Consider the following 128721-nt stretch of genomic DNA (forward strand, 5'->3'; position numbering starts at 1 on the left):
TTTCTGGCGTTACCCTCTGCACCGATAAAAGTGCGCCCGGTGCTTAGTACATATGGAAATGCGGTAAAAACCCAGTTTTCAGGGTTTTTACCGCATTTTTCCTTTAGTACATCCCGGCTTCACTCTGCTCTGCTTGGGAAGGGGGAGCTTTGTGCTTCTAGCAGTATTGCAGGTAGCAATGCCCAAGTATTTGAATAGATTTGAAGGCGGACTAGTACGGTGTAAAGCAATAGCTACATTCCTTGCGTGCTGTTCATACCCACAATGGTGGAGCAGTGATACATACATTCCCATTTTTTGGTCCCACTGTATTTTGCATACTTAGATATGTAATTACTACAGTAATTCACAGTGGTACAGTGGTACATTGCTAACTTATTGGTATTTAGCTGTCCATTTTTAAAGCAAAATATTAATAAGGGGTCTATTTACTAAGCAGTGTTAGGAGACAGAGTGAAAAGTGATAATGTGCCAGCCAATCAGCTCCTAACTGTCATCTCACAGGCTGTGTTTGAAAATTGGCAGCTGGGAGCTGATTGGCTGGCACCTTATCACTTTTCACTCTGTCTCCTAACACTGCTTAGTAAATAGACCCCTAAGAAAGTGTAGTTAGAGAGGAAGACAAATATTAAGTGGAGGATAATTCAAAGATGGGGTAGGGTTGGAAACGGAAGAAAGGGGCATTGCCTTCTTCATCTGTACTGGGCCCTGCAAATTCTTCATGGACATGACTTAAACACACTACATCGCTAACATTTGCTTTGGTACAGTATTGACAGATAGTTACGTGAATTTGTCAGAGAATAAGAAGAAAAAATGCCAAACTAAACAACAAAGAAAGAATATTCTGTGTATTTAGTGGTCCTGCGTGTAAGAGTGGTGCTTGGGCCAATATATGTTACAACAAGAGGAGAATGCTAAGGGAATATGTGACAAAGGGAAAGTGGGAAAAGCACATGTCACATAAGCCCTCCCTACTAACACCAAGGTATTCAGAGTGGCTAGTGATGTAGCAGATGCACATTTTTTGGGAAAAAATAAATCTAATTGGGTACTTGACATCTTTCCCCAAGAGTCTGTAGGTAAGCACTGACTTTTGTAGATCAAATACTTGTCAAATGCATTTCAAATTGTAGTTTTACTAGTCCTGATTGTAACATGGAGGCATCACTGGTACAAAATAATGGATATTGTATATGGGAAAAAGAAAGAGACTGCTGGCTCCTGGTAAATTGCTAATTTGAGAAAGTCTCAAACCAAATACCCCAATGGTACCAAAGATCATAATGTTGTGATTAACATGTAAAGGAGACTCTTGTAAATTGACAAGTAATGTTGCAGTAATGAGTGATAGAGCTGCAAGGACCACATCATATGTATCTAATTTGGTAACCTGCACTATTAATTGAAACCAGAACAGTCAAAGTTAGCCAAGGCTACATTACCATGTGCCACATTAGCCAGTGGTCTGGGATGCCATTGTCATATTTTTAGATGGCTCCGCAAGACAATTAAGGTGACCACTCTATTTTATCCTCCTCATTTTAACCAATGTACTTATAATGCAGTCATAGTAGCCTATTAATCATCCAAACTTATAATGGCTTACAGCTTTAATTTTCTGTCAGGCTGTCAATGAAGGAACATTTTATTCTATAACTTTATTCTAGTTAAGTCAGCATTAGTGGTGATACTAAACTATTTAGCACGCTGTTTCTCCACAAGTTGTCTTCACTCAAATATCAAGTGTCCCAAAGCTTTGCATTAAAAATTAGCTTGCAAATTGGAACTCATTATACCCTTAATTACTATAGTGGTTACCATCACTAAAAAAACTATCTTAATTAATTGGATTTCAAATTGAGCCCCTCTTCTAGGGATGGTAAATTCAATGCTTACCAAGACAATGTATTTTGAGCGACAATTTATATTGCGTGATGTGGAAAACGGTTCTCCTCATTTTTATAAGTGGGGGCCATATATTGAGCCCTTAGACCAACCTACACAAACACAAGTGTTGCAACTTTTTGAACATACTGAATGGTTTCTACTACATAACCTCTATATTTCTAACTAATTTGGAATTTTATCTCACTGCAAGGACTCTGACAGCGCTTTTACCTCCACTAACACCATTCTCCCCCCTCTACCATCTTCCTCCTTTCCTTATTTTATTGTCAATGTATATTGTATATTATATTTGTCATTGCTCCATGTTAATATATATTTTGGGCATACTTTTTAGATTTATTCTTTTGCTAACTGTATTTATTTGTTTGATAATGTTTATAAAATTATTGCTTATTTTGGCAATATTCTGTATCAATGATCTGCCTTGATGGTTTTGCTCAGTATCTAGCTATTTAGTTTAATGTGTGAGCAACGTATTCTATTGTTTATTTGCTATTGATCATTTCAATAAACAGATGTTTGAAAAAAAATGTAGCTTGCACAACAGCTGCAGTCTTCTGGGGTGGTGAGAGGGGGGATTTATTTAGCAAAATGAAGATTAACCAAGGAAAGTAAATATATTGGAAAAGGGCAGTAGAATGCCATGGGGAATAACATATTGACAGGAAGGAAGAGCAATGCCTACAGTATATCATGGTGTTTTAATCTGGGTCTTCTCCTGAGATGTTGGGAGCAGGGAAAAAGCCACCACAGAGAGTTAAGGAATTGGGGCAATGTCCCAGTCATTGGCATGCCTCCTGGTTGCTGTCCCTTTCCATTGGAACAAGCCAGCTTACTGTATGCACTCACAGATCAATTTGATCCATCCCCCAATCTCTCTCTCTGCGTGTGCCAGCCTTCACCATCTCATCCCCCAAACAACAGGAAGCAATGAAGGTGACCAGAAGAGTCTGCTTCATACAGCATGCAGCTCAGGTGTCCGGACAGAAAAAGGTAAGTCTAGTGAGGATACTTAGGGGACTGATGCAGAGTTAAACGCAAGTCGGCCATAATTGTTCCTGCATTGTGCGTATGTAAGTAAATGCCTATTTTCGCCCATTTGCAGAGCTGTATATATAGCTGCGGCTGGAATGTCCTCATTAGTATGCTTGTTTTCATAATCATTGTCAATCACCTGCACTGCCCAATCCTTGGTGCGAAAGATCAGTCTAAAACTGGCATATTTCCACTTACTATTAATTTAATTTGAATGCTATCAGTTTAATGTTGGGCATACTGTAGCTACAGGTAGGGAAACCTAAAGGTGGGTACGCACCTATGCGATCATTTGGCTGATCGGTAAATGCTCCCGATCAGCAGAGTGCTGTGTCCTCAGCTTGAACCCCATTCAGCTGCTGCAGAGACCAGTTCACACTGTGCAGACATAGCACAGTGTGTACCAGCTTCTATGGGATCGGGAAATCGGGCCAACAAATATTAAACATGAGATGAGACCTCTCTATCCTGTCCGTTGCAGGAGTGTTAGTAGCCGTTTATCGGTTAACGCTACTGCATTGGTCTGCATACACAACTATACAATCTTCGACCCGATCATCCAATATCGGGAGATTGGCTGGCGATTGTATAGGTGTGTACCCATTCATTTCTTGGCTTTCCATATTTAATGTACCTTCCATTTTTTCCAGCAGTGCCCTTACATTACATTGACTTTTGGCAACTGCCATGCACAATCAGTACATTGAGGCTAATTCCGAGATGTACGATAACCCGATGGTTAGCGCACATCTCCGTTTGTAGTCGTTTTGCGTCGACGCAAGACCCGTACTGCGCATGTGCGGTATGGGTCTGCGATCCTGCACACAGATCAGCAGCAGACTGTCAGGAATTCACGATCTGCCACTGTTTCTGGGCAAAGTGGGGATGGCGACGGCCTCCGTTTCCCAAAAGGAAGAGGTCAGGATCTCCAATGGCTGATGGAAATTTCCTGGCCTCTTTTGAGCAACTGCGATTGCTGACTTGAGTAACCCCATGGTTACTCAGCCGGCAGAGGATCACAAAGATGTTCTGATCCTGCGTCCATGGAGTTCTCTTGCCGCTACTACTACCAGCTGCAATAGCAATAGTGTCAGAGCTTGAATCACCCCCATTGTCTTTCCTACAGGTGCACTCATGAGGTGTTTCTTGCTTCTAACTGCTTTGCTTATAAAACGTGAGAGCTACCTGTATCTTACAGTAGTATGTGCAGCATTGAATGTGTATTTATTAAGTTATTGGTACTTGCACTGCTTGACTCTTGTTTAGTTAGATGTTTTATAACTGCATTTTACAATGGTGAATTGAGAAGGCAGAGAGCCTAATATTGGGTAGAGGAGAGTTTAGAAATGAAGGATGGGATGAGAAAAAGAAACAGAGGGCACTATTTGTTTTATTGTACTGGGTCCCGGAATTTCTATGGGCAACACTGCATGAACTTGCAATTTTAAGTGTTCACAAATTATGAATCTATTCTTTATTTCCACACTAATGTAATCCTGTATCTGCACATACTGAGATATATGAGAAATATCTGATTTCTGGGTTTTTCTTTTCATAAAGCACTCTGCCAGTCTATATAGAAAAAGTCAGGAACATATTGGGGATCATTTACGACGACATGGTACATCTGAAACTCACTTAATTCCATCGGCTGTCTTTGTAATCTGCATTGTAATTGTTCATCGACTCACACTCTTGTGTTCTCCTTGCACCCTGTCTGATGCACATCATTAAACAGTACATGGGGTGCCAAAGTGAAAGAGCAGCGCAAGCATTTCCTACATTCCTGTATACACTTCCCTCTTCCTTAATTAGCAGAGATGGTGGTGACAGCAGGTGATAGTGTAAACTGTCACAAAGATGCGCATTAGGCCTGATTCAGAGTTGTATAGTATTACACAGCTGCAGGGAAGTGGCTGTCCAATACTGTACAACTAATATGCTAATGCAGCAGGAGGTGTCTGGTGTAAATAGACGTATCCTGACAGCATCGCAGATCTGAGTGCTGCACCCTAAAATGCATCATCGGATCTTCTGTGAGACCATCGAAAATCTGAGTAATTCTGAGGTTACTGAGATTGCCCTTCACAGCTCCGTAGTCGAGACAGGAAGTCTGTGTCAGAAGATGCTGACCCTGGCCTTGGAACTCTCAGATAATGGGGGCAACATGCCCTTTTTTCCAAGTTTTGGGGAACTGCAAGAGATCTCGCAGTAGAAGACAGGTGCATGCTCAGTACAAATCCAGCACATGCGCCAATCCTCTAACATTGGAGTAGTATGCAAACCATTTGCGTACTACTCTGAATTAGGACCATTGTGTGCTGGGTTCTGACACTGGTGGATAGTAGCACTGGTGGTCTAGTGTATAACAGTGGTGGTAGAGTATACTTGCGGGCTTACAGCAGAACACTGTAGGGCTCTTTGGGGGTAAGAGTCCCCTGATCCAATGTGTCCTCATGTAGCGTTCCCGCTAGGCTGTTTCTGCGCCCTGTCTTATTTCTAAAGGGAAGAAAGCACCCTGCCCTCCGGCGCGGTGCTCCACTGAAACAGCCTGCGGGTTCTGTCCCCTCCCACGGGCCGCATTGTCCCACGGATGGGGAAAACGGCGGTGCAGTGGTCAGCACCACTGAATGTATGCCGGGCGCATCCAGCCTGACGCCGAACCTAGAGTGAACACTACCTCATGGAAGCTGGGGAGTAAAGACGTGCGGATATATCAAGCAGGTGCAGCACTCCTTCCAACACCAGCCTCCCCTCACTGAAGATTGCCATCCATCACAGTACACAACACAAGCATCATAACACATTTGATGTCTCTTTCCTGCAATGGAAGAGATGGAGAGTTAGGAAAGACATTTTGCAAAGCAAAGCATCAACATTTTGAAACAGTTTCACTCCACATTCCTGCAAAAGAAAAATTTGAGCATGAGCAATCATGACATTTGCTCAACATTTCCCTGGAAACATAAACTGCACTGACTAAAACATTCTTCATCAAATCCCAGATAAAGTGGTATTCAGCAGCAATGTTGATGGCCCTTCCTGAACTAAACAGATCTCTAAATTACATTTACTTCCAGAAACAAGAAAAGCAAATGCAGAGGTTCTTCCACTTTCTTCATTCATAGTGTGATACGCAACATTTGATACATTCATGCTTTTTAGTAATTTGTATAGGAAATTGGGATCAATGGTAGACTTCCATTCCTGAGAATGATAGGTTGGTTTTGGATGATAAGGTCTCTGGGGTATACAGCGAACAAGTCAAGCAAACTCCTCACTAAACTACCTAGGAGGTTTCCCTTGTTGCCCCTCATTGTTATGTCACTCTTGTCAGACACGCTGTCAGCTGCAGGCATATCTAGCAACATTGGTCTTTGGGACATTGTGACATTCCTGTTAACATTAACAGAAGTAGTCTCACGAAACACAACACCCCATGATAATATACATTTTCTGTTGTTACAGTCCCAAAGACGGTAGTCATTGCTCTGATCACAATATCTAGGCATGATATACTGTAGTCGATGGATTTGGATTGTCTTGTTTCCTTGGGTACATGAATGTAATCTCTACTTCCAAACATACATAGATGGCTGATATGTGGTTTTTCACCTGTCCTCGACCCTACTGTCAATAGTGTCATCTCCTTGACTGCCATTGTAGGCGATCAATTTTTAAGGTAAATAGCTGTTCTTACTGCATCAGCCTAAAATTTCTTAATGAGATTTGTATCACTCAGCATAGCTGTGGTTCTCTCAACTATTGTTCAGTTAGCTCTTTCGCTGATGGCATTTTGTTCTGGTGTATAGGCAATAGTTAGCTGATCCTGGATGTAATTTTCTCCTAGTACTTGGCTAGTTCACTATTCTCATAAAATCCACTGTTATCAGATCTTAGAACCTTCAGCTTCTGACCTGTTTGGTTTTCATCAAGATTCTTATATACTTTGAACCTACTAGTTATTTTGCTTGTTTTTCAGTAACTAAACATGTGTCATAATTGTAGCATCGATGAGTGTCATAAAGTAATGCCTGACACTCATGGATTGGTCCACACACTTCAGTATGTACTAATTCCAATGGCACTCATGCTCTGCATGCAAATTTAGGAAAGGTACAACGTGTTTGCTTGCCTTTCCTGGTTTTTCAGGATTGTCCTTTGACATCCAGCCAATCCACTCTAAAGCTTCTGTACTTCGTCATAGCTTAGATGTCCTATCTGCCTTTGCGACAGTTCAATTGATTGAGTAGATTCCTGAGTGTCTATTGCTTGGCACTCCACTGTGTCAAGGCTATATAGTTGTTGGTACTGGGTAGCTGTGGCAATGACAGTCCCTTGTTGGTTGTACACAATGTGGATTCTCTATCCTCTCCACTCAAGAACATTCACAGCAATCAGGTTGGCTCCTAGGTTAGGTACAAAAAGTACGCCTTCCACGTCAGTGACAACGTCCTTGCCTCTCACTCTTGGGCAGTGTAATAGTTCCAACATGTGTAGTGTATAAGATCTTGCCTCCCATTCCCGGACCACTTATCTTCATAAGCCATTTGTAGTGTTATCCAAATATAAACTGTAATTTTCCAGTGGATAACAGAATAAACATGTGATTCCACTGCTAGACCAATTGTCCTTATACTGTAGTTCTGTCTACATCTTCAAGACTTGGATTGTCATCTGGGCTAGTAGTGACCTTCCACAATTTTTCCTGCTTTAACTGCATTTTCATGGCAAACTTTCATGTACAGTGTCAGGATGCGGCCTGTGATCGGCCACTACTCACCTTCGCACCAGCGTTGTTGGGCTTAGGTGTTCAGTCGCTGGGAGTGGAGGTGAGTGGTGTCTGAGTAGTCTCCCTGGGGTCTGCTAGGGCTTTTGAGCTTGCGTCCTGGTTTCTGGGGTGCCGGGCATGGGCACAGCCATGTTGGTCCATATCACCTGACTAGTCTCTACCAATGGTAGCCCTGTGGTCACTCAGCTGATCCTCTGACCAGCTACCCAGGGGTATTTAAGTCTGACTCCAGGAAGAGGAAACTGCTGTTCAACTTCGCTGTTCCAGTGACTGTGAGACTCTCCAGTGTTGTTCTGTGTTTTTCCCTGCACAGTGTTGCTTCAGCCTATTCACAGTTTTCCAGGGTTACCTGTATTAGCTTCCATGCTAAACTCTCAGTCTGAGACTTTAGTGCTCTCTCAGAAGTCCAGTGTTTTATGTTATTTTTCCTGTGTGTCTTGTAGTGTGCTGCTAGCCTCTACTGCAGCTTCCCTGTGTTACTGAGGTGTCAGGTTTCCTGCTAATTTCTAGTTAGTTCTCAGCTGGATCTATAGCAATACCCAGTACATGCCTGTGTCCACTTCTTTCTGTGTCTCTCTGTGCAAATCAGCGCCAGAATCTGTAGCAGTTCCCAGTACATTTCCCTGTGTTCTCAAGCAAGCCTGCGACTAGGATCTCTTCATTCTCAAGTTAATTTCCAGTGTTCAAGTATTCCGTTCATCACCAGTGTTCATGTATTTAGTTCATCACCAGTGTTCAAGTTTTCCGTTCATCTTCAGTGTTCAAGTATTCAGTGCATCTCCAGTGTTCCAGTATTTAGTTCATCTACAGTGTTCAAGTATTTACTTAATCTCCAATATTGCAGTATTCAGCTCATCTTCAGTATTCCAATATTTCAGTTCATCTCCAGTGTTCAAGTATTCAGTGCATCTCCAGTGTTCAAGTATTTAGTTCTTCTCTAATGTTCAAGCATTTAACTCATTTAATATCCGGTCTTCTGCCGCTCCCAGGTACCTGTTCAGAGGGCCGCGACCTGCTCACTTGGTGTAGCAAAACTCAGATCCCGACTGGAGGGGTCACTGGTGAAGACCACCAAGTGGGTTAGACTCCGCGCCTCTGGGCAGGTCTAGCCAAACCTGGGTTTGGCCACAATAGGGAGACCTAGCCATCACTCACCTGCTTATTCCCTAGCCACCCTAACCCCCTCACTTTTGTCCTCACCTGAGGATTTCCCATACGGATCTTTACGTATAGTAGTTTTCAGCATCTGTCAGCTTTTCAAAAGGCATGCTGCTCCCTGCACTGTACATTTATATCATATTGATGAATAGCGCGTTTCATGATTGGATTGATGCACTCACATGGTTGATTGATACGCTCACTCTCCCATTGGTGGCTGGGAACACAGAGATTGTCCACACAGCCTTTGGATCAACACTGACCCGTAACAATCAGTTCCTTCTAATCAGCTGCATAATAAGAGTACCAGCAGCTTGGAGGAAAGAGGACTTTGGGTCTGATTCGGCTTGGATTGCAGTTGCTAATACGCATGCAACTGGCCAATAGTTGTGTACTGCGCATGAGCAAACCAGGCAATGCGATCGGGACTGCGATCGCAGTGACTACGCAGACTGATCGCAGAGTGATTGACTGGAAGTACAGTTTGTGGGTGGTGATGAGGTGTGGTCGGCGAAACGCAGGCATGCCAGTGCGTTTGAACGCTGTTGCATGATGGGCGTGCATAAATTATCCACTGTGGTTCTCTAAGCAGCCTGAGGCCTTATAGCGTGAGCTGAAGTTAGCAATTTCTGAGTAAGGTCTGACCTTGTGCAAGTGTGCGTGAGGCTGTGATGATACTCGAATGTACCGATGTTTTCGCAGTCTTGCTAAACATTACGGATGTGTCTAAGATAAAGTGGGCATCCTTATATAGTGCTGCGGCGGTGTAGTGATCGCAATGGTTTAGCATACTATCACAGTTGAACTGCGTGCGTAATCGCAGCTGCGATCGCAATGGCGATCCTTGCTGAATCAGGCCCTTTGTCAGCTGTAAAGTGTGGACATCACAGGGACAGGATATGGATTGATATACTGTTTGGACATTCAATTACTAACTTATAAGACATTCTAACACCTATTATCAACTTGGAGCCATTAGTAACAAACTAATAATACTTAGACTAACCAAATTACAACAAATGTGGATTTATTTTACTATATAACTAATGTGCATCTAACCAAATATTGACAACAAATATAACATTGTTTCTAAGGTTAAAATTGTGAATGTTTTTAACCATTGCCGGATGTGTGTTATTAATGACTATATGTATTTTTTTTTATAGTTGTTATATGGCCAAATTTGTTTTTTATAATTGATTTTTATTTTTGTGTTTAATAAAATGTTGAACAGTACTTCTGCGGTAAACTTAGGGATGATTCAGAGATGGACGCTCGCAGCTGCGATTTCACACAGAACGCAGCTGTGAAAATATGCTAAAAGTTCCAAAGCTTACCAGAGCATAAGGACGCCCACCACTGCCTTGTCATAGGCGGACAAGGTCACTGTACAGGTCCGATGCCTGCGCAGTTGCTGAGTAAGGCCACCTGCTTGGGGAATACTTCACCATATTAGCTTTCTGATATCTTTACCTTTACATGTAAATCAGATGCAGAGAGAGTGTACATCTGGATCTGGAATAAAGGAAATAAATTAATTGGAGCAGAATTGATATGTACAATGAACTATTGATACCTTGCCACCCTTCCTGCAGAATCAAAAATCTGCTCACATAACATCTTATTTTTGAAAACTGAGATTGCGTAATTCTCGTGACTTTCAAAATGTTGAAGTCCAAAAAGCAGCATTCTCCGGGGATGATGCAGAGTTGTAAGTAAATGTGTATATTACTCAATAGAAATGAGTATGCTTATAGCCCCTGTCGGCACAACAGTTCCTGTGTGAGTCGGCTGTGTCTAGTGTCTTTCTCGCTCAAAATGTGCAGCTTATTCGCAAAACAACATTGCTAGATTACACTGATTAATATGATGTGTGACATTTGTACATCAGTGTTTGACTAAGGGGGGTATTCAATTAAGGTGCGAAAGGTTGCCGATGACATCATTTTTGCCTATTTCAATTATCCCCGTATTCAATTTCAAAGACTTTTTGCAAGTTCAAAAAGTCTTTGAAAAAAAACGGGGATAATTTTTCAACATGTTTTACATGGCGAAAAAAAGTGCAGAATTGGGGTTTAGGGGTGCAGGCTTAAAAAAATAGCATGCACCCCGGGGAATAGCCCCTAAAAACGAACTGTGTCAAAAAAAGTTTTTTTAAAAAAAAAATAGGGACACCCCAAAATAATTATTTTAATTTTGGGGTAAAACAAAAATAAAATGGGGAACAGTGTTTAAAAATAGCACAATAGGTTCAGGGGTATTCTGTAAGTATGTGGCAGGTGTTTTCTAGGATAGGCTATTAGCGGCAGGTGCATTTTTGCAGAATTTTTTAAAAATTAGTTTAGAGACTTAAAAATATGGTAGTACCCATTTTCATGTACCCCAAATTTGATGGGACCACTTTTTAAAACGAGAAAAAAAAAAACCTGTGCTCTTCTGCATCACTTCTTTAAAAACACCTGCTGCGGCTATTTAAAAGTGCAGAACACATTTTGCAGGGATAAACGGGAGTACCCACAGTGATCCCCCATGTCTGGACATCATTAGAGGGGTCCCTGGATGAATTCCCAAAAATTCCCCTATTTTTCCCGATACTTACCTTTCCACCGGCTCCTGTTTTCGCCGGCTCCAAATTGAATACGGGGACAAAGCGGTCACGCGCCCGATACTTTATCCCAAGAAAAGCTCCGATGTGGAGCGGAATGTCCAGCACGGACGTTTCACTCCAATATTGAATACGGGCCATAGTCTGAATCTGTGTAAAAAGGGCTCCGGTGTGAGAGGCCGCGGCTTTTCCTCACACCGAGTTCTGTTTTGCTTCATCTGCCCCTTTGTATGTATAAAACCAATTCATGTGCGGGTTGTATCGGGTGTCTAGCATCATATGATGTACAGACAAACAGTAAGTGAGGACACATCTGTTGATTAATACATCAGACTCGAGCTATTACAAAAAAAGGAAGACTCTCAATGATGTTGAGCAAACTTCAATGGAAAATAAAAATATTCTGCAGTTTCTAAAGAAGGAAACAAATTTTCTTCACTTACTACAGCAATACTGCATAAAGGATTTATTAAGAAATTATACATGGGATACATCTCTGCACATGCTATGGCTGACGTGGAATGTGGCATGACCAGTATAGATGGAATCCTCCCTCTCGCTACGTAATGCATTTGAATAGCATCTTTAATCCACCTGTCTATAGTTATTCTAGAAGCAGCTTTGCCCCTGTTGTCTCCTGCAACAAACAGGTTGTCCACATTCTTGGATGCCTGAGTGCAACTGACATACAGTTTCAGGAACCTATAGACAGTAGTTAAAAGTGGTGTAGGTATCCAGTCAGGAAGCCGACTGTCGAAATGCCGACAGCCGGCTTCCAGACTGTGCAATTCCAACAGGGGACTAATGATAGGCGTCAAAATCCCGACGCCTATCATTATCCCTACACCGGGAGTCCGACGCCCGGCATACCGAACGAAGGAACAGTTTACAAACAAGAGAAAATTACTTTGATTGAAAGTGCTTCTGGTCCATTACTTTTGGCACATCGTCCTTAGGGATTTATGGAATATAAACAGAGGGGGGAAGTGGAGCAGGTTACCTACTCCACTTCCACTAAACTTTCTCTCACTTGCCCTGCATACAAGTAGAAACAGGATAAAGATGCAGAGATTCCCAAATTATTCTAATATCTATATACATTTTTTGGTGGCGTGACCTAATATCAGTAGGTGTGGACTCCTTACAAAATGTTTTTGCTGGGCAAATATACAGGGGGGGATTGCTATCACCCCCTCCCCCCCTCTCCTTCACACAGCCAGGGAATACTGCATTGCTGATCAGCAGCCTTCCTGGTCCCATCGCAGCCCAGGAAACAGCAGCGTACACTGGGTTGAATTGGCATTGACAGGTAAGGGAGGGGAGGATGACGGACCCGGGCCACCGCTGGGCCCCTCCATCAAGCCTGGGCTCTGGTAATTAGTACCTGCCCCCCCCTCCTCGACGTCCTTCAAAACTTGTGAAATTAATGTTAAAAAAACCCCCCCATAAATTATATTCAGTGAATACTGGCCCTGATTCAGAGCCGGTAGCTCTGACTGAGCGCTCGCTCTGAATCAGGGCCGGTGTTTTTTTTTTTCAGAACGGCCTCCTGGCCGCTCGCATAGCTGTGGGTGACCACCCACAGCTATAGTGAGCGGCCAGGAAGATGGTTGCGATGGTCAAGACCATCACGACCATCGGGCTTGCGATGAGACCCTTGTGGTAGGGTCTCATTGCCACAAGCCACAGAGAGATTTCGGCTCTAACAGAGCCGAAATCTCTCCCACTGACATCACTCGTGATGTCAGTGGGGCCGACCCCAAACGGAGGCTTTCACATTGGAACGCCTCCGTTTGGGCAGCCACTCCTCCGGTCCGCCCACCAAAGGGGGCGTGCTGTCACTCAACATCGACAGCACGCCCCCTTTGTTGCGAGACCCAGAGCGACGGAGTGGCTGTCGCTATCCGGTTTCGCGCATGCGCACTGGCCCACCATCGACCCGGTTGCGAGCGCACAGATGTACGTCGACCCCCGTGTTTTGGTTTTGGATCTCCCTTGGTTTGGGATCTGGATTGGTTTTGCAAAACCTCACCTCCGTGTTTTGTTTTTTGGTTTTGGATCTGATTTTTTTCTTAAAAAAATCATAAAAACAGCTAAATTCACATAAAATGGGCCTGTTTTTGTTCCTACAGTATTATTAACCTCAAAAACATTTATTTACAGTAATTTCCAATCAATTTTGACCACCTCACAATATTATTCTTTTCATCTAGTTAAGGTCAAAAGTTTGCATCCAGCTAGCTGACGGGCTAAGCTAAGCTACACAGTGGGCGGCACTAACATGTGGCAGTTCAGCTTCCAATTTCCAACATGGATACAGTGTCTAGCATTGTCCTCAGTGCAGGAAACCAGCAGTGTCAGCAGAGTGGAGGTGCCAGCGGTGTCTTCAGTGCAGGTTTGCTTGCTGTTTCGGCAATTCGGGGGTTGCAGACGGTGTCCTCAGTACATGGAATGGCAGTGCTGTGGTGCTGGCAGTATTCTCAGTGCAGGGTACTGGCGTTGTCAGCAGAGAGCGGGGGTGCCAGCGGTGTCTTCAGTGCAGGCTTGCTGGCTGTGTCTGCAATGCAGGGGTTGCTGACGGTGTCCTCAGTACATGGAATGGCAGTGCTGCGGTGCTGGCAGTGTCCTCAGTGAAGGGTACCTGCGGTGTCGGCAGTGCGGGGGTGCCAGCGGTGTCTTTAGTGCATGTTTGCTGGCTGTGTCGGCAGAGCAGGGGGTTGCTGATAGTGTCCTCAGTACATGGAATGGCAGTGTGGGAGTCCTGGTTCTCAATGCAGAGTGCCGGCGGTGTCGCCAACATGGGGAAGCCAGTGGTGTCAGCAGCGGGGCTGCCGGCGGTGTCAGCAGTGGGGGTGCCAACTGCTGGTGTGCTGGGAGCGGGGGGTGCCGGCAGCAGGTGTATGTCGGCAGCGGGAGGTGCCGGCCGCGGGTGTGTCAGCAACGGGAACCAGCACCATCTTCTTTTTTTCCCTGCATTCAATGGGCTTAACGCTGACTAGCTGAGAGCCGTAACAGACGGCTCTGTCAGCCAATCAGCGTTTTGCCCATTGAAGGCAAAGGGATTATTAAAAATAGCCGCTCGAGGCAAAACCTTGAGATCTGACAGAGGATCGCAAGGTTTTACCTTGATTAGGGATCCGGGGCAGGAGGAGAGATCCAAGGGGGGCCTCAGATCGCCCCGGAACCCCCGAAGTTCGGGCCGGTCCTGTTCTCAGGGAAGTATAGTCTGAAGTATAAAAAATGGGTCAATTCAAATTGGAGTGAGGAGGGCGAGTCGCCCCATGGGGCTGTGAACGTAAATACAGGAGTCCGGCGATACAGAAAGTGCAGCATAGTTGTGTCAAATTGATTTGAGTCCATAGTTCTAGGCAAAAGGTGCAAGACACAAAACACACAAATAAGATAACGTGCTCTGCGCCTTACAGACACTCCTGGTTTCCCATCCCATATATAAGTGATTTTCCATCAACCCTGAGTCATCGTTGACCCTGGCTAAAGGACACAGGGGCCCATTTATCAAAGTCCTGTCCAGGATCAGAGGGGTGACCACTTCCTCCTGGGACAGAACTACACTTGTTCTTAAAAGGCAGAGACGCAGTACAGTAACTCGTCTTTTCTAATGCAGCTAATTGTGTTTACATGACTGGGCAGGGCAGGCAGCACGGAATTTGGAAAAGCAATAGATAAAATCAACTGCTTAAGTCAGAGGGAACAATTCAGCAAGTTATGGCAAAGCATTAATTCTTCATGTGACTCATTAGCATCGTTTTTCTGACCAAGAAAATAGCAAAACAACAAGTACAAATCTAAAGGAAGGAGGCATAAAGCACAGACCTGAGGCTTCCTTTAGCCATACTCTGCCCTATTGCCTATACCCCCTCCCCGGGCAGTGCCTGGGCGGCTCCCGAGTCCCTTCCCTTTATCACACCTCCTGGAAGCAATAACTGCAGTACACACACATGAAACAATTACTCCCTAAAGCAAATAACGGGAGGAGAGTAGAAAGAACGACTATTAGAAGCAGAATGCAGAGGTAGAAAGTCAGGTGGAGTGCACCGGCACTCAGGCAGTGCAGATCAAACAGGAGGCGGCATAACAATACTGGGAAGTAGTGACTGTGAGGGAGAGAACGTAATACAAAGGTACTCACAGTCTCACACCTTTATTAGTCACCACTAGTGCTGAGCTTCTGCTGACCTCTGTGCCTGCTGCTCCCCACGTTCAGTGTCGGGGTTGTTGCTCTCCCCCGGCGCCCCAGCCGTAAGAGGGGAACATGTGGTGGGATGAGAGCCTTCTTGTCCTCTTTAAGAGGAATCTGCAGCCGACTATCACCTACTGGAGCGTGTTCTTCAGTTTTGGATTATGCATAGCGTTCCTGGGTCCCACACTGCTGGACCTGCGGTGCCAGACACAGAGCAGCCTGCAGGACATCACCTGGGTCTTCTTCTCTCAGCAGTTCTGCCTCCTGGTTGGGAGTTCCTTGGTGGGGGTCGTGAAAAAGTCGTGAGTACACTATAGCATGCTTTGTTCTGTGATTTCCCTGAACAATGTTTTATTCACAGTCATAACCATTTTGTGGAGTTTATTATGTGATGACTACCTTATGATTAGAGATTAGTCAGGTGCCCTGTGCCCGCTTGGTACAACTGAATGCAACAAAGCATCTCTGGGCCTGATTCAGACGCGATCGCTCTGAGCGAGCGATGTTTTTCAATGTGCGCATGCGTACGCTCCCTATTGCGCGTGCGCGAACTAGTACGAGCGATCTGGAAACACTTGCTCGCTAAGCATACACAGCCCAGCTGAATGAGTGACAGGTCAAGCTGTTTGTGGGTGGTAACAGGGGCAGGCCACTGGAAACGGGGGAGTGGGGGTGTGAACACAGGCATGCCTGAGAATTTTAACGCCATTTCAGAGGCGTGCATAATTAATAGCCAGCGTCATAGGACACGTCACTTGGTTGAAATATACACTGAAGTGCTCGCAGTGCTTGCAGTAGGGCATGGTCATCCTCAAGCGCTGCAATCACATCCGTTAGTGCTCGATGAACCAATGGTTTCATGCATTTCCGGGAGATGATGTGCGCAAGTGGGCGTCTTAAGACAGGCTGGTGGGCGTCTACATACACAAAGTGATCGCTCACCAAGACATAGTGGGCGTGTTTATGACTTGCCGTGCAATCGCTTGCCTTGACGTCATTTCCATATGCTGTGAGCGAGCGATCCCATCTAGCGAGTGGGTATGAATCAGGCCCTCTGTTCTCTTTTCTCTATGCACATTTATGTACTTCTTTGCACTAATTAATAATCTCGTGGGATTCACGTGCACCGAATAAAATGGTTATCAAGAAATAAGTTACTCATTTTTTTAAGACAAGGGGGCCTATGTACCAAGCTGTTAGTTACATAAAATTGTGCAGTAACTGCAGTTTCATAATAATCAGCAGTACTGCGATTATTAGTACATAGACTCCAAGATCTTGATAAGATTAGTTACTATGGGGTCTGTGTGCTAATAATTTCGGTACTGCTGCAATTATTATGTATTCAGCTCGCAGGGGATATCTCCATCTTTAATGAAAATATCTTTGTACAAAGGAGAACTCGCAAGGACAGCGATTGCAGTAACCGCTGTCCCTGCAAGTTATATTCCCGGCAAATTAGAGGAGTCTTCACAGAAGTGAAAGACTGCTCCGGGGGAAGCTGACACTGCGCATGCGCATAGTGTCAGCTTCCGGAGCCAGCCGGGGGCTGCGAGAGAGAGGTCGAAAGCCTCCTTAGGCTTACAGTAGTTTACACCATCTGAAGAAACTAAACTACCGGGGCTAAACGGCAAAAAAATTTGTTTTTGGAGTTTAGTACATAGGAGTCAGATTGTAGTCCCCGTTGATAATAATAATGTATCTATCTCAAATAGAGGGCACTCGCCAAAGTAATTTAATTCTCAGAATATTTTGAATGGGTTACTTGATGCCATATAGTGCTGCAACGTTTCGATCGATCCGGACCTATATCAAGCTGTCCAAGAGTACAATAGTGAAAAGCAGATCCAAATAAATCCAGATAAATGCACTACTTTTTGCTGAAACTCTGCATGACGGATATTAGCTGTTGTATATATGAAAACAAAAACAAGAAGATGCTCCCTAATAATGCAGTATTGTTTGATTCTTTCCCTGTGTGCTCAAACTTAATAACGTGATATGGGGCCCCGTGCCAGAGATAAAATTAAATGGGCTTATCTGAAAATGATTGAAGTCTTTTCACCAAGTATGGAAATAATTTCTCAGCAGGTGACCTCAAAGAAACGTATACGTACAGTATGTATATAACATAACATAATACTGTTTTAAAGCTTTGTAGATTTTTTAAAAGTAAGTTCAAAACTGACAATTAGAAAAACGACAAAATCACATATCTCACACAAAAGATACTGGAAGCCAGCTAAATTGTTGTAGCGATCGGTTTCTCCTCCTGCCAGGATGAAGTGTACCAAAAGCAGTTGCAGCTGGAGCTCCCAGCTCCACCATTGATGCAGCTAACTGATGCGTTTTGTACTAGACAGGACTTTTGAAAGGGAAATAGGATGTGGGGGACTATCAACCCAGTATCCCTTAAATTGGACTTTTAATTAACCCAAGGAGATCACATGATATACAAAGAACAAAAGGTTTCTCACAATGCAAAGTTCTTTCTTACATGTTACAACACATTACAATCAAATACAAACAGCTATAAATAACAGAACAATAATGTTTTAAAATATCCACAATGTTTTAATATCCTTTAATATGTAGCTTTCTCCACAAGTACCAGTATATAGGAACATGAAAAATACATGAGGGAAATAGGATGTGTGGGTCTATCCACCCAGTGCCCCGTATGTTGGGTACACACTTGGCAATATATTGCTCATTCTATCGGCGAACAATTTATCGTGAGTACATCGGAGGATGTGTACATCTATGTCTGTGAATGACGTCGTTCACAGACATATCAGGTCGGCCCTGCAGCATGGCCGATGCTGATATATCTGAAAGATATATTGGTGCATCTGCAAGTGTGTACAGGTAACCTGCCTGTTGACTTCTCAACTGGGAGGGCAAATTTATCGGGTGGCGATTGGTAATTGTGTATAGCTTACCCATAATGCCAACCGGGAGGCTCCCGATTTTTTGGGTAAGCCCCCGCACCCCCGGAAGGGTAAACATTTCTTCCGCATTCTGCCCACTTCCTAGTGAAGAGGGCAGAATGGTGAGAATTTCCGCGGCGATCACAGGTCCCCGTGTAGGGGGCGGGGCTTAATGACGTGATTCTCCATGAATCGCATCATTTAGTCCCACCCCTATTTGACGTGAAGGGGGCGGGGCTTAATGATGTGACCCGTCAGGCCCCCATCACAGCCCATCTGCTTATCCTACCCAGGCTTCTCCCGGGGAGGACAATCAAAAGATTGACACCTATGAGCTTACCAATAAGCTGTTCTGATGGTGGATCAGTCTACAGAACGATCCGTCGTTTAAATGTGTACTGGGCATTATTAAACAGGGCTTTCACATGATACACAAATTACATAAGGTTTCTCAAGTTCTTTTTTTACACATTACAACTTACCACAATAAAATAGAACAGCAATAAATAACATAATAAAATTTTTTTATAAAAATATCCATAATGTTGTTATATCTTTTAATATGCAGCTCTCTCCATAAGTACCAGTATATAGGGACAGGAATATTACATGATCTTTACCCCTAGTAATATGGAATTACTATATAAAATATAGAATAGCACACTCATTTCTACTGTTTATTACATTTGTGTTTTTTCTATGGTCTTCTCTGCGAGCTTTCTAAATAAAGAATTAAAAAAAAAAAAAAAAAAAGAATAGCACACCCAAAATGGCACATATATCATATTAAATAAACTCTGGATGCCTTAGATCGCATGTTAAGTCCAGTCCAAGATGGCCGATATCACCTGACCTATAAATATACTTAATTTATCATAAAAAAAATTGCTATATTCCACAGGAAAAATAACACGACGGCTCCCAATTTGATATTTGTATAAACCCTTTTTTTTTTTTTTCAAATTTAAAGAAATAAATATACTTGATTTGTCATCAAAAATTGCTATATTCAATAGAAAAATGATACGGCAACACTCAAAAAATTGCTACATTCAACAGGAAAAATGACATGGCAACTCCTAATCTGCTATGTGTATAAACCCTTCTTTTTTTTATCAAACTTCAAAGGGGACATATAAATATACTTAATTTATCATATAAAATGATTCATGTAGAGAAATCTGCTTTAACATGAAGCAGTTTACAGAAAAAATTATAAACAAAGACATGTCCTAAATAAAAAGTGCCACTTCAAATGCTTATTATGTAAGGCGCTGCATAACCCTTGTGGCACCATATAAATAAAGGATGATAATAATAATAATAATAATAATAATAATATATTTATGTTACTTTGAATTTTCATTGAAAAAAAATAAGGTGTATGAAAATATCAGACTAGGTATGCCATGTCCTATTTTCCTATTGAAAATTTTAATTTTTGATGATAAATTGAGTGCAGTATATTTATGTCTCCTTTGAAGTTTTACTTTCAGGTGATGTCGACAATCTTGGCCCAATTCAATATGCAATCTACAGTAGGTCATCCGGAGTGTAATTATTATGATATATATGCCATATTTTGTGCTATTTTCCTATATAGTATTTTCTGATGAATAATCAAGTATACATTTGTCTCCTTTAAAGCTTGATATAAAATAGGGTTTATACAAATATCAGACTGGGAGCTGCCATGTCATTTTTACTTTTGAATATAGCAAATTTTTGTGAGTTGCCATGTAATTTTTTTCTTTTGAATATAGCAATTTTTGATGATAAGTTAAGTATATTTATAGGCCTCCTTTGAAGTTGCACTTTTAGGTGACGTCGTCCATCTTTACCCGGACTGAACATACGATCTAGTGCATCCAGAGTTGATTTATTGCGATATATGTGCCATTTTTTTGTGTGCTATTCTCCTATATAGTACTTTTTGATGAAAAATCAAATATATTTTATGTCTCCTTTGAAGTTTGCTAATATATAGGGTTTATACAAATATCAGATTGTGAGGTGACATGTAATTTTTCCTGTTGAATATAGCAAATTTTGGGGAATTGCCAGATATTTTTTTTTCTGTTTAATATATTAAGTTTGACGGCAAATCAATTATATTTATGTCTCCTTTGAAGTCTGATTAAAAAAAAGTGTTTATACAAATATCAGATTGGAAGCTGCCATGTAATTTTTTCCTGTTGAATATAGTAATTTGTGATGATAAATTAAATATATTTATATGTCTCCTTTGAAGTTGTACTTTCAGGTGACGTCGCCATCTTGGACTGGATAGAACATGCAATCTAGGGCATCAGAAGTTTATTTAATATGATATATGTGCAATTTTGGGTATGCTATTTTCCTATATTTGATATAGTAATTCCCTATAGCTAGGGGTAAAGATCATGTAATATCCCAGTTTCTATATACAGGGCCGGCAACAGAAATCACAGGGCCTGGTATACATTTTTTTAGGCCCCCCCCACCGGGAGGAAGGGAGGGGGGAGAGAGAGAGAATAAAAGAAAGAAAGAAAACATACATCTAAATTAAGTCGGGAGGACACTGAACTGACCTCTCTGCAGCAGGTAACTTCCCGGACAGCAGGCAAAGTAACGGAGACCAGGACCGTATGGAGTCATTCTGACTCATTACAGCAATGCTGTCAATGCCGCTGTGGGCACCTGTTCCGTCAGTGATGCAGCGTGCCTGCATTGCACCATGCATCGCAGCAGCAGCAGAGCAGCCAGCAGTTAAATGTATTTGTCTGTGGGCCCTACAATCTCGGGGCCCGGTGCGGCTGTGCCCCTAGTCCTCCCCTGTTTCCAGGCCTGTCTATATACTGGTACTTGTGGAGAGAACTACATATTAAAAGATAATAAAACATTGTGGATAATTTTATAAAACATTATTGTTATGTTATTTATTTATTATATTATTTGTTTATATTTGATTGTAAATATGGCCCGTATTCAATTAGTTTCGCGTACCCACGATTCGCCCTATTCAATTCCAAAAGACGCGAAAACAGACATGCGAAGTCAGAACAGGCGAAAAATGTCAGATTCGGGGAAAACAGCCTCAACCCCCCAAAAAGATGCAGAAACATTGGGGATCAATGTAGTAATGCCCGATTAGCCCTAATGAAACTGTTTGGGGTACTTAGGTTAACAATTGTCTCTAATTAGCGTCTTTGCACAAGTGGTGAAGTATAGCATTAAGCAGTTTTTTTTGGAGAAAATAAGTAGTCCTGTCAAATTGGGGGTACTTGAAAATGGGTGCTAGCATATTTAAAAGTCACTAAAGTGAAGTTCTAATGTAAAAAACGCACCTTCAGCAAGCACCTGCAATCAAAAAACACCTCCCCATTCTTGCAAACCCCCCCAAAAGTCTATTTAGCTAGTTTTTAAGTTTGTACCCCCATTTTGCACATTTTCACTCCCTTTTTCAAAGTGCTTTTTTGGTGTGTTCCTCTCATTTTTTTAAGTTTTTTTTTACGCAGTTATCCTTTAGGGGGCTGTTCCAAGGGTGCTGAGTGTTTACCCCACCTTTGCACCCCAAAATAGCGATTGTGCACTTTTTTTCTCCACCTATTCAGAGGCAAATCTTTTTCGCCTATTACATTGCATTGTGTTTTCACGTACGCGAAAAGCGGATGGAATTGAATACGGAGATAAGTTTCCGCCTGGCGAAAAAGTCGCAATCGGTGATACTTTTTCGCGGATCACGGCTTTTCGCTTCAAATTGAATACGGGCCTATGTTGTAACATGTAAAAAAGAACTTTGTAGTGTGAGAAACCTTATGTTATTTGTATATCGTGTGATCTCCATGGGTTAATTGAAAGCCCTATTTAAGGGACACTGGGTTAATAGACCCACACATCCTATTTCCCTTTGAAAACTTCCTGTCTAGGACGAAACGTGTCAGAAACTCCATCCACGGTGGATCTGGGAGTTCCAGCTGCTACTGCATTTGGTACACCTCGTTAAACCAACTTATCTGGCTTCCAGTATCTTTTTGTCAAGTTCTTTTTATTGTGAGTTTTAAAACAGTATTAAGCTATGAGATATATACGTATATGTTTGCTATGAGGTCATCTGCTTAGAAAATACTTGGTCCATACTTGTTGAAGTGACTTCAATATTTGGGTGCGATGCACTAATGTACGCCCAATAAATGCGCTGAATAACAGCTCCTATCACAGAGTTCTAAAAAAAATGAACGCCGTTATTCATCAACCCACATATGGTAGAGAGCTCCAAGCGTCAGTCTTACCTTTTTGCGATCTCCCCCCGGCTGATGGCAAGTAACAACTGCACATGCGTGAGGCAGAGCTCTTCAGTAGTCCCAACGTATGTCCTTTTTACATATGGATCAGCAAAAATCTAATTTATAACACTGATTTTTTTTTTAAACCTATACCTTGCGTTAATATTGTGTGAATACCCAATACTATACGGGTATAATCACAATGGTGTGATAACTATACTAAATTTTCCGCACTATCGCCTCCTCCGAATGACGATGTTTTAACCAGTCACATGAGGGATCTTGTAACGCCGCCCACGATGATGCATATACCCGGAAGTCGGCCACCTCATTATACAGGGAATTTAGAAATGGGGTATGGAAATAAACACACACACCACCACCCTTGCTCTCCCCTATTATATCTTCCATGTGTCCCTTCTGCTTTCTCTTGCCTCTTTTCTTTGTCAGTCACTCTCCTCTTACCTCTGATCTCATATCTTCATGCCAGGTAACCCTCTTACACCCCACATGCTCTCCATTGTGTCTGAATACCTTCGTCTCTCTCTCTCCTTTACTTTCCTCCTGCACCTCTCACTGCCTGCTACCCTTTCAGCCCATGCATCCATCTCACCCCCTGCACTTCTCACTGCCTGCTTCCCTCTCTCACCCCATGCACCTCTCACTGCCTCCTTCCCTCTCTCATCCCCCCCACAATTCTCACTGCCTGCTTCCCTTTCTCGCCTCCTGCACCTCTCACTGCCTGCTTCCCTCTCTTACCCCCTGCACCTCCCACTGCCTGCTTCCCTCTCTCATCCCCTGCACCTCTCACTGCCTGCTTCCCTCTCTCATCTCCCCACACTTCTCACTGCCTGCTTCCCTCTCTCACCCCCTGCACCTTTCACTGCCTGCTTCCCTCTCTCATCCCCTGCACCTCTCACTGCCTGCTTCCCTCTCTCACCCCCTGCACCTCTCACTGCCTGCTTCCCTCTCTCATCCCCTGCACCTCTCACTTCATGCAACAACAGAGGTGGCATTGTGTGGAGATGGCTGGCGACACATCTCTGATCGGGTCTGGGACAGTATCTGGTCATTGTGACACCCGGAAAGTGGCACAACGAAGGTCAGTAAAGAACATTACTTATCCGAAGCTAAACCGTCAGAGGATACCTGCTACTATTCTATACTGATCTCCGTTGTGTCATTTGCCGAGTCATGTGCCACAGCCGGAGCTGAACGGGGACTTTGATTTCAACAATGATCCATCTGCTGTACGCTGTTGTTGAACGGAAGCGCTGCAGCCTTGCCTAATCAGCAGTGCTGTGAAATGAATGACCGCTCTGTGAAAGGAGCTAATACAGTCAATAAAGGATTTTTTGGTGAGACCAACACCAGATTTTTTCCTACTGATACCAGCATCACAGGAGGTGTACAAATGAAGCCGGAATCCCACTGGTAATTAACACAGAGGCTCCTATGTTTAGTAGGATTTATAACTATTCATCTCCCCCAATTTGAACAGAGATTCTGGAATATTTATAGAGGCAAAAACATTCCTTTTACTCCAATTGGAGGTTTTTAAATATTTATTGTATTTGATTATCAGAAAAAGGTCATATTAGAGGCTTATAAGCGTGTGTAACATTTGACATTTTCTAGATACAATTGATGTGAATTAAATTTTCTCTTTTACATATATATCTATATATTATATTTTATATAAAATCATTTTTATTATAATAGTGTTGTCTTGACTATTTCTTCTGCCATGCCCAAGTTTTAAAATTTTTATTTTACATATAGTTTTACGTATATAGATATATTAGCTGACGTACCCGGTGTTGCCCGGGTTTAAATCTTCAAGTTATTAAGTTCTATTGTGTGATGTTGTGCAAATCCATCCAATGGAAGGCCCAGAACAGGCTCCCTGGGTCAAAGTTCTGCCTGGCGCACTCCCCTGTGAGGTCCGACTGGGACCCCATTAGGCATCCCAGACCAATTGCCACCCCTCTGTGAAGTTTACATCCAAATCCATTCAGTGGAAGGCCCAGAACAGGCTCCCCGGGTCAGTGTTCTGCCCAACGGGAGGCGCAGCACCAATGTTGTAATTGTATTGTGGCTTGTTTATAAGTTTTCTTGTGAGCCCACACAGGCTCATTAGGTGGCTGCAGCTGATGGTTATTTATACAGACATCAGCGCCCGGTTACATTTTTTTATTCTTTGGTATTTTGTTTTTAAAAAATGCATTAAATGACTAATATGTGCAGATTTTTTTATTAAAATGTATAAAAAAAGCAAACTTTTCATTTTATTACAAACAAATATAGGTTAATTTGGGGTCATTTTAGGCCAATAAATAAAAATAATAAAGCATTTATTTATCATTTAAATACTTTATTTAAATTTGGGGTGCAAACATTAATTTGAGGCCATTATTGGTTAACAACCAATAATAACATGTAATTGTTGGACCAATTAGGCTAATGGAAGTGTTCAATTTGCCTAATTAGTCATTAGAAAGGGGGTGTCCAATGGGTTTTGATGGTATCCCCTACATTTGTAGCTTAAAATAGGGATTTTCGATTTCTTTAGACCTGCTCTGGGGCTGCGAGGATATAGCTGCAGAATTCCTACAGAAATTATTGCAACTGATATTCCACCCAGCAATTGAATAGGAAAAACCCTGCAGCTGTGGGAAAAACTGCAGCTGCTGGGTTTTTCACAATTTTGCCTGCAGAAGGCTAATTAGCACTGCAGACTGTAGGTTTCTTTATTATCAATGGGGACTATGGTCTGACCCCTATGTATCAAACTCCGAAAAGCTTTGCTTTACGGAGTTTGGCCCCGCTGGTCTCCAGCATTCTCATATGGCTTAAACTGCTTTATGCTTATGGAGCCATATTTGCAAGAAAGGGAACTTACGATCCCTCTACCCCACAGCCTCCACCTGGCTCCAGAAACTGACACTGTCTGCATGTTCAGTGTCAGTTTTTCCTGGAGGAATCTTTCACAAATGTAAAAGTCTCCTCCAAAATGCCAGGGAAGTAACTGCGAGTTACCTTAAGTATCTAGAAGGGACATTTATGTACAAAATGAAATAGACCGTTGTGAGACGGACTGTTAATAATCACGGCACTACTGATTATTAATAGACCTCCTAATTGTAAATGAGATTGAATAAGAAATGATCAGGAATGTTCTCAGGTAGTCAGGAGACAAGGGCATTTCTAGAGAGGAGGGGGCCCCTGTGCAGTCTCCGACACGGGCCCCCTCCTCTGTGCCCGGCGGCCGGCAGCGCACTGATCTGTGCTCGGCCAGCGCCGGAGTTATAGACTCTGGGCACTAGAGTGTGCCCAGAGTCTATAGTGTATGCACAGATCACCGGGAAAATGGCTGCGACGGCCATTTTCCCTGTACTGCGCATGCGCAAACGACGGGAAAATGGCCACCGCGGCCATTTTCCAGTCATTTTACAGCGCCGGACGCCAGCGCCGACGTGGGACTCCGGAGAGGTAAGTAATATTATGGGTGTGCGGTGTGGGGCCCCCCTGGATCCAGGTACCCATGTTCCCCGCACACCCTGCACCCACTATAGATACGCCCCTGTCAGGAGATGCTGGTACTATAAGTCAGCACTAGTCTGGTTTTGTATGTCTGTTTGCCAAATCAGTTTCAGGACATATCCAAACTGAGACACAAGTCCTGTATTAAAGATGACAGCCTGTAGGGTACTACTGTAAGTCAAAAGGATTTAATATTGGAAAAATGTGGACAGAAAACTGGCACACCTAAAAGTGAACTTTAGCCTCTATAGTAACAGGTTCAACCCAAAAGGCTCAAGATAAAGAAATGTTAAGAAAATTGCAATAAATGGTGCTGTCACTATAGAACAATGAGAAACAGATAAATAATGGAAGAAGAAGAAAACAAAAGGAGGAGGAGGAGGAGGAGGAACTTCGATGATGAGGATCCAAATTCAGATTCCAAGTATTTGAAAGAGAGTAACTGGACCGGTGGAGCTTTTCTTCTTTTACACCGATGGGGGCTAGGCCGGCAAGCCACACCTCCTCAAAAGTGGCTAGCAACACCCCTTTATATTTGTCCTGACGCCCTTCAGTGGGCCCTTACCATTGCATTTTCCCTTCATGTCCCAGCCCAACACTGTAGTGGCATCGTAATTCATGTCCACAGTCTGGTCTTGTTATTGATACTTAAACTTTGTAGTACTGGTATAGTGTACAGCAGTGGATTGGCTAATACCTGGAGCAGCTAGTCTCATATGGCACGATCGGGATACATTGGGGGTTGCTGCTATACTTAGGTAGGATCTGCACTAGCTATACTGTCTAACTTGGGTAAACTACACAATGAAAGTATAACCAACCACCACATTAGTCAAACTACACCTGCGCGGTTTGTCACACTCATTTTTTTATATTGCATTGCGCTGATAGAGACAATAGCTTGTGTTAAATGTTGCTAGCCAGCCCCTGGCGACAAGGCTGCTACTGTAAATCGCTTCATCATGGCATTACATCATGGGGAAGAACCACAATGACATAATGCGTGGCAAAATATCCACGCTCCTCCCACCTGGACCGCCCCAAATCTACCAGAACACAGTAAGAAAAGTTAGGTCTGACTTACATCAGATTATCTGATGTACTTACCAGAAGCCGTGCCATTGCAACCAGGAAGACATGACATGATCACATTCTTCTGTTACTAAGTAAATGTCATGATGTTCACAAACACTTCATTGTCTGACTTGGGGAATAACTGAAGAGGCAGGTGCTGTACTGAGGAAATAAGGGGATGAAATAATTTAAAAGAGGCAACCAAAAGAGGTTTATATGGACTTAACGCTTAAGTATTATATTTAAATAGAAAGCTATCAATGAAATATGAGGGTCTGTTTGATCAGACATAAAAACTGTAGGAGGAGACTTGAAAGAGTACTTTGGTCTATTGTAAAATTATATGAATACATTTAGTGGTCAATTTATTAAATGGCGAAAAGCACTATTGCAATTGAATATGGGTGTTTTCGCTGTCAAAAGGGCTTTTTCATGCTTATGCAACAAAGGGTTACTCCTGGAGGTAAAACTAAATTACATGGGTTAGTATTGGGCACCCTAATATTTGTCAGTGTCCCTCACATGACACTACTGTGCTAGCTACATGTGTGCCATGATTTCTGCTGGCAGTGACAGGAAATATTACATTTGGAACCAAGCAATCTCGCCCCAGATCTTGAAAGCTGGATTCTTTGCTCCAACAGGAATCTCACCTGAGGTTATCAGATTCTTTATTTGGGAAACCCCTGCATTATAATAAATCTGTTGGCTGTATTTTGTAACATTGTTACTTTAAATGTACCCTTACCTCACAACATTTATGCTGGCATCAATTCTATTGTCTAGCATATCATAAATTATAAATACATCACATGTTCTTCTCATACTGTATGTGTACCTGTATTTATGTGTCATGAGCACCTAACACTTGGTTGCTTTGTTCTGTTGCTTATCTGGGTGTTATGGTCGCTAGTGTAGCAATGTCTATTATCCTTGTCCTCATCCTGTATTGTATTGTACTGTAAGTCACTGGTCAACCTATTTGTTTACCTGAGTAAGGCGCTGCGGAACACTTGTGGCGCCATATAAATAAATGATAATAATAATAATGATATTGAACCATGATTGGATTTTCAAGGAAGATCCAGACTGCTGTCTTTGCAACTCCTTATTGGTTCACCACAATGGCCCCTGTTTGGTGCAAAGCGAATTCACTCATATTCGCTTTGCCTATCAGTGGAAACAAGGCCCAAACGACACCCATAAAAGTGGAAATTACCTAGGTGAGTGTCCCTCTTCATCTCCTTATCAGCTGCCTTCCATAGATGTATGACAGGTAGCCTGTGCTTTGGGATTCCCTATTATAATTCAGAGGCATGAGTGTGGTGATATCTGGGCAGTGCCTGGCCAACCAGTCCAAATGCCCCTGAATTCATCCATATTGATCCATCGCTGGGTGAGCAACATCCTGTCACAGTATTTGGTGTTTGCCGTGGTCTCTTTCTTCTTTGATCTCAGTGTCTTCTTTTTTCTCCACGCCACATTCCAGCACCATCTTGCTTCTCTTCCATCTTCTTGCATCTAAACGCCAATCAGCACATAGATGCCTCTATTGTCAGACTAACCAGCCCTCAAAGAGCAACTATTCATATAGCTGCTCAAAGAGGGTGGGCTGATGGTTTAGCAAGAGGGTCCTTCTTAGGCCGTTGTGGCAAGTCCTGATTGGTTTACTGCGATAACCACTGATTCCTGCTAACCAAATTTACTCAGATTCACTTTGCCACTACAAGCACAGCCTGTGAGCGCTACTGCATAATGTTTTTCAATTATTATTATTATTTTTTTTTAAATCTACATTTAAATGCCTTTCATTATTATCCTTTATTTATATGGTGCCACAAGGGTTCCGCAGCTCCTAACAAAGGGCCTTATTCATTATCGATCACAACTGTGATTATGCACGCAATCAGCTGATTGTTGCATTCTGGTCATGCGAACGCTTCGCAGTGCTCGTGCGCAAAACAGCCAATGCGATCGGGACTGCGATCGCAGTGAATACGCAGACCCATCGCAGAGTGATTGGCAAAAAGTGCCATTTGGGGGTGGTAACGGGGGTGTTGTCAGCGAAGCGCAGGTGTGCCAGTGCATTTGAACGCCATTGCATGGGAGTGCATAAATTATAAACTGCGATGTCATACGCAGCTTGTGTACTCACTGCGTGCGACGAGGTTAGCAACTCCTGAGTAAGATCAGACCTTGTGCTAGTGTGTGTGAGGCTGCGATGGTACTCAATGGTACCAATGTTTTTCGCAGTCTTGCTAAACTTTACGGATGTGTTAGGTAAAGTGGGCTTCCTTATGTTGTGCTGTGACTGCATAGGTTTCGCAGTGGATTAGCATACTATCGCAGTGAGACTGCGTGCGTAATCGCTATTGCAATCGCAGTTGCGATATGTAATGAATCAGGCCCAAAGTACATAAACAAATAAGCAAAATCAAGTAAACAGTGACTTACATTACGAGACAATGCATGACAAGTACATGGTTCATAAACATTTCCTAAAACTCAAATAAGCAGCAGGGAGGCAGAAACCAAGGGTAGGTGTTGTGTTAGTATAAATAAGGGAAGGGAAATCACATGGGGGAAGAGGACCCTGCTTGTGAGAACGTACATCATAAAGGGCAGGGATAGACAGACGGGTTGATCATTGCCACATTCATTATACTGTTAAATGCTTTAATCAGTAAGACACATTTGCCATACTATGCTGAGTTGCACACATGTAATTGTCTTTTGTTTAACACATTTGACATCTGTTTTAGATGTAAATCGTTCGAACTCAGCTTCAGCACCAATATGTTCCTAAAGAGAGCAGGCAATGCTCCCACAGGTGCGCATACAAGAAGAGTTGTGATCATGGAAATTGCGTCATTATATAGACGAGACCACTTTAGTTAACAATTAGCGGTCTGTGGCATAATTCTAATTTGCATCTCATATGGCTTGTTCCAACCATTGATGACTGGAATGCCATCATCAAACCATTCTCACCTCTTCTTTTCGTACCTCCGCTTAACTAGTACTAGAAGGGGATAGGAAAAGTAGATAACTATGCTTTTAATATGCCACTCAAAGTACTCATCATGGACTGACCATATAGGTTTTGTAACTTTAAACAATACCATGCGATAATGCAGCTCCTTGTCCTCACCTACTTCCCTCTAAAGGGTACTAGCAGTACAGCAATAGAGATACAGACTTATGGTTGTTGGCTAAAATATAAAGACTTATTTCATGTTTTATCTTGCTAGATGTTCACATTTGCACCGGGGACAGAAAGCATTTTTTTTGCTCAGATTTAACTGGCATTTAGACTACAGGAAAGGAAGCATACAGTATATTGTTATGGAAGGTGGGGGCTTGGCCAAGCTTCGCTGGCATGCCTTAACATGTGACACCCCCTTGTCAGAACCCCTTCCCATCATTATTGGGGAGCATTTGCACCAGTCTTATCCTTGGTGCAAAATATCTATAATTTACAGCTATGAGCAACCCACCATAGCCAGCAGTTCCATCGACAAACCATCTTTGAACTTATCCTACATGAGAACGTCAAGCTGCAGCCCACTTATGTACCTTCAGTCATAAATGGAGATGTGAAGAAAGAAGGGTGCGCTAGTGTTCCAACAATTTATACCCCAAATTCAAAACGGCAGCTATCACAGTGGGCTCTGCATCCCACAATATATAGCAGATCAAAAAGGAAAGGAGTGGAGCGCCGTATAGCATTCAGTAAAAAAGATTTATTACACAGTTATTATACTATGGGCCTGATTCAGACCCGCTCGCGAGCGCTCGCAAGCGGGTCGATGGAGCCCTAGTGCGCATGCGCACGACGGAGGGAGCTCCGTCGTGCGCATGCGCGAGACCTTAATAGCGACGGCCAAGCCGTCGCTATGGGTCTCGCACCAAAGGGGGCGTGCTGTCGATGGTGAGTGACAGCACGTCCCCTTTGGTGGGCGTGCCGGGGGCGTTGCTGCCCAGACGGAGGCGCTCCCATGGGAACGCCTACCGTCTGGGGCCGGCCCCACTGACATCACTAGTGATGTCAGTGGGAGTGCTTTTGGCTCTGATAGAGCCAAAAGCACTCCTGGGCTTGCGGCAGCGAGACCCTACCGCAGGGTCTCGTCGCAAGCCAGATGGTCGCGATGGTCTTGACCATCGCAACCATCTTTTTGGCCGCTCGCATAAGCTGTGGGTGGTCACCCACAGCTATGCGAGCGGCCAGGAGGCCACTCCAATAATAGGTAGGACGGCTCTGATTCAGAGCGAGCGCTCTTGTCAGAGCGTCCGGTTCTGAATCAGGCCCTATATTCCTAAAATGACATGGTAGTGTTACTCAGCTAAAAACTGTTAATAAACAACTAGTACAAGCCTGAGAATAATATTGGCAAGATTTGGTAATAAAAAGTTAAATCTCTAAATATCTGCATAGACATACAAAATAAAATACATTCTGATAAAGATAATGAAATCCTATGAGGTTTTAGGGTGGAGGTTGGTAATTAGCCACACTGTTTAATACATGACAGTCCGCAGTTCACTGTGGCAATACGACTGAAAAAAATAAGCAGTCACAAATGTGTTTCCAACTTCAATAGTCCCAAAAGATACTAAATAGTCAGAGGACTTGTTTGTATCAGAAAGCTATTGAATGGTGTAAAATACTGATTGTTGGTTAGTAACGGTATGCATACACGGCTTAGTAATACTTGCGGGGATAGCGTGTGGATGGAGAGATTTGTTCACCCGGCAGGAGGTTCTGATATACCTGGCCAGACGCTTTTGGATTTATTCACCAGTGGATTACATCAATCAGCACTCCAGTGGGGGACTGTCTCTCTGCAATTTGTCGGAGACCCGTCGGATGGCTCAGACACCTACGCTTCGGTGTATGCTCTACTGAGGAGGAGCGTTCTCTATCCGGCAGTGTCTCAATGCTCAATTGTATGCCGTTTGGTATCAGAGGACAGCTCGCAAATGCAAAAGTAGAGCTGGCTTTCAGTGGCCGACGTGTACTCCGTTATAAGCAGTCTTTATGCAGCATCCACTTTTATGCTGGATCCACTTTTATGCAGGACTTTAATAAAGCTTAAGATGTACCATTCATGCCACACTGCATGTTGAGTAGTATGTAGACACTGAAACATCACGCCCAAATGTGTTGGTTGAACATCATATTCCAAAACCAAGGATTTCCACTAGGTTTTGGCATAGATTCATATTCATTCAGCCACAAAAACCTGCTAGTGAGTATTGCAACCAAGGACCGAGAGTGGCAATTTACACACTTCAGCACTTGCCAGCCCTGTCCTGTGAGCTTGTATGGTCAATACTTTGCAGCTGAGCTGTTATTGCTTGTGGAAGTTTCACTTACATTTTCCTGGGGCAGCTTTAGTGAAGCATACATTTTGCAAACTGACTTGTTGTAAAGATGCCACTGGGCTCTTTAGTACAACCCACTTTACTGCTAATGTTTGTTTACATTTATTTATTACCAGCTATTTATATAGCACACATATTCCGCAGCACTTTGCAGAGAATATTTAGCCATTCACATCAGTTTCTACCCCAGTGGAACTTACAATGTATGTTTCCTACACACTAGGGTGTTTTATGAGAAGGGGGGGGGCCCGTGTGCAGACTCAGTGCGGGCCCCCTCCTCTCTCTAGCGGTGCCACGGTGGAGTTGATTCTGGCTTAGTGCCAGAATCCACTGCAAATGCGCGGGTCTCCGAGAAAATGGCACCAGCAGCGAGCGGCTCTGAATCAGGCCCTTCGTCCTGACTCAAGGCTGTAATTTATTTTTTTACCACTATGTTGAACTTAAAACAAAATGTAAATGAATTGTTTGGTTATTCATTTCAGTGAACACCTCATGTTAACCCCTCTTTATCTGTGTCAAATCAACTATTGGTTCAGTCCAATTAGCCGCGATGATCTAGCGGGTGCGAGTCATCGCAGCAATAGCCGCACTTTACGGCAGCCCGAAATCACACACAAGTGCTCGCAGCCTCATAGGAGGAGGCCACAAAGGGTGCTAGATGAGGTGCAGTTTAACGCTGTGGCAATGGCAATTCACACCCTTTGAGGCTAATTGGATTGAGCCCTAAATTGGGGGAATTCTTTTAAATAATAATATTATTGAAGTTTGGTTGTGTCGTTAGTCTATAGTCAGGACATATATTATTCCAGTCAACAGTCAGAAAATGACTTGTCGTTGCAAGGTAGTAAGGGGAAACACTGCACCGTGTTGATCTTAGTAACATGTATAATCTGATGTTTTGTGGCTGTCCAGATATTCAAAATAATTATAGCAAATATGCACCAAGTTTTTTTTATGTTGGTGCATAAAAATTTGTTCAGAGCTTTTCCTGTTGGCTGTTTGAGACTAAACACATTGATACACATGAAATTGCCTCTACATTGTCGTTTTTGTAACCAGTTTTACATTTAAGAAACTGACCTTTAATAAATGTATCCCCTAGTCTCATATATCAGAAGAAACAAATGAAGTCCAAAATAAATAGGATGCAATTAACAATAGATGTTCCATGGTATGTTGACCCCTCCCCTTGAATTCTTTAGCTACAAAATAATTATGCTTGCCATGCAAAAACAGCATCATCTATCACATAGTACCTCATTCGTAGTTGGCAGCAACTTCTTATTTGTTTAGTGTAGTGTGTTGATGTGAAGTGCGCCTAAATAGCCATCAAAAAAGCACAAATGCACCAGAGGAAGCCGCTCTCTACTAATTGCAGCCTGGACTGGCAGCTCCAGGGCAAAAAAACACCCCCCCATGGGGCTGCCTGTCCTGTGTGTGACTGACAGCTGGCGCTTCCAATGGGAAGTCACTGCCAGTCACATACTGTGCTGAATGCTCTTTTTTCAGGCACATTTTATGACTGTAGTTTCTTTACGTAAAATAAATATAGATCTTTAGCAATAATATATGCATTACAAATTGAGTTATTTATTATTTGTTAAACTTTACTTTTAGGTGATAGATCTTCTTCCAGAATTATAAGCAGCTTATAATTGCATTGCTACTGCGGTTTGTACACGTCTCTGGTATGTACACATCATGTGGAATAGACTTTGACCTATAGCTGGTGTGGTGTCTTGCGGTAATGGTATATCCAGCATTCTTTATAAATACATTGTGTATTTTTCCACAGTAATCAATAATTCTTATTATACCTGAAGTGTATAACTTGTTCAGTAAGTAGCTGAACACAGCTGAGCCTGATCAAACAAAGCAACGTCAGAAAAACAACTGGGCTTCCGCACTCCTTAAGCTCACAAAGAAAATAATGATTCCTACAGTGAGTGCAGGAGCCTCCATGTGTCACTTCTCGTTTTGTAGTGAGGTCTCCAGACAATCTATCCTTCCTTGTCCAGTCACTTCATTAAAGTACCACATTGTATACCAGCTGAGTACTGTAACTTTAGCATTTCCTACTAACGCTGTCATGCCACAACTACTGGCATAACCTAGGAGCATGTACTACTGTTTGTCCTAGCATCTACTGGTGTATTTGCTACTGTTGCAGAGCTGTAAGCATCTTGATATTACTGCTCAGCAGCAGCTGCTCCTACCCTCTTGCATGAAGGAGGGCTGATTGTCCAGCCGGCGATACCTGGTGCCTACGCAATTAATCTGGCAGGTGTCGGGACTGGAGCATGTCCACAAGCTGTGGTGGCACATGCACACATGAGGCAGTGGCGCCGCGCATGCCCATAACACAGGCTTCTAGGGACTGCATTGGCTGCAGCTGCTAGAAGCCATGTACCTACTGCTTTGTACAGTGAGTGCAGGAGCCTCCATGTGTCACGTCTTATTTTGTAGTGAGGTCTCAATACGGTACAATCTATCCGTCCTCATAAGCTTCTCCTGAACAAGCAAAAACATTGGAGGAACTCTGTCTGACTCCATACATTTCAACATGTTTAATTTCTTTTAAAGGATCGTGACTAAAAATGACATCATTAATTTTGAAATTTATATGTACCATACATTTTACTTTTACATTGTAAATATTCCTGCTAAAACATAAAGATGTTTAGCCTGTGGCTAACTGTTCTCCACAGAACAGGCAGCAACCTTTAACATAGGAGGAATGCTTATACAGTTTTTATTTATTATTACATACATTAGAGTTTTTCATTAACTAAAACAATAGAGTTTGGTACTAAAAGAGGTAATAGCATTTTAAATAATGATAATGTTCCTAGACACATGAGGATATTAAAAAGATTTTAATAACTTTAAGCCTTCAGCAATGACATCCTGGAACCTCCCTTAGAGCAAATTTGGCTTGGAGACAGGTGGAGCTTCATGTAGGTGTTGGCTGTACTGTACCAGTATTAACATCCTGTTCTGTAATATACTGTAAACTTTGACTTTGTCAGGATCTTAAATGTGCAATCTGAGTCCTACGAATTCATCAGTGAGCATCGGGCTGTATTCTACAGAGAATAGAACGTATCACACTGAGGAAAAATGGTCACTCTATCCCAGAATCCAATTCCCCAACACTGATAATAGTACCTCTTTACTGAGGAGTCATTTAAGAATAATTATATCTAAAGATATCTTTTGCTCAATTCAAACCATGCGCTAACATATACCCAGTTTAGCGCACTGCTGCCCTGTAGAGAAATAGCTAAACTCTTTTATGTAACTACAGTTACCCTGCATAAATAGACTTTGGTATATAGTTTTGTTTTTGAGCATTTAAAAAAAAACAGTAATTTTCCATCATCTTCACAGTTGTGGGCAGATTTTTCTGTACTATATTCATCTAGTTACCAAAATATCTTAATCTAATCCCACGTTGGGAATTTATTTTTGGAGGCACAGACATATGTTGATATGACTTAAATATGTTCTGTCATATGAACAGCTAGACCATTATTTAGGATTAATTGTTACAGGTTTAGATCATGACAGGTGTTGCAAAGTAGGTGTAGGTAACGTGTGGCACGCCAACTGCTGTGGAACTAGACATTCCAGCATGCCCTGCCACAGTTTTGCTGTTACGGAAAGCTAAAACTGGCAGGGAATCCTGGGATATGTAGTTCCACAGCAGCTGGTGTGCCAGTCATTACCTACTCCTGCTGTAAAGAAAGTGTTGTCATGTAAAACTTACATAAATACAACACGTGTACAAAGTATCATCCCTTCCAACATTGTCTTGATTGAAGGGGTGTTATCAGAGTCGGCCCTAGCCAATTTAGTGCCATAGGCAAGATTTTGGGTGGTGCCCCCTTGGTGGGATCCTGAAAAGGGGTGTGGCCTCACATAAGGGATGTGATCTCACTGTGCTGTGGTTGCTTCCCCATGGTGCTGCACTCCCAGCACCCATCTCCCGGCACAGCACCCATCACAGCACTTCTTACCAAGCACCCCTCTCCCAGCACAGCACCCATCACAGCACTCCTTACCAAGCACCCCTCTCCCAGCACAGCACTCCTTACCAAGCACCCCTCTCCCAGCACAGATCACCATCCATCACTGCACAGATCACAGACCCATCACCCCTCTCCCAGCACAACACCCATTACCCCAGTCTTCACTCAGCACAGCAGCCCCTCTCCCAGCACAGCACGGTGTCAGCTCCCCTCACCTGACTCAGCAGACCTATTCCAGCACAGCACCCCCTCACCCAGCATAACAAAACCCCATACCAAGCACTCCGGCCCTCACCCAGCACAGCACCCCCCTCTCTCAGCACAGCAGTTTGTCAGCAACTATCCTACCCTCACCCAACACCCCTCTCCCAGCCGTGAGGACAACAGCACCCCGGTCTTTTCCCAGTTTCAGACTTGCTTTACTTGAGTGCAGCGGCTGCAATCTGCACAGCTGTCTGACTCGAGGTACCCGCTGTTCTCTGCTCAGGCTGGCAGGCCGTGTCCCGATGCTTGCAACCCCAGCACTAAACACTAGCTGCCACCCAGGTGCCCTGCCCCTGCAAACCGCTGCTGCTGGGCCCTGTTGGAGCTGTCAGCTGAGCTCGGATCATGGACGCTACTCAGCGGCAATAACAGCTACCAGTGTCTCTGCCCACCCGCCAGCCGATGCCCCAGCTGTGCCTGTCCAAAACCTCCAACGGCCCAAGGCAGGCTTGGATGCCTCAAGACATTCCAAATGCCCTATGCATTTGCTTAGTTTGCCTATGCCTAGGGCCGGCTCTGGGTGTGGTCACACCATGTGGGGGCATACCAACTAGCCAGTTGTCTGCTTAGTGCCTCCAAGGATGCCCCAAACATCCTTCCCTTCCCAACCAGTGGAAGCACCTTAATGAGCTGGGAATACCTCCCATTATTGGCTAAAGAAAAAAGTCACTTTCAGGAATGTGGCACAGCCCATTTAAATCAGGACTCCCTCATCTAAATCTGGACAGTTGAGATGTATAGAATATTGACAAAGGAACTGAAGATCATGCATAGAAACTGCTTGCATATAATAATAAGAAATCTAAATATATACTGACACTGGCAATTAAAACGTTTTCAAAATACATGAGTAAATTAAAAAATAGGTTAAATTAAATGTAATTGCGAATTTCAGAGCATTTTCACCCCATCTCTTGATCTCGTGGGTGGTGACCTGTTGACTCTCCGTTTAGTGAGGACAGGCAGGCATGTAACAGGGACAGAGGGGTTGATTCTGAAGCTTTTTGATCTAGTCGAGTCTGCGACTATATTCTTTCTAATGTTACTAAAAACCCTTCCCCCGGTGTACAAATATGCGTGAAAATGTGCAAGGACTGAGACGCCCACTATGAGCATTTTTAAACACTGTAATACCCGCTTGACGATTTAGTAGAGACCACCATTGGTCACACCATCAAAACGTTCCAGAAAATATTTGGCTGCTAGGGCCAGATGTAATCCATTCCTTTCAATAACCAAAAAACTACTAACACTACTGGGTAAAATAAGTATTAGGAAAAGAGTTGTAGTTGAAGTCACCGAAGAATGGAAGACATATATTTTTTTTATAGGGTCTTTATTTTTTAGTTTAATTATTTTTTATTGTTTATTGGTCTATTATGTATTTATATTTTCCCTTTGTTTCACTTTGGTTACTAAGTAGCTGCAGTAACTATAATCATGTAGCTCCAACTTTGAATCCATAAGGAAAGAAGGTGAATGTGCTGCTCTGCTTACCTAGGTGGGATTCAACTACCCAGTTCTGTTCATATACAGTATATACAGAACATTTCATTTTTTCTTAAATATCTGAGGTGCGAAATCTGCAATCTTTTACTGAGAACCAAGTGTTGCCTAAGAATATCCATCGTTCCAGTATATTTGAGACCAACTGGAACTTACAATATGTATTCCTTTATGTGAAGGCACAGAGATTAACCCCTGAAGTCTCCAAGGAGACGAAACGCATAGGATAACTGTGTTTTTGATCCGAATTCAGTGACTACACCACTACAAATACATGCTTTAAACCTGGGGTGTCCAACCTTTCACCTTCCCTGGGCCACATTAGAAGATGAAAACTTGGTTTGGGCCGCACATAAAATAAAATAACAGTAACGTAGTAGTAGTCCCCCCCTTGTAGTGCCCCCAGTAGTAGTAGTCCCCCCCCTTGTAGTGCCCCCATAGTAATCCACCCCCCTGGTAGTGCCCCCAGTAGTAATCCCCCCCTGGTAGTGCCACCATAGAAATCCCCCCCCTGGTAGTGCCCCCATAGTAATCCCCCCCCTGGTAGTGCCCCCATAGTAATCCCCCCCTGGTAGTGCCCCCATAGTAATCCCCCCCTTGGTAGTGCCCCCATAGTAATCCCCCCCCTTGGTAGTGCCCCCATAGTAATCCCCCCCCTTGGTAGTGCCCCCATAGTAATCCCCCCCCTTGGTAGTGCCCCCATAGTAAACCCCCCCTTGGTAGTGCCCCCATAGTAATCCCCCCCCTTGGTAGTTCCCCCATAGTAATCCCCCCCCCTTGGTAGTGCCCCCATAGTAACCCCCCCCTTGGTAGTGCCCCCATAGTAATCCCCCCCTTGGTAGTGCCCCCATAGTAATCCCCCCTTGGTAGTGCCCCCACAGTAACCCCCCCTTGGTAGTGCCCCCACAGTAATCCCCCCCTTGGTAGTGCCCCCATAGTAATCCCCCCCCTTAGTAGTGCCCCCATAGTAATCCCCCCCCTTGGTAGTGCCCCCATAGTAATCCCCCCCCCCTAGTAGAGAGAGACTTAATAAAAAAAAAAAAAAACACTTACCTGAAACTCCCGCTCCTGGTCCCGACGCTTCCACCGGCTCCTCTGGCCGCTTTGCATTATGGGAGAGACGTCGTCATGACGACGGCTCTCCCATTACCCACTGCGGGAGCCGGAAGATGGCTCCCGCAGTGGGAGCAGCGGCAGCCGCTGAGAGTCTGACAGACTCTCAGCAGCTGCTGATTACAGCAAACACAAAGCTGCCGGCTCCGGCGGCTGTGTGTTTGTGCTGTGTAGCGCTGACCGGACTCCGTCCGGTCAGCGCTACACACGCGGTGCAGTCTGTGTCACAGTGACACAGACTACACCGGCCCTCGGCCCGCATGACGCTGCGGCCCGGGGGGCGCATGGCACCCTGCCCCCCGGCCCGGCCCACCACTGGTGATTACGCTGGCGGCACAGTGAATGAAGGAGAGCGTGGGGGCGTGGTCTGGGGGCGCCGGGACTACAGTGAGCAATCCCGGAACAGCGGGACATATCGTGAATGTCCCGCTGAATCCGGGACACTTGAGAGGTATGCGGCCCGCATTACGAGCCGACCTGGGCCGCATGCGGCCCGCGGGTTGGACAAGCCTGCTTTAAACCTAAGTGTGAATCGTCCATGTTCAAATGTGGAACCTAATCAGCACCGTCTAAAATTGTATTGGTACTGTACAAAATGTTTTTTATTGTAATAAATTGTATTATGTTTTTATAAGGGTGTCAACAGCTTTTTGTCCACAAAAACTACTAGGTTTTTATATGTGAATATTTTTATACTTCAATAGTAGCATTTTGAAGTGTTTACCCAGAACGGCCTTTTCTTAATTCTCCAGTAAAAACTGTAAAAGTTACTTAAGCGCTCTCTCACAGACCTTTTTCTATCTCTATTATCAGGGGCATTTCTAGAGAGGAGGGGGCCCGTGTGCAGTTTCCGACACGGGCCCCCTCCTCTCCACTCGGCGGCCGGTAGCGCACTGAGCTGTGCACGGCCAGCGCTGGAGTTATAGACTCTGGGCACTAGAGTGTGCCCAGAGTCTATAGTGTATGCACAGGTCACTGGGAAAATGGCCGCGGCAGCCATTTTCCCTGTACTGCGCATGCGCACACGACGGGAAAATGGCCACCGCGCCCATTTTCCAGTCATTTTACAGCGCCGGACCCTCGCGCCAACGTGGGACTCCGGAGAGGTAAGTAATGCTATGGGTGCAGGGTATGCGGTGCGGGGCTGCCCTGGACCCAGGGGCCCGTGTTCCCCGCAGCCATTATAGATACGCTCCTGGTCCTTAGCAATTATGCTGGGGCGAACAATGGCCATGAGAATAAAAGGCAGAAAATTACAGCTATTGGTCAATTAGGATCTTGTCAAACTGACGGTTAAACAAAGCAGTATTGATATAAAAGGTAGAGAAAAAAACATGAACAAATGGGAAGATTTTGTGCTTTTACGTGCCTACATTATATGCAACTAAACTTGTGCAAAACTACACAGCCCAAGGGCAATTGTCCTAGCCCAACTATTAGATTACCTATTGTTAGGAGTTGTAGCTCCAAACAGTGGTGGTTCGTATACGGGAAGCTTCCATTATTCCTCTTTTTGTCCTAGCTGCCTGTTACTGAGCAACTGGCATGCCAATTACGGGCACTAGTCATGACATGACTGCAATCTGAATTACTCTGCTTGGGGAGCTTGCTCCTTTAGAGCATTCTGATTGGTTAGCAGGAGTTTAAATGGCAGGGAGTGGATAACATATCCCACTGCCCTGCTTCTGCATTCTATACATTACTAATTGTGTATTCCTGTTGACTACTTCCTCTCCTGAACTTTTGGCTACATTATTGGATTTTCCTGTCTGCTATTAACACTGAGCTTGATTTATTGGATTACGCTGTCTGCTACCTGTGCTGAACCCTGGCCTTTTGCTGCTTGCCAAGACCTTTGGCTTGTATTATCAGATTTCCCTCGTCTGCTGCCTGTCTTGACCAATAACCTGTTCTTTGTTTAGTCTGATGCTACCATCAGCCCTGGTTCCAGTGCACTACTGCTTGCAGTCCATCTAATACCTTGTTAGTCTTCATATTCCTGGGCTGACACTCTGAGATGGAAAACCAAGTATCTGTGAACATACAGTATCACAATCTACAGGAATGTCTGCTTGATATTAAGACCTCATTATGTTTTGTTATAGGGATTCATCTACAGTTCAGCATTAGCCCTAACAATAATAAAGCATGGATTAAAAGGCTCTAAAAAGCTTCTACACTATGTAGACAAAAGTGAATGGACAACACCCCGCGCAAGCGAAATGGTGTGCTCCTGCAGCAGATACGTGTTCGTGAAGATATAAAACAAGAAGTATAGAAGTGTTCTTGATAACCAGGGGCGTTTTAAGAGAGGAGGGGGCCCATGTGCAGCCTCCGGTTGGACCCCTCCACTCCATCAGTGGCTCAGCGTGGCACTGAGCACTGTAGATTCTGGCTTCATGCCAGAATCTACAGCACATGCGCGGTCTCTGGGAAAATGGCACCCACATCCACTTTCCCGGGGACATATTTTCTGCGCATGCGCAGAACACTGGGAAAATGGGCGCCGCCATTTTCCCAATGTGTGTTAGCTGCTCTGCAGTGCCAGTCCGGCGCTGCGGAGCAGCACTTCGGGAATCGGTGGGGGGTAAGTATGATTACCTATGGGTGCAGGGTGTGCGTTGTGGGCCCCCCTGGACCCAGGGGCCCGTGTGCACCGCACACCTTGCACCCATTATAAAGATACCTATGTCTGTTATCCAGTCCCACTAACAGGGGACTCTGTATGAGTAGCTGCTAGGTTTAGTTCTCTGTATAGGCGCAGGATAAGGGTGGTTTGAATAACCAATATATATGCATATATATATATATATAAATATACATATATATATTTTATAGGGTCTTTATTTTTTAGTTTAATTATTTTTTATTGTTTATTGGTCTATTATTTATTTATATTTTCCCTTGGTTTCACTTTGGTTACTAAGTAGCTGCGGTAACTATAATCATGTATGTTGCATAACACGGTGATACATAATGATGTGCTGGGGCTATTTATCATACTTTGTGGGGGGAGAGTTCGAACTGATTGCAACCCTTCCTGGATCTGCATCTGCTCGAGGGGAATTCTGCAACCCCCTGTACAGCGTACAGCATCATCTTTTTTGGGTGGGGGAGGAGGGGCATGGCCACACCACCACTATTTGGCACACCACCTTCAGTACCCAGGCTCGTCCCAGTTCTCTATGGTCCTGGCTGCTGAATTTGCCTATCTCAGCTGCTAGCATACAGAGTTTAAGCCAGGAGCTTCCAACTTTTTTTGCAATGTGACCCAGCTGGCATTTGGCCTGGTATGTCATGGCCTAGTGGTGATCATAGCTGCAGCCACAGAAAATGCCAATAGCAACCACATGTATTCATACAGCAAAACCTTAATTAGAAGGAATAAATATATTTCCCAGATGTCCAAACATGTAGAAAGCAAGCAACTCTCACACAATACTCAAAGATACAAATAAAATTCTATACCCAGGTATTGTGGCTAGCGGCATGCATATGACCACTTCTTGTCTTCCTTATTGCTCTTGCAGAATATTTAACATTACATTATTTAAATGACAGTGCAATCATTTAACTCATACACAGCTATTTTGGCGTGACATAGAGCGAGTAGTTCAAATTAGCAATTCATTGTCCTACAGTGACTATTTATTGGTACAAAGCTGTTTGTCAGACACAGTGAGGTGGAACATAAGATAGCAATGCTCAGGTGGCTTGGAAAGACAAATGAAGGGTAAAGATATGAAATAAATTGTACTGAAGTGTACCATGTGATCTTTCAGGAAACAATGTTATGGAAAAACACAAACTAACAGATAACTTATACTTAAAGGAGATCTAGTAGAGGTCTGCATAGTCCTACTACCCCACCAGTAAGACCGGCTCATCCCTTCTCTCCATGTCACCTCACCTTACCTCCTTCCACGCCACACTAAACTCCTTCCCTACCTACCTCCTCCAGTCTCCCTTCCTAACTCAGGACCGCACACCATCACTACACTCAAAATTATCTCACCTCCACACCACAGCAACCTTGATAATCTCATTCGTATCTCTCCTACTAACTCTGTCACTCTCTCCTGTGCCCTCTGGATTGCCAGATCTGTCTGTAATAAACTGGTCCCCACTCATGACCTTTTTATCTCCAACTCCCTGAATCTTCTAGCCATTACTGAAACCTGGATTTACCCCTCTGACACCACTACTCCCGCTGCTCTCTCCTCTGGGTGCTTCACATTCTCTCTCACACACCCCGTCCCGGGGGTCACCATGGTGGTGGTGTCGGGGTCCTTCTATCTTCCAGTGACTCCTAGCAACTCATTCCCTCTGAACCATCCCTTACATTCCCTACATTTGAGGTTCATGCTATATGTCTTTTCCAGCCTGTTCACCTTTAAGTAGCTGCCATTTACCGTCCCTCCAAATTCCTTGACAACTTTGCTTCCTGGCTCCCTCACTTCCTCTCTTCAGATCTTCCCTCCATTACCTTAGGTGACTTCAATATCACTATCGGTATCCTCACAGAATTGTCTGCCTCTAAACTCCTTACCCTCACATCATCGTTTGGTCTCTTCCAATGGAGTGGGCAATAACTTGACCTGATTTTCACTCACCTTTGTGATATCTCTGATTTCACCAATTCCCCATTCCCCTTCTCTGACCATCACCTTCTCTCTTTTAACTTATCTCTCTCAACTTCTCCACCTCTGCCTCCTAAGGCCACTATCACTAAATGTAATCTTGAGGCTATCGATACCATTTGCTTATTCTCCCTGCTTGACTCACTTCTCTCTCCTATTCTCTCTTTTCTGTCCCGAACAAGCCGCTTCCCTAAACAATGCCTCCCTTACTTCTACTCTTGACTAGTTGCTCCGGCAATCGTTACTCACCCTCCCAGATTCACACCTCAACCATGGCATTCTAAAGGCACCAGATACCTACTAAAATGTTCACGTACCGCTGAGTGACAGTGTAGGAAATCTCACACTAAGGCAAACTTTTTCCATTTAAAATGTATCCTCTCATCCTACAGTGCTTCCCTTTCCCTCTCTAAACAGTCATATTTCGAGAACCTCATCTCCTCCCAGTCCCCAAATCTCTGGCATCTCTTCGCCACTTTCAACTCCCTCCTCTGCCCATCCTCTCCTTGCCTCCCCTTCTCACCCTCTGCCCTTGACGTTGCCACCTATTTCTCATCTGAAATTGACTCAGGATATCATATCCCATTAGACCCTCAGCACTTCACCCCCTCCTTTCCCTGACCACCCCTCACCATCCATCTTATCAACTCTGACATCTTTCTCCCCTGTATCTGGAGATTAAGTAATGGCCCTCATCCGGTCCTCCTGCCCTTCCACCCCCCCCTTGACCCTATCCTTTCTTGCCTCTTCTGCAACCTCTCTCCTTCTGCCTGTTCCTATCTGGCCCACCTCCACAATTTCTCCCTCTCATCAGGTACTGTCCCTTCTGCATTCAAGCTTGCCCTTGTCTCCCCTATTCTTAAAAAAAACCTACCCTTCATCCTAACCTACCCATCCAATTACCGACCCATCTCTCTCTTCCCTTTAGCCTCCAAACTCCTTGAGCGTATTGTTTGCAACCGACTTTTCTTTCCTTCCACTCCCTCCTTGACAAATTTCATTCTGGCTTCCATTCTCACCACTCCACTGAAACTACCGTCACAAAGGTCAGCAAAGACCTCCTTTCTGCCAAATCCAAGGGACACTACTTTCTGCTCATTCTCCTTGACCTCTCTGCTGCTTTTGACAATATGGTCCACCCTCTCCTCCTGCAAATCCTTTACTCCCTTGTGATACTGCCCTCTCCTGATTTTCCTCCTACCTCTCTGACATTTCCTTCTCTGTCTCCTCTAATGACTCCTCTTCCTCCCCACTTCTACTAAAGTTAGTTGCTCCTGTTCTTGGACCTCTCTTATTCTCCCTCTAAACATCTCCTTTAGGTGAACTCATCAGCTCTTTTGGCCTCCAATATCATCTCTATGCTGATGATACTCAGATCTACCTCTCCTTCTCTGACCTCTCCCCGTCTCTCCTAACTCATATCTCCAACTGTCTCTCTGCTATCTCTTCCTGGATGTCCCAGTGCTTTCTTCTTTCTTTTTTTTACTTATTTTTATTGAAGAAGTCCAACATCACAATTATTTATATATTTTATTTATTAACAGTTTCTTATATAGCGCAGCATATTCTGTTGCACTTTACAATTTGAAACAACATTAATAGAAAAGACTGGGTTGTAGGAGACAGACATAAAGGTAAGAGGGCCCTGATCGCAAGCTTACAATCTAATTGGTGAAGACATCATACAAGACATGTTGAGATGAGTATAAAGATCAAGATGAAACAGTGATATCAGAAACAATTCAAGAAGGAATAAAAGACATTGCATATGACGTAATGGAAATCCACAATGAAATTCTAATAATAAGCAAATCATACAGTATAAAGCATAATGTGATGCTAAGCAGAAGTAATAAATGACATTGCTCCCAGCACTTTCTTAAACTTAACATGTCTGAGTCTGAGCTGATCATCATCCTACCCTCCCGCATAACCTCACTTCCCACATGGCACAACTATTTCCTCTAGCCCCACTTGCGCTGTCTTTGAGTTATTCTTGACTCCACCCTCTGTTTCAAACCACACATTCAGTACCTCTCGCAGTCCAGACGTTTCCATCTCCAAATTTTTTCCAGGATTAGATCCTTTCTCACTCTGGATGCTACTAAGACCCTCATCCACTCACCTGTCATGGCCAGATTTGACTACTGTAATCTACTCCTATCTTGCCCCTCTGATTGCCACCTCTCGTCACTCCAATGTGAGTGTTGTTGCTCTGCTCATCTTCCTCCAATTCTAATTCTTTTTCCCCTCTCCTACAAGCCCTACACTGGCTCGCCTTCCCCTTTTCAAGGTTCGCACCCTCTAGTGCCTGTCCCTAACTATCCATATAGTGCCTAACCACCACCTTAGTGTCTAACCCTAACTCTCCCTATAGTTCCTAACACTAACCTACCCTCTTGTGCCTAACCCTCCTCATAGTGCCTTAGCCTAACCCTCCAGTCCTTTAGCCTAACCCTAACCTTCTGCTTCCTTCAGAATGTTGTGATTCGTGATTTGTGAGTCCAGCTCTGCACCAGTAGAATATGTGCCAGCTGTTGATATTTGGCATACTCCATATTTCAACACACCGCCCTCGCCAGAACCTTTCTCCATGTTACGCAAACCAGTATAGCTTTGTTGCAGCAATCTGTAAAACAAATTTGAGGGTTAGACAAGCAAGAACATATCAACATTTTAAGTAATTCTAGTCTACATTTCTTTAGAACAGTGGTTCTCAAACTCGGTCATCAGGGACCCAAACAGTTCACATTTTCCAGGTCACCTAGCAGGTGCACAGTTGTATTCATTAATCAATTACGCATTTTAAAAGATCCACAGGTGGATCTAATTATCTCACTTGTGATTCTGTAAGGAGACCTGGTAAACATGCACTGTTTGGGGTGCTGAGGACCAAGTTTGAGAACCCATGCTTTAGAAACATGACCAGTGACTGTGACATAATCCCTTTGGAATGTAGCTGGATTCTTCTCACTAACTATGTGAACCAGAACAATAGATCTTTACTCCACAAGCTTTTGACTATTGTCACACTCAATATTGATGGTGTCTTCCTTGATTATAAGAATCAGTTCATTCAAAGGGGCCTATTCATCATCACTTAAATTTTACAAAAGCAGGTGAATATGAACATTTTCACCTGCAATTGTAAAAATTAAGTATTCGGGCCATTCATCACGAACCTATCAGATATCTCCTGCTTACCTTCCTCTGGCGGAATGGCCCGCTGCCCCCAATAGTATGGGGACAGAATTCAACAAGCTCTGAAAATATTATGTTTTCGGAGCTTGAGTGCTTGAAGATGGCGAGTGCTCCAGATTCCCGTTCCTTCCTTATTGGAAGGAGTCCCAGGTCGCGAAGAGGGATATTTTAGGATTCTTCCACTCCTGTACGGCTCCTTCCACCGCATGCGCACTCCTGTCTGCACTCCTGCCCGGCCCCCTCCGTCGCGCATTCGCACTCCCGTGAAAAGATTCACTGCTCCGAAAAGGATCTGCGGCGAGTTAGAATGTTCATTAAATCTCAATAATTAACATCATTAATAGGCCCCAAAGTCTCTTTAAGGTGTAGTTTCCTTGACTATTTTGGATTTCCACTCACACCAGCCATTTCTTGACTTTGCCTCTTGGATATTTTGGGGTTGATAAAATGTGATATTTGCAGACTCCTCATATTGGACCTGATTCAGAGTTATACGCTTGTTGTTGCTGCGTTGGAAGACGCAAACCCTGGCATCTACACTCTCAGATGATGGGGCAACACCTCCCCATTTTTGGGAACGATGGCCGGACCCACCCACTATCTGCTCTTAAACGACGCAGCATGATTGCCGGTGCACTGCGAGGGTACTCACAGATAGCGACCAGCACATGCGTAGTGCAGATCTTGCACATGCATAAATCTCTAATAGTCAGACTTTTACGCAAATCATTGGATTTGTGTACAAGTCTGAATTACCAATACCTTATAGGTGGTTTTAAGTTTGCGGGTTTTAGATGCGTATTTTGAAGGTTTTTTTAAAAGTGTTTGAAATGACACAATTATATACTTATAGGCATTTTAATGCACTCCCAATTTAAGTTGAACATGTATTTTGCCAAAACACTTGCATTTTAACATTATTTCACTGTTTTAAAAACATGCATATAACAGCCTTTTGACACATTTTAAAAAACCCCAATACTTTTATTATGGCCACACATACACTTTTATAATGTTATCTAAAATCAGTTTAGATTTATTTGGGGTACAGGCAGATTTCCACCATTTTTACCTATACTTATCTCTGCAAAATGCGACTTTTGGAATTATTATAACATTATCGCGGCTAATTGAATTCCCGCTTAAGTGTGTAGTGATGCATTCTCTGCATTTAATTCAACTGGCACATGTAGCAGTTTTGGCCGAGACAATTTCTGTAGTTAGCAAAGCTGTGTTAATCAAATTCAGGCATTAAGTTCTGTAGCATTGCCATGGCAATCTCCTCATTATTGACTGGGACACCAACAGACATTACCATATAAGATATGGACATCAATGTAGTAACTCATGCTTGTGAATTCGCTCAACTTGGTATTATACAATATATGCCTCATATTAATTCTTCTTATCAGACTCTTATCCTCAAATGCTGCCTGCAGGGCTGTCTGCATGTCTTTAGCTGACATTTTCCCATGCATGTTAGAATATATGTGCTGTTTAACACTTTATCCTATTATTCCGATGGCTTTTTCTACATCCTCTGGGCTTGGACTATCACCTGTCACCACAACCTCTTAAACTTAAGTTGTATTTCCATTGCAAACTTCCATGTGGTGTAATTCTCTGAGCCTTTCAGCTTAACAAAATACATCATGATTGCAGCTGTGTACATGCTGTGTACTGAAAAATTGATGCAGCCTCACTGTTTACTTTCTCTGAGACAACTGTGCTTTACTTTTGGTAATTTATTTTTACTGACAAGTACGGACTCTTTTGGCATCTGGTTTGTGCGGGCATTTAGGTGCCTGGGCCCATAACCTGTTCATATGAGTGTACTATTTGTGTTGGAATGCCGGTAATTATAGTACACACTGACATTAATATTAGTGTCATTAAAATTTGACAGTAGTCTATAACATAAATTTAATTGACAAACATTTCAGTCTTTCAGAAGAACCCTTTGTTAAAAAGCATTATTCATTTGTGATTGTTCACTGCTAACTATGTATGTATACAGTAGCGCACGCAGGGTGGGTTTCTAAGCACCCAGAAACCCCCCTCATGACGGGCCACTTTTTCTTATTTCAGAGGCGGAGACAGCCTTGTCTCCGTCTACCAGCCGCGGGCCACTCACTGTCGGAGCTGCTCAGCTGCCCGGCCATTGCACTGCCTGTTTGGTAGTGGCTAGGTCCCCTTCAGCTACCGGTTAGGGTTAGCTTTCAGCGCTTCCACGTCAGGTGGCTTTCATATCACCTGACGCGGAAGCGCTGACAGCTGACCCGGCAAGGTCCGGGCAGCATGCCGCCTTCACAACACAGACCTCCCAGAGTGAGCATGGGAGTCTGGAGAGCCCGGGGGAGGATCGCTGCCGCCCAGCAGCCCGGCACCTAAGAGGACGTCCGCAGCTAGCAGCAGAGCCCACACATCAAAGGAAAAGCTGCTGTGAGTATGCTATGTGTGTGTGTTTGTACTTTGTAAGTATGCTGTGTCTGTATGCTTCAGCATGTGTATGTATGGTGTGTGGAATCTACAGTATGTGTGTATGTACTGAATGCTGTGTGTGTATGCTATGTGTGTGTGTCTCGCATATATACAGTGTTTGTGTGTGTATATATATATCTACACACACATAAACACGGTGTGTATATATATATATATATATAGTGTTTATGTGTGTGTAGAATATATATATATATATATATATATATATATATTAGAAACCCCCCACTAAAAATCCTGCGTTTGCCACTGGTATAAGTGGAAGAAGTCACTGATGTAATTTAGGCTAAAAGGAGCTACTGTATGTAAACTTGGCATATAGTAGTTAGGTAATATGATGGTTATCTTCTACAAATGAGGCTGTGACAACCTGTAAACTACCTTACTTCACACACCATATTTTATTACACTGAAAAAATGTTTGGTTATCAGAAGTACCTGCAGTTGGAAGGACAAGGTGACCACTTAATCAAACTTTAGAAGAAGGATATGTTGTAGACTAGCTCCATTATTCAATAGAAATTAAATGGTTTCCTTTAACAATGAAAGTATGTCATGGCTTTTAATGATATTTTAAAGTCTTTAAAAAAATTATAATAGACATAGAAGGCATTTAATAATAGCAAATAAGATTATTGCTGATCCAAGCCACCCATGCTACTCTCTCTTCTCTTTGTTGCCATCAAAGGAATATTACAGGTGCCTCGGGTGCCATACTAGAAGACTGCGATTGTTAGCTTAAATTGTTACCCTGTGGTAATTTAAGTATTTTATTGGGTTGTGAGTTTTTGCACTGTAATTCGCTAATATATTTTTTGTAATGTGGAAGTGATATAAATAAAGAACTTGATAAACTTAACCTAAAACAGTGCTTAAAATATAGAATATAACAAGCTTTAAGTCTTCATTTGTGTGATTATAATATTCTAGAACTGCTCACTCTTTTTCTTCCTTACTGTAAAGGTCAACTGAATGAATACTAAATTATCAGACCAGTGATTTTTTTGTAGGTATCATCAAACAGGTATAGACTAAAACACACACCACTGGAGTGTGTTTTAGCAGCGGATGCAATTGCAACTGCAATCACCTACGGATTGCAGTTACTAATACCAAAGCACAACCTACATAAAGACGCCCACTGCTACCTTCTCATATCCGTCCAATGTCGCTCTTCTGCATAAACATCTTTACCATCAACGCACATTGGACAGTCACGCAGCATTTACAACAAGTCTGACCAGCTGCATACACTGCAAGTCTCCTCGCACACAGAGAGCTCTCATGCTGCGTAGGCAATCGCAGTGGCTAATTTATGCACACCCATGAAATGGACAGGTATGCCTGCATTTTTACGACCACCCCCAAACGCTAACAGACTGGCACTCACTTTGCGATAGATTTCTCTGTGCCTACGTAATCACAATGCGATTGCTGCACACGCGCAGCGCGGCTTATATGCTTGCGCGATGGCAATCGTTCGTTCTTCGTCCATAATTGCCATTGAGTCCACAGCTGAATCAGGCCCAAAGACAATAGTTTTTCCCTTACTATTATTGTAAACATTTATCATTATTACTATCATTATAGCATACTTGCCACTGCTCAATGTTTTTGTATGAATTTCATCTCCAAAATGAACCCTATGGGGTGTTTTTACTAAAAGTCCGGGTTTCCAGGAGTTCAGAGGTTGCACATAGCAACCAATCAGCTTCTAGCTATTATCATCTAGAACAGGGATGGAGAACCTCCGGCCCGCGGGCCTATATGGCCCGCAAGACCATTTTATCAGGCCCGGCCAGCTGTGGCTCTCTTCCCTCTCTTTGTTTTTTTTCGGGCAGCGCTGAGCCCTGAGCACTCGGCTCAGACGCTGCCCGTCTGTGCGCGGCGCCGCAGTGTGACATCAGAAGTCACGCAGCGCCGTCCAGCCCCATGCCGCCGTCCTCCTTCAGCCCGCCCGCAGACATCTTAAGCGGAGGAGGAGGGAGAGGTGCAGCGCAGAGCAGTGGGACATGGAGTCAGGCAGCCCTCAGGCTGTCTGCTGAAACTCTGAGGGATGTAAGGAGGAGGGAGTGAGCCCTGCTGATGCACTCCCAGGGGGCCTTGGTACTGTACCCCCACACACAGTGACTGATGACTGTGTGAGACAGTGGGTGTCTGTGCCTGCTGGAGCACCCATTGCTGTTGGCTGCTGTAGCTGTTTTTGAGGAGAGGAGACTTAACTGGAGTCGTGCAATACTGGCCTGGGTGAGTCTTTTAATTTTCCTGTGGTGCTGGGCTCTATATAGCAGACAAGTTGATAATTTTGTATGGCCCGCAAATGATTTTATAAACATCCAAATGGCCCTCGACAGAAAAAAGGTTCCCCACCTCTGTTCTAGAAGGTGCTAGATAAATGAAAACACACAGGGCAACCCTTACAATGGCGCTAGTGTGACTCTAAATTCTCACAGTCAAGAAAAACAAATGTTATCCTACAATTCTTCTGATAACTCAATACGGTTGCTGCTACTAACAGATAAAGAGCTGGGCTTTATCTATAATAAACTCAACAGAAAAAAAAACACTCAAATATAAAGAGCGCTAACCATATATAGTCACAGTTTAATAATCTTAATAATAGGTATGAAATAAAACGATATAAAAAAATAAGAAAACAAACATGTATAGATATTCAATAGATCACAATATCCGATATAGGTATAAAATGATAGGCACAATCAATTAAACACAGTAAAAAAACAATCAAAAACATCCTAATTGTGTGTGCATTAACTACACATGTATTAATAATCCGCTGTTTCTCCCATTCATATGGAAAGTGATTAAAAACAAAACATATCTGGACTCTGTCGTATATTAGTAATCCTCAATTAGATATGCACAGCCTCAAGCACGTGTATGGATTCCTGCAGCTTTTTCTCTACTTTGCGGAAGTATGTGAGTAGCAAGAATAAATTCTTAAGGTGAATGGTAACAAACCATCTGAAATGTCTCAATTCAATGGCAACAGAAGAACTTCAATTAGTCAGACCTGAGGCTGATTTAACAGATAGCCGTCTGTTAGGAACACTTGGAAAGTAAATATATTTTGAACAGGTTTAATCACCTCATAGATCATTCCAAGCAGTCAGGCATAACTGCCAGCCTGTAATTCACAGGATAGTGGGCCTGATTCAGAGCCGCTTGTAAGCGGCTGCTCGTTCGCTCCGAGCGATGTTCGCACATCTGCGCATGCGTATGGGTCGTAATGCGCATGCGCCAACCAGTCAGTGCGGTCGGAAATCGTGTGTTCGCAAAATTGCGAGTGCCTGCTAATTTGAGTGACAGGATGAGACGTTTGTTGGTGGTAACAGGGAAGGTGCTTGAAAATGGGGAGTGGAGATCCGAACGCAGGCGTGCCAAACGGTCAAAACGTGCGTTTTAAGGGTGTGCATAATTAACAAGCAGCGTCATCGGCCACGTCACTTGGTTGTCTCATGATTGCGGTAGGAAAATCCAACCACAAGCACTGCGAGCAGTTCAGACTCCTTTCGATGTACTCGATTAATCTAATAAATAGCGGAGATGACGTATGATGCGAGCGGCCAGGGGGCGTCTTTACAAAATAGCGAGCGCATGTTTCGTTTGCTCGCTCAGACATAGAGGCGTCAACAGACCGCAAAGAGCAAGCGCTCAATTTAAATAGCCGGCCCCTTTTTCTGAATGAGCGAGCGCAAATAGCGTCCGGCTCTGAATCAGGCCCAGTGTTCACTGACAGTAATTAAGTCTGCCCTCCATGTACGGCTCAATCTCGCAATGTATGTGGGAGAGACCATCAGACACAGTTGGGGCCGAGTAGCGCTATACAGGTGCTGCTTACCGCTACCTCGTACGCCACCTCAGAAAGTTAAGGGGGGTATCCACTAGACGATTAAGTTGTTGATTAAGATGTTGATCGACAGGTCGCCCCGTTTTGTAGACGGGCCGCGGGGGAGGTTTCCAAAACGGAGGCGTTCCTTAAGGAACGCCTACCGTTTTGTGGGCGGCCGCACTGACATCATCAGTGATGTCAGTGGGGAGCTTCCTGCTCCTCCGTTTTGGAAACCTCCCCCCCGGCCCGCCTACAAAATGGGACGAGCTGTCGATCAACATCGTCAGCCGCCGCTTTTGTAGCGAGCTCCGGAGCGAGAGAGTTTCTCGCTCCGGGGCTTGCGCACACGCAGTGCGCTGCTGCGCGTGCGCAGGGCTACCCATCAACCCGGTTGCGAGCACATCGGTGCTTGCGACCGGGTCTGAATGAGATCCTATGTGCTTCCGATGGTGGAGGATCTGCACATATAACGCAGATTGGGGAAGTGGGTGTAGGAACATTTGCTCAGTCCATCGCACACTGGGCCTGATTCAGACCTGGTCACAAGCGCTGTGCACTCGCAACCGGGTCGATGGTGGGCCAGTGCGCATGCGTATGATGGAGCCGGCTCCATCGTGCACACGCGTAAGACCCGGATAGCGACGGGCACTCCGTCGCTCCGGGTCTCGCAACAAAGGGGGCGAGCTGTCGATGTTGAGTGACAGCTCGCCCCCTTTGGTGGGCGGGCTGGGGGAGTGGCTGCCCAAACGGAGGCGTTCCCATGTGAACACCTCCGTTTGGGGCGGCCCCACTGACATCACGAGATTTCCGCTGTTAGAGTCGAAATCTCTCTGTGGCTTGTGGCAACGAGACCCTACCACAAGGGTCTCATCGCAAGCCCAATGGTCGCGATGGTCTTGACCATCGCGACCATCTTCCTGGCCGCTCGCTATAGCTGTGGGTGGTCACCCACAGCTATGCGAGTGGCCAGGAGGCCGTTCTAAAAAAAAAAAAGACCGGCCCTGATTCAGAGCGAGCGCTCTGTTAGAGCGTCCGGCTCTGAATCAGGGCCACTGTTTCAAGCTGGGAGTCTGTTAGCAGATACTGTATTAGTATATTTGCGTACATAAATTGCAAGGGTGAGCGCAGCTGGGAATGTAATAGCTCTGAATCAGGCCCTATATAAATAAAGGTTAATTATAATGATAAATACAAACCCCCCCCCCCCAAAATAATATATATAAAAACTATTTCTTTTCACCTTGGCCAACATCTATGCACCTACAGGTCCCAATGCAGAATTTTTCTCCAATTTATACACTACTCTACTATCCTGGGTGGATTGTCCTTTGATTTTTCTGAGGAGACCTCAATGTAGTGTTGGATCCCTATCTGGATGTCTCGGGTGGCCCCAGGTGTGGGAGGGGGAACCAGTCTACTCCGTCTACTGCTGCTTTGTTAATAGATTCTTTGAATTTGATTGATCCATGGAGACATCTTCACCTGGTTTCCAGGGAATATTCTTTCTTTTCGCATCCTCATAAATTTTCTCTAGACTGGATTATTGGTTAACATCAAATATCTTGTTACACAGAGTAGTGGATGCAAATATTGAAGATATACTAATTTCTGATCACGCACCTGTTAAACTACGGTTACAATTAGATGTCCCAAAGCTTTCATCCTACAACTGGCGCTTTCCTGACTATTTGGCCTCAGTAGATTTCCAAAATTATATACAGCAGACATTTCTCAATTATACCACTGATAACCAGGTACATATTGTAGATATAAATCTCTTTTGGCAGGCATCAAAACCGGTCCTAAGAGGTCGTTTGATATCATATGTCGCGTCCAAAAATAAACAATTACTGCAAAGATTTTCCCAGGCTGTTACAGTAGTATCTGCTAAATACTCGGCCCTCTTGATAAACCCCTCGGAATCCAATAGATTATCCTACAAGGATGCCAAAGCTGTCTATGATACTCTATGTGAAGAACAGGCCCGACTAGATCTCACCTACCGTAACAACAAATATTTTAGATGGGGCAACCGCCCTGGTGAAATCTACGTCAGCACCTAAACCTATTTCCTCCATTAGAACTGACCTGGGAAATCTTCGCTCTAAACCAGAGCAGATTAGCGAGACTTTTTTCAAATATTTTGAGTCGTTTCATAGGGAGTCTCCGGATCACCCGTCTTTGGGTGATAATTTCCTAGAAAAGGTTGGTTTGACAAAAATCACTGATGAAGATAGGGAAACATTAACAGCTCAAGTCACAGATCAAGAAATTACACAGATTATAAAAACTCTCCCTACGGGAAAGACACCAGGCCCAGACGGCTTTTCTGCAGCCTATTATAAACTCCTTTCCTCACAAATTCTTCCTCATCTCTAAAATCTATTTAATGCTATTATTAAGGGTGGACCTGCCCCACATGATTTCAATACCGCACAAATTATTTTGATTCCTAAACCAAATAAAGATCCCGCACTGGTTTCTTCATATAGACCGATTTCTCTATTGAACCAAGATATAAAAATATTTACTAAATTACTGGCCATGAAACTGCAATCGATTTTTCCAAAAATATTTTACCCTGCCCAGACGGGTTTCCTCAAAAATCGTCACTTGGTACATAATGTTAGAACTCTTATTGCAGCCTATGATTAAAACCCATCAAGGACGAGAGAAGGGCAATATAGTTATTAGTTGCGACGCGGACAAAGCTTTTGACAGGGTTTCCTGGGCACATTTAAATAGAATTTTTTCCCATCAGAACTTTGGCTCAAAATGTATCCATATCTTTAACACTATATATCATACACCGAGAGCTTTTCTAACTGTCAACCATCTAAATACTAAACCCTTTACACTTTTTCGCGGTATGAGACAGGGCTGCCCACTCTCGCCGTTGCTATTTGATTTGGCAATGGACCCCCTCATCAGATCCTTTTTCAATGAAACTAGATGGAAAGGTATTCAACTAGCGCAAATGGAAATCAAATGTTTTGCATTTGCAGATGATCTATTGCTATACTTTGCGGACCCACACTTATTAATACCATATTTGATGAGTCTATTTGACTCTTTTGAATTTATATCCGGATTTAAAATCAATTGCACAAAAACTGTAGCTTTGGCCTTTTTTCCGGAGGCTAAATTAGGCTGCGGAGATCAATTTCTTTTCAAATGGGCTACCGAGGATTACATCACTTACTTGGGTATCAAGATACCATTACACCCCACCAAACTATATGATACCAATTTCTCTCCCCTTTTATCGCGGACTATATCGGATTTTAATAGATGGTCACATCTTCCTTTGTCCTACCTGGGCAGATGTCACTTGTACAAAATGATTTGTTTTCCTAGATTTCTCTATGTTTTACAAATGCTCCCAATAATACCATCCAAATTAGACCTAGTAATTTTAAACAGAGCAGTAAACGCCCAAGAATATCGTTGTTTAAATTGCAGCAAAAACGGGACCTGGGAGGTATTAATCTACCTATGCTTTGGCGGCAAACTATAGAGTAGCACTTGATTTGATAGGAGGCTCTGATGTTTATACGAAGCGACATATAGAACAGGCCTTTATCCCTGATCGTAACCTGATCTCCTTGTTGCACACCCCCTCAATATCTTTCCCAGTCTCGATAAAGGAAAATATCCTAATACAGTCCACATGTATGGCGTGGAGATTAACTAGATCTAGTTTGAAGGTGTCAAAATCTAACTCATTATTTTTACTACTGTGGGGTAACCCAAATTTCATTCCAAATGTAACCTCATCAATCTTTAAGGTGTGGCACACGGCAGAACTATGCTATGTTTATTAGTTCCTAAATATTGATGATCTCTCCCCTATTTCTCGCTCACAGTTACAAGATAAATTCCCTCTTCTTCCAATACCACTATTTCCCTCTTTACAAGCCGTGTTATGCTCAAAAAGTATCACAAGGCTTAAAGCTAGATAAACTTTGCTCCCTAGACAGAATGTTGTTTTTTAAACCTAAAGACCCCCTCTCCACCTCATCCATTTATTCACATTCACGTTCTACTCTAAATTTAGAAACTGGTTTGACAGGATTATTAAAATAGAAGTTAGACTTTCCTGACCTTTCCATGACAGGTTTTCTAGAGGCCTATATAAAACTTAATAAAATTTTGTCCTCATCTTCCTACACCGAAATGCACCAGAAAATTTTACACAGAGCATACTTCACCCCAAAATTAAATTTATTATTGGAGATGCAGTAAATTCCAACTGCTAGAAATGTGGTACTCCAGAGGCAGATATTATACATTGCTTTTGGTATTGCCCTCAGGTTCAAGTGTTCCGGAAGTTCCTTCAGGATTATATTGTTAACTGTTTGAAGATTAGGTTTAAAATAACTAAAGAATGGTTCTTTTGGGGAATTTACTCCATTGGAAGTAGTGATGGTCTGACTAAGGGCAACCGCATTTTACTTATTAAATTGGCAGCAGCTGCTAAAAAGGTCATTTTATCACAATGGATCTCAACGGATACACTTCCCGTAAATTTATTCTATACCAAATTTTCTTTTTTATTTTATATGGATTGGACAGAAGTTTCTTTACACAAAGAAAAACAGACGGAAATCTTTTTTGAAACATGGCTCCCCTATATTCATACAGTTTTGGATGTATTAAAGGAAGCATTAAGACGGTGCTTTGGTTCAACGGAATGGTATCAATTGGAAGTTCTGGGTTCAGGAATACCTTTCTAAATGATGCGGTTGGCTTTATGACCAAATTTCCAAGTTTCATATATGGGACTCATATATTTGTTTACACCCCCATTCTGCTGTATATCTTACTGATATTTATTTGTTTTTATGTTATTGGATATTTTATATCAAATATTTGTATCTGACATTGTATTTTGTATTTTGTTCTTTTTGTCAATCTGTCAATAAAAAAAAACAAAAAAAAAACAAAACTATTTCTATATTACATGCAATATATGTCAGTCCTTCTTTTGGTCTATTCACAATATATTACACATAATGACCAATGCACAATAATATAGCTATTAACATTAGAAAACAATTTACAATTTAAATAAACTCTTTGCTATCGGGCAGTACAGTCGAGATGGAAATGGGGTAGTAAAGTGCCCAACATAACATGATTGTATTGGATGTCCTGGGAGTAGTTGTCATCTCTGAATTGTGTTGTCTGATATGATCATATTTTATTTGCTTTCTTAAAATAACTATGTAAAAATGTTTTTTTCCTTCATCAAGTCTGCAAACATATCTGTATGGACTCAAGGCAAACCAGAATTAGAAATCTCAAAGCAGAAAATGTTGTTAAGTGGTTGCACATAAAGGCAGATTAGGTGCAAAACATAATTTCTCTATCTTTAAAGATCTTCAACCAGGGATTATTTCCAGCAGCAGCTCCTACTCTCTTAGATGAGGGGGGCTGCCGCTGCTCCTACTTGCACTGAGGAGACACTGTAGTCCCTCCGTGGGTGCTGGGGCCTGCACAATGGTTCATGGAAGATGGTGGGACCAGCGTATGCACACATGTGGCGGTGGGACCGTGCATGCACATAGCACTGGCGTCTAGGCTGCAGTCCCTAGAAGCCGGATAGGGCTGCCCGATAGATAGAGGAGCGACTTCCCACTGGAATCGCAGTCCTAAAGCGAGAAAACACCTCTCCCTGGGACTGCCTGTTGCGTGTGCGATAGGCAGAGCTTCCAATGGGAAGACACTGCCAGTCATAGTGTAGCAAGGGCAGTCACGGACTGCAACTGGCTCACTGAGGTGGCAGTTCTTTCTGCAGTAGTTGGGGGATTGGGTAAAATTTGCCACTGATTATCTCCATAGTTAAAGATTTGTATCACTTCAATGCTTCAAATCTCTGGAGCTGCCACCATCTTTTGGCTCTGGATATATTTAAAACCTGGTTCCTAATTGTTAGTAATTATATATATTTGTACAATTCACTGATTCCAATGGATCTAGACAAGTATATTGCTGGAAAAATGGAGTGCATCCGGAAAATATTCACAGCCCTTCACTTTTCCAACATTTTGTTATGTTACAGCCTTATTCCAAAATGGAATAAATAAATTTTTGTCCTCAAAATGCTACACGCAATAGCCCATAATGACAACGTGTAAAAAGTTTTTTTGAGAGATTTTTTCAAATTTAATAAAAAAAAAACTAAGAAATCACATGTACATAAGTATTCACAACCTTTTCTCAATACTTTGTTGATGCCACTTTGGCAGCAATTACAGCCTCAAGTCTTTTTGAATATGATGCCACAAGCTTGGCACACCTATCTTTGGGCAGTTTTGCCCATTACTCTTTACAGCACCTCTCATGCTCCATCAGGTTGGATGGGAAGCGTCGGTGCACAGCCATTTTCAGATCTCTCCAGAGATGTTCAATTGGATTCAAGTCTGGGCTCTGGCTGGGCCACTTAAGGACTTTCACAGAGTTGTCCTGAAGCCACTCCTTTGATATCTTGGCTGTGTGCTTAGGGTCGCTGTCCTGCTGAAAGATGAACCGTCGCCCCAGTCTGAGGTCAAGAGCGCTCTGGGGCAGGTTTTCATCCAGGATGTCTCTGTACATTGCTGATTCATCTTTCCCTCTATCCTGACTAGTCTCTCAGTTCCTGCCGCTGAAAAGCATCCCCACAGCATGATCCTGCCACTAGGGCCGTAACCAGGGTAGTGCGACCTGTGCCATGGCACAGGGCACCGCAGGGCAGGGGGCGCTGTATGGGCCTGTAAATGTTCCTGTTTATTATCATTCTCACTTGCAGCTTCCTCTTCTTTTATCCCCAGCATCTCCTGGCTTTCCCTATCTCTTCTCTGGCCCTTCCCCGTGAGGCCATGGCCCTTTTTCAGGTGCACTATCTTATGTCCCTATTTAAAAAATGAAGGGAAGGGGGACACCAATGCTCTCTCTGGCACAGGGCACCAAAAAGTCTAGTTATGGCACTGGCTGCTACCACCATGCTTCATTGTAGGGATGGTATTGCCTGGTGATGAGCAATGCCTGGTTTCTTCCAAACATATCGCCTGGCATTGACGCTAAAGAGTTCAATCTCACCAAATTAGGGGATGGGGCTAAATTACTCGATTCTCATAGAATTGCGTCATAAGAACCCGCATCTGCACAGACCGCAGAATGCGGGAGAAGTGCCTACACTTCCGGGGGAGCAGGGGTTATCCTAAAAATCGTGAGCCTCCCGCAGGTCCCGGGAGGGTAGGTTTGTATGCTACAATGTTAAAATGCTACTTATTTTAACGGTGTCGCTAGTGTATCTTTAAACATTCTGCTTTTCCTGCATGTTTACCTTTATATTAGCGACACTATTAAAATGTTTTAAGTTGGAGTTTAATGTTTGCATTTTCGTGCCGACAATTTGCCTCTGACATATGTAGTATCATAATCATAATATTATAATGATTGTCCAACTGCCAAATATATTCCAGCATTATTTGTCACTTTGTAATACTGTACTTCTATTATTCTTACTTTCTGCAGGTTGAAGTTGTGTTTGTTTATCCTCCTCATATCTTCTCTGACCATCTCCTTGGTCTTTGTTATCATTCCATTTTGCCGACATGTTGTCCTTCTTGCACTAGTGATGGCAATAGCTGGTCTAGCTATGGGATCCATTGATACAATCTCAAATATGCAGCTAGTAAAAATCTATCAGCAGGACTCAGCCCTTTTCCTGCAGGTAAGACAGTAAGAAATGCAGACACATTGACTGATGCAGGCAGCACTGTGATAGAACTAAATCTTCTGACCACTTTGGTATGGGAAGAATAAAAATTTGGTAATATCACACTAAAGTAAAAAAAATAATGAGAGTAACAAAAAAAATATATGGGGGTATATGTAATAAATATATGGGGGTATATGTAATAGCCTGCGGACTGCAGGCATTGGCGAGTCCCGTGCAGGACTACCTGATCTTTTAAGGTAGCAGTCAATTAAAAGGCAACCTTGTTTTGCCTTAAATGACTGGTACTTTAAAACATTGGGCAGTCTCGCACGGGACTCGCCGATGCCTGCAGTCCGCAGGCTATTACATATGGTATGCAGTCGGGATGCCGACACTCTGAATGCTGACCATTGGCATCCCGACTGTCTAATCCCGGCAAGGGTCTAATGATAGGCGTCGAAATCCCGACGCCTGTCATTTTACCTACGCCCGGCATCCCGATCGAAGGTGCGCCGGGCGCGGACAGCGGCAGGGGGGGATGGTTAGGTTAGGGGCTCCCGGGAGGGACTTAGGGCTAGGCACCCCCCCCCCCCCGGGAGGGTTAGGCTAGGGGAAGGGAGGGTTAGGGATAGACACTCCCCCGGGAGGGTTAGGTTTAGGCTAGGGGAAGGGGGGTTGGGGATAGGCACCCCCAGGGGAGAGGTTAAGGTCAGGCACCCCCCCTCCCTTTTTTTTTGGTTAGGCACTTGGAGGGAAGGTTAGGGTTAGGCACCCCTAAGGGAGGGTTAGAGGGGTTAGAAAGGTTAGCGATACTTACCTTAATTGACGATCGGGATTTTCATCCTTGCGGCCGGCGGTAAATCATAATGATTCCATTACATATACCCCATGATGGATAAAAGAATAAAAGAAAAAAGGGGAGGATTGGATTTGGAGATTTAAAAGTGGGAATATGGCTCTACCAGAAAACAAAGGCGCTCTTAATGGAAAGTAGTTTTTAACTGTGTCTTCAAAATACTTCTAACACTATAACAATACAGTGTGACAGTATTACACAACAGTATAAGCTTGTCTGGGAATGCTAAAAGTCTTATGCTGGTTTGGGCCTTCTTTACGATAATGCTGGGCTGCCATTAAACTTATTAAAATGACCAATGATCTTACTGATGTAGAATTGAGTTCGTATTCATGTTATTTTTCTGAGGTACTTCATTTCTTTGTTGGGTTTGGAGCCCTGCTGAGTCCTTTAATAGCGGACCCATTCCTTTCGGATACCAACTGCATTCTATCAAATGCCACGATGAATGGAAGCACAAACCTGGAGCACATCAGGAACTCCATTATCCCTCATCGTCCGGGGAATGTGTCCCACTATGTGCTTCCACTTGAAGGGGCAGTTTTGACAAACGTGTCGTATGCCTTCTGGATTATGGCTGCCATAAATGTGAGTAATAAATCCCCCTATTTATATTGTTACATGCATGCATTACTCTGACTAACTAATTTGTCACTCAGATAAAATAGATCAATGTTTAATCCATTGATTTAATTTCTAGTGGTGCTTACGTGCACCAAAATCAAAGTTACATTAACGTTCTATCCTATTTTTGTCCAGCTTCCAGTGCCCATAGCTGTATTCCTGCTGATGTACAAGAAAGCCATGGTGTTTGACTGTGGGCACAGAGCTGGGTCTCTGCTATCCGCAGATGAATTAGCAATGGAAGCTCAGAAGGAGAATGAGGTATCTGACCGTCAGATCCCAGAAACACAAACACAGGAAGAACGGGGTGAGGAGAAAGGTAAGGAGTGATAATGGGGATTATTCTTAGTCTGACACAAATCCAAATTCAGATGCATACCATGGATATCTACAAACTACATATGCACCATAGCTGGACAGAAAAGCGTCCGCTAGTGTATCCAACTCAGAATCAGGCTCATTGGGCCTGATTCAGAGATGCATGTTCATCCGACGATGAACGTACATCTACGATTGTTAGGGGTCAGCGCCGTGCAGGACCCATTCTGCACATGTGCAGAACAGGTCCTGCGCTCTCTCTTGCAGACTCCCCAAACTGCAGCATGATTGACATGCTGTAGCATTTGGGGGGGCGGAGCGAGGGGGTGCATGGTCATTGTTCCCGGGAACTGGTGCGCCGCCCCCGTTCTCTGGGAGGGTAAAGGCCACTGTCTGCGTCAATGGATGCAGATTCCTTGCCTCTGAAGTGACCAGCACCTGATCAGGCTGTGGGCAGCTTCAGCTCCCATAGCCTGACCAAAGGAGCATCCTGGTTGCGATGGTGATCCCAGCCTGTGACATAGGTCACAGTGCTGATGGGATCGCAAATGCAGCAAAGAGATGTCTGACACCTCCTTCTGCATTTGCAACGGAAATGGAAGAATTTGCACAGCCACTTGTGTACGGCTGCATTCCTCTTGTGTAGTAATGTGCGATGGACTGAGTAATCTCTGCAACGAAACAAAACAAGGAAAGGGGAGGGGGAATATCGTCGCACAGACTAAAAGGAAGAATATTCTATCGTAGGATAATAGGACCACTATACCTATTATAAACTAGAACAAATCTAGACTGAATATATTGGGGCAGTGGTGGTGCTCACTAGAGTCATAGTCATAGATGAGAACAAACAGAAAGGGAAAAACTCTGTTGTGAGCACTCTTGGGTATTGTACAAAAATTAATACATAACTTTTATTAAATAACAAAAAAGTAAAATAAATGCCCTAGATAAATTCCTTTAGAAGGTAGTATAGATGAGTACAATACAGAGAGATATGTAGCTTGTACCATTTACATTAGTACAAATAAACATATACATATAACCGGTACATACATGTAATTAAAAAGGAGAGACAACTCCTTACAAATACAAAAACAGACAACAGTTGAGAACATAAAACTGCTTGAGCAGAACGGTATGTTCTAATATTCTAACAGTTCAACATTAATATAGGATATAGATTTGTTATATTAATGCCTTGCGAAATATTAGCTGTAAAAATATTCATACCATCTATAAACCAATCATAGTATCATAATGGTGTATACAGTCAGTATTCAGCAAATGAAAAAATCACATAGTATTCCTACACAACCTCAAAGGGAAATATCAGAATAGTCAGGAGACAGAAATATTCTGCCAATGACTCAAAAGGCCCTCACTTTACCCAAGGTCGTCTGTGAGAACGTTAAAGAGCCAGTAGCAGACATTGTCCCCTAGAGTATAAAGAGTGAATGATACATTTCTCAGAGTGGGTCTCAAATTTCTGTAAGTCTTACCAAAGCAAAGAATGTGCAGCGAAAGGACCTTATATCTGAGCCAGTAATCATACAATCAGAAAGATACAATAGTGAAAGGTTTGTTTATTGTACACCTACAAACTGCAGTGTGTCACATTACATACAAGACAGCAATGACTATACCAAAATGGTGTCAGATGACAAGGAGAAGAAATATCAGAAAAGTGAGGGAACAGAACCGATGCTCCCAGTTCTACCACAACTCATGTAGTCCGAAGGCCATTGATGAGAGGTGTGACATGGGAGGACAGTTATACCCTCTGAAAATCAAGAGTGAGTGATACGTTACTCAGATATTCCTTTCTGCTTTCTGATGTCATACTGTGGGCATAGAACAACTGATGAGAGAAGTACTGATCTGAGATTGTACCTAATCAGTCAGAGTGATACAAAGTTGTAGACTAAGCGATTTATCGCTATTTAGAATCAATTGAAGGTTTTAATAGGATATGTACAAAAATAAAATTGTTGTAATAATCAATGAATCAAACTGTGCCCATGCATGATAAGCAACAAATCCAAAATATGTACACTACAAGTACTGATAGTATAGATATAGTCCAAAATATCTTTAAGATACCTTTATGTTATCCGGTAACGCTTGATGTTTCCACAAGGTCCAAACATTAATAAATCTTGTGTTTTTACAAGAGTACACCATAGCAGACAGACCTTAAATGTCCGCTAAGTAGTGTATTAAACATAATGAAACAAAATCAGAATCCTTAATATAAGTCGTATCACATGTTCTCATGGGGAAATAAATGTCCCAATATGAATTCCCTGATGTTGTCTCCTAAGGATTCATACATAGGAAGAGGTGCTACAACATACAAACATTAGTCAAACTTGAAAAAAGTTATATGTTGCAAACATAATCAGAATCACAATCCTCTATGGGAATTATGTATAATAGTGTATCCAAAATATCAAATGACTGATGTGGTTTTCCTAAGGAAACCAGAATGAAGGATTTTCTAAGGTATACACTCAAAGTGAAAAAATTTATAGAAAATTATAAAAGAATTGTGCAATTAGTAACATTGGAAAACATACCCCGACTTGTATTTAGAATGTCAAGGTGTCCAAAATGATCTATGCAGGTGTACCAAACAAAGGACGCAATAGCTTACCGGACATAGGACACATGGTTAAACATGAAAAAAAGCCTTACTGAATACTGACTGATAGATGCAAAGTCCCGTGCTGCACAGCCACGGGCACCCTTGCTGTCTGCCGATGCGCGTTTCGCCAACGGCTTGTTCACGGAAAGAACAGCTGTGTGGGCGGATCTCTATTGCCCTGGATCATATACGGACAGTGGCCTATCATATGCTGCTATATCAAATGGTAAAGCTAGCCGGCCAAACACAGTCCGGTTTTCATTATAATCAAAATGAGCAATCAATAGCCTATCATTGGCTATTATATCAAGATAGACAGGGCAGTCAGCCAATCATAGTCTGACCTATATTGTATCTGGTCTGAGACAGAGAAAACCCAGAGGAAAAAAACTCTTGTTTCCTGATTATTATAAAAAATATATACATGGTGGCAGACTCACAGTAGCCTAAACTAATACAGGAGTATTTGAAGATGTATAATGGACAACACCATAAAACAATTTAAACCTGGCAGAGACCAATATTCCAAAACATAAATCTCAAATATGGATATACTATTGCAAATATAAATTGCAGTAGATATGTCTCCCCTAAAAAGTATTTTGATTATCAACAAACATATTGATGCCCTAAAAAAAGAGAGTATCACCTATAATAAGTGAAATAATATAACTGATAAAAATAGATAAAAATGAAAATGAAAAAAATAAATTATAAAGAATATATATATAAATAATAAAAGTTGGTAGAATGAAGTGAAAAAAAGTGAATAAAAGTGCCACTGCAACAACCAATAAAGTGATATAGTGCAAATAAAAGAAAAAGGATTGTGTATAAAAGGTTTTGTAAATAAATCTGAAAAAATTACCCCTACGGTGGATGAAAAAATTGTGTGTGAATAATGTGCGTATTGTTAGATATATTTTCATATTATATCTAAGAGTGTGTGTGCAAAAAAGCATATGAATATCAAATGAAGTGTGGAAATAATGTAATTTGGTGATGATAAAAAAAGGGGTGTAATGTGAATATTGGAAGTGTTAGGTGAATTGTGATGTGCACGAAAAGTAATTGAGAAAAATACATACTGTGAATATTACCATTGTCTATCATTAAATCGCTTGAAGTGCACAAGATAACAAGGGAGGCGGGGAGAAAGTAGAAAACACTATAACATTAGTATAAATTTAACCTTAAATAGTGCATAGTGGTACATGTACCAAACGGAAAAAAACAGCGCAGAAAAATTATGCGTTCATTGTAATGCCACAGGGGAGGTGAATAGAATGTATTTTTAAAAAAATAGAGTTGGTAAAAAAGGATCATGAAAGAAAGGGGCTATAACTATTGTATTCATTCAGTCCTCTAGGTACTAGAGTACCCAATCTAAAGATCCATTCTGTTTCTTTTCTCAATAGTATGGAAATTTGATCACCTCCTCTAATGCCTGTTTTCACCTTCTCCAGGCAAAACGCTTGAAGTTGTCCTGGGTCGCTTTTGTGTTTCAGGATAAAGTGTCTTGCTACGGTGGAGATTTTCTTAATTTTAGCTGTATCTGATACGGCATTCCTAATATTACTAGTATGTTCAAAGATACGGAACTTAAATGCCCGTGATGTCATTCCAACATATTTGTATCCACACCTACATTGGAGGCAGTATACAGCTCCGACAGTGTTACAGTTAAAAAAATCCCAAATAGGGATAATTCGGCCATATTTATCCTGAACACTGTTATTCTTAATAATAAGGTTACAAGCCCTGCATTTGCCACACGGGTATGTCCCCTTGATCTTAGCTACCTTAGGGGGACAATGTTCATAGTGACTATGCGTGAGGAAATCTCCTAGGTTTTTGGCTCTCCTCCAACTCATTGAGACTTCATCCTTAAGACATAGCCTTAAATCCGGATCTAAAAGGAGGACTGGCCAATGTTTCTGTAATATTCCCCTAAGTTCTTGCCACTCTCTGCAGAAATCCCCTACAAATCGAATATCATCTGTGTTGACCTGTGGTTTCGATTTAGGAAAAACCAAGGTATCTCTGTTGATCTTGGAAACCTCATATCTTGCTCTTTTAACTGATCGATTGCTATAACCTCTAAGTCTAAGCCTAGAGGAGAGATCAACACACTGTTTATTAAAATCCTCTTCTATGGAGCAATTTCGTCTAAGACGAAGAAACTCACCTTTTTGGAGATTAGATTTGGTCGGTGGGAAATGGCAACTATGTTCATGTAGCAAACTATTCATTGCTGTGGACTTTCTGAATAAATCGGTGGTGATATCACCTGTTATTTCTTTGCTAATCCTGAGATCCAGAAATGAGATGCTCACATTACTCATTTCCCACGTGAGCCTCAGGTTCAGTTGGTTATTGTTCAGAATACCAATGAATTCCAAGAATTCTTGTTCGCCACCACTCCAAATAACAAAGACATCATCGATATACCTGAGCCACTGTATCACATAATTTGTATATTTCTCATTGGATTCAGAGAAAACCACCTCCCTCTCCCACCAACCTAGAAACAGATTAGCATAAGTAGGGGCACAGGTGGAACCCATAGCCGTGCCCCTTATTTGCCAGTAATATTTGTCTTGGAAGGTAAAAAAGTTTTTGTGGAGAATGAAGTGTAGTAAATCAATCAAAAAGTTATCAAATTCACAATTATTTTTCATGTCCAAGAAATATTTAACTGCCTTCAATCCATCTTGATGTCTGATGGAGGTATACAATGACTCTACATCAATAGAGATAAGTAGATGACGATCCTCTAATCTGATGTCATGAATTTTTTGCAATACATCCCTTGTGTCTTTCAGATATGAGGGCAGAGTGAGTACATGGTCCCTAAGGTGTAAATCAACAAATTTACTACTTTGCTCGGTCAGACTACCTATGCCAGAGACTATTGGTCTCCCTGGTGGATTCTTGATGTTCTTGTGCACCTTAGGAAGTGCATAAAAAGTGGGGACTTTAGGATGTCTTACCTGTAAGAATTCAAATTCTTTTTTGGTTATAATACCTTGTACCCTAGCCTCCTCAATCATTTTATTATACTGGGAATGAAATTTCTCTGTTGGATTAAACAAAAGTTGAACATAACAAGAAGTATCTTGTAGCTGACTTAATATCTCCTTCACATACATCTCTTTTGGCCATATGACTATGTTGCCACCTTTGTCTGATGGCTTAATAATAATATGGTCCCACTCTTGAATGTCTTTTAAAGCTTGTTTCTCTGATTTAGTGATATTATAGGTCAGATTGGGAGACTGAGATCTTATACTCAAAAGTCTATCCAGATCTTGGGAGACTAGTTCCATAAATACCTGAACTTGAGCACAGGTATTGATCGGTGGAAAAAAAGTGGATTTATTGTGACATGTGGGTCTATTTTGGCAGGTCCCTGATGCTATGGGCAAATTAGTACATCCTCCTGCTAATTCTTCCAGAATGTCTAATGCCAAAATATCCTGTTCTGTATTGAGGTCAAGTGAATCCTGGCCTTCTTGCAGCTGTGGGCTATCATCAGTAGTATCCGTATTAGAATTTGTAGAGCATGCAATGGACCTCTCTTTGTTGGCAAAAAAATTTTTTAGAAGAAGTTTCCTCCCGAATAAATTTAAATCTTTCTCCCACAAAAAACGGTTGAAACTAGTAGTGGGGGAAAAAGTCAAGCCCCTTTTAAGAAGTGAGATTTATTCAGGTGATAGGGTACAGTCAGAAAGGTTGATAATTTTGAGTTCGTCCTCTGGTTTTAAGGCTATTGCCTCCTGTTGATCCTTGTAGACTGTCTTGGTGGTAAAGGAGGATCCCAGTCTTGTGCTACTCTTCCTCTTCTTCCTCCCTCCTCCTCGTGGGCCTCCTGTTCAATATCTTGCTCTTATATCTCTCGTATTCTCTAAAAAAGAGACCGCGGAGTTGGTAGAGGTGGATCTTGAGTCTCTGTTGGTTTCAGAGTAATCCTCTGTCCCTGAGGATTCAGCCTCCGACGAGGAATAATGATAGTTGTCTCGTTTATTATACGTAGTTCTAGTCGGTTGGTTCCATTTAAAAATGATACCTGCCGCAAAATCTTTCTTATCCCTAGCAAATTTGTTCCGCTTACGTTCTATGATAATTTTTTCAAAACTTTCTAGATCCTTCTTGTTTTTATCAAAACATTTTTGGAACTTTTGGTCTTGTTCCCATTGGGAGAGATTTTTTCCCAAATTCTCAATACTTTTGTCACATTCTTCTAATAGAAGAAGGTTGTGTTTAATCAGAACCATCATTAAGTCCTGCGCACATTTAAGGAGACAGGATTCCCATTCCTTCTGTAGGTTGGCTGTTGCCAAGTTAAAGGAAGGAAAAACCTTGGGTCTCAAACCTCTAGGTGAAATTTTATGTCTCTGATAGTTCTCTAATGTGGTGAGATCCCAGTTCACACGTAATTTTTTGTGTAATACATATTTCAGTTGAGAGAAATCCTCTTCCCAGTTACAATTGGAAACTTGCTCAGGACCAGATGATGCAAAAAGAGTATCCAGGTCCTCTGGTGTCCTTCGTTTTGTGGCTAACATCCTTTAGACTGAAATTAGCCATAATATGAATTTGAGAATAAAGTGAATAATGAAAACTAAGGGCAAAATTGATATCTAGTCGTGCTGACGATGTCGCAAAGCTGAGTAAATCTCAGGAATAGTATCAATGAAACAAAACAAGGAAAGGGGAGGGGGAATATCGTCGCACAGACTAAAAGGAAGAATATTCTATCGTAGGATAATAGGACCACTATACCTATTATAAACTAGAACAAATCTAGACTGAATATATTGGGGCAGTGGTGGTGCTCACTAGAGTCATAGTCATAGATGAGAACAAACAGAAAGGGAAAAACTCTGTGTTGTGAGCACTCTTGGGTATTGTACAAAAATTAATACATAACTTTTATTAAATAACAAAAAAGTAAAATAAATGCCCTAGATAAATTCCTTTAGAAGGTAGTATAGATGAGTACAATACAGAGAGATATGTAGCTTGTACTATTTACATTAGTACAAATAAACATATACATATAACCGGTACATACATGTAATTAAAAAGGAGAGACAACTCCTTACAAATACAAAAACAGACAACAGTTGAGAACATAAAACTGCTTGAGCAGAACGGTATGTCCTAATATTCTAACAGTTCAACATTAATATAGGATATAGATTTGTTATATTAATGCCTTGCGAAATATTAGCTGTAAAAATATTCATACCATCTATAAACCAATCATAGTATCATAATGGTGTATACAGTCAGTATTCAGCAAATGAAAAAATCACATAGTATTCCTACACAACCTCAAAGGGAAATAACAGAATAGTCAGGAGACAGAAATATTCTGCCAAATACTCAAAAGGCCCTCACTTTACCCACGATCATCTGTGAGAACGTTAAAGAGCTAGTAGCAGACATTGTCCCCTAGAGTATAAAGAGTGAATGATCCATTTCTCAGAGTGGGTCTCAAATTTCTGTACGTCTTACTAAAGCATAGAACGTGCAGCGATAGGACCTAATATCTGAGCCAGTAATCATACAATCAGAAAGATACAATAGTGAAAGGTTTGTTTATTGTACACCTACAAACTGCAGTGTGTCACATTACATACAAGACAGCAACGACTATACCAAAATGGTGTCAGATGACAAGGAGAAGAAATATAAGAAAAGTGAGGGAACAGAACCGATGCTCCCAGTTCTACCACAACTCATGTAGTCCGAAGGCCATTGATGAGAGGTGTGACATGGGAGGACAGTTATACCCTCTGAAAATCAAGAGTGAGTGATACATTACTCAGATATTCCTTTCTGCTTTCTGATGTCATACTCTGGGCATAGAACAACTGATGAGAGAAGTACTGATCTGAGATTGTACCTAATCAGTCAGAGTGATACAAAGTTGTAGACTAAGCGATTTATAGCTATTTAGAATCAATTGAAGGTTTTAATAGGATGTGTACAAAAATAAAATTGTTGTAATAATCAATGAATCAAACTGTGCCCATGAATGATAAGCAACAAATCCAAAATATGTACACTACAAGTACTGATAGTATAGATATAGTCCAAAATATCTTTAAGATACCTTTATGTTATCCGGTAACGCTTGATGTTTTCACAAGGTCCAAACATTAATAAATCTTGTGTTTTTACAAGAGAACACAATAGCAGACAGACCTTAAATGTCCGCTAAGTAGTGTACTAAACATAATGAAACAAAATCAGAATCCTTAATATAAGTCGTATCACATGTTCTCATGGGGAAATAAATGTCCCAATATGAATTCCCTGATGTTGTCTCCTAAGGATTCATACATAGGAAGAGGTGCTAAAACATACAAACATTAGTGCAAACTTGAAAAAAGTTATATGTTGCAACCATAATCAGAATCGCAATCCTCTATGGGAATTATGTATAATAGTGTATCCAAAATATCAAATGACTGATGTGGTTTTCCTAAGGAAACCAGAATGAAGGATTTTCTAAGGTATACACTCAAAGTGAAAAAATGTATAGAAAATTATAAAAGAATTGTGCCATTAGTAACATTGGAAAACATACCCCGACTTGTATTTAGAATGTCAAGGTGTCCAAAATGATCTATGCAGGTGTACCAAACAAAGGACGCAATAGCTTACTGGACATAGGACACATGGTTAAACATGAAAAAAAGCCTTACTGAATACCGACTGATAGATGCAAAGTCCCGTGCTGCGCAGCCACGGGCACCCTTGCTATCTGCCGACGCACGTTTCACCAACAGCTTGTTCACGGAAAGAACAGCTGTGTGGGGGTGGATCTCTATTGCCCTGGATCATATACGGATGCTGGCCTATCATATGCTGCTATATCAAATGGTAAAGCTAGCCGGCCAAACACAGTCCGGTTTTCATTATAATCAAAATGAGCAATCAATAGCCTATCATTGGCTATTATATCAAGATAGACAGGGCAGTCAGCCAATCATAGTCCGACCTATATTGTATCTGGTCTGAGACAGAGAAAACCCAGAGGAAAAAAACTCTCGTTTCCTGATTATTATAAAAAATATATACATGGTGACAGACTCACAGTAGCCTAAACTAATACAGGAGTATTTGAAGATGTATAATGGACAACACCATAAAACAATTTAAACCTGGCAGAGACCAATATTCCAAAACATAAATCTCAAATATGGATATACTATTGCAAATATAAATTGCAGTAGATATATGTCTCCCCTAAAAAGTATTTTGATTATCAACAAACATATCGATGCCCTAAAAAAAGAGAGTATCACCTATAATAAGTGAAATAATATAACTGATAAAAATAGATAAAAATGAAAATGAAAAAAAATAAATTATAAAGGATATATATATAAATAATAAAATTTGGTAGAATGAAGTGAAAAAAAGTGAATAAAAGTGCTACTGCAACAACCAATAATTAAAGTGATATAGTGCAAATAAAAGAAAAAGGATTGTGTATAAAAGGTTTTGTAAATAAATATGAAAAATTACCCCTACGGTGGATGAAAAAATTGTGTGTGAATAATGTGAGTATTGTTAGATATATTTTCATATTATATCTAAGAGTGTGTGTGCAAAAAAGCATATGAGTATCAAATGAAGTGTGGAAATAATGTAATTTGGTGATGATAAAAAAAGGGGTGTAATGTGAATATTGGAAGTGTTAGGTGAATTGTGATGTGCACGAAAAGTAATTGAGAAAAATACATACTGTGAATATTACCATTGTCTATCATTAAATCGCACAAGATAACAAGGGATGCGGGGAGAAAGTAGAAAACACTATAACATTAGTATAAATTTAACCTTAAATAGTGCATAGTGGTACATATACCAAACGGAAAAAACCAGCAAAGAAAAATGATGCGTTCATTGTAATGCCACAGGGGAGGTGAATAGAATGTATTTTTAAAAATATAGATTTTGTAAAACAGGATCATGAAAGAAAGGGGCTATAACTATTGTATTCATTCAGTCCTCTAGGTACTAGAGTACCCAATCTAAAGATCCATTCTGTTTCTTTTCTCAATAGTATGGAAATTTGATCACCTCCTCTAATGCCTGTTTTCACCTTCTCCAGGCAAAACGCTTGAAGTTGTCCTGGGTCACTTTTGTGTTTCAGCATAAAGTGTCTTGCTACGGAGGAGATTTTCTTCATTTTAGCTGTATCTGATACGGCATTCCTAATATTACTAGTATGTTCAAAGATACGGAACTTAAATGCCCGTGATGTCATTCCAACATATTTGTATCCACGCCTACATTGGAGGCAGTATACAACTCCGACAGTTTTACAATTAAAAAAATCCCAAATAGGGATAATTCGGCCATATTTATCCTGAACACTGTTATTCTTAATAATAAGGTTACAAGCCCTGCATTTGCCACACGGGTATGTCCCCTTGATCTTAGCTACCTTAGGGGGACAATGTTCATAGTGACTATGCATGAGGAAATCTCCTAGGTTTTTGGCTCTCCTCCAACTCATTGAGACTTCATCCTTAAGACATAGCCTTAAATCCGGATCTAAAAGGAGGACTGGCCAATGTTTCTGTAATATTCCCCTAAGTTCGTGCCACTCTCTGCAGAAATCCCCTACAAATCGAATATCATCTGTGTTGACCTGTGGTTTCGATTTAGGAAAAACCAAGGTATCTCTGTTGATCTTGGAAACCTCATATCTTGATCTTTTAACTGATCGATTGCTATAACCTCTAAGTCTAAGCCTAGAGGAGAGATCAAAAGACTGTTTATTAAAATCCTCTTCTTTGGAGCAATTTTGTCTAAGACGAAGAAACTCACCTTTTGGGAGATTAGATTAAGAATAACAGTGTTCAGGATAAATATGGCCGAATTATCCCTATTCGGGATTTTTTTAACTGTAACACTGTCGGAGTTGTATACTGCCTCCAATGTAGGTGTGGATACAAATATGTTGGAATGACATCACGGGCATTTAAGTTCCGTATCTTTGAACATACTAGTAATATTAGGAATGCCGTATCAGATACAGCTAAAATGAAGAAAATCTCCGTAGCGAGACACTTTATGCTGAAACACAAAAGCGACCCAGGACAACTTCAAGCGTTTTGCCTGGAGAAGGTGAAAACAGGCATTAGAGGAGGTGATCAAATTTCCATACTATTGAGAAAAGAAACAGAAAGGGTACTCTAGTACCTAGAGGACTGAATGAATACAATAGTTATAGCCCCTTTCTTTCATGATCCTTTTTTACCAACTCTATTTTTTTAAAAATACATTCTATTCACCTCCCCTGTGGCATTACAATGAACGCATCATTTTTCTTCGCTGGTTTTTTTCGTTTGGTATATGTACCACTATGCACTATTTAAGGTTAAATTTATACTAATGTTATAGTGTTTTCTACTTTCTCCCAGCCTCCCTTGTTATCTTGTGCACTTCAAGCGATTTAATGATAGACAATGGTAATATTCACAGTATGTATTTTTCTCAATTACTTTTCATGCACATCACAATTCACCTAACACTTCCAATATTCTCATTACACCCCATTTTTTTTATCATCACCAAATTACATTATTTCCACACTTCATTTGATATTCATATGCTTTTTTGCACACACACTCTTAGATATAATATGAAAATATATCTAACAATACGCACATTATTCACACACAATTTTTTCAACCACCGTAGGGGTAATTTTTTCATATTTATTTACAAAACCTTTTATACACAATCCTTTTTCTTTTATTTGCACTATATCACTTTAATTATTGGTTGTTGCAGTGGCACTTTTATTCACTTTTTTTCACTTCATTCTACCAAATTTTATTATTTATATATATATTCTTTATAATTTATTTTTTTCATTTTCATTTTTATCTATTTTTATCAGTTATATTATTTCACTTATTATAGGTGATACTCTCTTTTTTTAGGGCATCAATTTGTTTGTTGATAATAGAAATACTTTTTAGGGGAGACATATATCTACTGCAATTTATATTTGCAATAGTATATCCATATTTGAGATTTATGTTTTGGAATATTGGTCTCTGCCAGGTTTAAATTGTTTTATGGTGTTGTCCATTATACATCTTCAAATACTCCTGTATTAGTTTAGGCTACTGTGAGTCTGTCACCATGTATATATTTTTTATAATAATCAGGAAACGAGAGTTGTTTTCCTCTGGGTTTCTCTGTCTCAGACCAGATACAATATAGGTCGGACTATGATTGGCTGACTGCCCTGTCTATCTTGATATAATAGCCAATGATAGGCTATTGATTGCTCATTTTGATTATAATGAAAACCGGACTGTGTTTGGCCGGCTAGCTTTACCATTTGATATAGCAGCATATGATAAGCCAGCGTCCGTATATGATCCAGGGCAATAGAGATCCGCCCACACAGCTGTTCTTTCCGTGAACAAGCCATTGGCGAAATGAGCGTTGGCAGACAGCAAGGGTGCCCGTGGCTGCGCAGCACGGGACTTTGCATCTATCAGTCGGTATTCAGTAAGGCTTTTTTTCATGTTTAACCATGTGTCCTATGTCCGGTAAGCTATTGCGTCCTTTGTTTGGTACACCTGCATAGATCATTTTGGACACCTTGACATTCTAAATACAAGTCGGGTATGTTTTCCAATGTTACTAATGGCACAATTCTTTTATAATTTTCTATACATTTTTTCACTTTGAGTGTATACCTTAGAAAATCCTTCATTCTGGTTTCCTTAGGAAAACCACATCAGTCATTTGATATTTTGGATACACTATTATACATAATTCCCATAGAGGATTGCGATTCTGATTATATTTGCAACATATAACTTTTTTCAAGTTTGCACCAATGTTTGTATGTTTTAGCACCTCTTCCTATGTATGAATCCTTAGGAGACAACATCAGGGAATTCATATTGGGACATTTATTTCCCCATGAGAACATGTGATACGACTTATATTAAGGATTCTGATTTTGTTTCATTATGTTTAGTACACTACTTAGCGGACATTTAAGGTCTGTCTGCTATTGTGTTCTCTTGTAAAAACACAAGATTTATTAATGTTTGGACCTTGTGGAAACATCAAGCGTTACCGGATAACATAAAGGTATCTTAATGATATTTTGGACTATATCTATACTATCAGTACTTGTAGTGTACATATTTTGGATTTGTTGCTTATCATACATGGGCACAGTTTGATTAATTGATTATTACAACAATTTTATTTTTGTACACATCCTATTAAAACCTTCAATTGATTCTAAATAGCTATAAATCTCTTAGTCTACAACTTTGTATCACTCTGACTGATTAGGTACAATCTCAGATTAGTACTTCTCTCATCAGTTGTTCTATGCCCAGAGTATGACATCAGAAAGCAGAAAGGAATATCTGAGTAACGTATCACTCACTCTTGATTTTCAGAGGGTATAACTGTCCTCCCATGTCACACCTCTCATCATTGGCCTTCGGACTACATGAGTTGTGGTAGAACTGGGAGCATTGGTTCTGTTCCCTCACTTTTCTGATATTTCTTCTCCTTGTCATCTGACACCATTTTGGTATAGTCATTGCAGTCTTGTATGTAATGTGACACACTGCAGTTTGTAGGTGTACAATAAACAACCTTTCACTATTGTATCTTTCTGATTGTATGATTACTGGCTCAGATATAAGGTCCCTTCGCTGCACGTTCTATGCTTTAGTAAGACGTACAGAAATTTGAGACCCACTCTGAGAAATGTATCATTCACTCTTTATACTCTAGGGGACAATGTCTGCTACTGGCTCTTTAACGTTCTCACAGATGACCTTGGGTAAAGTGAGGGCCTTTTGAGTCATTGGCAGAATATTTCTGTCTCCTGACTATTCTGTTATTTCCCTTTGAGGTTGTGTAGGAATACTATGTGATTTTTTCATTTGCTGAATACTGACTGTATACACCATTATGATACTATGATTGGTTTATAGATGGTATGAATATTTTTACAGCTAATATTTCGCAAGGCATTAATATAACAAATCTATATCCTATATTAATGTTGAACTGTTAGAATATTAGAACATACCGTTCTGCTCAAGCAGTTTTATGTTCTCAACTGTTGTCTGTTTTTGTATTTGTAAGGAGTTGTCTCTCCTTTTTAATTATATGTATGTACCGGTTATATGTATATGTTTATTTGTACTAATGTAAATGGTACAAGCTACATATCTCTCTGTATTGTACTCATCTATACTACCTTCTAAAGGAATTTATCTAGGGCATTTATTTTACTTTTTTGTTATTTAATAAAAGTTATGTATTCATTTTTGTACAATACCCAAGAGTGCTCACAACACAGAGTTTTTCCCTTTCTGTTTGTTCTAATCTCTGCAACGCCCAACTGCATATCTGAGCAATGCTCAAGTCGCTGGTGGATCCGACCACTTCACTACTGACACACCATCAGTCGGAACATCGTCTCCTCGAGCAGCCCCTCACAAGCACAAAGTCTTCCTTATAACCTACTCAAAATAAATGCAGATGCATGCCAAATCATGCCTATGACAGTCCCATAACAAACCAATAAAATGGCCTATTTTTACATTCACTTCAGGTCACATCCCAGTCTCCATCCTGTAACACCCATGGATCTCAAGTGCAGTCAAAGGGATGTCATACGCAACTGCGTACGCCATCGCACACTGAAGGTCACGTGTGTGCAGTAAGGGTTTCTTAGACTATTCACACATGTGCATTAGCAAAAAATCGCCCAACTGCGCAAACATCTGCACTGCATGCACCTCTGAATTAGACCCATAGTTACAGCCATCTGGCAGTAACTGTAAGAAATTTCCCCTTAACACTACTCTGGGATGGCTGGATGACTAATGAGCCTCTTTAATTGCAATGTGCGGTCGCCTCCAACATAGAATGAAGTAGGTCTTAAGTTTATTCCCCGGCTGCCTACTGTGTGATACACCCCAAGTCCTGGACCTCTAATGGTTGATCAGGCATTGCAGTGGTATGACTTTATGATGGGGTGTAGAGAGGACCATCATAATTTTGCTAATAGGCCCAAAAATTTCTAGTTACGTCCTTGGAGAGCTTTGCAAAAGGGTGGCTATCTCCACAGCCAACATCCACTCACAGATGTAAACTGCAATTTAAATTGGACAGCACTTATTTTAATTATATTCTAAATGAAGATTTAGTTGGGTAATACTTATACATGATTCAAATATTGTATCTCTATTAGAGCAAGAAAGGTCAAATGTGTGACAACTGTTGTGTAGCCGAGTAAAAGTACAGTTCTAGTTAACATTATGGGCATTCTTGAATTTTAAGTTATGTACAGTATATCCCAAAACAAAAAGGAATGTAGTGAAACAGCTTTGGTCTATAGACACTAATGTTTGGCATAGAACATCTAAGGATAAAACAATAATGATTTGATAAAGCAATAGGAGGAAAAACTATAAAAATGTAAAGATTGCCATGACACAATAATTGGCACCCTTGTAAGCAATACAAATCATTAAAAAAAAAAAAAAGAAGCTAGACTCAAGTGTGATAAATTAGAAACACTTATGTTAAATTGTCAGTGCTCACATGACTTGAATTAGCCAATGAATGATAGCTTTAACGTTTCAAAAGGACACTTTTTATTCCGTGTACTTTGTCACTATGGTGAAGACAAGGGAGCTGTCTGAGAGCATCAGAAGTGCTATTATTACCAAACACAAGACCTTTCAAGTGTACAAGGCCATCTCCAAAGACCCTGACATCCCAGTTTCATCAGTGTGCAATGTTATTAAGAAGAGTGCTACTAATGGAACTGTGAAGAACCTCCCTGGACATGATGGGAAAGAGGAAAATCTAAGAGATAAGTTTTTGAAGGTTGGTATGAACTGTAAAAAAACACCACGTGAAACACCCAAAGAGCTAAAGGCTAACCTGGAACCAAGAAGGGATTTATGGCTGAAGACCAATGAGGACCCCACTGCTGATAAAAATACATGACAGATCTTTGACAAAAATAGAGATGTGCGCTGACCCTCGTGTTTTGGATTTGGATCTGGATTAACTTTCGTGATTGGTTTTGGTTCTGGTTTTACAAAACCACCCTCACGTGTTTTGGTTTTAGATCTGTATTTTTTGAAAAAAATGTAAAAACAACTGCTAAAATCACATAAATTTGGGCCTGTTTGTTCCTACAGTATTATTAACCTTAATAACATTCATTTCCAATAATTTCCAGTAAATTTTGACCACCTCACAGCTCACAATATTGTTCACCAACATAGGCCAAAGGCTGGCTGGCTAAACTAAGCAACAGAGCAGCAGCACAAACACACGGCAGTTATTTCTGTTTACAAATGTTTTACAAATTAGTAATGTATTAGCAATAACCAATCAAACTACTCACAAGTACTTTCAATAGAAAACAATACAAAACAAATTTACTAAAAATCATGCGCGGAATATCCTTGTTCAAAACAAAAGTAGTCATAGTTAGCAAGCAGCAAAGAAGAAAACCCTAAACATGTGTAAATAGCAACAGCCGTGAATGCCCCCTACACAGGTGCACATGCCCCCAGCACATGCCTATTCTCAGTGTCCAATCTGTATTTCCCTCCTGGGGGCACTGGGCCACTGATAACTGGCACTCTGTGCCCATGTAAAGCCCCGATCAATCAGAATTTTTGTTGAGCAGTTCCCCAAAATCTCCCCAACCATAAAAACAATTTTCCATACCTGCGGGTCAGATGCAGTGCAGGGTACAGTGGTCGGAACCAGTGACGTGCAGTGAGGTAAATGGCTGGGGAGGCACTGTCTGGAGCCAGATTTACAGATACTGTACATATTTGAACCTGAGGGTTCATGTGGGCAGTATACAAAGGAGCATCTGTATATAGTGCTGGAAATTTGGTGTGTTCTGATCAGGGATGTGCGGAAAAGGTGAACAGGGGAAGCAGTGCCTCACCTACCATACACTTTTTACTCCAGAGTTTTGACTATAAAAATGATTAGAATAGTACAAAGAAGATATTTATAATATTTTCTTGACATTTTTCTAATCATTTTTATAGTAAAAACTGTGGAGTATACCTAAGTATGACAGGAAATGCTCTGCCTCATCTCACTGCGCATCACAGGGTCGGATACAGTGCAGATCAGAAACAGTGCGGGATACAATGCAGGATACAGTGTGGGTTGGATACAGTGCAGGTCGAATACAGTGCGGGTTGAATACAGTGAATGTCGGATACAGTGCGAGTCGCTTACAGTGTGGGTCGGATACAGTGCAGTTTATAGTGCAGGTCGGATACAGTGTGGGATACAGTACAGGTCAGATACATATGACAGGAAAGGCTCTGCCTCACCTCACTGCGCATCACAGGGTCGGATACAGTGCAGATCAGAAACAGTGCGGGATACAATGCAGGATACAGTGCGGGTTGGATACAGTGCAGGTCGAATACAGTGCGGGTTGAATACAGTGAATGTCGGATACAGTGCGAGTCGCTTACAATGTGGGTCGGATACAGTGCAGTTTATAGTGCAGGTCAGATACATATGACAGGAAAGGCTCTGCCTCACCCTACTGCACATCACAGGGTCGGATACAGTGCAGATCAGAAACAGTGCGGGATACAATGCAGGATACAGTGCGGGTTGGATACAGTGCAGGTCGAATACAGTGCGGGTTGAATACAGTGTGAGTCGCTTACAGTGTGGGTCGGATACAGTGCAGTTTATAGTGCAGGTCGGATACAGTACAGGTCAGATACATATGACAGGAAAGGCTCTGCCTCACCTCACTGCACATCACAGGGTCGGATACAGTGCAGATCAGAAACAGTGCGGGATACAATGCAGGATACAGTGCGGGTTGGATACAGTGCAGGTCGAATACAGTGCGGATTGAATACAGTGAAGGTCGGATACAGTGCGAGTCGCTTACAGTGTGGGTCGGATACAGTGCAGTTTATAGTGCAGGTCGGATACAGTGTGGGATATAGTGCAGGTCAGATACATATGACAGGAAAGGCTCTGTCTCACCTCACTGCGCATCACAGGGTCGGATACAGTGCAGATCAGAAACAGTGCGCGATACAATGCAGGATACAGTGTGGGTTGGATACAGTGCGGGTTGAATACAGTGAATGTCGGATACAGTGCGAGTCGCTTACAGTGTGGGTCGGATACAGTGCAGTTTATAGTGCAGGTCGGATACAGTGTGGGATACAGTGCAGGTCGGATACATATGACAGGAAAGGCTCTGCCTCACCCTACTGCACATCACAGGGTCGGATACAGTGCAGATCAGAAACAGTGCGGGATACAATGCAGGATACAGTGCGGGCTGGATACAGTGCAGGTCGAATACAGTGCGGGTTGAATACAGTGCAAGTCGCTTACAGTGTGTTCGGATACAGTGCAGTTTATAGTGCAGGTCGCATACAGTGTGGGATACAGTACAGGTCAGATACGTATGACAGGAATGGCTCTGCCTCACCTCACTGCACATCACAGGGTCGGATACAGTGCAGATCAGAAACAGTGCGGGATACAATGCAGGATACAGTGCGGGTTGGATACAGTGCAGGTCGAATACAGTGCGGGTTGAATACAGTGAAGGTCGGATACAGTGCGAGTCGCTTGCAGTGTGGGTCAGATACAGTGCAGTTTATAGTGCAGGTCGGATACAGTGTGGGATACAGTACAGGTCAGATACATATGACAGGAAAGGCTCTGTCTCACCTCACTGCACATCACAGGGTCGGATACAGTGCAGATCAGAAACAGTGCGGGATACAATGCAGGATACAGTGCAGGTTGGATACAGTGCAGGTCGAATACAGTGCGGGTTGAATACAGTGAAGGTCGGATACAGTGCGAGTTGCTTACAGTGTGGGTCGGATACAGTGCGGTTTATAGTGCAGGTCGGATACAGTGTGGGATACAGTGCAGGTCAGATACATATGACAGGAAAGGCTCTGCCTCACCTCACTGCACATCACAGGGTCGGATACAGTGCAGATCAGAAACAGTGCGGGATACAATGCAGGATACAGTGCGGGTTGAATACAGGGCAGGTCAAATACAGTGCGGATTGAATACAGTGAAGGTCGGATATAGTGCGTCGCTTACAGTGTGGTTCGGATACAGTGCAGTTTATAGTGCAGGTCGGATACAGTGTGGGATGGATACAGTTCAGGTCGGATACAGTGCAGGATACAGTGCACGTCAGATGCAGTGTGGGATGGATACAGTGCAGGTCTGATACAGTGTGGGATACAGTGTGGGATGGATACAGTGCAGGTCGGATACAGTGCAGGTCAGATACAGTGTGGGATGGATACAGTGCAGGTCTGATACAGTGTGGGATACAGTGCAGGTCAGATACAGTGTGGGATACAGTGCGTGTTGGATACAGTGCAGGATACAGTGCAGGATACAGTGCAGGTCAGATACAGTGTGGGATGGATACAGTGCAGGTCAGATACAGTGTGAGACACAGTGTGGGTTGGATACAGTGCAGGTCGGATACAGTGCGGAAAACTAGGTTTAGGTCAAAGAGCATTGGTCCTCCCAAAACGCACATACAAAAGATTGGTTGAAAATTAAAAAAATTGACTGTTTGAGTCGTGATCTCAATCCAATAGAAAATCTTTGGAGAGAGCTGAAATCTGCCATTGGGAAAAGGATTCCTGCAAGCTTCAACAAAATGGAAGATTGGGAGAAACTAGCTGCAGACAGGTGCAAGAATCTAGTATATGGCTACTAGAAACGATTGGAGGCAGTCATTGTTGCTAAAGGGTGTACAACCAAATATTAAGGAAGGGTGTCTTTAATACTGTCCAGGTCACATTTTTTATTTTGGCTTTGACATCACTACATGGTAGTTGAAAAGGATTTCTTTTTTTTTGTTCTGTGGATATCCTATTGAAATGTTCTGATGATACGAAGTTGGTACATTTTCATTTATTTCAAAAGATATTGCACAGGTTGTACTTCAAATTCAAGGGTGCGAATAATGTTGACCATTACCGTAAGTCCTCATGTGCTTCAACTCTTTATGCAATAAAACAGCATCTGTAGGCCCAATGCAATTACATTAGATGTTTATTAAATGCCCAGAAGTAGGTTAATATAACACACAACAGTAAACACAGGGCCTGATTCAGAGCCGCTCGTAAGCGGCCGCTCGTTCGCTCCGAGCGATGTTCGCACAACTGCGCATGCGTATGGGTTGTAATACGCATGCGCGAACCAGTCATTGCGGTCGGAAATTGTGTGCTCGCAAAATAGCGTATGCCTGCTAATTTGAGTGACAGAATGAGGCGTTTGTGGGTCGTAACAGGGGAAGGTGCTTGAAAACGGGGAGTGGAGAGCCGAACGCAGGCGTGCCAAACGGTCAAAACGGGCATTTTAAGGGTGTGCATAATTAACAAAGCAGCGTCATCGACCACGTCACTTGGTTGTCTTTTAGCCTGAACTGCTCGCATGATTGCGGTAGGAAAATCCAACCACAAGCACTGCGAGCAGTTCATAAGCCTTTCGATGTACTCGATTAATCTAATAGTGGAGATGACGTAGGATGCGAGCGGCCAGGGGGCGTTTTATAAAAAATAGCGAGCGCATGTTTCGTTCGCTCGTTCAGACATAGAGGCGTCAACAGACCGCAAAGAGCGAGCGCTCTATTTAAATATCCGGCCCCTTTTTCTGAACGAGCGAGCGCAAATAGCGTCCGGCTCTGAATCAGGCCCACAGTGCTCAGCATTGCCATAACTGAGGATGTAATATACATTTACAGGCAAATCCTACTAAGACTCTCAGCATTACTTTATTAATGTTTATTAATATTTATTATTGCTTTACTCAGGTCATGGGGTGTCCCTACTTTGCTGCCAGAGAAAAACATTTTGGGATGCTCCCTACACACTATTTGCGATTCATACCTGTTCGGCAGCGATCCTCTTCATGACTGACGGCATTGTGGTGAGACATTTATAGCTTAGTAATGTTAGTATAGGTAATTATATGTGCTAGCAGTATACAGCCACGCCAATGCGCATTTCGCTTCAAAGCAGCTTTCTCAAGGCTTCACATATAAAATACTATGAATTTATAAAATAATAAAGGTTAATAATAGACTGCATTTATACCTGTGTTTTTCAAAAACATACCTAATAGTAATAACATTTAATATTTTAATATTGAGATTAGTATCAAGGGAGATAGTGTTGCAAACTGATTGATTCCTTTTCTGCTTAGTTGAGTTTTTCCTGTGTATTGAATCAGTAGGTAGCACCTACTAAACTCTTTTAACATTTATTATTTGCCTTAGATGTGATTGACAGATGTAGACTCTCCTTTGCTGTCCGTTATTACCATTATATCATTCTTAGTGCGGGATTTTTCTCATTTTATATATAGACAGATATCAACGTACTGATGCTGGCTACTGTGTATGGTGTGACAGTAACTGTAACATATATAATGTGAAAGGGAACTAATTATTGAAACTGAAGATACTGAAGATACTACCAACTGACAGATCTTGTGCTACTAAACTGTCCAGATGCCAGATAAAATTAATCAGTAATAGATAACAGTATGTACAGTTTGAGGGCACAGTAACAAGCATGTAAATGCAAGCTTGGCAAAATGGGACAGACAAATCTGAAGAATGACTGATAAAAACAATATACATGTGAGTTGGAGTCTGAAAAGAACTACAGAGCACAAAAGACCTATATGACAACCAGTGTTTAGTAATGACATGTAAAGAAGACTTTGGATGTTCAAAAAGTATCCTATAAATAGAGACTTGTTTGTTTAATGCTGGAATGGGAATAGCAACCTAAAGTAACAGCAGGTATTATTAGAACAAGGCACTACAGGAAGAGAGGAGAATATAACTACAGGAATGGGCTTAGTTATGCTAAATTGTTAGCAGAGTATTGTTTTACAGAATGAGGTGAGGGGTAATGTAAAGGGCAGCATGGAGTAGAGGTGCGTATCCACTACGCGACCTTACTGAGCGATTGCACGATTACGACATCGTAACCGTGCAATCGCTCAGTAATCGACCAGTGATGTGCGTGCCCGCTGGTCGTTTTTGACATCTATCATCGCCCGTACATGCTGGTCAACCTATCACGTCAGGTTCAACATGTACGAGGATGATGGATGTGCCTACACTGAACGACTGAACGTTCAGTGTAGGCACATCACAGACTGTGAAACGACAGCACGATTACAATGTCGTAATCGTGCTCTCGTTTCTCCATTAGTGGATACGCACCTTAAAGCTTTCATGTAACAAAAAATGCCTGATCTCTGAAAAGAGAGCTTATGCATCTTTTAATGGGACATTGATGGCTTCCAACCTCTCCATGCTTTGCTTGATCATGGAAAATTCAGTTACTGACATGCATGGGACACGTGTGAGCAGTGAATGTACAATTGTGAATATAAGAACAGCGTCCTGTAAGGTTGCACTGTTATTGATGTGACTGTATCTTTCATAGGGGGAATATTCTGGCTTTGTTTATAGTTACGCTGTAGAAGAACCGCTGTCTCTAGCTCACAAGACAGCAGGATATCTACCCAGCCTATTTTGGGCCTCGATAACCCTGGGAAGACTCATTTCCATTCCTGTATCCTATAAAGTGCCACCACGTTCTATGCTCTTTATTAACCTGGTAAGATGTTCAGTGTCAGCAGTTCTAGTATGTAGCATTGTTTCCAACATAATTGCGGTCACATAAATGCATATGTAAGGAATAGAATCATCATATAACTGAATAATGAAACAGGCAACTTTTTTTGCAAATAACATTTCCTTTCCCTTACTGCAAACACATGGGGGTGATTGAGAGGTGGATGCAGGGAAGTCATTGGGAGCACGTGGCAGATGATTACCCTCTGCGCATGTGTCCTGATGGTTACCGCACAGAGACGCAGATCCATGCAAATTCTATAGGCATTTCTGGGTGGTACCTGGGGGTGTGTTGTGGGCATGTCTGTCTAATGACGAAGTTGCAGTGTGCGATGGTGTGACCAATGGTGCACCGATAGTGTGTCTTTGTACTCATATCAGCTGATTTGCGTCACAGCTGGTGGGCATCTCAATAGGACACCCATTGGCCACGGCATTAGAATAAAGACGCAGTAACGGCTGCGACAAACGACCACAACTACTGCAATACTGTCCACCTGTGAATCACTGCTATGTCATAAACAACTATACAAACACAATAGAATGTTACCCATTCCCCAATGTGCCTAACACCTTCTGTTCCAAGTGTCAAAAGTAAATGATGATGCAACCAGTTGCTGATCAAATTATCATCATGCAACACCACACCAGATGTGTACATATACAGTAACAAATGTGTACATACAGTATACAGTAACAAATGTGTACATAGACAGAAACAAATGTATACATAGACAGTAACAAATGTGTACATACAGTATACAGTAACAAATGTGTACATAGACAGAAACAAATGTGTACATACAGTATACAGTAACAAATGTGTACATAGACAGAAACAAATGTATACATAGACAGTAACAAATGTGTACATACAGTATGTAACAAATGTGTACATAGACAGTAACAAATGTCTACATACAGTATACAGTAAAAAATGTGTACATAGACAGAAACAAATGTATACATAGACAGTAACAAATGTGTACATACAGTATGTAACAAATGTGTACATAGACAGTAACAAATGTCTACATATACAGTAACAGATGTGTACATAGACAGTAACAAATGTATACATAGACAGTAACAGATGTGTACTTATACAGTAACAGATGTGTAAATATACAGTAGCAGATGTGTACATACAGTATACAGTAACAAATGTGTACATAGACAGTAACAAATGTCTACATATACAGTAACAGATGTGTACATACAGTATACAGTAACAAATGTGTACATAGACAGTAACAAATGTGTACATATACAGTAACAAATGTATACATATACAGTAACAAATGTGTACATACAGTATACAGTAACAAATGTCTACATATACAGTAACAGATGTGTACATAGACAGTAACAAATGTACATATACAGTAACAAATGTATACATAGACAGTAACAGATGTATACAAAGTCAGTAACAAATGTCCACAGCCACATTTCCCAACAACGCGGATTAAAACCTCCAAAAGGAGTGCTGGTTAGAGTACATTCATCTCAATAAAATTTTTAAATTTAGTTTGGCCATTTCAGTTTTTGAAAGACAGCAACTAGGGTTGGCTTTCACTATAGATGGGGGGCCTCAAGCTTATGTTCTCCATGTTATAGTGGAGATCAAACAAAGCTGTCTCATGGTGGGACTGCCTCAGGATTTAGGAAGGAGCACATGACTCTGACACACATAGGTATACAATTCACATATCAAAATAACGTTGCAGTCCCCTGACGCAGAATGTCAAATTTGATTGAGACCAAGACGCATTTTTGAGTGAAAAAGATGCTTTACGCAAGACGAGTTGCATGAGACCTAGTGGTTCACTTGTGCCAGGCGTGTTGCACCACATTGCGGATTGAGGCAAGGTGTATTAAGGCACCCTCTGTATCCTTACCTATAATATTTGAAGTGTTACTGGTAGCACGTAAAGACATCTACAAAATCACCATGTCCACATTTATATACATCAGTGTCACATAATATTTTTTTTAACAATATTTCAAAAAGTTTAGGTCTGCTCTGTTTTCCCCTTAGAAGCTAATGTGCATTACGTATTCGAGCTGCGTTGTCCAACTTAGCATTGGATACTCTGCGGACCATCGGCCGGCTAAAGTGACCCATGGGGTAACGTAGCCAGCTGTCGCAGCTGCAAGGAAGAGGCTAGGAAATCTCCTTCAACCGATGGAGATCTCGGCCTCTTCCCTCCCCCTAACTGCGGCGACATGCCTTCATTTCAGGAAACGGAGGCCATCGCCACCCCCTCCCCGCCCACCAAACGGTAGCAGACTATCAATCACTGACAGTCTGCTGCAAGTTTACGTGCCGGCTCCCAGACCCGTTCTGCACATGCGCAGAACGGGTCTGGTCGCCTGCTCAGATTCCCGATCATCTGGAATCTGCGTTCAGCACTAATGTCCACAGCTGAATTAGGCCCTGAGTCTGATACCATCATCACTTTTTGACAAGCTGCTCAGGCTGAACGTTCCCTGGCACATAACAAGCACAGTATAGTGTATTTCAAATCTGCACAATTGATACAGGGGTCCGCATATTACTTATGGTATGTACCAGTGGTGGCTCCAGAGGTGGGGCAGCAGCGCAGTCTAAATTCAAATAAGGGAGCCACACCAACTGCCAGTGAGCCCCGGCCAGTAATGTTTGGCAGCATTTGGGGTGGTAGTTGGTGTGGTTCCCCTATTTGAATTTTGGACTGCGCTGCAGCCCTGCCTATGGAGCCGCCATTGGTATGTACTGTAACTTGTTAGTTGTTAACAGTAAAAAAAAAAACCTAGAAAGATCTGATGGCCTGATCAGGGCCTGATTCAGACCCGCTCGCAAGCGCAATGCGCTCGCAAGCGGGTCGATTGTTAGGTAGTGCACATGCGCGGCGTGCGCACTGCGCGTGGCCGAGCCCCGGAGCGAGCGCAAAAAGCACTCGCTCCGGCACTCGCATCCAAAAGGGGCGGCTGTCAATGTTGATTGACAGCTCACCCCATTTGGAAGGTGGGGCAGGAGGGGGGAAGGGCTGGGCAAACGGAGACGTTCCTGCAGGAACGCCTGCCGTTTGTGGGCGGCCCTACTGACATCACTCGTGATGTCAATAGGTGGACTTCTGCTCTATTAGAGCAGGAAGTCCACTGGGGCTTGCGGCAACGAGACCCTACCACAAGGGTTTCGTCGCAAGCCCGATGGTCGCGACCATCGCGACCATCACCTGGCCGCTCGCATAAGCTGTGGGTGGTAACCCACAGCTATGCGAGCGGCCAAGAGGCTGCAACTAAAAAAACAAGCGCCTGCCCTGATTCAGAACGAGCGCTCGCTTTTTGCGAGCTCCTCTGAATCAGGCCCTCAGTTCTTTGTCATGTTTTTGTAGTAAATATCACAAAGTGCTTATAGTGCACATCATTTTTATTTCTGTTGCCTTGTGAAGAAGTGTGTTGACTTGTGGCATATCTCTTTTCTCTCTCACCAGATTGGAGTGTCTGTGACATTCCTGTTTCTGCTGCTGTCACAGAACAGTATCACTGGCCTTTTCATAGGAACAGCCTTTCTTGGTCTCTGCCTCAGTAGTGTTTTCCCAAGTATGCTGGCCTACACAGAAGATATGTTAAACTACAAGGGTAAGGAGAGTTTCTGGACCATAACATAAATAGGATAGTGTTACAACAAGACCCACTGGGCATACGTGATATGTGGGTGTGAAAGGGCTAATAGAAAATAACATTGTCTAAAATTCTCCCAAAATATGTCACACTCAGTATTACACACCATGGCCCTCATTTACAGAGTCGGTCGCAAGAAGCGATCGCTCTCTCTGAATGAGGGCGGCCGCTTCTTTTTTTTAGTGCGGCCTCCTGGTTACCACCCACAGCTTAACGACTGACCATCAGGGCTTGCGACGAGACCCTTAGGTTGGGTCTCGGCAACCGCAAGCCCCAGGGAGCTTCCTGCTCTGATCGAGCAGAAAACTCCCCACTGACATCACTGCTGATGTCAGTGCGGCCGCCCACAAAACGGCAAGCGTTCCGCCAGGAACGCCTCCGTTTGTGTAGCCACCCCCCAGCCCCACCTACAAAACGGGCCGAGCTGTCGATCAACATTGACGGTCGGCCCTTTTGTAGTGAGCCCCGGAGCGAGAGAGTTTCTCTCTCGCTCCGGGGCTTGCGCACGCGCAGTGCGGCCACTGTGCGTGTGCAGGACCAAAACATCGACCCGGTTGCGAGCGCGTAGTAATCTGATGCATATGGAAGACAAGTAATCTGATGCCTATGGAAGACTAGAAGGTGGACTGACCCCAAAATGACCATTTATAAAATAACTGAATTACTCTTATAATTTTTTTTTTTTAGCCCAAACATCTCTCCTATACTATCATCATAAAACACATATGCATAGGAAACAAGCTAATATAAATTTGCTACTACCACCATTTGGCTATGCCAGCCAGTGAATTTAGTTATGAGACCGGCGGCCGCAATGCCTATCAAAATACTGACGCCTATCATAATCCCCATGCCAGCCCGAACTAGGTAAGTCCAGGGTGCCCTTAGCTTTAGCCGCGAGGGCGGAGGGTTAGGCACCACTGGGGGGGGTTAGGGTTAGGCACTGAGAGTGGAGGGTTAGGTTTAGGCACAAAGGGGGAGACTTAGGTTTAGGCACTAACAGGAAGGGTTAGGGTGCAGGGTGGGTTACGGTTAGGCTGTAAAAAGGGAGGGTAAAGGGGGGGAAGGGGGGAGGGTAAGTATACTTACCCGACCCCTGTCGGGATACCAACCATTGGGATGCCGCTGTCGGTATTCTGACAGGAGGCATCCCGACAGCCAGCATTACATACCCATTCCGCCAGCCAGGCCTGGTGACACTATGGCAGAAAAAACAACAGTTTGGGATACCCCCAGCAATAGTACCAACCAGCCCTGGGCTGGTCAGTACAGTTGCTAGGACTGGTCAGGAATCTTCCCACAACTGTGGGCAGTGGGAGTGGTTATATTTGTGGAAAAATAGAAAAGGAATTATTTATTTTATGGCGCATACAAGGTCCCAGCATTTCCACTACCTTCTAGTGGTTGACCACCCTGAAGCATATGAGAAACCACATGTGCCAGCATATAATGGCATATATAGCCCACTGAGACCCATAGTGTGCCAAGGAGAAATTAAGAAAACAACTGATGCATACATCAATTTATTATTTTTAATTATTAGGATTAAAAAAAAAACACTCTCCAATTTATTGCAAAAAGTCTGGGAGCTTCTCTAGTAGGTATCCAGGTATTAGCTATTTTGAAAAAAAAGTAATGTAACACTGACTTTCTTTAGAATGCGGTGGTGAATGAGTAAGAAGGGACTTAACGCTACAGTGAGGTTTTTAATGGTCTGAAGCAGACCATAGGGATATACAAATTGTATGTAATAGTTTAACATACACTATTTGTGTACCTTATGCTAGAAGCATGTCTATTAAGTGTAATACAGAGAGATATAGTAATTTTGATTGAGGTTAACAATCAAAACAAACACATTATCACGCTCAGGCTATACTGACCCTTTGCCGAGGTATTGGAAGATGTGGACCCAGGTTGGGGAAGGAACAGGAGGCGAGGTGCCTGGATGAATTACTTCCTCATCTACTAGTACTGGATGTTGGCTAGACCTGACCAAGGGCGCGGAGTCTAACCTACTGGGAGGTGTTCACCAGTGACCCCTCTGAGCGGGATTTGGGCTTAAGCAGGTCAGGGGCCTTTGGTCAGGTATCCGGCACAAGTGGGAAATGGAAGAACACTTAACACACGGAAAGCAAAGGAAACAGTTACTGGAAGTTTGTACTGTGGTAATGTAATTAGTACACACTCTTGATCCAGACGCAAGGCTGACACAGGATAATGGTACTAGGAGATTGTACTTAGATGACGTACTAAGTACATACGCTGTGGCTTCAGATGCAGAACTGGCACAGGAGAATGGTATGATGAGATGGTACTTGGATGACGTACTAAGTACATGCGCTGTGGCTTCAGAAGCAGGACTGGCACAGGAGATGACTCTAGGAGATTGTACTCAGTAGACGTACTCAGTAAAGACACCATGGATAAACACTAGGAACAAGTCGCTAGAGGCAACGGAGCTTGGAACCTGGAACGCTGCAACAGCAAGTCTGCACTGGAAGTAACAACGTTGTACAGGCATTACCTGTTGTCCAGAGCCCTAAGGTAGCAGTCCATTGGAGGATAGTGTCAGCTGACAGCAACCAATGCTACCATTGGGTAAAGGGCTAATCAGGATATAGACTGTCATGGCTGCGTCCATGATGGTAACCGCAGAAACCATATCACGGAGCGAGCATGTGGATGTTCTAGCAGACCCCAGGTTTAATCCTCAGCACGTTACCCGCCGCGCCTGGCGTCTCAACGCTCGGGGGTTCAGGGGTAGCCGGCGCTGAGGTGAGTAACAGCCGATCCTGGGCCACAATCTGACACACTTCTTCTGCTACCTCTTTTACAGTAGGCATTCACTTACAGGCATAGAATTACTGGTGATAACATGAACCAGATACAGTTAAAATGGGCCAATGTAGTTTAATAATTTTATTTAGTCAGTCCCAGGGGAGGTGTTTTCTCCTGGGACTGTCAGTCTAGACCGGGATTATCAGAGAGAGCGCTTCCAATAGGAAGCCACTCCTCTGCCTTGCCGTGAGCCCTATCTGGCTTCTAGGGGCTGCAGCCAAAAGCAGTACCTAGAAGCTGGTGCTTCTGTGCATACACCGGTCGCGGACCCTGACAGATGCATTGCGCATGCACCTGTTAACCAGCTGGCCGGGTCACTGACCAGACTGCTGCATGGGCAGCTCATCGGAAAGAAAAAGTAGAAGCTGCCTCAGGTTTTTTTGTTTTTTTAATGCAAACTGTTTTTATTGAAAGAGGACAAAGCAATTCCAAATGAAATACATATAATAGAATGTATACACTTATAAACAATTATTCCATTTTGAATAACAAAAAATTATCAATATAAAAAAGGTCACAGCAAAAATACAGAATATATCAATCAATAACCAAAAAGAGAGTATAAGAGAAAAAAAAGGATAGACCTTAAGAAGGAAGTGAAGTTAGGGGGAGGATAGTCAGAAGGGAAGCAGGGATTGAGCAGGAGACAAACTGGGGGCTTATTAAAGGGGACAATTTATCGTTGTCCTGTCTAGAATTAATGTATATACTTGTGAGTGGCCCCACACTTAAACAAATAGGAGTTAGGACGCTGCAGAAACGGATGTAGTAAGTACACCATTGAAATTATTGTATAATGTGGAGTCTTTAAACATCAACCATGGGAACCAAATGGTAGTAAAGTCGGAAGGTTTAGCCGACACGGGTTTTAACGTTGTAATCTGTATATCATCTTTTTGTAAAGAACTGCTTATAATTTGATATTAGTCAAATGAATATTAATATTTTTTAACCAGCTCGGCAAATGGCAGCTATCTGAATATAAATATATATGTACAGTACATGTCTATGGGGCCTATTTATCATCGATAAATAGCCCGGTAACCATGCGGAAACTAGCTTTTCCGCATATTTTAGTTACCAGGTAATTCATCATCAGGAGTCCCAAATTGACCACCTGATATTCAGCAAACTCTGAAAACTGAAAGTTTTCGGAGTTCGCTTATTCATCTTCAGATGATGCTTGCTCTCGGATCCCCGCTCCTTCCCAAGGAGTTCCGAGGATGCGAAGAGGGATCCGAGCATCGCCTTCTCACTACCTCCCCGGCGGCTTTGCGCATGAAAAGGTCACGCATGCGGAGCCGTGCCGTCAGGGAGGAGGTAAGTAACACAGCTACTTCTGTCGCTGCGACACTAGCCAAGGGGACAGCTGATTTTCAGAGCAGCTGTCCCTGCACCGAAGCAATGATGAATTGCTGCAGTGCAAAATTTCCCCCGCTGCGAGTTGGATACTTATGTATCCCTCGCAGCGAGATCATTACTTAATCATCGGGGGCCATACAGCCTCCGATGATGAATAGGCCCCTATGTCTTTTTGTCTATCGTTACTAACATCAGCAATATTTTCAATATAGAGGTCATATATCTGTGATATGCCCACATATGAATTATTACTGTTATTATTACTATTATTTACCGTGGCTATTGCAGTGCCATGTACGTAGAGATAGAAGTCTTTAAAGGAAAGGGCACAGACAAGGACTATCAGAAAATAAGGAATTTGGATGTGAAGGGGCTATTTAAAAAGAGAGAGATAAAGAAAATATTAGCATTAATTTTTAGTGGGATACATACCTAGTTTTTTGCGTAACCTTAACTTGCTTCTCATTGCACATGGAGAATTGAAAAGGGCGAGGAAAGGGGTGGGCTGTGTAGGCCAAATACAGTAGTGGTGTGTTCACGTAACGACAACACAATTAAAGGTGGATACATTCGCAGATATGTCTCTCAGGAGGACTATTCCTTCTGGGTGCTCAACGCTTGGAGTAATCAAAGATCCATGATGATGATGATGATTATCATCTGCACGATTCTTTGTAGCTTAAAAAAATTAAAGAAAAAAATAATATTTTTTTTTTACATGTGACTCCCCTCCCCCACCCCAACAGTGATCTAAGCACCTGGACTGGTCACCTGTTAATAAAGGTGAAAAATCCCAAGTTGGGTATAAATCAAATTCAGTCCATGTACTTTCATAAAATGTATAATGAACCTCATTGATCTAATGTAGTTGAATGAGACCCCACATGAGATGTACTGTATATGCAAATAGCCAATCAAAAGCAAAACTGCTCTAATTTGGTTACTTGCATACAAGGCCCTGGCCTTTCAATCGGATTGTGGTGCCTTAAGGAATTGGTAGCCTGTCAGATTTTCTTATTTTTGAACCTTTGTAGTACAAGAGACAAAAATAAAAAGAAAGTAAAACATTCCTTTGGATTAAGCTATAAGATAAAGCGGAGAACAATGTGTTGCAGGAATGTTTATTTAAATTAAAGGATTTTGACTACAGTGTAGGTTTTTTTTTTCTTTAGTATTTGCGGGCCTGTGGCTGTGTCCCACTATGACAAGGCAATGAGCATGACCTTGGTGCTTAGATTCCCTTTGGGGGATGATGTTTTTTATATAGTACAATATACTGTACATTCAAATCACTTCATGAAGACTGGCGATTGTACAGCCATGGCCAAAAGTTTTGAGAATGACACAAGTATTGGTTTTCACAAAGTTTGCTGCTTCAGTGTTTTTAGACCTCTTTGTCAGATGTTACTATGGTATACTGATGTAAAATTACAAGCATTTCATAAGTGTCAAAGGCTTTTATTGACAATTACATTGTTTATGCAAAGAGTCAATATTTGCAGTGTTAACCCTTCTTTTTCAAGACCTCTGCAATTCGCCCTGGCATGCTGTCAATCAACTTCTGGGCCACATACTGACTGATGGCCGCCCATTCTTGCCTAATCAATGCTTGGAGTTTGTCAGAATTTGTTCGTTTTTGTTTGTCCACCCGCCTCTTGAGGATTGACCACAAGTTCTCAATGGGATTAAGGTCTGGGGAGTTTCCTGGCCAAGGATCTAAAATTTCGATGTTTTGTTCCCCCAAGCCACTTAAGGTAACGTGCTCCATCATGCTGGAAATGGCATTGTTCATAACCAAACTGTTCTGGGATGGTTGTAAAGCATCCTGAGACCATTCATGTGCGGGGTAGCTTCTCAGCCAAGGGAGTGGGATCTCTTACAATTTTGCCTAAGAACACAGCCATAAATAAAGAATAGTACCAAAACATCCTCCAAGAGCAACTTCTCCCAACCTTCCAAGAACAATTTGGTGACAAACAATGGCTTTTTCCATCATGATGGAGCACCTTGCCATAAGGCAAAAGTGATAACTAAGTGGTTCAGGGAACAAAACTTCGAAATTTTGAGTCCATGGTCAAGAAACTCCCCAGACCTTGAGAACTTGTGGTAAATCCTCAAGAGGCAGGTGGGCAAACAAAACCCCCAAAATTCTGACAAACTCCAAGCATTGATTAGGCAAGAATGGGCGGCCATCAGTCAGTATGTGGCCCAGAAGTTGACTGACAGCATGCCAGGGCGAATTGCAGAGGTCTTGAAAAAGAAGGGTAAACACTGCAAATATTGACGCTTTGCATAAACAATGTAATTGTCAATAAAAACCTTTGACACTTATGAAATGCTTGTAATTTTACATCAGTATAGCATAGTAACATCTGACAAAAAGGTCTAAAAACACTGAAGCAGCAAACTTTGTGAAAAGAATACTTGTGTCATTCTCAAAACTTTTGGCCATGGCTGTAGTGTGCAACTGCATTGTGATACCCTCATATCTTTATGTGCTTTAAAAGTATCTTGTTGTGAACCTAATCTAATTAAGTATTTTGAGTTGAAAGTGAAACTCAGATTCCATGGAATGCATTTTATGCATGTATGAAATATAGAGTGCAATAATGGAGGTCACAAAACCCCCCAAAGTAGGAGACTTCATTGGTAAGCACTAGAAATTAAAATAACTTATATGTTGAGAATATATAAGATAACTTCAGTAAATCATGTTTAGAGAGAGCACTGCACACACAGTACAGAACATTGGATGAGTTTAAACAAACTGACAGCATAGTGTAAATATTGCCATCTAGTGGTAGATGAAGAGAGCAGTAAAATAACCCCTTCGCTCTGGAGTCCTTTTTGGCACTTTTTGGTCAAGTTACATTCCAAAATCAATATCAGTATTCATTTATACATGTACCAAAACTGAAAAAAAGCATGACATTTCCTGATTTATCTCCCTAACCATGGCCCCCATTTTAGTAACGAGTTTTATCACCAAAACGAGTGATAAATGTCACTGTGTATGATAAATGGTGTTCCAGCCAATCAGCTGCGAACTGTCAACTATTAGAAAAATGACAGTTGGGAGCTGATTGGCTGGAGCACCATTTATCATACACACTGAAATTTATCACTTGTTTTGGTGATAAAACGCGTTACTAAAGGAGACCCCAGGTATTTGCCGTTTTAAACAGCCTGCTATCATTTACTGTATTTGGGGCACAAAAGCTAACATTAAACTACATACCAAGTTTTGAACTAAAGGTCCAGGTGGTCCGGTCATCCCTAGTTTGAAAACCTATTATTTAGCTGCCTATCACATTTTGTTTATTGGTTGAAGGATTCTTTGTCTGGCACTCTGTTGGGCCATCTGAGAGATCAAGCGGACCTTCTCTGTCTCCTTTCCAATTTCCCCTTACATGCAGGGGCGCCAGGGCCCTGGTCAGCTGCTGAAGGGGACTTTGTCTCCCTTTACAGCACTGCTGAGGCAGGGTCAGATCCTGTAAAACTTCTCTTGTGCCCACTACCGCTGGCCACTGTATAGTAGTGCAGCAGCACATCAGGCAGGGAGAGAGTTGAGACTGCTGCTGCAACAGCCTCCCTGTACCGCGGAGGATCCATGGAGACTGTTGCTTCTAACCAGCAGTAGTCACCTCTCTCTCCCTGCCGGAGAGCAGCCAGCAGTATTGAGCAAAGAAATTTGTCAGGTGGGGGCGATTGCTCTGATCGTAGCCTTAACCCCCTGGAGCGCAAACATAGTATTCTTTTTTTTATTTGGCCATGCCCTCCAGTACCTGGGCCTCTTGATGGCCCTGCCTATATGTTATGATGTTATGGTGCATGAGCTCTTGCCACTATTCTTAAGCGGGTGTTATGTGTCTGGAATCTGTGTCATGGTCTTTTGGAGGTACAAGATTTGACCCTGACATGTCTCTATGGAATAATGCCAGGCTCCCTGCACTGGATGCATTTAAAGGACATATTTTCTGGCTCCATGCTGGTGTACACACTCTGGGCAAGGTGTATTTATCTGACTCATTCCAGAGTTCTGAACAAGTAAAATTTTATTTTGGTCATTCTAACTCTCCCTCCTATCGGTAATTATAATTGCTACTTAGCAGTGGCATAACTAAGGGGGGTCGAGCAGGGCGTGTGCCCTGGGCGCCGTAGGACCGGCGGAGCGGGGGGGGGGGGGACACGACGAACACCACCGGCCACGGTACCGGCACGCCCTAGTTAGGCAGTGTGTGCGGTCAGCGCTACACATTTATACAGGACCAGCGCTAGGTTTCCCTGCGCCGGTCCTCTGCTGCACAGCCGAGCCCCTTCCCTCCCCCTGAGCGCTTGCCCAATAGCGCCATGAGGAGAGTGGGAGGCGGGCTTAGGCTGTGCTAACACACGCATCCCTGCCAGCGCGGCAGCGATGTGTGTGCTTACCAGCAGCCAATGAGAGTCAGACGACTCTCATTGGCTGCTGCTGCTGCACACACATCACCGCAGAGTGGCAGCGATGTGTGTGTGAATCAGCAGCCAATGAGAGTCAGACAGACTCTCATTGACCTATGCAGCGTCCACTGCAAGAGCCGGGCTGGAGCTCAGTCACGAGCTCCGCCTTCCGGCTCATGCAGTGGGTAATGGGAGAGACGTCATAATGGTGAGCACACCAGCCCGGAGGACTGACGTGCGGTGGCGGGAGCGGTGTCCGGAGCCGGAGCGTGGATTCAGGTAAGTGTATTTATTATTTTTTTAAATGTGTCTGCACTACTGGGGTCACAACAGGGGAGGGGGTGGCTACTACTGGCGGCACCATTACTGGGGGTGGACCTCTATTGGGGGTGGAGCACTACTGGTGTCTACTACTGGGGGGGGCTACTACTGGGGGCACTACATCGGGAGAGGGAACCTCTACTGGGGACTACTACTGGGGTGGGAAACTACTACTGGGGGCACTATATAAGAGGCTTACTACTAGGGGCACTGCACTGGGGAGACCACTACTGGGGGCAATAATAGTAAGGACCACTACAGGGGCACTGTATAAGGGGCACTGGATAGGGGGGGATCACTACTGGGGCTCTGCATAAGGGGGAACACTCCTGGGGGCACTTCATAGGGGGCGCTGGATAGGGGGGGACCACTACTGGGGGCACTAAATAGGGAGAACCACTACAGGGTGCACTGGATAGGGGGGAACTACTGCTGGGGGCACTGCATAGGGGGGAGAACTACTGCTGGGGGCACTACTATATAAGAGGCTTACTGCTAGGGGCACTGCACTTGGGGGAAAACTACTGGGGGCACTAAATAGGGAGGACCACTACAGGGGGCACTGGATAGGGGGGATCACTACCGGGGACCTGCATAAGGGGGACCACTACTGTGGGCACTGCATAGGGGGAGGACTACTACTGGGGGCACTAAATAAAGGGCACTGCATAAGGGGGGTACCACTACTGGGGGCACTGTATTGTGGGGACTGCTACTGGGGGCACTGCATAAGGGGGAACACTACTGGGGGCACTGAATAAGGGGAACTAATGGGGGGCTGTATAAGGGGGACCACTACTGGGGGTACTGTGTAAGAGGCACTACTATGGGCCTGCATAAAGAGGGACCACAACTGGGGACATTGCATACTGGGGGTACTGTATAAGGGGCACTACTGGGCTTAAGGTGCATATGGATAGGAATGTTTTGAGTGACGATAAAGAGGTGTGTGTCATGTTGACATGCCCCATTTTTAAATGACCACGCCCATTTTTCAGCACGCGCCTCAGGCGCGCGCACAAAGGGGGGGGCTCCATTTTCAAATTTGCCCTGGGCTCCAAATACCCTAGTTACGCCACTGCTACTTAGTTCTGAGACTCTTGTTCATGATTTCCCCCATTAAACAAACACTTCTGAAACTGGAATCCAGTAAAGCAGTTTCTATACTGTATTCTAACCTTAATCTCTTGATTCCCCCTATAGAGCTGCCTCATCTATGGGGCAGATGGGAAGCTGTATCATTTCCGATGAACACTGGCAACAATTTAGGGCAGAGGTTCCCAAACACGGTCCTCAAGGCTCCCCAACATTCAGGTTTTAGAGATATCCATGGTTGAGCACAGGTGGTTAAATCAAATTGACTGATGTACTAATTAAGTCACCTGTGCTCAACCATGGATATCTCTAAAACCTGAACTGTTGGGGAGCCTTGAGGACCGTGTTTGGGAACTTCTGGTTTAGGTAATATCCGCTATGTTACTTCCGGTGTCTGATTTCAGTAGATATATTTATATGTTTTGCATAGAATGTATAATAACTCTTAAGGTCCGATCACCATGGGGGGTCAGGTCAGACTCAAGTGTAATATTGTGCACTGTATATTTTGGCACATGCTGTGGGATTGTGCTCCGGCTCTCCTGTACTGAGAATGGGTGTGGGACTGCATCCGGACCACTCTGCCGCTACTTCCCTCATTGGATCCCAAAACTTTTCTGTTTGGGATTTTCTTAGCAAAACCCCTCACTAGAAATGTCCAGTTTTACAAACGTTATTTCAATATAGAAGACATTATTAAGTAACAATTCCACAGTCCTAGAAAGTGAATCTCAGTAATGATTTTGTAATACACTGCTTCTGGGACCAGTGATGATATTAAGGCCATATTCATAAATATAATAATTTTTATGTGTGTTTATATATAATGAAATGATTGTATTTGCAACAAAATATGACTACATTCTGTCTTATATGTATATTCACAGGATGTGCAACTACGGTTCTTGTTACAGCAGCTGGGATGGGTGAGATGGTTCTTCAGATCCTAGTAGGAACGGTAAGAAAATATGAATTCTGTTTGGAGATATTGATATACCATATTTACAGATACACTTATTTTGTGGAAGAAAGGAAAAATGAAAAACTAGTTTAACAAGATAAAAAAGGGAGCATGTTGTGTAGTGTAAAGACAAGTGACAGCAGTGTAAGTGTTCCCAGTCTTACACCAACTTTACCACCCAGAATGAACAGACTGTCATCATTTTGCAGCAAAATATGAATTTGCAAAGACAATGCAGAATGGCCTTCTTCCCTATGCAGTGGCCTCAGTAGTGGTCCCCCCATGCAGTACCCTCAGTAGTTCCCCTTATATAGTGCCCCCAGTAGTAGTCCCCCTATGCAGTGCCCCCAGTAGTAGTCCCCCCTATGCAGTGCCCCCAGTAGTGGTCTCCCCTATGCAGTACCCTCAGTAGTTCCCCTTATATAGTGCCCCAAGTAGTAGTCCCCCCTATGCAGTTCCCCAGTAGTAGTCCCCCTTATGCAGTGCCCCCAGTAGTAGCCCCCCCTATGCAGTACCCTCAGTAGTGCCCCTTATACAGTGCCCCCAGTAGTAGTCCCCCCTATGCAGTGCCCCTTACATTTTTGGGTCAAAGACACAAAAAACAAAAACCCTTACCTGAATCCCCGTGCCTGCTGCTGTCCGCTCCTCCGTCCTCCCGGCCCACTCTGCACCATGGGAGAGATGTCATGACGTTGACGTCATGATGTCTCTCCCATCACCCACTGCAGGAGCCAGAAGGTGGAGCTCATGAGTGAGCTCCAGTCCAGCTCCGGCAGTGGGCAGAACAGCCAATGTTACCGTGTGTTTGTTACTGTGTAGTGCGGCCTGCACTCACTGCGGTCTGCACTACACTTACTGATCGGCGGGCAGGGGGGGTTCTGGGTACTCAGAAACCCTCCCTGCGTGCGCGTATGTGCAGCACGTCAAACCTAGCGACCATTATGAATCGGCATACCAGCCTGACATCTGGTATGAGAGGTGTGTAGTGTATGGTGTAGTAGATAGCTAGGGTATCTTTGTGCACAAAGGCTGCATTGCTATATGTTCCCTGAGCTGATGCTGGATATGCCTGTGCAGCAGCTACTGTTCCGTAACAGATAGTAGAGCAGCTCAATACCTTGGATCTGATTCAGGCCTGGACGGTATTGCACAGCCGCAAGGAAGCTGCTGTGCATTTTCATTTAGCAAATATTAAAATCAGGGGCATTTTAAGAGAGGAGGAGGCCCGTGTGCACTCCTCGTGTGGGGCCCCCTCCTCTCTCCCTGGTGGCTGGCAGCCGACTGACTCTGGGCACTAGAGAGAGCCCGGAGTCTACTGCGCATGCGCAGAACGCTGGAAAAATGGCCACGGCGGCCACTCTTCTGGTGTTCTGAGCAGCAGTGACACCCGACGCGGGACCTTGGACATGCTCTGTGGGGGGCCATCGACCCGGTCCGAGCGCATCGGCGCTAACGACCGGGTCTGAATGACCCCCTAAGAACAATGTTGCAGCTGTGTTAGTGATCTTGCATAAATGTGTGCAACTAATCAGACACTGGGCCTGATCAGAGACGGACGCTAATGCGATTGCAGCTGAGATTTTGCAAGGAACGCAGCTGCGAAAATATGCTAATGGTTACGAGGATCATCCAAGCATAAGGACACCCACCGCTGCCTTCTCATATGCGTGCGACGATGCTTACCTGTGTAAATATTGGTAACATCGAGGCACATCAAGCGGCCATCTTGCCCTTGTAGCAGGTCTGACCAGTCGCAGACTCTGCAGCTCTCCTGACACGCAGAGTGCTCTCATGATGCATAGGAGATCACATGGGGTAATTTATGCACGCCCACGTAACGGCGTTTAAACGGTCAGACACACCTGTGTTTTTCTGACCACCCCCCCCCGTTACCACCCCCAAACATTGACAACCTGTCACTCACTTTGCGATGGAATCCTCTGTGTGTCCATATTTGCAACGCGATCCATGCGCACGCACAGTGTGGTTTATGCGCATGCACGATGACAAACAATCGCTCGATCCGTGTATAAATCGCATCAGCATCCATCTCTGAATCAGGCCCACAGTCATCACCATTGTGCAACTCACACCAAGGTTATAGCACCTGCAAGTTAGACCCCTCCAGATGACCACGTTTGCGGCTTTTCGCTAGACATTTTAGATGCAGTTCCCGACTTCACACCCATATCCCGCCCTTGCAGTACTTTAAGCGCGTCTGGATGCCCATTACAGTCTTGGCTACCCAGTCGTACGCAGTAGCACATCTGGCGTACAAGTGAAAAAAAGCAAATTGCAAAATTATGCGCATACACACTAAAGAGAGATGCAACTGTCTGAAAAAACCCAGCAAATCACATTTTTATCTGACTCTCATTTTGGAACAATGGAGGCAGTTGAGGGTTGAGCCTATCTAGGAACCAGCCACCTTACTATAAGGGAAGCAGTCGGGAAACCGATGGACGGCTTCCCGACTGTCTAATCCCGGCAAGGCACTAATGACAGGCGCCTGTCATTAGACCTACCCTGGGAGCCCGACACCCGGCTTACCGATCGAAGGTAAGCCGGGCATGGACAGTCACGCGGGGGAGGGTTAGGTTAGGTTTAGGCTAGAGGAAGGGGGGGGTGCTGAGGCACCCCCGGGGGGGAGGTTAGGGTTAGGCATCCCCGGGGGACTTAGGTTTTTAGTTTGCGGGGAAGGGGGGGTTAGGTTTAGGCACAGAGGGAGGATTAGGGTTTGGCCCTGGGGGGAGGTTAGGGTTAGGCACCCCTTAGGGAGGGTTAGGGGGTAGAATAGGGTTAGTGAATACTTACCTTTTGACGATCGGGATTTTCACCCCTGCTGGGCTGCCGCTGTTGGCGGTAAATCATATTGATTCCTTACTATAGAACTAATGATCAATATTCAAACGGCTATGGCTCCAAGTAATTTCATAGGCTGCATTCCTATGAATATTGGTTCAGTTCACAAAATAAATGTTTCCATCAACTGTGTGTACAGTATAAGACTAGTGTACTTCACATTTCTGTATTATTAATCACTCTATAACTAACGTTTTCTAATAAAATGCAGAGAAACATATGTTTTGTAATAAAATAATGACATGTTCCAGATTTTACTCTCAGCATACATTTTTGGATCATTTGTCCAACAGCATATATACTGTATTACTGAAATTATGTATGTTTTCCTTCAATATAGGTGATCCAGACTGAAGGAAGTTACAGTTTCCTGGTGTGTGGGGTCAGTCTCTCCATACTGGCTCTCACACTGTATGTTGTGTTGATAATACTTGATAATATGCACCCCAGGGTGTCAGACGGTAAGGAACCCATACATATATACATACCTTTTATATATATATATATATATATATATATATATATATATATATATATATATATATATATATAAAGCCCAATTTCTGCATTGCCTTACTTACACTGCAAAATCAAAGATCTTTGATAAGACTGCAAAGCTGTTATATGGCAAAGTCATTGTGTGTAGAATACAGTGGCAGTCTTACACAAGATTTACATGCCTGGCTGCATCTGTCTATAAGCTAGGCTTTGATGTGGTCACATACTAGGAAAGACACATTTATTTTTTGTAATGACAGCCAAACTAACAACCATGTTTTTTACAAATGTAGGGGGCATTCTGACATTGATAATAATATGTTCACATGGGATGAAGTTTAAATTCCAGCGGTTGGGATGCCGGAGTTCAGAATGCCGGGACCGGAATTCCGACACCATTTAGAATCCCGGCGCCAGCATCCCAACTGCCGGCATCCTGTCAGTAAGTAGTGGGGTTAGTGGGAGGGTTAGACTCTAGGGGGAGGGTTAGGGTTAGGCACTAGGGTGGGGGGCTTAGATTTAAGGTGCTGGGGGGGAGGTTAGGCTTAGGCTGCAGGGGGGGAGGGAGCGTTAGGTTTAGGGGTAGGGTTAGGATACTTACCGCCAGGTGTCGGTATCCTAACCCTACCGGATGCCAGCGTCTGGATTCTGACCGCTGAGATTCCGAGGGTCGGCATCCAGTACGCAACCCGTTCACGGCTATCTAACAGCAGAGAACGTCTCACTACAAAACTCCTGAGGAATTAAATTTCATTAAACTGTATACATTAAGGGCATGATTCAGAGTTGGAAGCAAGTGGAAATGCAGACGTAATGTGTGTATTTCAGCATGCACTAAGGAAAGAAATTTGCAACAGCACATGCTCTGGATCAGGCAAACGCACATGAATGAAGGGCCCCCAGGGAGAATGCAGTGGTAGGGGCCCATGCCTAATTGGTGTGACCAGCCACCACAGGCGCCATTAGAGAGCATATAGCCTGCAGACATCAGGGAAATAAAGTGCAAGGTCTTAGACCCTTTGTAAATATATACTGCACAGTAAATACTTATAGCTCATGCAGTATAATCTACCAGATTATGCACTGCAGTAGTCCTGGGAATGCTTTATAATGCAACATATGTATAAAATAATACAGTCATAGACATAGAATAGAGAGAAGTAGATATACAAAAGGGCGCTTCACAAAAATGGATAATTATAGCCTACAGTTAATACAATTGTTACATTCCTTTTGTAGTCGTAGAAATCTTGTGCTGTAGTTTAAGGGTTCACATATGTATCTTCTCCTCGTTATGGACGATATGGCATATGAAAATAATGAGAAACCACTATATCAGTCACCAATACTCTTATATATAGAATTTGAAAAGTGGAAACAGGGTGTGTGGAACAGAGTGTGTAGAGCACCCCTCCACATAAACACCCTGATGGTGTTCCTGATGGTGTTCCTGTCTAAAATCTATATACTGTATACCATATTAAGGCACTCTACACAAGGTACCACCGTTTACACCAGCCAGTGTCTACAGTCAATATGAGATGTGCCCTCATCTGTGCATCAGGTCCCGGACGACTCGGCCACGCCAAGTGCCTTTCTCGCTCAAAATTTGCATCTTATTCGTATCAATAGAACAACTGGGAGTGACAAAACTACATTGCTAGCATGCACTGATCAATCTGGTGTGCAACATTTGTATATCTGTAAGATATACAGGAGATATTCTAAACCTTGGCGCTGCACTCCAAAGGCAGCAACAAAGACCGTAAAATAAGTTACCTACATATAAATATACAGAACAAGAACGCTGTTACAATTTTGCGCTATAGGTTGTTCCACCAGTTTCAAAATGTCAGAATCTCCAGATGTTTTCAGTAATATGGTCCGTACATGAAAATAAACAACAAAGGAGAAACAATAGTGTGATATCGTTTATTCACAAAAAAGGTTTACACTCCTCGTGTCTGTTTAGATAGAATAGGGTGAGGAAGTCCACATCCAGAAAATCTTTAAGGTGTCCAAATCCTATTAAAAGCACCCCGAGTGTGGAAGGTACGTCACTCAGTAGGTGTGCTTACATGTATGCTTCCGTGTATAAGTATATAGGCATATAATGGTTTCATCAGATGTACACCCGATGGAGATCCTCAGACCGAAATATAATATAGCCAGAAATCCAGAGAGAAAGGGGAGCATTTTGTTTATTCAAAACAAAATGAGGCAAGAAAACATGCATATTATGGGGGGTATCCAATTAGCTCTGAAAAATTTTCGGCCGTAAAATACGGGGCTTTTTTGGCGATTTTTTTATTGTGCTATCCAATTAAACCCCGTTTATTATGCCCAGAAATGTTCGGTTTTTCTCATGAAAATACATAGGATCTGCGAAAAGTGGCGGACCTACTGTATGTTTTTTTTTCTGCTGCTATCGGGAGAAAACACCTTCTTATCTGGGATTTGGTTTCGCCTGCCTGAGGCAGGCGATACACAGTGTCCCTGATAAGTGCCGGCATCACAATATGGCAGCTATGTAAAAACGGGGTTTCATTTTGGACATTTCAGTCTGTGGATACTTTCCCCTTTGTTAGAAAGCTACATTTTACCAATAGACTCTGATCAACTCTTTGTAACTATTTTTCATAAATATGTTTTCTTGTTCCTAGGAATAGAATATATATTTTTTTATTATTAAGGCCTATGTGCAATGAATTGTATTTTTTATTGATAATAATGTGGTTATTGTATTAATAAAACCTAGATACATTTCTATATGTGACTGTATTAGTGTCTCAGTAGGGGTACCTAAGCACATTATACCATTTCTTTAGTTTTCTGCTTGGGAGGTTGGCAAATACCTCTTTTTACTGCTGCATTTGCATCTGATTCCTTGATTGGGGTAAGCGCTGTTCTTTTATTTAGATTTAATTTATGGTGAGTACAACAAGATTTTTGATTGTTTTAATGGAAATATATATTCCTTATTTATATCTATTTGTATTTTAGTTTGATTTCAGACACTCATCTTGATAAAGACACAGCAGTGCGTTGAAACACATGGATAGAGTGTCTTTTTATTCATGAGTACTGCATACCTAGTGTGACCCACATTGCCACTGTATTGATATACCCAGGTTCCATCTTCTGCAGTGGATTGCATGTTGTTCATATACAGTATGGTATGCATGTTTTCTTGCCTCATTTTGTTTTTAATAAACTTTTATTGATCTAGTTAAATTTTTTGACCGCTCCCCTTTCTCTCTGGATTTCTGCCTATATTATATATTGGTCTGAGGATCCCTGTTGGCTGTACATCTGATGAGGACATAAAGAAACTAGTTATAAGCCTACAAGTAAGCACATACATGTAAGCACACATACTGAGTGACGTACCTTCCACACTTTTGATGGGAGTTGGACACCTTAAAGATTTTCTGGATGTGGACAACCTTTGTTTCTCCTCGCCTTGCTTACTCACATACGCTTGAGTCTTTACTTGCTCTCACTAGCTCTTATTTCTGGTCATGCCTACTCCAGCTCTTTGGTGTAGCATTGTGAAGACTGCCACAGTCTGCAGTTCTACTCTGACAGCTTCTTCCGAATGCTAGCTGATCATTATGTCAGATGTTAAATCTTGCATTGCACAGTAGGGACTCAAGTCCTCTACTGACTGACTATTTGGGATAGGAGTAAGGTAGAGATACCATTGCAATAAGGCCATGGTAACACACCCTGGGTTAGCATGTAGCCAACGCAAGGTAATGTTAGCGCACATGCAAAGTGGAAGCCTGAATTTCTGCTTCAAAAACCCTTTACTGATGTCCGCAGCAATATGGATGTAATTAACCGTCTAATGAGCCTTTGGAAACAAGTATGTGATGGTGACAGCTGCCACAATCCCTGTATCGAATGGAAAAAGCTTTTCCATTGTACCTGAAATATTGATGGTTGCCAACCATTGGTTTCCAAAGGCCATCCCTACAGCGAAGGTACATACATGTAAGCACACCTACTGTATGCCTACCATTAGCCCCACTACTAACCTGTGTACAGGTTTTAATCAGTTTGCTGTAGCCTTGCTGAACTTATTAAGCACCCCATTTGCCAGACAACATTCAAGACTCTTGCCCTGAGCAGCACCACACTTATATATAACCGTAATATACATCTTCTCTTCTTTTACAAATCAGTTAATATTCATTATTTTATCGTCGATATATCTGTTTACTCAAACATGGGGTCTGACTAATATGGGTAGGTCATTACCAAAGTAAACCTATACTTACAAAATGCGGCTTCTACCCAGTATACCCTCAAGGTCCTAGTCAGACTGCTCTGGAAAAGCGGTTAAACATCCTGATTATGTGGAGGAAGATGAGGAAATGCTTTACTGCTGCGCTGTCTTCTGGTTCTTTTCCTGCTATTTCTACATACAAGCCCTGAAAGCAGCATTTGCTCAATGTTCTGAAAAACACCATGGCCAGATTTAGTCACTACTGTGCTAAATGTCACTTGTACTTTGTATTGCACTCTCTACCTATGAAAAGCACAAACATAAGTGACACTATGGTACTTCCTGTACATAAGACAGTCAATAACTGTAGGCAGCTATCCCACCCACGGATATCCCGACTCCCACATCCCGACATGGGACTAAAGATAGGCATCGAAATCCCGACGCCTATCATTAGCCCCACTACTAAATCCCGACACCCAGCTTACCGAACGAAGGTAAGCCGGGTGTTTTAGCGTGTAGCCACGGTGGGGTGGAGGAGGGTTAGCTTTAGGGACCCCTGGGGGTACTTAGGGTTAGGCACCCCCCTGGGAGAGTTAGGATAGGGAAAGGGGGGGTTACAGTTAGGTATCACTAGGTGGGTTAGGCACCCCCCTGGGAGGGTTAGGTTTAGGGTGCGGGGAGGGAGAGTTAGGTTTAGGCACAAACAGGGGGAGGTTATGGTTAGGCTCTAGGGGGGGAGGTTAGGGTTAGGCACCACTAAGGGAGTGTTAGTGGGGGGGAGAGGGGAGGGTTAGGGTACTTACCTTTAGCTGTAGGTATTTCGACCCACCGGAATGCCGCTGTCGGTATTTGATCCGGCGGCTAAAAAGTCGCCGGCATTACATACCGATTCCATCTGTATGGTATGTTATAACATAATTGTACGTACTTTCATAAATATGTATAATAGAAAATTATATATATATATATATATACATACATACATACATACATACATACATACACACACACACACACACACAGTGCCTTGCAAAAGTATTCACCCCCCTTGGCTTTTTACCTTTTTTGTTACATTACAACTTGCAATTTATTTTTATTTTTTTTATCTGAACTTTATGTGATGGATCTGCACAATATAGTCTAGTTTGGTGAAGTGAAATGAGAAAAATATATATAAAAAAGAATCTTTATAAATAAAATTCGGAAAATTGGCATGTGCATATGTAATCACCCCCTTTGCTATGAAGCCCCTCAAAAGTTCTGGTTCAACCAATTACCTTCAGCAGTCACATAATTAGTGAAATGAAGTCCACCTGTGTGAAATCTAATGGTGGGTACACACTACACGATATGCTCCCTGAGCGATATTGTGTAGTGTTGTCCTCGGCAGGCTGTGCTCAATGTCGTTCATGACATTGAGCACAGCCGCTGAACAATATCATTAACGATATCGTTCAGCGCCGGGCTCTCTCCCCCATTCCCTGACATGCAGCAACCTGACGAGATCGTCAGGTTGGCCTGCATGTCAGCCCGATGAACGATAATGACGAATGACCCGCGGGAACGCGCGTCGTCGTTATCGTTTATCTTTTTGGGGTTAAAAATGGACGATAAAGTGGACGACTGAACGATAACGATATCGTTATTGTTCAGTCGTCCACTTTATCGCCCAGTGTGTACGCACCTTAAGTGTCACATGATCTGTCAGTATAAATACGCCTTTTCTGAAAGGCCCCAGAGGTTGCAACACCACTAAGCAAGAGGCATCACACCATGAAGACCAAGAAGCTCTCCAAACAAGTCAGGGACAAAGTTGTTGAGAAGTACAATTCTGGGTTGGGTTATAAAACAATATCCAAATCTTTGATGATCCCCTGGAGCACAATCAAATCCATCATCATCAAATGGAAAGAACATGGTACCACAACAAATCTGCCAAGAGAAGGCCACCCACCAAAACTCACAGACCGGGCAAGGAGGGCATTAATCAGAGGCAGCACAGAGACCAAAGGTAACCCTGAAGGAGCTGCAGAGTTCCACAGCAGAGACTGGTGTATCTTTGCATGTGACCACAATAAGCCATATACTCCATAGAGCTGGGCTTTATGGAAGAGTGGCCAGAAAAAAGCCATTACTTAGTGATAAAAATAAGAAGACACGATTTGAGTTTGCCAACAGGCATGTGTGCAACTCCCCAAATGTATGGAGGAAGGTGCTCTGGTCAGATGAGACTAAAATGTAACTTTTCGGCCACCAAGGAAAATGCTATGTCTGGTGCAAACCCAACACATCCCATCACCCCAAGAACACCATCCCCATAGTGAAACATGGTGGTGGCAGCATCATGCTGTGGAGATGTTTTACAGCAGTAGGGACTGGGAAACTGATTTGAGTCAAGGGAAAGATGGATGGTGCTAAATACAGGGATATTCTTGAGCAAAACCTGTTTCAGTCTGCCTGTGATTTGAGACTGGGACGGAGGTTCACCTTCCAGCAGGACCATGACCCGAAGCATACTGCTAAAGCAACACTCAAGTGGTTTAAGGGGAAACATTTAAATGTGTTTGAATGGCCTAGTCAAAGCCCAGATCTCAATCCAATTGAGAATCTGTGGTCAGACTTGAAGATTGCTGTTCACAAGCGGAAACCATTCAACATGAAGGAGCTGGAGCAGTTTTGCCTTGAGGAATGGACAAAAATCCCAGGGGCAAGATGTGGCAAGCTCATAGAGACTTATCCAAAGTGAATTGCAGCTGTAATTGCCGCAAAAGGTGGTTCGTCAAAGTACTGACTTTAGGGGGGTGAATAGTTATGCACGCTGAAGTTTTCTGTTATGTTGTCCTAAATGTTGTTTGATTCACAATATAAAAAAAAAAACATAACTTCACAGTTGTAGGCATGTTCTGTGAATGAAATGATGCACACCTTCAAACAATCCATTGTAATTCAAGGTTGTGAGGTAACAAAACATGAAAAATGCAAAGGGGGTGAATACTTTTGCAAGGCACTGTATATATATGTTGGAAAAAGTGCACTCACCAGACTTTGTCCAAATGAGAAAAATACAAATCACTTTATTTGCAGCATCTGTATAAACAATAGTTATCCTTGGTCGACGTTTCGGTCCGCGTAGGGACCTTTCTCAAGACCCTCAACCTGCCATGTCAGATGCTGCAAATAAAGTGATGAGTATTTTTTTCATTTGAACAAAGTCTGGTGAGTGCACTTTTTTCAACGAATATTATGGCTTCCCCTCGTGGATTCACCTAAGTTTTTGCACCCCAGCAGATGCAGTCTATATAGTGAGTGCTACTCTGCTCTCTACATATATCATCACCTTTTTTATTCTCTTGTCATATTTTGCTAAGTTAAATAGTACAGGAGGTTTGTCATATCTATTCAGTTTTATATGTAACGTATATTCAATAAAGTTTATTCACTTGGTCTCAATTTCTACAGTATGTCTAGTACTATCTTTGTAAATTGGAGTGCCTTACAAGTGTACTTTTATTTTTATTTTTTTCTGTAAATATCTTTTGTATGGTCCCAAAGAGACCACCAGCAGAACTTGGTGGGGATTTATGGCAAATTAAATTGGAAAAGGAATATTCTTACTGTGTATGCTCTAGATCTTTTACACTTTACTATGCAAGTTTTTTTTACCAAATCTGACAGAGATACAGCAACTCACCTTTGTCAGCTTAATCTGAGAGCACACCATTAGCGCAATAAGACAACGACCACATACCCAGTTCAGATGCAGTTATCAGATTCACATTGCATCCTGACTGACATCTGGAGGATTAGTGGTTTGGCTTCATACTGTACATACTGCAATTAACAGAGCCGTAGTCTATGCAATGTCCTTCCTTTCAACAGAGTGGTCAATTTTTCTTAACTTGTTGCATAATACGACTAATATATCCTTATCTATGAAAGGTATAGAACCCCATTGCCAAATAAACCATTTAGGGGCATATTGAATTGGGTGCACAATTTTTGGGGTAAAAATTACTGCGGACATCACAACCATTTTTCATTACCGTGGGTATGTGTGCTCCCTATGCTCACAATATCCAAATGAAAAAAAATGGTTGCGTAATTTATACCGCAAACACCAATTAAAAGAAAAAATAGAGAACAACCTGTACCCTAAAACATGATAGAAAAAATATTGGGTAACAGTAATAATGTTTATTTTTGTCCCAAAGAAAAATATATTGTTGTTTAAAAATGCATTAAACGGCTCATTTGTGCATTTTTTAAAGTACAAATTTTTTTTTAAAAAGTAAACAAATTTAATTTAATTGCAGAACTATTTAAATGAAAAAACAAACAAAATGTATTATTTGTATTATTTTTTAAATAGTTTAATTAAATTTGGGGTGCATAAATTAATGTACAATTTTGGGGTAATTTTATGCAATTTTTTGTTTAACAAGCAATAATTTCATGTGATTGTTGGACTAATTAAGCTACTTGGAAAATTCAAATTGCTTAATTATTCATTAGGAGAGGTGTCTTAAAGGTTCTGAGGAAAGTCCCAACATTTTAAACATAAAATGTGGATTTTCCTTACTTTTGCATCTGCTGGCGGGCTGTGAGAAAAAAAGCTACATTAATTCCTATTGAAATTAACACAGCTGATTTTATCCCCGACAATTGAATAGGAAAAACCGCGAGGCTGCAGAAAAACAGTAATGCTTCCAATTGAATATGCACCCTAGAGTTTTTAATATTCTATTTGCCTTGAGGACTCCTATTTGCTGTATAACTTCAATTACTATTTGGGAATCTTTGATATCTCTCATCTGTAACGTATATGTAATTTCTCTCTGCAGACTCAATACGCAAAACACCAGAGTTTGGTAGAGATGCAGATCCATATCAGCGGTAGAGAAACAATCATTCAAACCAAGACAATATCAAAGAACATTATGAGCTTTTCAATCAAACTATTTTGTTACATGGCCATATATTCCATTAAAGAAGTTCATTGAAATGACGAAAGAATAAAGTATATTCTGTAAAGAGTTGATTTGTGGCATTTGTGGCAGCATCTGAAAACTTTACACATTTCACCACTTAAAGGACATCACAACAATGCAAGCAAACATTTCAGTCTGGTGCTAATTAGACTGAATTTGGGAGCTGCTGACCCTGAAAGGTGTCCCACATTTCTATGTAAACTAGCATAAAGGAGGTGTATGGGTACAGCGCTACACCTATTATGGTGATGATGTCTGATGAAGTGTTTGGTGGTGTGTCATGACTGTATGTGTGTAGGTAAAAATGTGTATTGTGATATGTCTATGTGCTTGTGTTGTATGATATACTATGTGTTAAAGCCCCCATACATCTGACGTCAGGTCTCACGATCCTGCAATGGGATTGGAAACACAGATCTGCTGGTCGGAAATACCTACCGTTGGCCATCTATGTTCCGTGATCCGTTGTCGGATTGGTGAAATTATACACATTTTACAGATTTGCAAATTACTATCATATTTTGATCGTGATCGGCATATCTGTGAAATCCAACATGTTGGATTTCACTGACCCTCCGACCCGGCATACCAGGAACGCTGGGTCTCGGCAATCCGTCGCAGATGTTTGGGGGTCAAAAGTCAAGGTAAGCAACTAGTCCTGTGACGCCAGCACCCGGAAGTGCAGCAGTGCCCAGAGAGTCTTCAAAATGCTCTAAGCAGCTGTACACACTGCAAGGTGCCTGCCTGTATCGTCCAAAGGACAGATGGCACTGCTGCAGCGATAGTGGCTGTAGGGTGCCGTTTAAGGCACCCTGCTTGCCAGAGGCAAGGGCCATGGGGCAACAACGATGCCGCCCACAGAGCCCAATGCACTCTGCTGTGGTACCGGTTGCACAACGCTAGTTACAGCCCTGCCGGTAAGTGTTGGTATATGGAGTGGCGTAACAAGTGGGGTGAGTGTTGGGCACCTTGCCCTGGGCGCCATCTGACAGGCCCAGCAGAGGGGGACGCTGCCAGTCTGGGCAATGTCCAGCGCTGGGATCAAGAGTTGATCCCAGCGCTGGGGTCAAGAGTTGATCCCAGCGCTGGGGTCAAGAGTTGATCCCAGCACCGGAAGTCCTGCAGTTCGGTGAGATGTGTCCCCGGCGGGACACATCTTACCGAACTGTTCCCAGCAGCGTGTGACATTTGGAACTGCCTGCAAGCTTGGTGCAGCTCGCAGACCGGTGGCCATTTGAATTCGATCAGCAAACCAATTAAGGCTTGCAGACCAGCAGCCAATAGAAAGCAGCCGCGGCGAGCCGCGTCATGGTTGGCTCTGTCCGCAGCGTCTGACATCAGACACCACTGGGCAGAAAAGTCAGTTTGGCGGCAGCGGGCGGAGGATGCAGATGTTGTGGGAAGAACTCTGGCGGCTGTGAAAGAGGCCAGAAGACCCCAGGCTCTACATCAGTGATTCCCAACCTCAGTCCTCAAGGCATACTAACAGTCCTGGTTTTAGTGATATCCATGGTTGAGCAGATGGTCAAATCAAAATAACAGGTACTAATTAAGTCACCTGTGCTCAAGTATGGCTATCCTTAAAACCTGGACTGTTAGTGTGCCTTGAGCACCGTGGTTGGATACCCCTGCTCTAGATAGAAGAGCTCCGGCAGCTGTGCCACTGGCCATAACGGGTCAGCAGCAGAAGAATGCGGCCGAGGACTGGACAGGTAGGCAACCATTAGTCCCTCCCTAGACTACCAAGTGGTCCAGCCCTAGGTCTGTGGGGTAATTAGGCCTGTGGCACTGATTGGGGGGGGGGGGTGCAGTTTATTCCTTGGCCCTGGGCACTGAACCCTAGTTACGCCCCTGGAGGGGACACCAGCACATCCAGGTCAATGTGCACACGAAGTGCTTACTTCCTTTAGAGTAGTAGTGAGCTAAAAGTAGCCCTGAGATCTGGGAGAATTTAGGGTGCTGTCTTGATCACAGCACTCACTACACTAATGTCATGGCCTGCTGTTCATGTATGGGCTGCTGTGGGCGATAGTTGGTGCAGTGGAACCATTTAAGCGTCAGTTCCTGCTCGAGTTATTCCCTCCTAACAGCAGAGACAGGCAGCCCGGGTATGCTCAAACTGCAGAGGTGATGTATCGGTCTTCACTGGGAGATAGGGCTGTTCGCTTGGTCTCGGTCCTGCCTGCTGTTTGAAATCGATGGTGAGATGTAATCGGTGGACATACCTGAGCTTTGGTGTGCCTTGGAGCTCTGGTTTGAGACGGGGTTTTGTACAGGCGTGTCAGGAGCTGTAGAGGTGGAGTTGTGGTCTCCCTTGCAGGAGATCTTGCTGTTGACAGAGTCTCTTTTGTGCATGTTAGCGTCGGGTTGCAGTTGACAGCACGGGTGATCAGTGGTAACACTGCTGAGCTGTGGTGTGTGATGTATGCAGACGTGGTACAGGAAGATCTTAGGAGAGGAATCCATCTAAGTTGAATTAGCAGATAGCGAGGGTTAGGTGGAGTGTGGTACCTGGCAGCCTCCATAAAGTGACAGCTGCCAGTCAGGTGATTTATGTTGCAATCAATGCGTTTCAGCTGATAAGTCTTCTTCAAGATCATCAACACGCACCTTTTCAGCTACTGTTTCAGACTGTATATACAGTACAGTACATGTCTTTGTATGATAACTCTTCTTTGTACAGCACTGAAGAATATGGCTATAAAATGATGATAGCATACACAGCTTAATTCAATATTGCATTGTAATACTTATTACAATGCAACAACATACTCCGTACAGTACAAAGCAAGGGGCTCTGGTCAAATTAAAGCATATAAGTAGTCTTGTATGACAGCTATCCCTTTAACATGGTTGACTGGAAAGAGTTATCTATAATCAGTGCTGACTGTCAAAGTTTGCGTGTCAACATTGATGATTATCAATGGTTTCCCTCTAACTGATTGAATGAAGAACTTTAAAGAACATATTGGACAATGAACCTAAGATGAGTACATGAGCATAATTGATTGCAAACTATTTTCACTCATAATCCTGTACTTCAGCATCCTATTTACTGACACTGGTAATGTAGTGCAAGGCACTTTTGATTGACAGTCTTACTACATTTCTCCATGTATATTGGGGTATTCAGGTTTTCCTCTGAAGTACTTTAAACTGGAGAGGAGCGGTTCGCTTTCACAGAAAATCAGACACATCAAGTCCGGAATTCAAAACAAGGCAAAACATAACTTTCCAGATACCTCGGCGCTTGTGTGTTTTATATTGCATGTAAGAGTCCCTCCCTCGTGATCTGGTGACATTTCACACAGAAGACTGTACGGTGAGGGTGTGGGCTGGACTTGCTCTTCAAAAGATGCCATTAGAGCAGTGATTCCCAACCTCGGTCCTCAAGGCACACTAACAGTCCTGGTTTTAGTGATATCCATGATTGTGCACAGATGGTTAAATCAAAATAACTGAGGCACTAATTAAGTCACTTGTGCTCAAGTATGGCTATCCCTAAAACCTGGACTGCTAGTGTGCCTTGAGGACCATGGTTGGGAACCCCTGCATTAGAGAGTTGTAATAAGTAGCTGGAGTAGGTGAGAAGGGTGACTGTGTATGTGCATTTGTTTGTCAGACACATTGACTAGCAACTGCAATCCAGAGCACCACAAACAGGCTAATGTCTTTGTTTGTCAGATATAGTAGCACCTGCAATCCAGTGCTGCAACATACTGTTGTATATGTTTGTTAAAGTGAACTTGCACTTGTTTTTCACAAGGATATCTACATTGCAGTATATACAGCGGGTAAAATAAGTATTGAACACATCAACATTTTTCTCAGTAAATATACTGTATTTGTAATGGGGCTATTGTAATTAAATTTTCACCAAATGTCAGCAACAACCCATGCAATCTACACATGCAAAGAAATCAAACCATAGATGTCCATAAATTGTTATGTGTAATAATGTAAAATGACACAGGGAAAAAGTATCGAACACTTGAAGAAAAGGAGGTGCAAAAAGGCATGGAAAGCCAAGACACCAGCTGAAATCTATCAGTAATTAGAAAGCAATCCTGCCCCTTGTCAATGCACATTAATATAAGCTGGTTCAGTCCCAACTGATGGCTTATACAAAGGTGTCTCCTTACCAAGGTGTCACACAAGAAACATCTCATGAGGGGTAAAAGCAAAGTGCTCTCTCAATACCTTCGCAACCTTATTGTTGCAAAACATTCGGAAGGCATTGGTTACAGAAGGATTTCCAAACTTCTGAATGCTCCAGTGAGCACTGTTGGGGCCATAATTCGAAAGTGGAAAGAACATAATTTCACCATAAACCGGCCACGACCAGGTGCTCCTCGCAAAATTACTGACAGAGGAATAATTATCAGAAGAGTTGTCCAAGAGCCCAGGTCCACTTGTGAAGAGCTTCAGAAAGACCTAGAATTAGCAAGTACAATTATGTCAAAGAAAACAAATAATGCACTCAACCTACATGGCCTGTATGCACGTCACCACACAAGACTCCATTGCTGAAAAAAAAGCATGTTGAAGCTCGTTTAAAGTTTGCTGCACAACATTTGGACAAGCCTGTGAAATACTGGGAGAATATAGTCTGGTCAGATGAGACCAAAATTGAACTTTTTGGATGCCATAATACACACCATGTTTGGAGGAGAAATGGCACTGCACATCACCCCAAAAACACCAAACCAACAGTGACGTTTGAAGGTGGTAACATCATGGTGTGGGGCTGTTTTTCAGCGTACTGTACTGGCATACTTCATATAATTGAAGGATGAATGGAAAAATGTACATAGACATTCTTGATAAAAAATCTGCTGCCATCTACCAGGATGCTGAAGATGAAACGAGGGTGGACATTTCAGCAAGACCATGATCCTAAACACACAGCCAAGGACAGTCTAAATTGGTTTCAGAGAAAGAAAATAAAGCTGCTAGAATGGCCCAGTCAATCACCTGACTTGAATCCAATTGAAAATCTATGGAAATAACTGAAGATCAGAGGACCTGATTCAGACCCGCTCGCTAGGATGCGATCGCTCGTAGCTGGCCGATATTTGCAATCTGCGCATATATACATCGCAATGCACGTGCGCAAACCACTGCGAAAGATCAGGAAGCACCCAGCATAGACAGCCCAGTTGAATGAGTGACAGAAGGCCGTTTGTGGGTGGTAACAGGGGCAGGCCACTAAAAACGGGTGAGTGGAGGTACGAACGCAGGCGTGCCTGAGTGTTTCAACGCCATTTCAGAGGCATGCATAATTAACAGGCAGCCTCATAGTACACGTCACCTGGTTGTATTTCACACTGAAGTGATCGTAGTGCTTGCAGTATGGTATAGTCAACCTCAAACGCTGCGAGTACATCCAATGGTGCTCGATGTACCAATGTTTTCCTGCACTTCCAGGAGATGAAGTGCACAAGTGGGCGTCTTATGAATGGCTGGTGGGCGTCTGCACACACAAAGCGATCGCCCGCCAAGACATAGTGGGCGTGCTAATGCCTTGCCGTACGAGCGCCTGCCTTGCTGGGCGTGAGCTAGCTTTGCATACGCTGGGAGCGAGCGGGTCTGAATCAGCTCCAGAGTTCATAGAAGAGGCCCACAGAACCTTCAAGATTTGAAAACTGTGTGTGGAAGAATGGGTCAAAATCACCCCTGAGCAATGCATGCAACTAGTTTCTCCATCCAGGAGGCGTCTTGAAGCTTACATTACCAACAAAGGCTTCTATACGAAGTATTAAATAAATATCAGTAAGCGTGTTCAATACTTTTTCCCTGTGTCATTTCACATTATTACACATAACTTAATTTATGGACATCTATGGTTTGATTTCTTTGCATGTATGGATTGCATGGGTTGTTGCGGACATTGGTGAAAATTTCATTACAAAAGCCCCATTACAAATATATTTACTGAGAAAAATGTTGATGTGTGAAAACTTATTTTACCCGCTGTATATTGTCACGTGTATGAGGGCAGAGACAGTGTGATTTCAAAAATATGTGTCCAAAAAATACTGTGTTGTGTTTGAGTGAGCTTTTTTCCGGTTCTAAAATATGGGCTGTAGTTATGTGACCGCAGGTCACAATCCCGACTGCAAAATGCCGGCAAAGGATTTAAGATAGGAGTCAAAATACAGACACATATCATAATCCAGATGCCGGAATCAAGGACGCATGCCCGAATGAGTCCCGGGCGCCCGTCCTGTCAGCCGTTTTTTTTTTTTTAGGTTTAAGTTGGGGGGGGGGTGTGGTTAGGGTTAGGCACCACCCCGGGAGTTTAGGTTTAGGCACCCCTGAGGGAGGGTTAGGGATAGGGGGGGGGGGGGGGAGGGGAGGGTTAGATCACTTACACACCGCTGTCGCGATATCCTGCTGTCAGGCTCAAGCAGTCGGGATTTGAACCAGCCGCCGTCATTTCAATCCCATTCCATAAGAAATCACTGCAAAAAAAAGAAGTGTGTGTGTTTTGCAGAGGAAGTGTATATTACTGAACGCAGTAGCAGCACCAAAAAATAAAGTGGGAAAAAAGAAAAAAAAAGAAAAAAATCTGCATTCTTTTAATAAAACTGAATGGTAAAGGTAAGACCCTCATTTCCCTATCCCATTATGTATTCACTTGGTGTGGAATCAGTTAGGTTCAACTACAGTAGCTGTACTCCTGTCCTGGTGTAAATAATAAAATCGATCAGATTTGTTGATCGAACAGGAACAACCCATTAGTAGTGCCAGCAGTCACAGTACTTCTTCAATATCTACTTTTAAAGAAGGTCAAGGGGTAAGGTGGTGTAAGAAAGGGCACTCCAAATCTAAAAGACAATCTTTAAGAAAACATCACCGCTAAATATGAAGGGAAAAGTTACTGCTGAAAAACGTAAACATGCCAACATGCCATACACCACATGCAGCGGCAAAGAAAGGCTCAAATGAAACAAAAGTTATTGAAGTTAATAATATTGTAGGAACAAAAACAGACCCAAATTACATGATTTTAGCCATTTTAACAATTTTTAAAGAAATCCAGATCCAAGACATTCGAGGGTGGTTTTGCCAGAACCAAAACATGGGGGGTCTGTACACATCTCCACTTTAAACTACCACCAAGATTGTTATGGATGTGTTCATCTGTGATTAGTAAATGTGGTAATATACTTATCCAAAGGTGTATTATAATAGTCGATTAATAAAAAGGTCTTCGGTCAGTCAAATACTTAATTGGTTCAGTCTTCGACATTCAGTTATCAGACGAGTTCGAGGACAAAACGAGCAGCAGGAATTAACGTCATTCAAGCTCTTTTATTTTATAGTTTGCATCCCCAATCTAATAAAATAGACTGAACATGAGCTGTGTAAATGCAGAGTTGTCAACAGAAGAAACCGACTTTCTCACATTTCGTCACTTACTACAATAAAGCTTCAGGCAACCATCACACCAACTTTTAAAGATTGATTGCAGCTCATTTATTGTGGACAAACACTATGTTAACAACCTGGAAATTTGGGATCATTGCTCCTACCTGCATTTTTAGAGTGTCTATAAACAAATATTCGAGTAGTTGTGATTATCATCAATGATCCCTGTAGCAACTACATTTCAATAGTAGAATAGAATCACCTTTAAGGCAGCTCTAACAAGTTGGACTTACTCTGCAAAATTCTCTGGTGGAGGTGGCTTTTACAGATGTGTCTTGTGGTTAATCTTACACGAAGTAACCTACTGATACTCACCACTCCTCCTGGTACCCCAATTATAAAGCAGTTACTACTGCCACCAGGCTCTTCCACTGGCACTGCTTAGTTCTATGTGGTATGCAGCAACTCTTTGCTTAGGTCTGTGACAGATTCCCAGTGACCTCTTACTTTGCTGGCTTCATCAGATGAGATTCCAGGGGCAAAGTTTTCTAAGCATCAATTTGGTGTTTTTCTGCGAAATCCCATGGATTCTGCCAGTCGTAGATTTAATAAAGGTAAACATAAAATAAAAATATGACTTTAGACAGCATTAGACAATAGGAGCAAACATCAAATCCTTTGCCTATACCCCAATACAAATCCCAGATTTACTAAGCATTGTGTTAGTAAACCCGAGTGAAGCTGCAGAAAATCACAGAAGAATAGTAAAAAATTAAATATATAGACCTGGCTGTGAGGAGAGTTTTTGCCCAAAGCACTGCACCGATCATACTGATCTGTGCAGGCTTTGTTTAAAACCGCAAATAGGATTTTGGTCAACTTACCGCTAAATCCTTTTCTGTTAAGCAGGCAGGGGAACACTGGACCATGGGGGATTGTCGGTTGGGGTGGAGCAGGCCCTTAATGACACTGTAGCTTTAAATCCTAGCTCTTCCCCCCTTGCAATCCCACAATGCCAGTACTTCTTTGAAAGAGTCCAGAGAGGAGTAGCAGGAACCCCATGAAACTGTTAGAATAACCAAATTAACCAGCAGGGAATAATACGGTCAAGACCCAAAAACCTTGCACGACTGAGCGTGAGGGAGGTATCGCAGTCTTCTCCAGCCTGCTTAAGAGAAAAGGATTCAACGGTAAGTTGACCAAAAATCCTATTTTATCTTGCAGCAAGACTGGGGAACACTGGACCATGGGATGTTCAAAAGCCGCCCCAAGAGGAGGGAACTCAAGACTGCCTGACTGGTAAACTGTACGCCCAAAATGGGTGCTGCCAAAGGCAAAAAAACCCTGAAATGTAAAAAAAAGGCGCAAACGTGCAGACAGGGGACCAGAGTGTCGCACGACGGAACTGCGCTGCTGAAGTACCACGTCACGCTGCCCATCAGATCGCCACGGCCCTAGCGGAAGGCGCCGATACCCGGTCTGGTGGCAGTTGACAGCACCAGAATAGGCTGAAGTGATGACCATGCGGCCCCAACGCGTAAGGGGCCGCTGAGTAGCCGGCCAACCATGTTCATGCGTCAGAAGGACCAGTCGAGAACAATGAGGCGTACGAAGTAGGTGGATTCAAGGAAACTGCAGAGCTCAGCACGACTAGCAGAGCCAGTTCATCCCAGTCCCGGGAATCTACTGAATTAGGAAGAACTGGAAGTACAATATCCTGGTGCAAGTACAAGGCCGAAATTCTCTACGGCGAACCGGCCAATCTTCATGGAAGACAAGAAAAAAAAGGCGGCTCGCCAACCCCAACACGGAACTATGCCGAGGGAAGGCAAGAGCTCTAAGGAATGGAGCCTGTGTGAGAGCCGATGAGACTAGAGTAAGCTTCGACGTCTGCCCCTGCGGATGAAATGGTGGCTGAATATGCAGCACACCTCGTAATAAAGGCTGGGACTTCGGAAGATAAACCATCGCCTGCTGGGAAGTAAATGACAGGGCCTGTAAAAAGCCTGTATAGACACAAAACCAAGTCGTAAACCAGCCTCCAAACCCTTCACAAGGAAGGCCAAGAAATGTGAGGCGCGAAACTTTTTAACTGTTACACCAGAAGAGGCAGAGTTTCCAAACCCGGGGGTAAGTGCAAGATGGAAACGGAGTCCGGGTTCATAGCCTGGTGCGGACCACGAGAGAGAAAAACCTGCAGCTTTCCCACTCTGAGTCCCAGAAGTCAGGTCGTGGAAACCAACCAAGGAAAGTGCTCTTGTAGAAAACGGTCAAGTCGCAGCCGGTCTGGACGAAGTGGAAGACGCCACCCGGGACCTGTAGACCGGGGGAAAACGTTTGGTTACCATGTCCCACATAGCCAGCCTGGAGCCACTAGGAGTACCTTCACTCGGGAAGCCACAATGAGGAAAACAGTGGGGACAGCGGAAACAAATGCTTCGCCTGAAAAATTCACGGCAGCCACTTGAGGAAGCCAGGAAATTCCCGGATCCCATACCAAACTGTGGAGCCTCGCAAATGTGCCAAGAGGCCATGAGAACCCCATGCGGAAGGCCTCACGTCCAAACGGTAGGAAGACCACTGGACGGAGACCCCCGTCCTGGGAGAAACATGGTTCTGCTGAGGACATCCACTGTCCAACTACCGGGATGATCACGACAGAGAGACGGAACAAAGGGCTCCAGCCCGGAAAGACTTCAGCATCACCGCCGCTCTCTCCTGCCCCTCAGGTGTACATATGCCACCGCCTGGTCGTTGACCTACCGTGGCTGGCCTGCGAGGACGGACACAGGCCCTAGAAATAGAGCCAGAATGATGGCTTGGAGCTTGAGCCCATTAAACAGCAGAGCCGTTGTAGACGGTGACCCAAGGCCCCAGAGCCGAAACGCAATGTCACAGCACCTCAGCCCAGGAGACTCGCGGCTGTGGTCACAATGAGCCAATATGGGAGGACCAAGGATTGGACCTGGAGGAAAAGAATGGAAACCCCCACCAACGGAGAGTGACGGATGCTGTCGGACAGAATGGGAACTGGGACGAGAGGGATGCATAGCAATAAATAGAACCTGGTCCACTGAATGGTCCCTAAGTGGGGGTCAACATGCCAACAGAATGTTCTAAAAGGCTGACTGACGACGCACTGACTGAACCTGCTACCAAGGTCAATAGGGTCCAGTCACAGTCGGCTGCAAGAAAAACACTGCTGGAAAGAGGTGTCGGAGACCACCCCCAGAACAGAAGGTGCAGACCAGGAAACGAGGGAGACCCAGGAAAATTTGGGATATCGAACCCGCGGTATCAATCACAAGTGGACAATTATGATACCTCTGCTCATCTTGCACAGCAGCACCGACTGTATTGTTTTGCAAACCTAGAGCCAGGGCTCCACCAAACAGGAGGGCCCAGAATAGAATGGGGACAGATTCGATTACCCACTGAAGTAGAACATGCCCACAGCGGAATCTGAAGACCCGCTTCCAGACGTCTCTGCACTGTCCAGCCTCTGCACTGTGGATCCCTGATCGGAGGGAAGTCATGCGAACTGAACCGCCCACCCCCTGGCCCAAGGAAATACTGTCACAGCTGGGGTTTGAACTTGTCACCTCATGTGCTGCAGACTGACAACTTACCAATGGTCACCGCTTCCTGAGGAAGAGTGATGTGAAAAAACAACAAACAACGCCCTGGTGGCGGATTTCCGAGGTCCCAGATGTAACCAGAGCAAAAGATGCCAAGCACTCCGCCGCCTGAAGATATCACTCCACAGTCACTGTTCCGGAGTAACCGCCCTACCACTTTGCAAGTGAACTGGGGGAGGGAGAGAGAGAGAGCGAGACACACTATTGTTCCTAGGCTTCTTTGTAGCTGTGGCCCCAAGAGTGTGACTTAAAAACTGTCCCTGGAAACGAAGCAGGAAAAAAAATTGGCTTGTGGCAGACTGACCTTCCAAGGACGCACCACCAGGTAAGGAGCAAAAACTTGGGGATGCGGACCCCTCCGCTAGTGCTGCCACCAGCAGAAATGTGCTTTCCCTACCAGTGGGAATCATCCAGGTTTGGCCAAAACAGAACCTTCTTACCAAAGAGGATCGTGTAAGGAACCTCCTGGTAATGAATGCGTATGTGAAGCACCGCGCCAAAGGGGCATTTCAAGCCAAAACTGCCATAGCCAAAAGCCGGAAGCTACCTGTGTCCTGATCTACCTGGCCTCCCACACAAAGCTGGCTGCGAATGTCCCGCCAAGTCAACAGAGAATCCCAGGACGATCACTCTGAAGCCCCATGACGAATACGGCCGCAGAAGTGACCATAGGTCATGCCAACCCTGTTGAGGCTCGCCAAAGCTGGATAACAACCCTAGAACCTAGCAAGACAGACCGGAGACAACCCTTTAAGGTCTAGCAAGCTGACCCCTACCAGTCGATGAGCCCTGCAAAGGAAGGGCATGTGGTTATCTAAACAGCTACTGCAGCAACTACTGTGGGAGGGATGTCCACCTGGATACTTAATCTGCTGGAAGCTAATGTGCGAGGAATGGAGCCCTCTGATCCGTGGCTGCACTCTCACTGCATCAAGTGCCACTCCCCCTTCCTGGGGAAAGCACTTAGAAGTTGGTATTGCTCAGTCTGAGCAGCCAGTGAGGCGCGCGCTAAGGCAATGAAACCGCCCTCATTAAGCCCACAAGATGGTGCCACCATCCGGAACAGCACTGCCGTCCACCACCCTCTAAAACTGTGAGCCCAGTGCTGGTTATTGGGAAATTGGGACCACCCCACACCTGTCCCCCCTGATGTTCCAGTACCACACCAGGTCCACCTCTGGTTATAGTTTGAGGGAGGGGGGGGGGGGAACCACACTGTTTTTTACGAGTAACCACTCACTGTTTCACAGACCAAACCTGCACAGATCATACTGCCGCTGCCATTTATTACAGTAGTGCTCAATTTATGCAGCATCTTCTTAATTTAATATTGATACTAAATAAGTGCACTTTATTAAGAACAATAATAAAATGTATGTACAGTATATGGAAACACTGGAGCCACAGTCTGCAAGGGTAACATCAGTGCAAACACTATGCAATGCCGTGGAGGCACTCCTAATCCTGGAAGAAAAAAAAATCAAAAAACAATGGAAACTTTTCATAAAAATATTTATTTAATTAAAAAAAAAAAAAAAAAACATTTGCATTTCTGGCTGCACATTTACCAACAAAGCAGATAAATGTTATGTTTTTGGCTTTTTCAGCTGATTATCATATGTTCATATAACACCAACACCTTTTTTTAACACAAAGGTTTAAAAATCCCTACATGACAAGGTATTTAAAAACAGACAAGACAGAGTGTTTACTACACAACAGCCGTAGCTAAGCAGTTACTAAATTAAGGAGGCAAAAAAACAAAAAACAAACACTGTATTTAGTCACCATATTGCAGTGAATTTGGTAGCAAATACTTATGCAGTTTAAGACGAATGTCAGACAACATTTTTTTGGGTAGCACATATTAAATGTAGATTAGTTAGCTTTGCTATTCTCTGTTAAATTACAAATGTATATTGTTTTATATTTATCAAGGTCTACAAATAATGATTATTAAAATAGAATTGTTTAGGAAATAGTGACATTGTACAAAAGTATTAAAATAGTTTAATCCCTTACACTAGAGCATACATGTGTAATAGGAAATTTTAAACATTTAAGAAGATCATCGCAAAGTACTTCAAATTAACATGGTAACCCATGTTTGGACTGTGACTCAGGTTAAGAACTCCTAGATTTCCCTTTAAGTTGAACTTTTAAAGCCACTATTAATATACAACAAACTTTACTGTAAAGTACACACAAAATAGCTTTTTTATTTTTAAATATATGTTTATACACATAATAATTTCCCCCTTCGAAAAACCAGACCCTTTTACAAAAATGAAGAGTGAAAATATATTTATAAAAGATATGTAATGAACATTGACAAGAGGCCAGTGTGATATAGGACCACAAATATCATTAGCTAAGAAAAGGAGGACACGGTCCGCAGAATCACCTTCAAGAAAGCAAAAAAAAAAAAAAAAAAAAGGTTAACAAATAACAATACATATAAACGTACAGGTGATCCTTGACAAAACATGAATATTGGACTATGGATTATGTGTCGGCTGTGCATGATTTGGAATGACCATTTGAGACACAAAAATCTTGAAAGCAGAGTTGACAGCTGTGGAGGCCTTCATTGATAACTGGGCAAATGGCAATAACCAAAAATGTACTGGTATGTTCTGGGTGGCCAATGACATGAAGCTTACAGCTAACTAGATGTTTAAGCATGCCTGAATCAGGCACAAATTAAGTTTTGATTAAATAAAATTATTGCTTAGTTAGAACAATTTGGTAAAAAAAAAAAAAAAAAGAAGATTATCCAAATCGTAGTGTGTGGCCAACTTTGGAATGCCTATTGCTTCCTTACAATCCCTTTCTCCTGTTTATGGATGTCTGACCTAATAATCTTCCAAGTTTAGCTAAACAAAACCTGCTGAAAAAAAATTAAGATTTATTTCTGCTATAATATGGGTCTGATTAGGTCAGACATCCATAGAGAGGAGAAAGGGATTGTAAGGATAACATAACATTTCTATTTAGTTATTGTGATTGAAAACTACATTACTTCCATTAAATTAGACCTTAATGAAGAATATTTAAGCATTTTCCATCAAAGATCTACTAGTCACTGGATGCTGTATGTATGCACTAATACAGAGTGAAACTTAGGACACTCCACCCACAAAAAAACAAACCATCCTGATTAATATTTCAAAAAGGAGAGGGAGAATATACATATATAAAAAGTGCTACATGTTCTCAAGTTCTGCAAGTAATTTTAATAAATGTTAAAGAGGAGATTATATAATAGAAAAGGGACTGCACGTATCAGTCTATAACAGACAGGTGGCAATGCAGCTTCAAAGAACATGCCCCCATTATCTCAGCTCCTCAAGGCACACTAACAGTCCAGGTTTTACAGATAGCCATATACTTGAGCACAGGCATCTTAATTAGTTATTCAGGTATTTTGATTTAACCATCTGTGCTCAAGCATGGTTATCATTAAAACCTGGCCTGTTAGTGTGCCGTGAGGGCCGAGGTTGGGAACCCACAGTAGTTGTAGT

General features: G+C 42.8%; 1 protein-coding gene across 1 annotated transcript; it reads left to right on the forward strand.

The window, feature by feature from the left end:
• Positions 1-15451: 15451 nt before the first annotated feature.
• Positions 15452-114198, forward strand: SLC60A1 (solute carrier family 60 member 1). The gene is made up of 10 exons (XM_088479663.1): positions 15452-16004; positions 61525-61723; positions 62916-63155; positions 63327-63510; positions 85076-85191; positions 86727-86900; positions 90397-90544; positions 101530-101600; positions 104806-104926; positions 114039-114198. The coding sequence occupies exons 1-10, from the start codon at positions 15775-15777 to the stop codon at positions 114092-114094; spliced, it is 1539 nt and encodes a 512-aa protein (XP_088335789.1). The 5' UTR covers positions 15452-15774; the 3' UTR covers positions 114095-114198.
• Positions 114199-128721: the final 14523 nt, after the last annotated feature.

The sequence above is a fragment of the Taudactylus pleione genome, unplaced genomic scaffold (assembly GCF_031769625.1).
Source record: "Taudactylus pleione unplaced genomic scaffold, aTauple2 ptg000242l, whole genome shotgun sequence".
Lineage (NCBI taxonomy): Eukaryota > Metazoa > Chordata > Amphibia > Anura > Myobatrachidae > Taudactylus > Taudactylus pleione.

Coding starts and splice junctions, on each gene's coding strand:
- SLC60A1 (XM_088479663.1), top strand. CDS start 15,775: ATGTGGTGGGATGAGAGCCTTCTTGTCCTCTTTAAGAGGAATCTGCAG. Junction 90,545..101,529: donor AGATATGTTAAACTACAAGG/GTAAGGAGAGTT, acceptor GTATATTCACAG/GATGTGCAACTACGGTTCTT. Junction 101,601..104,805: donor TTCAGATCCTAGTAGGAACG/GTAAGAAAATAT, acceptor CCTTCAATATAG/GTGATCCAGACTGAAGGAAG.